Source organism: Gymnogyps californianus, chromosome 2, assembly GCF_018139145.2.
Source record: "Gymnogyps californianus isolate 813 chromosome 2, ASM1813914v2, whole genome shotgun sequence".
Taxonomy (NCBI): Eukaryota; Metazoa; Chordata; class Aves; order Accipitriformes; family Cathartidae; genus Gymnogyps; species Gymnogyps californianus.
Window position 1 is genome coordinate 47,812,977 of NC_059472.1, and position 117,143 is coordinate 47,930,119.

The 117,143-nt window shown below is 39.6% G+C and overlaps 2 protein-coding genes across 5 annotated transcripts; one reads left to right on the top strand and one right to left on the bottom strand.

Annotated features, from left to right (window-relative positions):
• Positions 1–5,611: 5,611 nt before the first annotated feature.
• Positions 5,612–62,812, top strand: TRAPPC8 (trafficking protein particle complex subunit 8). 4 transcript variants are annotated; one of them, XM_050891156.1, is made up of 31 exons: positions 5,612–5,924; positions 12,633–12,827; positions 15,576–15,659; positions 18,565–18,654; positions 19,982–20,156; positions 20,560–20,713; positions 21,852–21,939; positions 23,420–23,667; positions 25,243–25,358; positions 26,696–26,846; positions 28,184–28,284; positions 29,832–29,937; positions 31,522–31,653; positions 33,785–34,009; positions 35,102–35,210; positions 35,957–36,151; positions 36,334–36,464; positions 37,539–37,613; positions 38,318–38,444; positions 39,533–39,690; positions 40,418–40,860; positions 44,001–44,148; positions 45,437–45,533; positions 46,386–46,454; positions 46,568–46,608; positions 48,335–48,520; positions 49,088–49,189; positions 56,348–56,395; positions 57,809–57,954; positions 59,519–59,608; positions 61,773–62,812. In XM_050891156.1, the coding sequence occupies exons 1-31, from the start codon at positions 5,768–5,770 to the stop codon at positions 62,005–62,007; spliced, it is 4,422 nt and encodes a 1,473-aa protein (XP_050747113.1). In that variant the 5' UTR covers positions 5,612–5,767; the 3' UTR covers positions 62,008–62,812. The 4 variants fall into 4 exon arrangements, with proteins under 4 accessions (XP_050747113.1, XP_050747114.1, XP_050747115.1 ...); XM_050891157.1 differs by lacking the exon at positions 56,348–56,395; XM_050891158.1 differs by lacking the exon at positions 15,576–15,659.
• Positions 62,813–68,625: 5,813 nt separating this feature from the next.
• Positions 68,626–70,812, bottom strand: CATSPERD (cation channel sperm associated auxiliary subunit delta). The gene has a single exon (XM_050915750.1). The coding sequence runs from the start codon at positions 70,810–70,812 to the stop codon at positions 68,626–68,628; it is 2,187 nt and encodes a 728-aa protein (XP_050771707.1).
• Positions 70,813–117,143: the final 46,331 nt, after the last annotated feature.

Consider the following 117,143-nt stretch of genomic DNA (forward strand, 5'->3'; position numbering starts at 1 on the left):
AGAGCTTTATGTTAGACAGGAAATACTGTTTATTTTCATGGCATAGCAAGGAAAAGCTTTTTTTCTTTAATTTAGAGGCTTTTTGTGTGAATTCATCTCAGGTGAACAGAGGTAGTATGTTCCTGATAACATCATGAAAAGTTCTGAAATCACCAATCCACTTGACAACGCATTTTCGCACCCCCAGCTGTCTCCACATTTAAGTTCTCTACTTATTGCCCTAGTGATTTTTTTTTCTTTTTCTTTAGATTGCTTAAATTTAACATCACTCTGACAGCTAAGCTCAGTGAAATCAGAGTGGAATCTAAGGAACTTGTTTTAAGGAACTGGTTTTAACTCATACTTTCAGTTATTCGTCTACACTTCTGTGTATGTATACTGTAACCAGAGCTTACCTCGCATCCACATGACACGTACCCACTTGCTTTTGATTGCCTACAAGTCAAAGCTGTGTACTACCCATATACTAAGCCATATACTCCAGTATACACGTTGATATAGGGCCACATTACGTGTAGGGCTTTTGCATGTGACTAAGACTGCAAAAATGAAACTGGTTTGGGGAAATTAGTTCAAATGGTGCCTACACATTAAGAATCAGTTCGTTAGTCAGTTCTTTGTTAATTTAGTGAGTCAGTTTCATCAAGTGGGGGAAACATGCCCACGAATACCTCTGACAAAGGGCCCCCCAGAATCTGGAAGATTATCCAAGTACAGTTTAAAGAAACGTACAGCAAGGAGGACTGATTTAAGGTAGAAGTCTCTGAGATCATTAGGAAAGGGGGGGGGCGGGGGGGGGGGGAGAGAGAGAGCGCTTCACTTTTTCCTACGAGGAAAGTGAGAAGAATTATACCTGTCCCTAAGTTTCTTGGTGAGTGGAGCCAAGGTCCCTGGTGCCGAGTCTGGACCCTCTTGCTTTCCTTCCTTTCTTCTTTTCTTCTACTTGTCTCTCTCCTTTGTTATGTGCAGGCCCCATATTTATATGAAAAACTTACATTGATTCTTATGGAGTCTTTTTGGATTCACATCTGTTAATAAAAAGAGGCTTTTAACTTAAAAGCCTTGGGGCAATACCGGCAAAGAATAAAAGATTGCTGCTAATCCTGGGCTGAGTCAGGGGAGTGGTAGATGGCTGCTTCTATGGGGAACAAAAGAGAGGTTCTAGAGAACTATTACCTTGGGATTCCCACCCAGAGCAGGATCATCAAGAGCTACCAGCTCTTCCTAGCTCTCTCTAGGTACCAGGAGTTGTTCACAGGAGGAGCTGTATTATCATGCAAGGAAGGAGAACTGCACGACCATGCATTCCCATCCCATGCCCATCAAAGGCATTGGGATCCCCGAGCTGACAGGGAAAGTGTCCCATTGACTCAGAAGAGCTGGAGATCGGCCATCTGCTGCCAGCTACTCCTCTTTATGGCCCACCCGGAGGCATGGCCCAGCAAACCTCACCGTTTAACGCCTGCAGCTGCAGATCTGACCTTCTGCTTCAGCCAGCGCGTCTGCGAGCCAGAGGATTGCCTGGGCCGCGTTCCAGCCACCGTGGGCTTGGTACATACGGGCTTGGTACATCCTTGAGGCGCCGGCACAGTTCTTACTGCCTTGCTGCGTAAAATCTTCCTTCAGAATTGTTTTTTTCCTTGTCTTTTGGGAAAACGTGTGTTGATTCAGCACGGGATGAGTTGTTCTTTCTTCTGTCCGCGTGTGTCGTTTTTTGTTTGTCTTGCAAGCTGCAGAGGGGCATTTCAAGAGCTTTTTCTGATCGATGGAAGGCAGTGAAACTCAGAGGGCTACTCGTGCATGGCAGACTGCAGGGGCCACAGGCTCAGACACCACAGCCTCACTCTGGCAGCAATTCATCTTCCATACCAGTGACGCTGGTGCAGAACAGCTAACACGGAGGATCACGTTGTCCAGGAGGCTTGTGAAGGCCATAAGCAAATCCAAGAAATCGGGGTCCCGGATTAACCTTTGAGGAGTTACCACATGACAGCTGACTGGCTGTAAATCTACACTGGTACCTAACTTGCAATGATTAGTTTGTGTATCAGCGTGGTTTATTAAAAAAACCTCAACCAACCAACTTCCCCCCACCCCACTACGTAGCTTTTTGCGTGATTTTAGCTAAATCTTAAAATCTCACTTCAAGTGATGCTGGTGTCAATTGCCGTGCAAAACATCACTTCTGTAACTCTGCAGAAGCTTGAACAGAGCAAAAACTCAAATGTGCCCTTGAAGTTTGCAGGGAGCTGGGCGTCCGTGATGTAAACTTTCAAGGATATAGTTTAACCTGTAGCTAACTTACAGGGAAACAGACATGTTCCATATTCGAATAACTGCAAATGAAAGCATTGGATTCAACTTCAGATTGCAGCATTTGCAATTCTATATTCTTTTTCCTTTGTCTCAAACCTACACAATAATACCAATGTTATTTTATTAACAGGTGAAAAAAACCTTTCAAACAACTTCCTCAGCAGCAGCTCAGTTCAGCAGAAAGCTCCTGCTCTCTGGCTCGGTGATCTGCATAAAGGAATCACAGAACTTGTAAGTTCAGGAAGCTTCCAGCCCGAGGAAGTGAAAAAGCACTCCTGGCAGCAGCAAGGAAGCAGCAGAGGGGTACGGGCTAAGCACTTTCAAGTCCAAATTTTACAGTCATGTTCTGTTTTTTTACAATTGAAACAGTGGACATGTTCTTCTGTCTCGGTGATGTTCTTGTTCTCATCTATTCAAGACACTTTCTTACTATTTGTTCTCTTTTTCTATTCCCTCTGACTAGGCAGCCCCTGTCCCACCCCATACTACACAATCTCTCTTCTGTTCACCTGCTGTTTCTTTTGACCCATCTCTTCCTCTGTAAAAACCAGTATTTTCAGTTAAATAATTCAGATGATAGTTAAAGCATGCATTCATGACTTCGTATTATCCCTTTGTACTTCTGTCCACTATCTGTCCTATCTATTTGTACGCTGTCAGACTCTGAAAGCACAATTTTGTGCACACATTGCCAGGCTTGGGAATGACACAAGTAATTAGCGAGGATATATTAAATTCCTTCTAATGTGCCTTCTGCCTTGTAAATAAAGATAGTATTATTTGAATCCTCTTTGACTACACCATTTTTAGCAACAGATCTGGGATACAACACCCTGAGCTGCTGTGTTCATTGAAGATGGGGTTGTTTATCCCTCCTTAGTAGGGCAGGGAAGTCAGAGGCTGCATCGAAGGTTCTGAGTCATGGGAAAACACTACCTTGTCTTAGGACAGCACAGCCCACGCGACAGCAGAGCTACAGGAAACCAGCATGACAGAACCAGTCCACTGGACAGTGTCATACTGGGAGAGAACGTCACGAGAGAGAGAAATTCTAAGGACCAAATTCCTAACACTGGGTAAAAAGAAAATGTGTACAACGTTTTCATACACAGAGGATAAATTTTGAGTACACAAATGTCGGTTTAGAATGCAGAGCTGCCCTAATTAAAAAAAAAAAACGCATTTACAATAAAAATCAACGATTTCTTACTCTGTAATGGCTACCAAAGATTGCTAATAGCCACACGAAATTTGAATCTCTGCCAGAAAGACATAATGAATGGTCAGAATTTTAAAATAATTTCTAATGTCAAGTCATGTGTGAACAGGATCGGGACTTCTTCTGATCCACTTCAATCTACCAGATGTGAATTCATGTACTGTTCTGAAGTAATGGATTAAGAGGAATGGGGGAGAAGCACTGTCCTTCCAAAGCGCCCATGTGGAGGTCATACTTTAAGGTATCTGTGAAAACATTATTTTGGAATAGCTCTGGGGAATTTCCAAATGTGGATAAGCCATAAATATTTGCAGAATGTTGGCCTTCACCTTGTTCTCAAAATCTACCAAAGCCAAAATATTTTTTTCTGCAATATTTAGTAGCCTTTGAATAACATTCCCAGGACTCAATCCTGAAAAACAGCGAGTTGTATGGCCTATTAGTTTTTTTCTTACTGCCTACATTGAATCGATAACTAATTTTTCATTCACAGAGGAAGTTGCTGACCCAACTGATGTAGATGAATGAGTTAACACTAATTTCCAAATTACTGAATTTGTTAGGGAAGACAATTAGATACTATTTTTCCGAGTTTTATTTGGTTTTCAATTAGGATGTATTAATTCTGTAATATCAACTATAAAAATAACCTCATCTTCCTTTTGCCCTTTTTTTAAAGGTTCTTATACATGAAGATTTACCATCGAAATTAGTTGCACATAAAAAGTACTTCTGGTAGTGGGAGAAATAATGACGCTTGGCTTCTTATGCCTTTGTAAATCATGCATCTGAAAACTAATGTGTGATCTCCCATTGAATCTAACTGATAGTAACACCTCTGCCTCTGACATTTGCATTTAGGAAGGAGTGATCTCATATTTTAATTCTTCCCTCAGATATAAGCTCTCCCCTGTACCTACCTGGCTCACTTCAATAATTCATGAAAACTTCCTGCTTCTGACAGGCCTGTCAAATACTCAGAAATTGGCTAATGATTTCCAAACCTTACTATTGAAATCATGCTCTATTACAGTCTTGTTAAGCCTTGATTTCCAAAGACATAAAGGCTTTTTTGTGATGTTTACAAGCCCTGTCCTAAGGACTGTCCCTGACAGCATGTTAAAACTCAACCTTACTACAGTACTCCGTATTTGTAAAGAACATCTTCAAAATTACTCATTCTTAATTGTCACTGATCATCACTGTTGCCTTCCTTCCATGTCACTTCCTTACTCGAGTTACAAATGTAAAAGCAGGACTTTGTATAATACCATGCTTTAATAGGTGAATATAGAAAATGAAGCTATTTTGCATGATTTTCATTTCATGCATACAATTGAGTAGTGACAGGTCCGCCAGAGAATCCCCAAACAACCCTTCAGTTTTTAAACATTCCGGCTTTTTTTTTTTTAAATAAAAACTCCAGAACTGGTTTTCTGGCGGGGGTTAATAGTTCTGCATTAAAGCCCCCCGAACTCTCACCGCCTAGCAAAGCTCTGCAAAACCCTGGCTGATCCAACTTCCCCCTCTTCCTGCACCTCGTTTAATAAGCAGTGCCTCCGCCGGACGAAAAGCCGGCCCCGCCTGCCCAGCCACAGCCGGGGGTGTGTGCGTGTGGGCTGAGGCGAGCGGCCTGCCCGGCCCTGCGGCCGGCACCCCGGGCGCTGAGCCCCGAGCCACGGCGCGGGCAGGGGGAGCGCAGCGGCTGGGAGCGGAGGCCAACCGCCAGCCCTCGGCCTGCCGCAAACCAACCTCTCGGCGTCAGGGCGACCGCCCGGGGACAGCTGCCCGCCGCCTCAGCGCGGCGAAGGCCGTTAGCGGCGGTTGGTGGCGGCTCCCCGCGCCCGCCCCCCTCGGAACGCACCAACGGCCCGCGCGGGGCGAGGGGGGCACACAAACCCACCCCCGCCCGGCCACCGTCGCCTCCCCCTTCTCGGCCGCTTCCGCCCGTGCGCGCCCCGCCCCGGCCCCGCCCCTTTCGGCCAATCACATGAGCCAGCGCGGGGGGCGCCGGGAGCGGGCGCTACCCGAGGGGCTCGGCTGAGGCGCAACATGGCGGCGCTGGCCGGTTGCTGAGTGGTCGCTGTCGGCGGCGTCGGAGCAGGCGGCCGGAGCGGTAGCCGCGGAGAAGCAGCGGCGGACGGACGTGGGGAGGAAGCCGGCGGGGCCGGGCGGAGAAGAGCGGAGGAAGGTGGCGGGGCCGGCTCGGGCCCCCGGGCGGCGGCGGCGGCGATGGCCCAGTGCGTGCAGTCGGTGCAGGAGTTCATCCAGGACTCGTTCGTGCCCTTGGTGGCCGCGCTGTGCAGCGAGGAGGCGGAGAGGCTCACCCGCAAGAACAGCCTGAGCTTCGCCGAGCTGGTGAAGCCCTTCTGCCGCCTCACCTCGGAAGGTCGGTGCCGGGAGGGGAGCGGAGCGGGGCGCGCGGCTTGTTTACACGGGGCGGGCAGGGCGGCGGCGCGCCTCCCTTCCGCCCGGGGGGCGAGGGGTCCCGCCTGGCCTGCCGGAGCGGCTGTCGCCGCGCCTCCTCTGCCCTGCCGCCCGGTGAGGCTGAGCGGAGACGGGAGGCGAGACCCCTTCCCCGGGGCCGCGGCGGCGGCCGCTCGGTCGGGTGTTACCTGGAGCTGTGACAGGCTTTGCGGAGGCACGCGTCTGCCGGGGTTGCCCCGGGTGGCTGTTAAGTCTGTTTAATTTTATTCGATCTGTTCTTCTCTGTGGAACCTTGGCTTCCCCTGGTTCTCTGTGGAACCAGGCTTCTCCTGGAGACATCGCGGAGCACACGGCTCAACAGAAAGGTGGCTGTAAATCCAGCTCTTCCAAACAGATTTTTGCCTTTCTTTAAAACGACTTTACTGTTATCTGGCTAATACTTGTCCCTGACTCTTGCTGTAGATCTTCTTGGATTTCACACTTGTGATAAGGCTGTTAGTAAAGTACTAAGTCATGGAAAGTATGGTCAGTCTTTCAGAAACACTAATTGTAATTTCAGTTGCAAGTCTTTGCTTTCTCTTACCTGTAGTTTTATCGTATACACTTTTTTGTTGATCTTTCTGTGAGTAAGACCTGTGCAAAGAGAAGGTGGGAATTGAGCTGGTTATGTGGCATAGGTGAAATGACCACGTAAAGTAGCAGCAAAACTGGAAATGGACTGCTTAAGAGAAACAATAGGATTCTTTTACTGTAATGCTTTAACTTACTATCTGGATTTTTTTTTTTAATTTAACTAAGCTATGCTTTTCAAGCCACTGCTCGTCAGAATAGTATGCAGGACAGCAATTGGAATAGAACTGCTTGTCAGAATAGCAATGCAGTGACATTTGTCAGATTTGGTTTCTGACAGACACTTAGCTCAGACTTCAGTCTCTTCATGTCATGTGTTGAGGAAACAGTGCAAGAAAATGAAGCTTGTACTGTCACTTGAGTTAGGTTTTTGCATTGCCATTTAAAAAATGGCACCAACTTAAAAGCTAGTAAGTGTTAAAAATCTGCCTTAATTCTGTGCAAGTCTTAATAACTTATTAACCATAACTTGTTTATAAATGTTTTTCCCTTTGTTTAGCAACACTCATGAGCTATGTGAGAATGCAGCAGAGATAAAAATAATAAATGCAGAAGCTCACATCCTTGGAGTTCTGAAGTTACTTAAATATCTCTTTAGGTTCTTTGGTGAAAGGCTTTCAAAATGCATTTAGCAAACAAAAGCAGGCAGACTATACAAAATGAAGCATTCACTCTGAAGAATACTTAATTCTGTTGTTGCTTAGTTGTAACTATTTTTGTTCCAACTACTGTAACAGTTAAGGAACTTGCAAACCTGAATCATCCTCAGTGTTCCCTGTGTAAATGCAGACCTCAATAGTATGTCGATGCTTATAAAGCAAACTAGTCTTCACCCTCCTTTAATAAAGGAGTTAGTTATGGCTAAAGATTAGACTCCCTCCCTTGATATAACATAAGACTATGAGCTTATTACTTGAGAGACTGACACTGACTCGAATTCTGCATTCTTCTAAAAACTTGTGAAGGAAAGCTCCACTGTTTGATTTTCATAATTTCCTAGTAATTTTTGATGTTTCTGTAATTGGTCTTCTGCAGGCTCTGTGATGTCATAGTATAAATGAACACGCTCATAAACTGTATCTAAATCCCCATGATACAGTTTTAATTTCCTAACTTTGTGGCTGTGGCCATTGTGGTGAATTTTTGAGAAGGGGCATCCTTGCTGTTCTGTGTAGGCTGCCTGGCTTCGACAGTCTGAACCATCCTGTTCAAAACCCGACCTGAGGGTCAGAGAAGCAAGAAGCTGAAGCTTGGTACAGGGGGTTTTCTTGCTGCACTACTCTGTGTATTCTGATTCAGCAGGCCACAAGCCTGACTGCAGTTCTTCACTGCAAGTGTGGCTTCCTCTTCTAGCTTAATGGAAAAAACGTTCCTGCATGCTATCTGTAACTTCTTGTGGTGAAAGCCAGCGTGCGTGAGGGTAGGGAAAGCAGTGCTAGATGTTTTCTTCAGGCAGAAGAGTAGTTCAGTGCAATAAGATTTCTCTTGAGTTTGTATAATAAGTAATTTCTCTAGTTCCAGAACTTTTGGAGCGCTGACAGGGAGACATGCTTGTTGGAGTCTGCACAGTGTTGCATGGTAACACTGTTAACTATATCCTGTGTGCAAGACCTGGAAAGATAGGATAAGTTCTTAAATTGCTCTACTGTAATAGGTTTGACCAGACTTAGCAGTAAAGTTTTTCCGTGGTGCTTTTCATGTCCAGTTAAGAGGAAGAGAGGCATGATTAATGATCTGATCATGGCACAGCAGAATGTGTGTACATGCACATGCCTCCACAACTGTGTGTTTCACTGCTTACGATTGTTTTGATGTCTTCACTTTTAAGCATGGTTTTTCTGAAGGGAGCATGAAATGCTGTCCTCTTTTATTAATACTCCTGTCTTTACTTAGTGGCTGTTTCATTGAATTTGTAATGTAAAATTGGGTTGATGAGTATTTCATCTGTTTAGAAATAAGCTGTCCCTTTTACTTGTGTAAAACTTTGAAGTACATGCGTTACTTCCTGAACTCTTCTATAATTTGAAGAGCTCAGTCACTGGTTTTAGAGTCCTGTTACAATACAGATTTTTCTCTGAAGTTTAGGATTTACATAGCTTATGAGCCTGCTGAAGGCTGCATGTTCATCAGCATTCTTGCTTAGAGAAGCAGTACAGTTATGAAATGAATCTCCTGATTTATGTGTAAAACAGTTTTGATACACAGAAACTAAGCTGAGCTTTCTACTGTGTATCAATTGTCTTTCACATCTTAACAGAGATGTGAAGGCCCAGACCATTGCTTGATTCTTCAAGTAGTGTTAAACCACGTGCTTCTTGTGGTTGCTCGGTCTGAGGAGACCAGATTGTATCTAACTTCAAGTAGAACCCCGCAAACATACATAATGTAGGTGTAGGGAGGGGCCTCTGCACTAATCTGTATTAAGCTACTCATCAACTTCTGCCTGTCAGTGACTTGCTAATGTTGGTGTAGCCAAAAGTACCCTTGCAATATAGCAAATTGTGATGGTAGGAAATCCTGAGCACAGGTTCAAAGTGCTCTGTACTGTAATTTTTAGCTTCTTGACTTTCATAAGTAAGTCACTTTTTGTTATTGAAGGAGAAATGGTTAAAAAAGTGAGAGAATGGCTTTACTGTCCTGGTAAGTCATGACTCTAGAGGAAAACAAAAACAAAACCATCCCCAAACTTTCATTTTTCTTTGATAAAGGAAACCAAAAATATATTGTGGAATTTATACCTTCACATTTATTCTTAAAGTGGCAGTCTTTCTTAACTATTGTGTGTGTTAATAACAATTGATGCCTAATTTAACAAATGTATATATTGTATAGGTTTTCTTTAAAATAGCATCCCGTTTTTAAGAATCTTTAAAAATACTACCTGAACTAATACTGTCTTGATGGGAGGGAGAATTACAGTGTACGCTTCAACTAGCAAGTGGCACTTTAAGATAGCCTTGGTTGCTCTTAAACCAAAGTGTTTTATGTCTTAAAAAAAAAAGGGGGGGGAGCTTCTGATAACTATATCTGATTCTAAGCCTCAAATATGTGTTGGAAGTAAGGAGGTATAATGGGAACGCTGCATTTATTTGATGAGTTTAGTTTGATGTTAGGAATTCCTTGTTCATGAGTATTTTAGTCAACATCTGAATATTTTCAGCTTCTGATGAGAAAGATCTTGTTCTAATATATGTTACTACTCCCACTTCTGGCAAAATACTTTGTGAAATTTCCTTCAAGTGTTCATAAAATCACGTATAACACTAGAAATTTTTTTATTAGGGATTAAGGCAAGAGCTTTGTGGGCTTCCAAGTATGTCCTTTATGTCAGCATTGCATGTATGCCAGAAATGTCATCTGCGTCCTGTATGGAAATGTGTTTGCTCTTCATTATTATGGCTATTATATTTTAGGAGAGACACCAAGGATGAGTTTTAGTGTAATAGCTGCACTGGTAAAGGCAAACTGGTTTCTTAGTTGTTTCTCCCTCCCACTTCCTTTACATTTGATCTTTTCAGTAATCACATGGCAGTAGTGTTGATAATTTACCTGTATGATAAGATGGGGGAAAAAAAATTCCCCCCCTTCAGCTTTCTGATAGAAATGCTGAACTGGATGAATTAAGTTTAGCCAGCACAATTGCCCTCTTCTGTGTTGATACAGCCTTATGATGAACCAGTTCAATCTGAAAATTATAGCTGAAAAAACCCACAGATTTTTAGGTCGTTTTGGGCAGGATCAGTTCTCTCAACTGCTTCACTGTGTTTTCCCATGAGCTTCGGTGTTGGGTAAAGGTTGGGAGTGAATGTGTGACTGAGGAGGGTAGAACTATGCCAGTCCAGACTTGAACCGTGATAGAAATCTGCTTTAACAGCTAAGATGGACTGTAAACACATCTGGTGTGATCTGGCTCTGGCTGCATAGTTGTTACTTCTCAGAAGGCTTGTGCAAAAGGTGTGGAGTGCTCTCCACTCTGGAGGGGACTGAAGACTCAGTTTCAGACCTTCACAGTGTGAATTTTGTGGTTAGTTGCAAGACAAGGAAAACGACAAGAATTTTCCTTTGTGCTGCCCTTTGTATGCTATACAGTGATTTGTGAAAATAAAATGCAAAGGAGTCGAGGGCTGTACTGTGGGGCACGTGGTAGCACCAAGTGTCTTGGGTAGCCATACTGCATGTGTCCTGTCTGCACTTAGTCTGGCTTGCTTGGTGATGCTCGTGGTTTGAAATAGGGAAAATGACATGAAAAATCAGAGCAGACCCAGAATTGTAATGTCTATTGAAAATGTCATGAATACTTTTTTTTAAAAACAGATGGCTTGAGGGAGCAAGTTTCACAAAGATTCTGTGAAGGGAGTTCTGCATTTACGAGTCATGTGAAGCTCAAATTATTGCTTATGGGAAAATGTAACTTTGTCTGTAAGAGAGATTGGGCTGCAAAAGAGATTGCAGCCCAGTCAAATTTTAGTGAAAAGATCAGAGCTAGACCTTAAGTAGAAAGGTTGGCCCATACACATAAGTGTAAAAAAAAAAAAAAAAAAAAAACCCCTTAGTTTTCTTGTGATTAATAATTTTTTTGCTTTTCAGGAGGCTGAGACTTTTTTGAAAAACAAAACTGCCAAAACAAAAGCAGGGACTTAGGGAATAAAAGCAATCACATATCATTAAAGAAAAAAGTGAAATTTGCCTGTGATGATATATTTTTTTTAAACATCTAGAAAATAAAGGTACCCTGTGTTTAGCTGTCACATTTATATGGCATTTCAACTTTAACTTTCAGCTAAATACCATTGTTCATTAATCATCTTGCTGGACTTTGCTGCTGCCTTGTTCTTTAGGCTTGGTATTGACCCGTTTGCATGGGCTTGGGACTCTTTCTTTGGTGGTGTTTTCTGTCTGATGGCTTTCTTGGAGAAGTTGGTCTTAATGGGGGGAAAATATTTTTTGGATAAGTAACACAAAGCCAAAACAGTGTAAGATACTGTGTGCTAGTACCACAAGGCTGGTACCACCCTTTTAAAGGTTCATTTTAAAAATGAATCAGTTTATTTTTTTGAATATTATTTTAATTGGTAACAGTTTACTTCACTTTTTCTAAATAAGCAGCCTCTCCACACCAATGACTTGCATGCTTGCCAGGTGTTTGTAGTTCTGTCGTAAGCACTGAGTCCATGGACACTTCCACTGCTTCGCTGAGATTTTTTTTGAGGCTGCATGCAATAATCCACTATTTGTTGGGCAAAACTCTCATGCGTAATTCTGAAATCAGTATTTAATACTCGTAAGACTTTTTCTGGTTTTTAAACAAGCATTTAAAAGTGAATCAGGAGTGCTGATGTTACTAATACTGACTTTATTTTTAATTGATTAATTTAGACCAAAAGTTTGTCACTCAAGAAATGTAACTTCAATAACATTCTTGTAAGATAAATCAGTTCTGTGATGCCGTTTGGAGAACAGAGGAGTTCTAAGACCATTTCTTTAGAAAAAAACTAAAACAAGCAAACTTAAGATAATCACACTGTAGTATTAAAAATGAAAGGATATGTTCATTTTGGATGAACTAATACTATGCTATCGCTGTCAAGTTTCTTGAATGCTATTATTGTGTAGTGGGGTTTTCTTGGAAACTCCTTGGAGCATGAGATGTTATGTGAAATCCATATGTGGTTACTGTAGGCTTTCTGTGCAAGTTGAGTACATCCCACAAGGAAGGGGGTTCAGCAGCACAGGGCATGCATTTTGAGTACTTTGTTACTCTGAGTGGATCTTCTTATAAGCTAAGATCCTATGCTATGTTTTCATCAGTCTGCCTAGATGAGCCTAATGTTGAACATGAACTAATTTTTTGTTCTTCCCTTCCCCTGACTCAATTTTTGATACTTAAGTATTATGGACTGTGATCTAAAATGGATGATGGAGAGGTTTAGTGAAGAAAGTAATCTTAAAAAGAAAAATCTGTTGGAGAAATACTAATTTGTGGTAACTATTTTAACTCTGTTATACTTGTCAACAAAGCCTATTATTTTTTCTTTTTTAGTTCACATGAGAGATCCTAATAATCAGCTTCACGTAATTAAAAATTTGAAGATTGCTGTCAACAACATTATTACTCACCCACCTCAGCCCGGTGCCATTCGAAAACTTTTGAATGATGTTGTGTCTGTCAGTCAGCCTGCTGAAGGACTAGTAGCTAATGTGATCACAGCTGGAGACTACGATCTCAACATTAGTGGTATGTGATGATATTGTATTTTTCGTAACTTAAACTGGAATTTACTGTAAGGTTTCTAACCTTGATTTCAACTTCATGGCATGTATTAAAATTACTCTGAGAGCTGATCAGTTTTGAGTCATTGTTTTTGCTGAAACTTCAGATTTATCTAATAGTTTTGGTTTTATATAATGCTAAAAGAGTGGTTGAACTTAATAATTCTTAATTTAATGTTTCCTAATGTTGTAATTCTTCTGAACTTGTGTTAAATCATCGCATTATTTTAATGTAGAAAATACTCATGCTTTGGGTGTGTTAATAGCTCATCAGATGAGAGGCTTTCTTATTACAAAACTGATATACTGACTTGTTACACTTGGTTGAATAAATATCAGAACTCATTTATAATGTTGCTACTAATGTACAGCTTTATGTTGAAGTTAGTCTTCCTGGCTTCTTTTGTTTTTCTTTTTACTTATTGCTTAATGCATAGAGTTCATAAAGTTGTCATAAAAAGTTTAAGGAAAAAAGGTTTTGAAGAAAGGTGTGTGATTCCTTGTCTTGGGTTTTTTTTTTTTTGCCATGAAACTCAGTGCTTCATATTTCACTGTCAGAATGGCTAGAATATTCTAAAAATATTTTTTCAGATCTCCAAGGGATAAGACATTGTGAATAATACTAAATGAGACCTGATCTTGAGAGCTGAGAAGATTAAACTCCTCCCAATTAAGACCCTAATCCATTAAAGCCTTTGAGTAGATGCTTAATTCAAAGCATGTATGCGCTGCCCTATTTAAACATGAGTAATTTATTGTACTTAAAGTTCAGCATACAGTGAGGAATTTGGCTCTGCTATAGCAAAATACTAACGAAACTTCATGAGGATTAGTAACTGATGTTGTAGTATGTTGATTTTTTTAATGTTGATGATGAAAAATGCATAATTCTACATCTTTGGTGCCTAATTTACAAGCCACATCCTCAACTTGATGTGAAATATTGATGGTAAAGGGAAAGACTTGAGCCTGGAAATTCTAATTTTTGAGAGCTATTGGAAACTGCACTGTTTTTCAGTTTCCATGCCCTTGTTTATCTGTGAAATTGGTGAATTGCCATTTTGTTGTGAAATTTTTTTGGAGGGAAAGTCTACTTCAATTCTAGAGATTGGAAGACCCTAAGAAAGCAGAATGGTTTCAGTGAAGAGACTTTTCCGTAACATTTCTAATGATTTCAATTTAGAAGTGAGGTATGGGAAGAAGGGAAGAAAAATAGTGGCTATATTAAGCCATGCTTTGTAGTTGTAGAAGCAAATAACTCTCCTTTTGTTTTCCTTATTTGCTGCTCGAGCCTCAGAAGTACAAATTATCATACCTGGCTATCTTCTGTCTCTCAGTGATTAGGTTCTTATTTCCATTCAGACTGGCTATATTGTTATTTGACAGAAGGAGAGATGTATAAGCTGTTTAAGATCATACAGAAGGATAAAATCATGTTACAACTTTGTAGTTTTGTGGTACCCCATTTTAGGAGTTTAGCACAAAACACTGGCACAGTGTTCTTGATGATGAAAGTTGGATCCCATTACATTGTAGGAGGGTGTGAGGAAGTCCCTAGCTTGTCAGGTAGAGCTCCTTTTCTACTTAGAAAACCATGAGTATTTACTAAGAAACTTATTTTTTCCAACTTTGTTAGAGCATTTTATTGAAAACCAATGGAAGCATTCATTCCTGGCAATGAAACATAATCTTTTGGCATGGAAATGTGAAATACTCTAATCTGTTCTTTAATTTGCTCTTTTACTTTAAGTGAATTACTTTTCTAGGATAGCAATATTAAACATATTTCCTTAATGATGATCAAGTGCAGTCTATTTTGAAGGAATACACAAACATTGTTTAAGAGAGTGTTTCTGGCACTGGGATCATGATCATGCTCTTTTAGAAAAGTTTTGTAACTGCTGTGGTGAATTGGTTTAATTGTTTGTAATCCTTCTTTGTTACACTTGTTGTTTAATAGTCTCATAGTTCCATAATCTTCTTGTACTAAGAGACCTGATTGATTGCTGAAAGGGTGCTTACGTTCAGCCGTGCCTGCTTCTCACATGTACTGGTGCATGTGGACAGTGAGGAAAAGTGATCCCACTAAAGACTGATTTGAGAGAAGAGAAAAAAAAAAAATTAAGTTTTCAGCTGGATCACTTCCCTGGCTGTGTGTGTTCAAGGCTGCATGATGCAAATGCTGGCATGCAGCAATGCAGGAATATGATGGAGATAAGGGAGAATGTTGGGGCAACCACTTTCAGCAGCTAACATCTTCAGTTAACTTAACTGTAGTACTACAGGCTGAGAAACCTCAGAAATTAGTCTTACATTTATACTATCTTCCAACTAGAAAAATAGAAATAATATCTAAATATAACTTAGTTCTTTACTACTTTATAGATTACATTTATACTATCTTCCAACTAGAAAAATAGAAATAATATCTAAATATAACTTAGTTCTTTACTACTTTATAGATTTCTGTTTTTATTCAAGCCCAGAATTTGGGCTGAACGAGAAATTAATATTGGATTCTATTAAAGTACGCTGTCAAATGTTGAGGAGCCTGAAATGTTCATGATTAAGGTTAGCTGGAATCAAATGTCTTCAGTCCCTGATGGGCCTGCATGGTATAGGTTTTCTACTTCATGCTAGCAGAGCGTAAAAGCCAATAGTGTGTTTGCACCTGACCCTTTTTAGTATAATAATATCATGTTTTTTCTATCAGATCGCTCAGTTAAAGCTAGTGTTCCTTGGTACAGTAATTGGAAAGAGACACTGATGGAACTGAACACATCCACGTTTTATTCAGGTATTTTTTGTGGTTGGTGCCAATTTGCCAAATTGCCCTTTATTCCTTTTCCATGTGCCCCATCCACCTTTCCTTATCATCTGCTACAACTGTTTAGCACTTTTCTTGGCGTAGATGTGTGTTCTTCCATTTTTTTTCCCCCTAAATGAAAAATTGTTGGTGATGGTTGTTTAATTTTTCTTTTAGTCACATTTTTACTCCTGTTAATCTAAATCATTTGGTCTTTCCATACAGTCAATGAGTGCAGTGGTGGTGGGAAATGACCTGATGCTGTAAAAGCACCGTCTTGTTTGATCCTATGGAACTGTATACTGTCGCTGTTCTGTATTTCAAATGTAAATACTTTCTGCTTCTCTATAGAACTTCCTTCTCAGGGGATAGTAGCGCTTTTCAAATTGGAACTAAAGTGCTGGCTGTACTTAGAGCACATATGCCTCTGCTATATTGACATTCTTTCTGAGTATGACTCTCTTAGAAAGCCTTTTTTTTTTTTAATACATTTTCACCTAGTTTGTAAGACTTATTGCTACCAAAACACATTGGTTATTGACCTCTCAACTTACAGCGAAGCTCTGTGTTCTGGTCTATAAGAGCCAGATTTTGATGTTTTTCAGTTTTAGATGTTAAGAAAGTTTATGCCTTCGGTTAGTAATAGCTGTCCTTTCAATAGGGTCTGTTCAGATGCTACTAAATGCCTTTCTTTCTGAATGTGCTAGAGTACTCATATCTGAAATTCATCTTGGTTAGTCAGGTAGCTAAAGTACAAAACTTCATGAAGTAGACTTCTCATTCTTAAGCTGTTACGTACCAATATTACCAGTTTTTTTCTTAACAATTTCTGAACACATTAACGAGTTTGCCTAAACTTCAGGTCTACTTGTTTAGTATACTGGAAACATATTACTGGAAAAATGCAAAACATACAGGTCTCTGTACCTAGATGACACAGCGTTGCTATGCACTGCTATAATGTGTTATGAAATGTTAAATCTGTGAAAATTTTTTCAAATATTGTTTTTATTTTGAATATGGTGCATGTTTATTATTTTAAGTATCTACTATAGATGATTACAGCCCTGTAAATGCTCTTGAGTGAATACTGTTAATGTATGTTGTGGTTGTGTAGAGGGAATCCAGTTGCCTTTGTAGCCACTTCCAAGGTTCTTAAGAGGCTGAATGAGAAGGGGAGGAGGGAACAACACCCCACAAAACAAAGTACTACTTCCCTGTTTGTAGCTGTGTCAGATTTTAACAAACTTTTTTGCCATGGTTCAGCTGTAAAACAAATGGAAAACTGAAAACAGCTTGAAAATCAAATGTGGTTGAAATTTCTGCCTTATGTAGTTTAGCATTGTTTGGTTTGAACCTGAGTTACTACAAAGCTTTGTTATACTTGTGAAAAAGATGCGTATGAGTCACTTTCTCATGGTTTGTTTTTAATAACAAGCTGTGTTTTCCTTAATTTAAGTAGTTGGCATATTTACATGTAGGACTTAGTAAAGCCAAGAGCTTTTTATACCCTAGATGAGTGCTCAGAGAGCAGTTGCTAGAAAGGCTGTAATCAAAAGCTAGAAGTTTGCCTCGTGTTGATCCTTTTTTTTATGTGAGATGTGCTGACTGCTAGACTGAGTTCAGTTATGAAGTGTGAATATATCTTACTTCTGTGTGGATGAAGATGATGTAAGATGGCCTGACAATGTAGGATTAAACAAAATGCATTAACTTAATGCACTAGAAGATAATTCCAACATAAAAATGAAACTCAATTTCCTAAAGTCAGCTAAGAAGTCAAGGTGGTGGGTTTTTTTTTTTTGGGGGGGAGGCACGGAGGAGGTTTACAAAGTGTTAGAAATTCTTATGTGAGTTAAATCGAGGAATGTGTTTTCTTGGGGCCATATAAAGAAAATAAATACCTTCAGGATTTCTTATTAATGCATTTTTTTCTGTAGTAGTTATTGTTTTCTAGTTTGCAGGTAGGTTTACACTGGATTCCAGCTAACTTCAGTGTGAAATCAGGTTATTGGAAGTGGACTGATTTTGCTCTGGGGTCTTTTTTCCACTCAAGGGAAGGAGTTGCAGAATTGAGATGGCATAAAACAGGCTTGAAAGAAGAAATAATACTTCATTGCTTGACTAATAGTTGGAGTGGAAAGAAACAGACAAGATTTTTAAGTTCACATGTTCTTTGGATGTCCCAGACACACTTGGTTTCCCTTGATTTTTTTACTTTTAGAAAAATGAAATCACTATTGTAAAAGGGCATTTGAACATGGCAGATTAACACTATAAGGCATTAATGGCACAACTCAGATCTGAGCTTTTAGCTTTTTGGATCTCTGCTTTGCCAGCTGACAGCTGAACTGTGTATTTTAGCAGGGCACAGGAAGGGGACTGCTGCCAAGCCAAGTCACAACACTTGCAAAAAGCTTTAGACAAACTGGCAGGATAGGGTTTTGGTAATCCTTAGTTCCTCTACATACTCAAAAATTAATTTTGCTTCTCAGTCAATTCTTACATCCCTAGCTGAGGCAAATTCAATGACTGTTAGAAGAATTTTTATTTGTTTTTTCTATCCCAAGCGTGTGTGTGTTTAAAGGGGTGGTAAGGAGTAGTTACTCTAACAAGGACTGAATACACGTGAGCCTACAATATTGAGGAAGTTGGTGCTTAAGATACTATTCAGTTTCACAGGATTTGATTCAAAGTGTTACTGTTCCTCCCACTTGTGTGTATTTTAGATGCTTTCTTCTTAGACTGTTCCCCCTTCTTTCCCCTGCCATGCAAACCTTGTCAGAGTTTGCAAGCTTCACTTTTAGGTGTAGTCTTTCATATTTCCTTTTCATAAATTAGTAAACAGAAGTTTTGCTGAATATTCTAATTTGTCCTATCTTATTGTGTATTCCAGCTACTACTCCTTGGTTTGAGTCTTACAGAGAGTGCTTTCTTCAGTCCATGCCTGCATCAGATCATGAGTTCTTAAACCACTATGTTGCATGTATCCTTTGAGTGTTACAGACCTCTCTAGTGAAGGCTGTTACAGCTGGCTGCAGAAATGTAATGTAGGAGACTGAAATTTTGCAATAACTCTTTTTGACATTATGATTTGAAATATATCTTTTTTTAATATGTCTAACTATACAGACTAATTTCATAAGGGGGCCAGGGTTTTCTTTGCGGTTAGTGTTGTGTTTTTTTTCTTTTTAAAACCACACTTTTGTGTCAAACTGAACTCTAAGCTAAAACCTGTAAACTAAACTTCCTCATCCTAAAATGCTTTGTGCTGTAGCTCTTTAGGTATCTGTTGACTGTCCCTTATATACAAGAGAGGCTTTTGTGTTTGGGATGCACCTGCTGCTTTTTATAGCTTTTTCTAGCAGAGGGAGGGGGGATGTTGGGGAGGATGTTTTGGAAAATTGGTGAACTTTGAGCTACTTTAGACAAAAAGAAGTCTGGAAAGATGCCTAAATGCTTTCACTTTTTTTTTACCAAAATTTAGGCCTGATTTGCTTGTCTACAGGGAGAATAAAAATATGCACTGTTTCATGATGTAGCTGATGTTTAGCTTTACAATAATTATAATGTTGCAGGTTTTATAACACCTACTCCGTTCCTGACTCTTCACTGTACTTTATCACTTCAGTATGGTGGAACAGCTATGTTAGTAGCCACTAGAGAACACCATTTGTGCAGAATTAACTTGGCAAAATACTGATTCTGGCCTTTGACTTCTGAATTTTAGTAACATTTAAAGTACAACTTGCTTTCTGGCTTCTCTGAATTAATGTCTTTGATTTGGTGAATAGATGTAGCAGAGCAGGATGTTCCTTATTAATGATCATGTAGTTGCATTGAGGTAAAAATCTGAACACTTCTGCTTTTTACTGAGATGATGTTCCTGTGTTTATGAATACTGGTCATTATTGTTGCTCAGGTGATACCTTAAAGTCCCAACTCTCCTTGGAAGCTGAAAAGTAAAGTACACTGGGCGTGAATTTTAGTTATGTGGTTCATATGTGAACAGTTGCTCCGTGTCTAAAATCTTAAATGAACTATTAGCTATTACATATTGGCTTAAACTTGGATTCAGTGTCCAAATTGGGGCAAACTCCTGTTTCATCTCGTGTTACAGATGTTAGTTAACTGACCATTTAAATAGTGTTTTTTGTTGAGACTAAGGCCAAATTCTGATTGCACATACTTTTGTGGTAGTGTGTTTTACAGGCTTAAACACTGTACTCATCTATTTTATACACTTCCTATTTTATTATATGATCAGTGGTTGTTCCTGGATTCTTTTGGTAATGTCCTTAACATGAATTTAGGTATGCTTGTAGTTTCTTCTAGTGAACCAGAGCCTGTGGAGCAGTTTCTGAAGCTGTCTCAAGAACAACATCGAATTCAGCATAGTAGTGAATACTTATATCCCAAGTGGTTTATACCAAACACGCTCAAATACTATGTGTTACTGCATGATGTAAGCACAGGAGAAGAACAAAGGTGGGTCTTCTGCCTTCAGTGAACTTAGAGATGAACTCTTTGACTGAAATATTTGCGTTCATAAATTCTGTTGAGTTTAGACTTACAACAGGATCCATTAACTAGTATGCTGACTATTATCAAGGCAGATTTCCTTAAGTATTATTTTGAGATCTACTTCTTGTGTTCATATAAAATGGAAAGAATCAGTCCTAGCTTCTTGAGGTAGATGCTTTCTTTGCTAGCTCGCTGAACTAATTCTCAAAGATTCTCAGTTTCACTCTTGCATAAAGGACTGCTTTAAAACTAGGAGAATTTTCCTTTTAATCCCTTATGGATAATAGTCTAAAATAGCTTGTTGCAGTACACACTTAGAATAGAATTGGTTTGATATCAAGACAGGGTAAATGTTTTATTTTTTCAGAGCTGACTCCATTTATGAAGAGATGAAGCAGAGGTATGGAACTCAGGGTTGCTATTTGCTGAAAATAAATTCTCGAGTGTCTAATAGAGGAACAGATGAACAGATACCAGATCCTTGGAGTCAGTACCTTCAGAAAAACACTATCCAGAACCAGGTATTATAGTATTCTAAAAACAATTTCTAAGGTGCATATGAAAGCCCATTTTAGTTGTGTTAAATTTGGCTTTAGTATTATGTATGTGTTTCTACAGAATGGGCTAACAGGCAGTCGAGATACTTCTAACATAGCTATGACTTTTTGTGAAGGCATAAGATGAGTCCTCTCTCAAAGAACTGTCCTCTGTGCTGCTTAAATTGACAGTGAGGAGCACTGAAATATTAGACTGTCTGAAATAAACTGACAGGAGCACTGAAATAATAGACTTGTGCTTTATGCACTGACAAGAGCAAGTAACCTTAGAAGTGTCCTATTCATAGTAACTTTCTACCTTCATTTTGATTAATTTTCTTCACTCTTAAAATTTGGGTTTTTTTCCAGGTCTTCTGTACTTCACTAGACAGTGTGGGTGTGTTGTTTTGTTGGGGTACGTGTGGTTTTTCTGGTAGCTTCTTGCAGTCCAGTCTGGTGTGTCATCTGCTAAGATGGCAAATGATAGTGTGTGTTAGCTCGCTCTTGAGTTCAGTTTGCCATAAATGTCTGTATTTTTGGCTTCAGGACCAAAAATATTCCTTCTTGAGTTTGCTTTTGACTGACCTGCAGTTTTAACTGCATCTGATTAAAAGGTTTGTTTGTAGAATCATATTCTTTACCAAATCTAGCTGGCACTGGGAAGTCAAAACATCTCGTATTCTAAGCTAAGAGGACCAGTAAGTAATGTTCCACCATAAACTAATTAGGTCTTTTTCTTTTTTCTGTCCTATGTCAACTGTCCAACATAGGTTGGTTTGGTTTTTTTTTTGTATGAGCTTGTTCAGGAATTGCTTTAGGGAGCATATTTTAACTGCTGTAGGTATTGCTGTGTAAGCGTTGGAGTTGCTTGCTTTAGTTGACAGTGAAGCTGTTTGAGCAAGCCAGAAGATACTTGCTTCATTTGGTGAATATAACTTTCCTATTTACAATAGGACAGGTTCTTAAAGCCTCACAAACTAAAGAAATGAATGTATACGAAAAGACATGCTTTCTTAATAATTCAGTTAACTGTTATTAAAGTTAACTACTGTTGACTGACTTTTGTGTGTGTGCTCTAGTATTCTTAAAATTCTGACTTTTCCTTTTTTTTTTTTTCTGGCAGGATGGCTATGAAGATTGTCCTTATACTGTCATTTCAAACAAGAATACTGATCACTTGATATCAGATGGCTTAGACAGTGAAATTAAAGGTATTTTTATAACTTCTATCAAAACACTGATGTGATAGTATTTATAAAGCTGTCTCATGTCTTGGACAGTAATCACTTGAGTGACTTGTTAGGGAATTCAAAGTAATAATTTTCTAAATGCTCAAAGATAATGTAACGTGGTGTCCACAAAGAAAAATGCTGTGGTGCTGATCTACCGGATTGGTGGTAATTGGTAGATGTATCTTTAATGAGATGGCTACTGATGTATTGGGCTCATCTTTTGTCAGATTAAGCATATGGTCTGCAAACTCTGACAATTAATAAAAAGTAACATAGGATTAAATGGTTAATTTTCATCATAATAAAAGTTCCGGTTAGTGTGCTCTGATGTAGCTTGGAAGCTGAGGGTTTTTTGTCCTTGTTTTTGGTTTTAAATCTGGAAATGACAGAGTAGTGACTTACAAAGTAAGTTGGCTGGAAGAATTTGCCTTGCAATTGAGCTCATGGATGGCAGAGTAAATGAAATTGAGTGCAAATTAATGCATGGCCTTTTTAAATTTTTTTAAGGCAGCTGTGTAGGATTCAGATGAGAAGCATCATCAAGTAGGGAAGAAGTGGAGGTACCCCACACTGTCTGGCCTGACTCAGCCCAGATCCTTCATACCTGGCTTGAAAGGCACAGGGAGACATAGCGTATGTAGGAGAGCCTGCAGTTGCCTAACAAAGCGGCTTTCTAGGGCCTTACAGCCTGGATGTAGTCTGCAGGCTGCTCCTTGGACTTTCCATACCAAGCTTTACGTTTCATGAGTAAAATCCATTAAGGATTTGTTTTCACAGCTTAGCTTTGCTCAGTGCTAGCTAGGGCCAGATAAAGCAAGCTGTTTTTCTTATATGGAAAGGAAATAATAAATAAGAGAACTATTTAAGTCTTAGAGTGAAACAGTGTCTCTGTCTAGTTCAAATAGCTAGATGCGATAGTGGTCAGCAGCCCTTCTCACTGAACTAAGAGGACTTCGGAGGAGGTTGTTTTGCATCATGATTGCTCGGAAGGGCATGGAAAATGAGTTTGGTTTTTTTAACCTTAAAACATAAACAGAAAAGAGTGAATGGATCCAATGGAGCCATTGTAGTAATTGCTGCATTTCCAACTTTTCATGAATATTTGACTTTGGTTTTAATGTTTTCATAATTTTCCTTCAATGTTGTTGAATACTAGTCAGCATGCTTGGGGTTTCTTTGTGCTGTAGTTGAGAACCAAAAACTTACATATTTAGTCATGTAGTTCCTAAGATTCCTTGAGCTTTCTGAAGAATTTCAGGAGTGATGTAATACTCAGGTAGCGCTCTGCTGCTGTCTGCTCAGCATTTATCTGTACTGCAGAATAGTTGGTGAATAGCTTTGCTTAACAGAGTTCTCAGTAAGGAAAACTTTAAAGTAGGTTAATAAAAGTGACATTTAAAACCCAAAATGTTTAAGTAACTTTATACTTACTGCGGTTTTTGTTTCAATCTTTCAATAGATGGCCTGTCAAATAACTTTAAGACTCACCCCCTTCAACTGGATCATCCCAGCGGCAGTTTGGATAGCACTGATTACATGAAGGCTACTGCATCATTGCAAGACTCAAAGAAATCAAATTCTGGAACGCCTCACGGTGCTTGTTTAACACTCACAGATCACGATCGAATTAGACAGTTCATACAGGAATTCACATTTAGGGGACTTTTGCCACATATAGAGAAGACAATTCGGCAACTTAATGATCAGGTCAGTTTACTCTTAAAAACACTTTGTGCCATAATAAGAAAAAACAGTTGGGGTATAAATCCAGTTATCCAAAAATCTGTTTTGAAATTATTACTTCCTTCTGCATCTAATGAGTCAATGATCTTATTGAAAACTGTAAGTAAACTTAAGAGAAATAGCTGAAGTTACCATTTTTGCTCAATTGGTCTTTTAAAAAAACAAAACCCAATTTGTATCAACAGAGCTTCAGTGCAAGGTGGCTTCTTGGTGAAAGCCTGTCTGAACTGTTGTCAGGGATATCTGTCCTTGCTCCTAAAATCTTAACATTTTATGATTCTGGCATGGGGATCAAAATGTACTTCTTGTCTTTCAACATTAGAATGCACAACTAAAGTTAAGAAATCTAGTTTCATCAATAATTGTCTGCAAAAAAGCTGTGTACTTCAATTGCTACTTCTTGACAGGGGGAGAAATGCATGATTTAGGGTGTCCATGCAATTCTGTTTTGATCTCAGCAGTTTTTGCAACTGAATATTCTTCTCTCAAACTAGCATTTTTTGGAAGTGTGATAGTTAATACCATGCCCATGTTAACTTTAATGCACATTCTTGACTTATTTCTATCACAGTAAGGTCCTTTCTTTTATAAGTGTTTCACTTTTATGTGGTCTTAAACAGCTGGAAAGATGGATTGACTTACATTAGTACAGTCAAATTACTGTATTTAGTATTAGACTTGGACCAAAATATCAGTCTGTTATCTGAACTCTGTATTTTGATTGAATTGTCCATTCAGGTTGTAGTTTAAAGTATGAGGGATTTTGATACTAAGTATCATATGCTGCAAGGAACACTCTCTCCCTGAATTGACTTTTGGGAGTTTGTATATGCTGACCGTGTTTACACTTGGAAAGTTTTATGAAGAAACATAAAAAAGTACGTACATAAAGTGTAGCAAACAGCCTTACCATTAGGAATGCAGTAATACATTCCTAGTCGTGGTAAGAAAAGCATGATGTTACGATTTCTAAAATTCTTTAAAAAGATGTAGTTTGCCTTAGATCTTGGGAATGGTAATTCCCTGTGGAAGTTTCCTCATTAGTGGAAATTATCTAAAACAATAAAGTTGTGTAACCTTGCTTGCAGGTATGACTAGTACCCTTGACACTTGAAATGGGTGTTCACAATGTGGTAATGCTTTGTGTGGGTAGTGACGGGGAGAATGTTCTCTGTTGAAGTATGTACTTAGTCTAGATTTTAGGTTGGACTAATACCAGAAATTAGATATTCTGTTAGATTTCAAACAAATGCATCGAATGCTTCAGTTCTTAGGATTGAGATGTCTGCAGTTTACAGCAACAATAGTGAACCTCAGCTGTCTGAAACAGAATAAATACATGAATTGCAACTTCTATCTCAGTGTCGGTGATTCATTCTAAAGGAGTGTGTGCTTGATTATTTTATTGTTTTTATTTCTGTTTCACGGAAAAAACAGAATTTAGGAAGCCTTAATGAAGCTTGGGGTTTTATATTGGTTTAACTTATATTAATATATATCTCTTGCAATGTAGTGCTCTAATTTAGTGTCTTTTTGCAGTTAATATCCAGGAAAGGCTTGAGTCGATCGCTGTTTTCCGCTACTAAAAAATGGTTTAGTGGCAGCAAGGTTCCAGAGAAAAGTATAAATGAACTGAAGAATACTTCTGGTTTGCTGTAAGTAATTTCAGTCCTTACCTTTAGATCTAAACTGAAAATGTACCTCTTTTTTGGGAGGGAAGACCTGTGTTTGTTTGATGGTGTTCTGCGAAGTGAACTAAATCGGCAATATTGTAAAAGACTTTAATTGGAGAAATCATGAAAAGTACTATGCCTAAACGTGTACAATAAAGGAGTAGCAGAACGTAAAGAAAAAGAGGATAAAAGAAACTGTGTACAGAGCCATCTTCCTGCTATATTTACAGTGAAGCTTTCTAAGTTACAAAGAACATACGTTTTTAAGAGTAATAATAATAAAAAGAAGCTATGGTCTGCCGTAAGGGATTTTTTTAAATTAGTACAAGCTTTTTCTTTTCTTATTTAAGCCAAACCCCATGTATAGGTGTTTTTGTTTATGTAACTATGTAATTTACTGCAGTTGAGTATTAAGTATATTGCTTTTGCAAGTGTGTTTGAGAGCTAAATTAAGGGGAATTTCATACTTTTTGCACCTGTATTTAACACTAAAACCAGGTTTTAAATTTTATCAGAATATTTATTCTGTATGCTTTGTAATTTCCCTCTGTGAATGAGGATGTATAATCATGAAAAGCACTCTCTTCAACTGTCTTATCTTAACCACGAAAGTATAAATAGTTCTTGGACATTACCTAGCCAAAATTAATGCCCCTGACACTTACATACAGTTTTAAATTCATATGTTATGTGTCTTTGGATTCATAATCAAAATGTTGTTAATTTCAGCTTTCTGCATTGAACTTGTAAGCATGGTTTGCTTCCTACAAAGTTTGACTAAAAAGTGTTTGTGAAAATGTATTTGGTCTTCACTGAAGTGATTCATACATATTTGACTAACTAAAAGTTAGACTGATGCTTGCAGAGGACAGGAACTTGCGCAGTGTTTTGGCATAAGGCGTTTTTTAGTGGATTTTTTTCTTTCAAGAGAAATGGGGAGAAATAACAGCGAGGTGAACAGTCAGTCTTATTTTTTCCTTCTCATACAGCTCTCTAGTTTCTAACAGTTAATCTTAGCAGTTTCAGTGATAGCTGTGTACTTATTTTCAGTATCTCTTGGCAAAGAGGAATGCTTGCTTTGAATGTTAGTGGAACAGTGAATCTTGTTAATTGGAAAGTAGGGTGTGAAACCAAGTTACATGTGGCAGAAAGGAAGTAGCTTCACTTTTCTGAGCTGTTTTTTGGGTAAGGCTGAAGCAATGTGGTTTTTGTTACTACTTTATGAATAGAAATTAAGATGAGAGGGTACAACTTTCTAGAGCATGTTTTGCTCTATTTATTAAAATTATGACTTTGAATTTAAATATTTGTATTTATAGGTATCCACCAGAAGCACCAGAGCTTCAAATCCGGAAAATGGCAGACTTGTGCTTTTTGGTGCAACACTATGAACTTGCATATAGCTGTTACCATACAGCAAAGAAAGACTTCTTAAATGATCAGGCAATGCTTTATGCAGCTGGAGCACTGGTTGGTACTTCACATAACATAAACATTCTGTGAATTTTTTCCTAATAATCTCTAATATTTGTCTGAAGGTAACAAAATGCAATATCTTCCCTCCACCTCCAAATTTATAAAGGTCTTGCCAAATTTGCTGCGTATCTTTAGCAAATCCTAAGGTGTTCTCAAATCTGTTGGCTGCTGTTTCATGAAGGTGATAAAGGTGTGAATAAAAATTGAAGAGTTAATTCTTAAAATGTGAAATATCAAAAGGAGAATACCTAGAATGCAACCTCCAGCAAAATGGATCTTTAAACTTGTAGTCTGATAACTCAGAACCAGGTGTGAAATAATTTTATAGTATCTGTTTCAGACTTCAGCAAAATACTTATTTGCGAGGAAGTCAAGACTATGTCACTATAAATATGGTATTGTACCATTTTTTTGTTAAGAGTCTTGAGGGATATAGTATGAGTATGTCATTGCTGAGCTTCACTGTAAACACATACTCATTCATTAATTTCTCTTGAGATTAAAGGTATATGTGACTAAAAATTTTCGACAAGATAAGTGGGAACACTGGGGAAAATAAGAAGCTTGTTTTAACAGTTTTTAGAAGCTGTGTCTTGTAGACTTTAGCCTGGTTAACTTGATAAAATTTGAAACTTTACTTTGTAGAGCTATGGAAGCATTCTTATACACTGTCCCATCTTGATGTAAAACCTTTGCATAAATGTGTATTTTTTCAGTACAGACAGTTGCTCTGCATTTGGATAATCTGAAAAGTTATCTTAATTTCTTAATGAATGGTTTGTAGAGGTCTTAATTATGAATTTTTGCAACCTGTAATTCTTAGTCTTTACTTACTGCAGAAAAACTTTGCTATCTTACCTTCACCCCATAAGGAAAGAAGTAAAATTTCAGAGTGCGTGTTTACTAGAGTTTCCTTGGAAGCTGAGAATGTAACTTCATTTAAGCAAAACTCGAAAACAATCCTCATCTTAAATAGATGGTAGTACTGCTTTATCAGGAAGATTATTCCTGCAATAGGAAATTATCTCTTGGATTTGTAAAGCAGTACTGAATCAATGCTTCTGCATAGTGTTGGGGGTACCGTCGACTGAAAACACTTCTGTGAGTGTGTAATTAACCAGACAGGAGCAAGAGAGTTATACAAGCAGAGCCACCAATAGACTACTGTATTAAACCTTTTATCAGTTATAACGTGTTGGGTACACTTGTATATGCCAGTAGTTGATTAGATGAAGACCTTGAACTAGTAGCTGTTGAAACGTGTTCCTCGCATTTTGATGTTTACAATTTGTTGAAAAAACTACAGTGTCAGTACTGAATTTCTCTTGTAGGAAATGGCAGCAGTATCAGCTTTTCTTCAGCCTGGAGCTCCTAGACCGTATCCTGCTCATTATATGGAAACAGCAATTCAGACCTATCGAGATATCTGCAAGTATGTTGTTTACTTTCGTACTGATCCAATGAAAGTTGAAAGACCTGGTGGCTTAACTTTGTTCCCATGCACAGTGATAGTGCCAGATGACTAAAAGATCACAGAGTGATGGTAACTTTTTAAAGAGTAAGATATCTTAGTTTATCTAGGATAACAAGGAAGGGGATCTAGGATAACAAGGAAGGGGATCTATGCCGTTCTTAACAGAGTGCTTATTAAACTTGTGTATTGGATTTACCTGGTAAGATTTTGGTAGTGGGGTGGCTGCCGGGATGGCTTCTGTGTAGTAGGAGCTGCCCCTGTGTCAGACAGAGCCAGTTTTTACCCAGCTCCAACATGGACCTGCTGCTGCCCAAAGCTGAGCCTGTCAGCAATGCTGGTGGTGCCTCTGTGATACCATACTTAAGAACGGGTAAAAATTGCTGTGCAGCAGCTGTGAGAGGAATGAGAAAATGAAACAGCCTTGCAGACACCAAAGTCAGTGAGGAAGGAGGGGGAGGAGGTGCTTCCCTGCAGCCTGTGGAAAAGACCACGGTGAAGCAGTGTGTCCCCCTGCAGCCCATGGAGGACCACAGTGGAGCAGGGATCCGCACTGCAGCCCGTGGAGGACCCAATGCCAGAGCAGGTGGATGTGCCCTGAAGGAAGCTGCAGCCTGTGGAGAGCCTATGACAGCAGGTTCCTGGCAGGAGCTGTGTCCCGTGGGGAACCCACTCTGTAACAGTCTGTTCCTGAAGGACTGTACCCTGTGGAAAGGACCCATGCTGGAGCAATTCTTGAAGAACTGTATCTGTGGGAGGGACCCCATGCTGGAGCAGGGGAAGAGCATGCGGAGGAAGGAGTGGCAGAGATGAAATGTTATGAACTGACCACAACTCCTTCTCCCTGTCCCTCTGCCCTGCTTGCAAGGAGGAGGAGGTAGAAGAGTTGGGAGTGAAGTTGAGCCTGGGAAGGAGGAGGAGTCGAGGGAACGTGTTTTAGTTTTGTTTTTATTTATCACTCTCCTATTCTGTTATTAATTGGCAATAAATTAATTTAATCTTCCCCAAACCAAGCCTGTTTTGCCTGTGACTGTAATTGGTGAGTGATCTCCCTGTCCTTATCTCAGCACATGAGCTTTTTAATCTAATTTTCTCCCCCTGTCTTGCTGAGGAGGGGGTGTGATAGAGCAGCTTGGTGGATACCTGGTACCCACCAAGGTCAACCCAGCACAACTTGTTTCTGGCTGTTGGACTTCTTGTTTATCAGATCATTTAGTTGGTTGAATCATTTTAGTTGGTATTTTTACAAATACAGTACTGTCCTCAAAAATGCTAACTAGCTTTGACTTTCGAAAAACTGCTGTTATAGTAGGATAGGACACTTAATGTGTCAATCTGTATGTGGTTGTTTTGCAGGGGATGAACTTTCATGTATTTTACTTTAAGAACGATAAACAACAGAACATCAGTCTGATGTGACATGGAGAAATTTGTCAGATTTGAGGTTAAAAGTTTTCCATGGTTTATTTTGATAAATATTTATTAATACTTCTATGTTTTTGCTTTAGGAACATGGTTCTGGCTGAACGCTGTGTGCTGCTTAGTGCTGAAATCTTAAAAAGTCAAAGCAAGTACTCAGAGGCAGCTGCTCTTCTGATTCGTTTAACCAGTGAGGTAAAACACTTAGTAGCTTTTTCCACTCTTGCCCTCCCCCTGTTTGTTTACTTACCCAAGCACTTCTAGGTTACATTCTAATTCTCGTCCTATGATATTTTCTAGCCAAAGGCAGCAAATGAGGTGGTATAAATCATGAAGTGAAGGAAACTGTATACACTGCAAGTGAAGAAACTAGTACTGTTACTCTTTTTCTTTCTAGTCAAGTGACTTGCTTGACTTCTTTAAACGTGCTAAATGTGCATTTGTTATCTTTGGCTTTATAACTCATTTTCTTTGACATCTGCTTAGCTCTTGTATGGCATACTTTCAGTTCAAGAACTCATGGGTTAAAAGTATTAGCATGGCTTGCTAGAGCCATAATGGATGCTATCCCACATATAGAAGTTCTCTGTAGTTTAAGTAACTAAGGCATTACTGTAGCTCAGCTGTTATGAATCATTAGAATCTTACTGTGTAAGTGAAAGCTAGTCTGAACACTTCTGTAATATTAATTGGTGGAAATTAAGCATGGAATTAGCTTCTAACAGCCCAGAAAGTGTCTTGCTGGAAAAGGAGTGAAACAAATGTAATACCAGTAACAGTATAGCATCTTCTATGTAACTTGGAGGAAAGTCTAACTGTCAGTTAGTTCTGGCTTTGTGGCCAGCTGCACCAAATGTGATGCTTCTGAGACTTTTCCTGGGACAGATTAAGCATGGAATAAATTTGCTTAGCTCTGTAAGTTTGTCTCTGAAGTGTCTCTGTAGCTTCATTCTTGCCCTTTCAACTTAAGCTTGCTACCAAAATTTATGTGAGCAGTATAAGTTATTTAAGCAAGAAATTTAAATACTATTGGCTCTGCACAATCATTTTATGACTTAAAATTACATGTAGTATGCTTGTGGTGCCTTTTGGCAGTTGCAAGGAAAATCTTCATAGGATACTATATAGGTGTTTCAGAGTATACTTGTAGTCCAGACACATAGTTGGACATCACTGATAGCATGGAGTTCAATTGTGGTAAAATTAAGTAGATTCTTTTCTGATTGGTTAAAGTAATATAGCTGTGCCTTGGCATGAGAAGGGGGTAATAATAAGAAATTGTACATTATTAAGAAGTCATCCTGGTTCTTGTGATACAAATTCACTAAGTTCCATTGCTCCCTCTATTTTTCCTTCATCCTGTTAAAGCTCTTATTTTTTGTTTCTAGCTTTGATATCTGCAGGGGGAGGGAGGGGAAAAGGTAGCAGAGTGCCTCAGAGGTAATGGTAGATGCTAGAAACTGTAGCCTGAGTAACTGAAAAGCAGAAAGTATTTCTGTTGTCACTCATACTGAAACAGGTTGATCTATAAATCTCTCCACTGGAAAAAAATACCAGTGTGTTTGGTATTGAACACTACACATGTAACAAAGTGAAAAATACTTTTAGTCTTATTTTTTTATATGTGCACAAATACATATAATGTTTGCGTATAAAAGAATCTTCAAGTTCACAGCACTGTTACAGCTTACTATCCCTGTTAGCATTAAAACAAAGCCACTGTTATCTTTATGTTTGTATTCAACTTTGAAGCTAATTCTCCTTTTTACTTTTAAATAGGATTCAGATCTTCGCAGTGCACTTCTGTTGGAGCAGGCAGCCCATTGCTTTATAAACATGAAAAGTCCCATGGTTAGAAAGTTTGCATTTCATATGATATTGGCTGGCCATAGGTTTAGTAAAGCAGGCCAGGTAAGTATTATCTTTCCGCATGGAAAATATACCCGGTATTTGATACTGACTCTGAAAAACATGTTAAATGTGTTACCAGTCTGGAAAAAGATGCTTGGCTTCTGACACTTGTGTTAGTCAGAAGTATTCAGCTCTGTGATCTTCTGAAAATGATTTCTGCATTGATCAGTTCAGTCTTTTACTTCTGTATTTGAAGTAATGCTGAAGATCACTGACTTGAAACTTAAGTGATGTGTGTTTTCATTTCTGGGTCTCAATTTCATACACAACGAAATACAAAGCTTTTTATTTGGGTAAAGGAGTATTTTTACTCTTGAGAGAAGAGTGAGTTGCAGGAGTTAGGGATTTGTTAAACTCTTAATTTATTAGAATAATAGCAAAATTTAATATCTGTTTTTCCTGGTGCCTTAACCACATGCTTTTTAGTGGAGGTGCAGGTGTGTGAACAGTTACTACAAGACAAAGCATCTCTTTATGGCTGCTTAGACTTAAGTAGCAATTATACCAATACAAATCAGATTGTTTTTACTTCCATTCACATTCCTGTGCAGGCAGCTCTAACTGTGGTAAATAAACTCAGAGTTTGTTGGATGTAACTTATGTGCTTTATTTCTGCCTCAGTTGTGGGATAGACTCTCTAAAGATTGCTTGTGCTTGATTCCTGCTGAAGTTAGGCCCGGAGTTCAGTTACGGGGCTGTCCTTGGATACAGTCAATTTCAGTTTACTGATGAGCTGCAAACCTGTGATAGAAATAAGTTTGTATTGCAAATCAATAATACAGGAGAACCCAGGCATCAGAGTTCTGTTTGAAACAAAGCCCTGTGGTTTTGGTGGGGGTGTTCTCCCACCCCACCCGTTCTTGTTTTTATCATCCTGGTAAGGACCACAGAAAGTATTGTTGTGTTCTTGGCTTCTGTATTTAAAAACACTGATGTAAAGAATGGTAGGAGTATTTCTGCCCCCCCCGCCTTGTTTTTCTTCATGCAGTAGTTTCCCTGTCTATTGTTATGACAGTACAGCACTGACAGGGAGCTATTGATCAGTGCATTTTTTATTTGTTCTTTCAGATCTCACTCCTTTGCCTGGAAAAGTACATGCATTTTGTAAAGCTTTGCCTTTGTCTTCATGTAACAGCTCTCTTGTTATTTGTGTCTAATTTTTGTAGGGATTCTGGCTTCCAAGGAATGCTCTTTCAGTGTTACAGTAAATGTAGGTTATTTTTTTTCCCCATATCCTTAGAGGCACCAAAATATTAAATGCTACTGAAGAGAAGTCAGCCAGGCTGCTCAGCTGCATACTGTAATACCATGTTTTAGAGTGTCAATAATATCTGCTGATGTTCAGGATTTACTGCTTGTGCTCTGCTGTCGTCACCATAGCAATTTGAACGTATCTTAGACTTTTCCCATTACTGCTGTAAATAAGGGAATGCTGTTCCCTTTTTTAGAAGCTAAGACTTGCCTGTACAGTGAATGCCTATGCAGATGTTCAATACCTAGACTTAGGATTGAATGCCCAGGTCCTGATGTATGTACAGAAAAGGAACTGTGGAGCTGATTGGGAGCAGAACATCTATTTCCCAATGGCTGATGCGATTGGTAATTTTATCTTGTATGTACTGTAGGGCTGTGTTTTGTTCGTTTGCTTGGCATGGATTTTGTCCCAAGTGTGTCTACTGAACAACAATTGACTGGAAGTGTCACACTGAAAGTTCAGTTACAGAAGTGAAATGTGTTAAATCTAGCTTATGTCCTGAGGCTTGGCAGTAGAGCTCTGTAGACTTTAGCAGTCAGTCCTAAAGCAACACAGAACGCTATTTTAAAAAGTAGTCTTCTCTTGTTATTTGCTTTTTTAACTTACTGCCTGTTACACTAGTCTTTGAAAACATGAACTTAATGTGCAGGCTAGGCTCTGTACTGTAGGAACCAACGCTTCTGTGCTTAGATTAATGTTGACCAAATGCTATGAGATATACTTCTGCAAACATTACGCTTAGCATAGTGGGGGGTGGGCTGGTAAAAACTTCAGTAACTTTTCTTACTTACTGTTCAGTCTTCCTAATATTACAATTACAATGAGTGGTTAATGGAATTATTTAAGAAATTAACTTGTTTGGTTTTTTTCTTGCAGAAAAAACATGCCTTACGTTGCTACTGTCAAGCCATGCAGGTTTACAAAGGGAAAGGCTGGTCTCTTGCAGAAGACCATATTAACTTCACTATTGGTCGCCAGTCCTTTACACTTCGTCAGCTTGACAATGCTGTGTCTGCCTTCAGGCATATTTTGATCAATGATAGTAAACAACCTCCAGCTCAGCAAGGAGCTTTTTTAAGAGAATATCTTTATGTTTATAAGGTAAATGACTTTTCATTGTCTTTATTCCTTGAGTAATCAGTAATTCTATTACCAGTAATTTTCTATTAAGTCATTAAATGATTTTCTGTCATACCTGCTTTGTCCCAGGGTTGTTTTTTTATCTAGTTGATCTGTTCATTTTTTACTTTAGGCTTCAAAAAAACAAATATGCTGCATCTTGTGTGTGTATTAAGTGTACTTCCACTGATGGATATTAGTGTGACTCTTTGTATGTGTTTTTATTACAGTAAAATGAGCTCTTCCTCTTGAGCGTCATGGCTGAATTGCAGCTTGTGATAGTTCGGTTTCTTTTAGAGGAAGTGGATCTGTTTGTTTTGATCAATTTATAATGATTTTTGAGGCTTTTCATAATGTTTAATAAAGACTAGGTAGCTCTGTCACCTTTTCGGGTACTATAAAGTACTCCCCATCCATATTGTAGTAAATATTATTCTTTAATACAGGTCTTTATAGATCAAGTGACTCACTGAGTTGGCTGTAAGTTCATGAGTGATTCTGGATTGTAGTATACCATGCACATTATGGGGTGTTTAGTGCTGATATCACCACACAACTTGCAGCTGTGTAGTTACTTACTGTCTTTTAAAGCTTGTAAACAGAATTTCTGTGGTGTTTGCTAAGTTATGGTAGACCTTACTCAAGACTGGTGGTTGAGTCCACAGCTCAGCTGTGGTGAGACTCTTGTGTAATGGTGGTGGTGTAGTGAACGTAGTTTATCATATTCTGAGTTAGAGAGTCAAGCTTTGCATCAATAAAATTGTAACAGTTATGCAGCCGCAACAGTGATTAAACTGGACAGCTGGATTAAAATCATTATTCTCCTTTTTCCATAAAGATTTCATGAACTTTAAACTCTTATTGAAGAAAAAAATACTACTTCAGACTGTCAAAGCAGAAGAAACTATCAAAACAGTTAATTGAAGTGATTCATTCCATCTTAAAAATACTACCTGTTCAAACATTGAGTGCTTATAACTTGGCTTCCTTATCATTGAGTCATTGGTAATGTACAGCATGGACATCATGTATTTGCATAATGGCATGACACTCTGTTTTCCTCCTTTGCTCCAGAATGTAACCCAGCTATCACCTGATGGTCCCTTACCACAGCTTCCTTTACCATATATTAACAGCTCAGCAACCCGTGTTTTCTTTGGGCATGATCGAAGACCAGCAGAAGGTTAGAAAATTTTATGTAAACAGATTGAACTCCCTGATTTATGGACCAAAATATATGCAAGAGTTGGTGTCATTTAAAAAAAAAAAAAATCTATCATTATGTAAAACTAATGTGACAAGGTAACTTCTTAAATAAGATTTCAAAAGAAAAGTTTTAAGCTTAGTATCTACTTGCATGATGTTTTCAGACTTCCTGTGTAAATATGAAGTCCACATATGCGGATGTGCTGACTTCCACTATTTTTCATAGCTGGAAGGCTTCAAAGCAAGTCTGTAATGAACTTCATGAAAGGGATTATTAATGCTTTAGCAAATGCTAGATGCTAGTGCCAGTGCTAGAAGTTAGCTTTACAGTTAACTTTCTCTTGGATGAAATCTTTGAAACGCTGTGATTCCTGAATGTAAAGTAAGCTGAGTGGAAATTCTTATATGACCGAGGGCTGTACTGTGGGGCTGCAGTCTGTCAAAGTAAAATAATCTGTGAGCTGAGTGTACCATGTAGCATGCTAAAATCTTGGAATTCCACAATTTGCAAAAAGAAATATACTCAAATTATCTTCAGTATTGTCTTCCATGTGTGCATTTCAAAATGTCTTTCAATCCACTGACTTAAATCAATTGTAACATAAAAATGACAGTGACTGAGAACTTAAAATATTTTAACAGCACTTACCAAACTGCCAGTGCAGCCCTCAAACTGTTGCGTGCCACTGTTCTCATCTTCTAAGATTGCCTTACTCATACTAGGTGAAAAGCAGGCAGCTACGCATGTAAGTCTGGATCAGGAGTATGACTCGGAATCCTCACAACAGTGGAAGGAACTTGAAGAGCAGGTTGTTTCTGTGATAAATAAAGGAATAATACCTTCAAACTTTCAACCAACACAGTTCTGTTTAAATCGCTACTCGGATAACTCCAGATTTCCACTTGCTGTGATAGAAGGTAAAGTTAAGATTTATACACTTCAGAAATAGATAAATTTGTACAATATTTCCTGTGTTATTGTAGATTTAAACCAACGTTATTGGGCAGATTGTTTGCACAAGAATGCTTTGAGTTAGGTGAACCTTCAGATTGTGGTGGGGATAGCCTGTTGTCATTATTTTCTTGTACTTTTTTAATAGAACCAATAACTGTAGAAGTGTCCTTCAGAAACCCTCTGAAAGTTCCACTTCTTTTGACTGACCTTTCATTGCTGTGGAAGTTTCAACCTAAAGACTTCAATGCAAAGCATGATGGAGAAACAAAAGAGCTGGTAAGGAAAGCTTCATCCTTTTTCAGCCAAAACCAAACAGGTACAGTTATGGAGTATATATTAACTTAAGTCTTCAAAATTCTGTAGTATGAAAACAGCTGGTTTAAGTGTAAATCTAAAAAAAAAAAAAAGTAACTACTGAATTTCTTTATGCATTGTTTAGATTTTCCTAGATCCAGAGGGCACAAAGCAGCCAAGTTAACAAACGTACTGTAATGAGCATTGTAAAGCTTAATGCAAAGCAAAATACTTCCAACATTTCATTTTGTGTAGTACATCTATTTTGAGTCACACTAGCCTTGACCAGCAGAAATGAGTTGCAATGTCAATAGGTATATTATCAAATACCTTTTTCTTACTCGCGCTACTGTACGTAGTGAAATGTGTGTTCTGAAAAACTGTGCTGGTATGACATAGGAACATCTTGGTATCTCAATTAGAAGAACAATGAAAATGTATTGTATTAAAAATTAATGTTTTGAATACTTTAGATGAACTACTTACTGCTGTTTAATTTAACACTTCAACTAATACTGCCAAAACTAGCCTCTGAAGGACTGTTCTCACATTTGTATTTTTAAGATTTTAATATGTTCTAATACTGACTATTACAGTAAATTGCTCAATAACTTGGTTTCCTGGCCAAAAGCATTTGGAACATAGTGATCTCTAAAGGTGCAGTAAGTGTTTGCCAGAGTTATAAACATTGTTTCATATAACTAAGTCTCAAGGATTACTGTACGCTTTCCCTTCTGTTCTAGTCTGAACTGCTGCTTTAATGATATGATAAATACTTCTGTGAGTATCAGTGAAGTTGATTGGGAATGGTTCCAATTTATAGTGATAAATCTTAAATTTCTCTCAAGTAAATGCTTACTGAGCTCTCCATCTGCTTCTTTAATTCAGAAAGCCTGAGAAGCTGGGCATACAGCACTTGTTGGTCCGAACTGTCTGCATTTTGAAATTTGTACGCTTTTTTCCTTGAACACTTCAGGAAAGGTGTGGGAAGTAATATTTATGGCACTTTTTCTGCCTAGGAGTAATAGCATCTGAAAAGCTGTTTCTTCTTTTCAGGGAACGTGTGATGATGATATGATAGGAACTGAAGCAATAGCAGAATTTTTAATTAATAGTGAGGAGACAAAAGTGGTAAGTACTATACTTTGTTTTAAAAGTAGTCTTTTCAGTGTTGAACTTTAGGGTGGAGTTCAGACTTGTTGTGATCTGAACTTAATGCTAAACTTACAGAAGACAATGATATATGAAGTACTAGAACTTATGAATCTCATCAGTGTGTATAAATATCTGAAGGGAGGATGTGACAGGACAAGAGGCAGTGGGCACAAACTGAAACAGAGGATGCTCCATCTGAACATCAGGAAACACTTTTTTTTTCTTTTTTCCTGGGATGGTGACTGAGTGCTGGGCACAGGCTGCCCAGAGAGATTGTGGAGTCTCCATCCTTGGAGATATTAAAAGCCATTTGGACGTGGTCCTGGGCAGCGGGCTCTAGGTGGCCCTGCTTGAGCAGGTGAGTTGGGCAAAATGACCTCCAGAGGTCCTTTCCAACTTCAACCATTCTGTGATTCTGCCTCTGTTAAAGTTCATTTTTGTTACAATTTAGGATTATTTCCTAATGTAATGAGTGTCTCTCAGCTGTGGACTGGTTTGGTAAATTCTGTGTATGTGAAATTTTGAATCCAGTAAGTGACATGTAGTTATTATATGCAGTTACATCTGACACAACTATAAAGTAAGTGTAGCTGTGAGTGTCTTTAGCAATTGGACATTTAAATGTAATAAAACTCTTTTTCTAGTAGCAACAACAACAAAAATTTAACATATCTCCACAGGCAAGACTAAAGCTCTTTCCCCATCAAACAGGGGAGCTACATATTCTGGGAGTCGTTTATAATCTTGGCACTGTTCAGGGTGCTGTGACATTAGATGGGATAGATCCTTCTATTGGATTACAGACAGGTAAGTGTATTATTCCCTTAAGTTGTGTGTCTCTGAAAGGGGGAGACATGGCTTCTGCAGAGTAGGACTAAATTCTAGTGTTTAATGTTTGACTATCATGATGTAAGGCCTTCCTTTGGGTAAGGATGTAGAATCAAGGGAAACAACTGGAACAGGAAAAGAATGAATTGGCACCTGTAGGAGTCCCATGAGAAAGGAAGTAACGTCTGCCAAACCCATACTTATTTTTCCTTTTAAATCTGTGGAAATTCTGAAACTATTACAAAAAATCAAAATCTAAATATTCTATCTATGCCATGTTGAATCTATAACAACTTCCATTGACTCTTTTGCCATTCATTTTTCTTCTGGCTCTTTTTGCTTTGTTAGCGTTCAACTTTTGTCCAAATGTTGCACTGAAGTTCTTTGCATAGGTTCCCAAATTTAAATTTGGCTGATATAATTATTTTTTTAGCATCTTGACTTTATTTTGGTTCTCCTTCCTTTATATTGACATATACATGGCTTATTAATTGCATGTTACTTGATCTGTTCTGTGGAGTCATTAATCTGAAACTGTCTCTCACAGGGAGCATATAGTTGTTGGAGGAAATGGGGATTAAAGCACATGTTTGAAAGTGTCTAAAAGAAATAATGAAGCTTGTTTAGCTATCTACGAACTGGAAACCTTTGGAATGAAAAACATATGGGGAGTGGTGGCCTGTCTTTGAAGGAAATAAAAATGTTTTGGGTGACTTTTCCCGCTTGGCAGAAATTGGGAAAGGAAATAAATACATCACCTTCATGCTCCGTGCCGCCCACCCCACGCCCCCCCAGTTGTAGTCAAACTATTAAAGGGCAGAGTAAGTCCACAACAATGGATAACTAGCTGTCTGAACTCACAATAGCAATGTGTTATGTGTGACAGTAAGCTTTGAATAGTTCTTTGTCAGTAATGCTGCTTAATCAATGAATACTGCATCTGTCCAATAGCAGAAAAATCAAAATGATTTTTGAGATTGGGTAGGGAGCTTTGGATCACTTCTCAGAAAACCATTAGGAATTACTTTTAAAAAGATAAAAATAAAACTTTACAAAAATTGTTTCAGGAAAGTTTGTTTCCAATGGGTTATCTGTACGAGGACGACAAGATTTAGAAATCCAAGGGCCTCGACTTAATAACACAAAAGAGGAAAAAACATCCATTAAATATGGACCTGATCGACGTTTAGATCCCATTATTACAGAAGCAATGCCTTTGTTGGAGGTATGTAGCTACTTTCTATTGGCAGTTTTGAGCAAACAGCTGTATCCAGAGCTTATAAACGTAGTTCTAACAATGAAGTCTTAGACTTTGTTAATGCCTGTATCTTTCCAGTTAATTTTTGATCTGTCAGTGCTGAACTTGTGTGGGTTTTTTCAAGTGAAACTTGAAGCCTCCAAATTAATATCCTTCTGAATTTGTTATATTCCCTTTAGAATTTTAGTTGGCAACAGCTTCTGTAGCCAAATTTCAAGATGAGGGGGGAACAGGTAAAGAAGCTTTCTTCTGTTTGCTTGCTGTTCATCTAGAATAATTCTTCAAGTTGGTTAGTTAAAACAATGGTTTTTACCCAGTGGGTTTCCTCTTCTTTTTTTGTTATATTCCTTTTCATTACTATCATTATATTTCATTATTATTATTGTTAGTATTTTACTTTAGTTACTAAACCATTCTTATCTCAACCCATGAGTTTTACCTTCTTTCCCGATTCTCCTCCCCATCCCACTGGGAGCGGGGCAGGGAGTGAGGGAGCGGCTGCATGGTGCTTAGCTGCTGGCTGGGGTTAAAGCACGACAGAGAACGAAGACATCAGCACCTCCCTCTCTACTTTCCCTCCTCAGGAAGCTGTAGAGAGCAATATAGTTTAAATATGTTGGTTGTTGTTTTCATGTGCATTAGTAACTTGACTCAATGTTCAGGTTTGTCTTTTCTCCTGTTCTCTTCCGTACAGGTGTTCTTTATAAATTTTCCTACAGGGCTTCTCTGTGGAGAAATCAGAAAAGCATATGTAGAATTTGTGAACGTAAGCAAGTGTCCTCTTACCGCACTGAAGGTTGTGTCCAAGCATCCAGAATTTTTTACTTTTGGTGGAAATACTGCCGTTCTAACGCCACTAAGTCCTTCAGCTTCTGAAAACTGTAGTGCTTACAAGACTGTTGTGGCAGATCCTACCTCTGTGCGTACAGCACTGCTGTCTTCAGCTTCTTCTGTAGACTTTGGGGTTGGCACAGGAGGTCAGCCTGAAGTAATACACGTCCCACTTCCTGATGCTGTTCTTCTTCCTGGGGCTTCAGTGCAGCTGCCAATGTGGTTACGGGGACCAGATGAAGAAGGTGTTCATGAAATTAACTTTTTGTTTTACTATGAAAGTATTAAAAGACACTCAAAAATGTGGTAAGTTTTTTATCTATTTTTTTCTGTCATACCTGTTAAACACATTATAAACATTGTAAACGTAAATGTAAATTTTACTGAATTTCCCTCAATTACTGTGATGATGTAAGTGGCCTGTTATCTGCTGTTCTAAGCAATAATTTTTTCTACTATATGATCTAATTTCCATATGAAATTATATAGTCTACACTGCTTCAATCAAAGTGGCAATTATTAAAACAATTCAATAGAAGGAGGGTTAATGGAATGCTGGTAATACAAACTCTGTTCATATTTAGTTTCTCTGGAAGCACATCTTTCTGAGGCATAGGGGGAAAAAATCATAACTTAATTTGTTTCTGTATGTTATAAACCAAAATCTTGTCTTTGAACAAAATATGGTTAGTAATTGTATTATGATGAAAGATATTCTTTTTGGAGGGGTTAAATACCAGGTTTGACTTGCATGCTGTTGTATAGTTCCTTTTTGGACCATCTTGAGACAGTGGACAGTCAAGTTTGACACCACAAGCTAACAAATAATGCTTTCTTTGAACTTCACTTGAAAGGTAGCGAGTTGACTTTTTGTGTCACTTATTCCCAAGTCCCACCCATGTCTGAGGCTAAGAAGGCTCAGGATATACTTTTTTTGAGAAACTTGTTCTTCAAAGATTGAGGTGAATAGACCTTTGTTCAGAAAGTGAAGAGATCAGCCTTCAGGAAGCCTTAGTGTAGTGATTTAGCAAACAGCCAAATTCAGAAATGAAGACTGTCTCTTTTTACCCCTCTCTCTCACTCTTCTGCAAATACTGTTCTTACACTGCTACCTTATAGCTGTTAGAGCTCATAACTAGAGCTGAGAAAAAGTTGCAAGAGGCTTTATCTAGATTTAGTTTTTAGCCCACTAAGAATACTGGCCACAGACTTAATAAATGTTACTATTTAATTTTCTGGAAGAGAAATTTATTATGGAGCTGTGTGCGCTGGATTTGTTTGTCTGAAGACTGTGTCTTTGCTCAGCTTAAGAAGCAGTGCAGACTAGGAGGAGTGGATCTGTAATCAGGGCTGGGGACCTGGTGTTGTGGTTTAACCCCAGCTGGCAACTAAGCCCCACACAGCTGCTTGTTCACCCCCCTCACCCACTCCCCCTCCAGTGGGATGGGGGAGAGAATCAGAAGAGTAAAAGTGAGAAAACTCATGGGTTGAGATAAGGACAGCTTAATAGGTAAAGCAAAAGCTGTGCACGCAAAGCAAAGCAAAACAGGGAATTAATTCACCACTTCCCATCGGCAGGCAGGTGTTCAGCCATCTCCAGGAAAGCAGGGCTCCATCACGCGTAAAGGTTACTTGGGAAGACAAATGCCATAACTCCGAATATCCCCCCCCTTCCTTCTTATTCCCGCAGCTGTATACGCTAAGCATGATGCCATATGGTATGGAATATCCCTTTGGTCAGTTGGGGTCAGCTGTCCTGGCTGTGTCCCCTCCCAGCTTCTTGTGCACCCCCAGCCTCCTCGCTGGTGGGGTGGTGTGAGAGGCAGAAAAGGCCTTGACTCCTCTGTGTAAGCACTGCTCAGCAGTAACGAAAACATCCCTGTATTATCAGCACTGTTTCCAGCACAAATCCAAAACATAGCCCCATACTAGCTACTATGAAGAAAATTAACTCTATCCCAGCCAAAACCAGCACACCTGGTCTCTATACTCTACATATTCAGGATGATGATGGGGAGCCAGGCTACTTCAGATGAGCTCTAGTCACATGGACTGAATGTCTTAGTTCTGAGAAAGAAACCAAGTTCATGTGCTGTGAGACTGCTCTGTAATGTAAACCAAAGCAGAGTAAGTTGAAGATGGTCAAGAGAGTGGATCAGCAGTGTACTCTTGAAATCAAACTAAGTTGTGCAAATGCACTCTTTGTTTAGATTTTTCTGTGGCTTCTGAAATGCCAAAGTTAGGTTTTTCACTTGGCTTTAGGCTAGTGTGTAGGAATAGGGATTTTGTCCCCTTACAATGTAGTTATTTTTTTCTTCCCCCCTTTTTTTTAAGAACAGAACTTCTCCTCTGAGTTTATAGTATTCAGAAAGTGAGGTGTTTCAGAGAAGGAAGATGGATGTTTGGGGAATATATTTATTCCCTACTATACTGAAGTTTCCAGGGGAACTTAAGCGATGTGATCTTGTTTAACAGTACTCTTTGTAGACTGAGCATAGCTTTTAAATTTTCAAAAAATGATTTAATTTGTGCCACTTGAAAACTATACAGACATCTGTATATCTGTCTGAAGATTAACTGCAAAACTGTTAATTTTATTATGCACATTGTGACATTATGTGAAGTAGAGTTTAGTAGGAAACCACTGATTTCCCCTCCCAAAACAAGTACCTCATGATGTTTCAGCATGTTTAGTAGGTAATGGATATCAAACTTTTACATGCCTCTAGTGTTTTCAAGTGGAAGTTATGGTAACACAAAGCTTGTATGTGGGGAAAAGCTCATGTGTTTTGAAGGTGTCCAAGAATGGAAGTTTACTCATCTTTAGAAAAACAGGAAGATAACCTTTTAAAAGGGCTTGCTGGCCTGGAGGTTGAGCATGTCTGGAAGAAGGCAGAGTAGTCATGGTTCTAGAAGTAAACTTGCAAGATTCTCAGTTCCGGGGAATTTGTTGAATGTGGTGGTATTCTGTCTAAATGCTTTTTAGTAAATGTTTATACAGGAGATGTGACTAACTACTGGGCCTTTTATGGTTTATTTACTCAAAAATTCTATTTTCCAAAGCATGTGGTGGCATTAAATGGCTTAATGATATCCCTGTGCCAGTACATGCCTGTTTGCTTTCACTGTGCCAGTTGTCTTACATCTGAAATATTTCTGATGTATTTTTCATCATGGTAACATATGAACCTTTTTCTTCAGTATTTCAAACTGGCTAAGAGACTGCGTGTTTGAACAGCACCTACCCACGCAGCATGATTGTTAAAAATAATATAGTTTTGATAGGAAGCTAAAAAGAAAAGTGCCTCTCTAGTGGTTGAAAGGAATAAATTGTCTAATGGCCTTAATATTGATGACAAACAAAAGCTAAACTCCTTGATGACAGGTTCTGGACAGCAGTCCTGGTTGTTTAGAATGTCTTTTTTTCTCCCCCTTCCCCCCCCCAGTCATAGAGTATTAAGGCACACTGCAGTTATTTGTACTAGCCGGTCTCTGCATATTCGAGCTACTGTCTGCAGAAGTAATGCACTTGAAGATGAAGAAGGCAGAGGGGACAATATGTTGGTGTTCGTGGATGTAGAAAATATCAATACTGTAAGTTCTTATTTTTAATATTAATACTGTTCTAAAGCTCGGCAGATGTGTGTCACAAGTAGACTTAAGTAAAAGGTTTTTTTTACAACTACTTTGTAAACACTAAGTAAACCTTGCATATTTAATCATTCCAGTTACTGTTGGAAAGAGTACTAACATTAAGTTATATCTCAACTCTCTGGAAGTCTTCTATAACTATCTCTATCCTAAGCAAATTCCAATACTGTAGTCCGGAGTCTTTTTTTCTTTTAGGAAGATTTATTCCAAATTCATGAATGTTCTTGGTGATCACAACTTTCAAGATAGTTCTGAATGAGACAACCTGTGCCCCCCGCAACCTTTCAGTGAAAACACTGGTGGAATTAGTGGTAACGTGAAGTCAAAATTTAAGCTCCAACTTGAAGGAAGCTTCTGTGTTTACATTTATTACCAAACGCTAAAAGACATTTTTGCAAATATAATCCAAATACAGATGTATCTGTTGACTTAGCAAAGCAGATGAAAATATTTGTTTTTCATACCATGCTAATTTAAATTTACTCATTTTTTGGGTAAAGCTGCTCCCATTTTTTCAGCCACAAAACAAGGTAATTGAATCCTCTGTTTATAGAATTCCTAAACACTTAGCTGGTAGTGGAATCGCTGAGCTGATTTGTCATTTTGTTTTAAAGGTGTGTACACTGTTTTTTCGTCAGCTACTAAAGTGAATATTGTCTGCTCCTTTGAGGAAGAAGGAATGTTTTATAAAGTACTTACCAAGTTAACAGTTAACATTGTGTGAGACTTAATTTTCCACTACCACCTCACTCTTTCCAAGAAAGGAAACCAACCCCAAAAGCTACTTTTCATTTTGTATATGTGTTTAAAAAAAAAAAAAAAAAATTCTTGAATTTCTGGGATTTATGACCTAGCAATGTTCCTAAAATAATCTTAGAAACTAAGTGGTCTTGCGGACAGTGTTCTGCATTGGAGTTAAAAGCCTAGGTTTTATTATAGTTGTCTTAATCTAAAATACTAGCTTGCAGGTATTTTTCTGGGGGATCTTTGTTTCCCCTTCGTGTGGCTTTGTTTACTGGAATTGGAAGTTGCTGTGAGCTGGAACTGTTTTACATTACAGTGGGTCTTAAATCTCTTCTTGTCTCTCCTTAGTACTGTATTATGGACGGTGTGAATAATGAGTTAAATTAAGATTCTAACAGTGCCACCTTACAATGAGCACTTACTATGCAGTGTAGAACATCGCAGTTGTGATTGGTCTTATTTGACATAATTTTTGTTTCTTCCTTAGAGTGAGACTGGTGTTAAAGAATTTCATATAGTGCAAGTTTCAAGTAATAGCAAGCACTGGAAGCTTCAAAAATCTGTTAACGTCTCTGAAGACAAAGGTGTGTATCTTTGTCACCAAAAGGATAGCAAGTCTAGCTTCTGCCTGACAAGAACTGTTAAAAGAATCTTACAAGGAGTTGTATTTGGCTTTCAGAATAATTAATTTCTAAAAACTTTGTCCCTTTCAAACATACGACAGTCCTTCTTAAGTGTTTCAAGAAAAGTATATTGACAGATAACTTTCAGACTTCATTAATTTTAAAAATGGGCTTAACTTACAGGTAAATTATTTCTGTGATGTAGAGAAATCCATGTCTGGGTTGGCTGATAACTTGCCTCACAAGAAATACGTTTCAGTGTTCCTTTATTTACATCAGTGTTAAATTTAACTGATCAACAGAATATTTGACAAGTGCTCTATTCAGTTATTAGAAATATACCAGAATTGCTAGTGCTGTATCCTGCCTTAGCTATTACAAGCTGCTAATTTTTGAAAAGGCTAACTATCCCAGGCAAGAAAAAAGTGCTGTTATTGTATCTAACAAATGCTATCTTTACTTGTATGCTGACATTTTATGTACTTAAAAAATTAGTCTAGACGTGTATTCCTCATGTATTAATATTGAGGGTGAACCAGTCAGATAAACTGAATCTTTTGTCTTCTGTTCCTTCCTTCTTTCTCTGTATCTCCTTTATGTATTATGGCTCACTTCCTGCTCTAGGAGTAGATTGAAGGGATCAGCAGAAGAGGCATCTTTACTACCATGTAGCTGCTCTGCTTGATTAGTTATGCTTCTTGAGTATTATCAGTGTGTTTCTTATTTCTGAAGTTTAAAGGCTGACTTTTGGCTGATGAGGAGGGATTCTGATTATTTTGAGGGGGAAAAAGTCTTGCAACCTTTTTCTTTCAGATACTAAACTTGCTAGCAGAGAGCGAGCGAAGTTATGCTTTAAAGCAGTAAGATGCAAAAACTCAGAAGGTAAGTTCTCTCCTGAATGTGGTAACTTTTTGAGAAAATACTATTTGGATGCTGTATGCTGAAGTTGTGACTTCTCATGATGCTGAAACAATGCCTTCTCTTTTTTCCCTTAGAAAATTACACATTTGCAGATATTGTCTTTGGAAATGAACAGGTAGGTGAACTGGAACAACTGCATATTTTGTCTTGTGCAAGGTATCCCTGTTGTGTAAGTATCCCAGTGAAAGCCTTTTTAAAATTTAAAAATGGGAACAGTGCTTTCATAGTTGGAAGGTTATGTTTTGCATGTCAAAAACCGTTTGTCTTCTAGGTCAGCTCTCTTTTTTTTACAAAGAGAAGGTGAGGTAGCATAGGCTAGTGGATAGTCAGGAATTTTAAGTTCCCAGTTAACAGCTGAACTACTTTGGGAGCGCATTGCAATGTTAACTGTTTTGCTAATGTTTTTGCTTCCTTTCCAATCCTTCAGAGCAGTTCTTTTGAATATTTCCCAGCCTTCTAGTTTTCTAGAAGGGATCTGTGGATGTCAGATTCTTGTTCTACTGTTTTTTCATAATTATATTTTTACTAAGATAAATTAATTCTAATTACAGTTTATTCTAAAAATAATCTGGAAACCTCTAATGGATGTAGGTACCAGAATTTCAAAACTACTAATGTAGGTTGTAATCAGTTCAAGGAGTCTGTTTCTTTGATTTTTCTTGAAGTTTAAGATTCTAGACTACCATGCTTTCTTAATCTTTTTAAGCATACAGGTATTGTCCGAAGAAGAATCCTTTTAGCAAATGATCTTGGTACAGTGAATGCTTCTCCTAAACCTGAGGAAAGTAGGCCACTTAGATCAGATCAGAAATCTACATTAGCATAGTGGATTTAGTTAGCTGGATGTCAGATTGCTTATTTTATGCTGATTGTACATTTTCCATATATGTATCCAGCTTTTAAAAGCCAAAGAAGACCTACTCACTGCCATTTCATTTTGTAGGCATATAAGTTGAAGTTAGGACTAAAAATCTGAGGTAGATGATCCCTCTTTGCATTTTTAAACTTGGATGAGCTGCATGAACTTCAGCTTTCTTGTAAGAAAATGTTCTCTAATGGGGGGATGGGGAGGGGGCCTCCCTTTTCTACAGTTACTGCAAAAGCAGGTTGTCTCCCTGGGTATGAGTATTCTGCTAATGCAACGTTTAGCATCTCTGCAACAGCATATTCTGGAAAGGCTAACATTTTTGAAAGGGAGGGGTTAGGAAGCTAAAGTTTGTTTCTTATCCTGCTGACTCCAAGTATCATTGCTGTCGGTCTTAAAACCACTACTTTCTCATCAAGCTTTTGGTGTTGGAAAAGCTCAGCACAAATGATGACAAACTTGAGAAACAGCACAGTACTTCTGGCTGTGCCACTTATACATGGGGAATATGCTGTGCAATCCAGTATCTTTGCTATTGCTAGCAAAATGTATGTTCCTAACTTGGATAAATAATTTTAGCTAACCTGAGGAAAATATTAATAAGCAATAGTGACTTGCATGTGAGCTAGTTTGTGAGTTAGGTGGACACTTCAGCTCTCTCCACTACACTTAATAGATCACAGTAGACTGTCTGGTGGTAATAATCCAAGTCCTTATTTCCAGGTTTGGTATTTGTAGTTTTAGACCAATAATCTATAGCTGTCTTTCCCTGTGTTACCTTAGACAGCTCATTAAGTAGTGCTGATCTCTAACAGGGCAAGCATGGAAACGAAGATGTGTGGCATCCTGTAGGTTTGCAAAGGGAAGCAAAGCAAGATAATGGAACTGAAATACTACAGTGATGAGCTCTGGTAGAGTAACTTGTCAGCTTGCATCCTATTCTGAGGGCACTATTTCTTGCTTTTTTTTCTTGCAGATAATAAGTTCAGCCAGTCCTTGTGCAGACTTTTTTTTCCAAAGTTTATCCTCTGAATTTAAAAGAATGCACGTGCAATCTCATACTCATGCATCTCAAAGGGCTACAAAACAATCATTTGATGAGACAGTCAGATTGATACAAAGATGCAGTGAAGTCGATTTGAACATTGTTGTACTATGGAAGGTATGTATGTTTGTGGCCTTTGTGGTAATTTGGCCATTGAATATGACTGTTGGAAAATAATTTAATATGGCATCCTGAACTTTCAAGCGTACTCATACAAAATTTATGGATGAAGTTTTTTTTCTGAAAACAGGCAAATGAACTCAAATGATGTCAAGAAGCAAAGACAGTCTTATAGCTGCAAATAAGTATGCTTAAGTGGTTTTATAAGAATTGGGTGCATCCAGAGTAATGTAAGTTCTCTTCTTAAAAGAGAAAATTCTGAAATCTTAAACCAAGAGATGCTCGGTTTTATCATAGAACTGTAAGAGTGACTCAGTCTGCTTTGAAGAAGAGGATCTCATTTACCAGAATGCAAATATTAAGTAGTGGAAATTGGCAGTCTAAACTTCAGCAGTTGTCTGTGCTTGCAAAACTAAAAGCATACACATAAAATAAATGTCATGCTAGCCTTTAGGTTTTGAACAGTACAACGTCTTCCACTTAAGTTAGGGGAAAAGTCAGCAATTCTGTATTATGAAACTTATAGTTGCTGGTCTGCTAATGTCTTTATATTATATTCTGTAGGCATACGTTGTAGAAGACAACAAGCAGCTTATTTTGGAGGGCCAGCATCATGTTGCCCTTAATACAGTTGGAAAGGAGGCTTTTTCGTTTCCTCAGAAGCAGGTAATCAATCTAGTGTGAAGTTTTCCTTTACAATTGCTTCTCTCCCAAAATAGACTTGATGTGTTTTCTTGTAAATAAGTGGAATCACTTCGGGTGCTTCTGTAGAATCTAACATCAGATATGTGTTATTACTAAATAATTCAGACTTACTTCAACTTGGATTAGTCATCTATATTGAAATAGCTAGGCTCAGTTTAAAGATGAGAAAAGCAATATACAAGTAAGTATACTGCTATACGGTTATTGGAGTAAACTGTTCTGTGGTATTTCAAGATAGAACGAGGAGCTTATTGATGGTATTAAGTCAAACTTAACGATTATTTCATAACAAAGTTAATAGTAAAATGGTGGAATTTATTTTTGAGTGTTACAAAATCAATTTTATAAATTCTACTACTATGCACAACTTAAGTGGACACCTTTAGTGTAACATATAAGAACAGCAGAACACTGGAGCAGTTAAAAAGACATTGAAAGCTCCATTGGAATTGATCAATTAAATAGCATATTATTTCACTTTGAAGTTTTATAGCCTGTTTGATTATTCAAAGAAAATAGCATCTGTAAGAAACTGGTGGATGTCTCCTGGTATGTGAATCAGTAACAACTGTGGAAGCTATAGATAAGTTTCTGTAAAAACATCTGTTAGATGCAATTTATGTGTGTGAAGAAGACTAATGTGCAAAATAAAAAAGAAGAAACAAGTCTTGTACTTGTTTAGTTTTCTGCTGAGCAGTACATTGCTGTTCCTTCTCGTTTTGGTGCCAGTCTCCTTACGTTTTTACCAATGTAGCAAACATCATATATAGCTTTTAGTGAGCTCTTACTCAAAGTTGCAGCAAATAGTACTATACATTAATTTTGTCAAGAAAACAATATAGGACAAATGTGTCTTTCTATAAATATCATGCTATAACGTAAGTAGTGAATTACTCTGAAGCTGTGCACTTGGCTTTGGTTCATAAGCCTTTAGGTGTTTTTTACATCATTAAGATGATTTTTCCATTTAGTTCTTTGCGCTATGAAATAGATGGGAATAGGTTGAAAGGGGCATGTAGTTTGAGCTAAACTGGCTGGTGTTCATTGATACTGAAAAATAGGAAAACTGAAGTTCTAATGTGTGAAGACTATTTTTTCTCTTAACCCCCACCCACCCCAAAAAAAGCCTTTGCACATGTGGGCTTAAGCTATGCTGAGCAATACTAGGCTGTATTAGTCTAATGACAACTACCCACTCTGGTATTATCTTTCCTGTCTTAAGGTGTATGTAGAACAGTAGATCACACTATAGGCATGTAAAGTTAGGAGAGAAAACACTGTGGACTTCTGGTCTCATTGAGGTCTGGTTCTAGTAAATGGGTGGGAAGAGAAGAAGTAGGAATGAATCACATCTGCATCCTAAAATAAAGAAATGACTGAACATGCTAGGGGTAGTAATTTACATTTCTTGTTGACTGCACTGGAACTCTAGTTGTCTGCATCAAATTCAGTTTCAGTCTGAAAGAAAGGAATCCTGCCACCAGCAACAAGGAGGAAACAGATATACCTTCAATTTGTTTTGAGGAATACATGCTACTATATATTAGCATTCTCTGTCTAAATCTGCTTCTCATCAATTATTACTATTACAACTACAGTCACATAGATGCTACAATGATTATTGTATTCACTTGCTTCAGCATAAGGAACATACCTCCTTTGAAGCATTCTGTACCTTGGTTGGAAGCAAAAATGCATCTGTGTTGTGATGAAGTTGAAATCTGGTATAAGAGTAATGGTAGTTGTTTTTAATAAATGTGTAAATTCTGTGTCCTCATGGTAACCAAAGCCTAGATTTAACTTGGATTTTACGAGCTTGTAGTCTCAGGACTGCTAAGGATTGAGAGATTTCATATGCTCATGTACTACTATTTTTTTTTTTTGGTTGGCGCTTTATACTGTGAGGAGAGTAGATAAACCCCTCTGAGATGGGAGGTGAGGTATAGCAAATTAAGTGACTTGAGACTTTGCAGCAGTTTACTTCGTTCACTCCACATTTAAGAATTAAAAGAATCCCCAAAATAGGATTAAATGAGACTAGGTAGAGAAAATAATATACTTAATCTATTAAGGATTGCATATTGTCTTTGAATTACCTTGCTCTTGCATTAAACAAGCAGTGAAAAGCTGGAGGGGGGGGAGAAAATCCCAAACCCAGACATCTAACTTAACATTTTCAGTATGTAGTTTTGAGACTTATAATGTAACATTCGAATAGTTTGTCTTGTAAATCTGTATTTATTGTCTAAGTCATAAACAGGGTTGGAAACTCTAGACTGTTCCTGAATGTCTTGTGCTGACAGTATAGAAGTTAGTTGTTTTCTGTGGTCTAGACAGCAGAGGGAGATGGAGATGCGTGCTTTTTACCAACACATGTTGGTTACCAGCTTTTAAATGATAGAAGGCTGCTCAGATCTGAAAAAAGAAATTTATTTGCAGATTCTGAAAAGGATGTCACCTAAGATGCAAGAGTCTGCTCCCTGCATTTCTTGCTGTGTTCTGTTTGTCGCTCTTCTTCAGCAACTTTCTTCTTGACTTGAACCGCTTCTGCTTCATGCTGTTGCAGCCAGCAAAGGAATTTTTATGTCTGTCTGGCAATACAGCCATCCACAGCCAAGAACAGTCTTACAATAGACGTGGAGAAAACACAAACGAGATTTCTCTCTGCACCGCCCCCCCCTATTTTTTTAGCCCTCTGAGAAATGACTTAAATTTTAGCTGAATTCATCAGATAACTACATTGAACAAATCAAGATAGTTTGCTTTATATTTTGGTTAAATTCTATGTACTGGTTGGCTTCTGCTTTGTCAGTTATGGTGTATCTCAGACTGATCCTTTGCCAGCTTTTAAGGATTTAGTTTGGATTTATAGAAGCTTCTAGAACTGTTCAGGGAAACAAAGCTGCAATAAAGCACTGTAGTAGAAGAGCAGTAGATCTGTATTCATTGGTACTGTTATGTTTCTCAAGTTCTTCCAGCAGTCTGGTAGATTGGTAGCTGGGTGCGCTGATACAAAGTCATCTTTATCATATGTCTAAGCTAAGATGTTAGACTGCTGACTGAGATGCAAGGACAGGTGGTTACTTCTGCTTGGGTCATTGTGGAACATGTAATGCATACAACAGGGGTGTGGAACAGACAGCAGGATGTGATTATTCCTGTATCGCAGTAGTGTAACTTGCCATAGCATTTGATGAAATCAAGATAAGACCTCTGGTTTCTGTAAAACACAAGATAGTGGGGCTTGGAGGCTTAAAATCTTTTTCTGGGTAAAATTTCTGTATGTACCTGCATAAAAAGAAAGAAAATAACAGTAAAATTCTAGACAAATTTTACTTGGATGCTCAAATGCATGTGCTTCCTTTTCTTCCCATGTCTGTTCAAAACAGAATTATAAATTCTAAATTTTTTTTCGTTTTAACCAAGACAATGATAACTATGACTTTGAAGCTTACTAGTTTTCTGTCACTAATACAGAATTTTGTTGTTGTTGTTGTTTACACTACGGGGTTTTTTATTTGTTTAACTAAATAGCACTGCTTTTGAGCATAGGTTACTGGACACAGTAGACTTATCAGGTGATGTGATGAACTACTTACATCTTTATGTTCCAGAAGTTTGGAATCATAACACATAGTATGCTGAAGGAACACTTAAAGAATATTGACTCTGTTAAAGGATTTCTTTCTTTCATATAGAAAGATCTCTGAATAATATGGAAAACTTTTGTTTTCCTATCCCTTCTCTCATTTGTATTTTTGAAAAAATGGCCTTTTGCTAAAGGTAGGGAAAAAATGCTAATGTACTTTATTTCCTTGAATCAGAAACACAAAAGGTGCCACAAAGTGATATTGTTGCTACTGGTTATAACGTATGTGAAGAATAAATCACATAAGGTGTTAGTAAAGTGAATAGGTGTGAACAGATGTTAGCAGTAGCTGTTTGAGTCCGAGTAGTAAAAGCCTCACTAATAAAAATTAGCTGGGTATTTGTAACTAATGGCTGTTCTTTTTTTGACAACGATACTGCTGTGGGTTCTGTTTCTCTTCTGAAACTTGCTTTCAGGAATCGAGTTGTCTTAACTGAAGGTCAATTTATGATTGCATCTGAAATACAGCTATTCTGTCTCTTGTTCTCTACCTCAACTTCGTAAAAGGACAAAAACTTCAAATACTTTAAATATCCATTCACAGTCAGGGCTGTTGATCAATATTCTTTCTTATTGCTGTCTCCCATATTTTTCTAATCTGGTGAATTCAATCTAAAAGATTCCAAAGGAAAAGCAGTGTAATATGGTGGGATGGAAGTAGTAGCGTGGGGCTGGGGCATTCGCCACACTTCTGGTTGGCGAAGATTTCACACTGATGGAAGGTAAGCAGCAGTCTAGTAGAGGCTTGTCACTTGGGCATGCTGGCACGTTGGGAATAGTGCATCCATACTTCTGAAACACATTAGACCAGTGCTAGCCCAAAGTAAAATCCATAAAATGCATATAGCATGGCTGCAAGCTTTTTGGCAGTGTTTCACTTCAGAGATGGTAATTTTTGGTAACACTGCTGCTTAATATAGATGCAGCTTAGTGAGGCAGCAACAGTTTGGTTGGAAGTAGGAATTTTTGAAAGGTAGGAGAGGGTAGGGTTTAAATACCTTTATTTTTCCTAACAGTGAATTACTGGAAGTGACATCTTGTGCTAGTTCAGAATTTTTTTTTACAGAATACGTGGGAAGGGATACTTGAATCAAACACAGATTTTTGGACTGGATTTAAGACTGTCTTTAAACCAGATTGGTGGAGGGAAAACAAAATTCTCAAGGGTAAATAAACATCGAGAGCTGAAATGTACATTTTTCACTCTATTGTATCAATTAATGTACTAGTTACTGTACGAATTTAGGAGGACTGGCTTATGTTATTGTCATGAATGAAATATTCCAAATAGCTGAAAAATTGTATCTACGGCTTTACGCATTGACGGACTGCAGAGCCGATGATAATGCATTTGAAAACACAAATATTATTACTGGTGTCTTAGTAAAATACTGTTCCTGGAGTTGTCATTTCTGTAGTTAGGAGCTAGAATGAGTATAGATGAGTCACATGGTGAAGGAAACTAACTTAAAACTGAGGTTTTAAAATGGGAGTTCTCTGACCTAAAATGGGAAAGGGAGAAAGACAGGTCACTTAGGATCTCACTTTGTCTCACTCTGTTGCTTTCATATATTCTGCTTTTACTTATGCTTAGCGTTGTTCAAGAGTTTCCTGTTTAGGTTTTCTTCTGTGCTGTGTGTATTGGTCCCTCATACTTGACTGAGCATGTTAATAATCCTTTTGGCTATGTGTAATTTGTGATTTATGGGGCAAATACACTGAATTTCCATACAACTGGTTGAATTGTGGTGTTTAACTTTTTCTGGTGTGTTTAAGAGCACATTAACCTAGTCACTGAGAAGATTGTCTTTGAAATTGAAGACTTTAAGTTGTCTAACATTACGTAGGAAAATCCTTTAAAATGACTGCGTATGAAGATACCATCACTTCCATCCATCTGATGGAAAGGAAGAACTTTTCAATTTGAAAGTGTATTTTAAGAGATTAAGGAATGTATTATGGGCAGACCCGTATTACATGTATCAGATAATGCAAAAGATGCTTTGAATGGTGTAAATTTTGACTTTTCCAACTTTTAGCTTAGTACAGTTGCAGGAGATACCTAAAACCAGTGTGAATGACTGCTACGCAATTTCGGAAGTATAGGTAGGGATAATATATAACTTTGTTTCAAAGTAGCAAAACATCAGACTATAGAGGTCCATGCCTTTTTTGTAACTACTGAATAAGTGAAGATGTTGAGATTATTCTACTTGGAAGAGCAAGCTTGTATCTAGTTTTAAGTATATTTGTTTGAAGCTGGCCTTTGTAGATGGCTTTGGGCAGCAAAAAGCTTTCTAAAAATAGAAACAACTTTCTTAGCACCAGTTGCATGGTTTGTAGCTCTTGGAAGTGGTGTAACTGTGGGAGCAGTGTGGTTCTGGTGCTACTGCCTGTTACGTGTTTCTCATAAAAAAAAAAAACCAAACAAACACCAAAAAAACCAACAAAAAAAAACCCCAAACAAACCCTAAAAAGCTTAAAAATGCAGCTATAAAATTTAAAACAATAACAAAAAAACCCCACAGTTCTTCCAGACTCTTCATATGATGAAGTCTCTTCCAGTCAAGCTTATCTGTACCTCTACCAGTATGTATGGATGAGACCTTGAAATTGCACCTTAATAATTTTGTAAAGAGAGTATCTTAACGGTTGTTGTGGCCTTCTTGTATGCAATATATGGTGCTTGCTGTCTACTGGAGCCCATGGCACTTCTGGAGGCTTTGCAAGGAACCATAATGGGTCAACAACCAGACTATACATGTCAGAACTTTTGTTTTTGCCTTTAAAAAGGCAATACTCCATTTGGGCTGGTATCTTAGGAGTTCAGCAACAAAATGCCGCCTGTTTAATTCTTGGTTTTCTCTTACTTTGTTTCTGGGTGTAAATAACCAAAAGTCTTGAGGCTGTTATCTACTTGGTGCATATTTTTGAAGGGAGGGTACAGGTGCCCAAGTAGGTATGGGCATCTTTTTTTGTAGCCTCGATCCAATTTCCCGAGCTCCAGAGCAGGGCAGGAGTTTAATGCATCCTTAAACTTAGCATTTCTTATTAGCTGTCTCTAGGTAGCTCCCTGATCTGTATGCACATCTTCTTGGTTACCATTCGGAAGTGCTTAATTCTCTCCTGAAGCATTAGGTAAGAGAATCATGTACTAAACGTCATGCCTTAGCCTTTGTTCTAGGTACACAATTACAAAAAAAACCCCTAGACTTTGAGCAGCTGAACTTGGAGACACAGACATCTTTTCTGAATCTGACACCCAGAGGCTGGCTGGAATTAAGGTTTAGCTCTGTGATGGTAAATGGTTAATCTTACTGCTTTCCAGTCCTTCAGTAGAGGTGTAGTATTAGAACTAAAGGTTTGAAATATTAATGGCACTCTGCACTTTCACCAGTAAATGTTCCTGCTGCATTTCATGATGTACTTGTCTGTCTGTAGAGATAAACCTTCGTATTTGTCTTTTGTAGGGTTTTAAAAAAATACTCGGGAATTCTGATTGGGAGGACTTGGAACAGGTAATTGACTCTAGGGCAAACTACAGTGTGTAGGATATTGATATATGGTTGAAGAGGACATTGAATAATTGGTTGGACTGTAATTTGAGGGGAAAGATCAATTTAAATGAAAACCTATAATCTCATCTCTGGAGGCCAGTGGGTTTCATGCTGTCAATTTTCATCAAGTTAGATACCCATAGGGTAGGGTGGAAATACCAAACTAATTCATCACTGAAAATATATTTCATTGTTACTGTGAAATATCTTTATTTTTCCTTCTCAAATTACTTTTAAAAAAACCCCTACTCTTCCTTTCAAGAGGAAAGAATTGCAAGCTTGATAAAATATTTGATGTCTTTCTGGTATTACCAGCACAGGCAAACAGTGACTGAGATGTTCATACATATTGCAGAATGCCCAGTGTGTCTGTTATTTTGAGTCAGGTTTTGTTGCCTATAGTCTTTCTTTTCAACTTAGAAGGTACAATCCATCACCCTTAAACAAAAAGTATTACTTTGTTACACTGTACTGACTTATTGGTGGCTTTTAAAAATCTTTTTTCACTTGCTTTTAGTAGTTAGTTGCACTTATTGCTGCAAATTCTTTTTTTTTCCTTCTAAAGGTGGACTTTTGGCAGAATAGATTCATAAGGGAATAACGAAAGGCAGCCTTTTTCCAAATAAATCCTGTTTGCAAAACAAAGTTACAGTAGTACTGTAATGCTGGACCAAATGCAGCCTGATTGCCTCATTTGGTGTTGCATCTTTCTGTATCATCTGATTTATTCTGCTTCAGAGATTGATTCTGCCCACAGGGTTAGGATGAGTCCCAAGTAGTGTGTCAATGCTTGACTTGGGCTTTCAGCTGGGGACAAAGGTAACTTTCCTATCTGCAAGAGCTTGCTGTACATTTTTTAAGATACTCTGCATTAGTAAATCCTTCTGTCATTGTTAGCATGTTCCTATAAACTTGTTTGCTTTACTTTGGATCTCTTTTGGGAAACTTGGCTATTCGCTTTCCTGTTGTGAACTTCCCAGGGCAGGTGATGGATTTTTTTCTTCAGGTACAGCTGCTCAATAGGGAACTGTGTTAATGCTGTCCCTTTTTCTTAGAAACAAAACAAAAACAAACACTAACAAACCACTGCAACAATAGTGTGCTTTTGTGAAACTTGCACAGATAGTGTTTTCACAAGCAGCTGTGAAATCTGTCTCAAAAGATGGTAACAGATAAATCATATCAGTTCCTCCTCTAGCATGCTTAAATACAGAACACATTGGAAAAAACTGTAAGCTTCATGATGCTGTAGACTTATTTCCCTGGAGTTATAGTTCATAACAGAAAATTGTAGCTTCTGTGACTGGATTTCTTGTGTTGTGTTGCACAGTACCTTATGTCAATATTTTGAATGTCATTCTGAATTTGTTTCAGGAATTACCAGAAATGGTTCTCTTAAAGTTTTTTCGACCAGAAAACACGCCAGTACCTGCAAGACCAACACCAGAGCAGCTTTCTAATCTTATCAAGACAAGTCTTCATTATCCAGAGTCTTTCAATCATTCTTTTCATCAAAAAAGGTTCGTGCAACGTTTTCTTTAGAAACTTTTGAAATATTGTTAATTTGACATAACCCACCTAGCATCTCAACAGGATTTGATACAAAAGATAAGTCTGGTATGCAAGGGTGAAATCTTGCTCAATTCTTAAACTCACTGCTTCAGAATTGTATAGGTAAAATGAAAGTTTCATGTAGAGAAACAGGCTGTAATATCACAGTTCAGTTTTAATGTTAACTAGTAATGTTGTCAAACTTACTGAAAGAAAGAAATACTCTGCTGCCTTTGTGTTTATTTTTGGTGTCAGAGTAAACAGTGTGACTACTTTGAGGAGCTAGACAGAAAGTAAGTCGTACTTTAAGTCAAAAGAACTGCTATGTCTACAGCATCTGACTTGCCAAGATTAGCTGCACGTGGTTCTGATTTATGTCAGAAGGAAAGGTGGTAACAGTTTAGATCACTGGGGCTTGTCTCCTGGAAGAATATAAGAAATAACCTCTGTCAAAAAGCAGACTGCTAGAGTGAATTAGTTGGAGCCTGTAAAATCCATGAGTCTTTCAAAATGATCTGAACAAAGCCCTTTGGATTCATTTCCAGGTATGAAATGAATTGTACTTGAAACATAAAGATACCTATTTAGGTTTGAGTTATTTTATCTGAGACGTCTACTGTATTATACTTTTTTCTAAAATTTCAGTTAATGTAAGTTGCCAAAAGAAAGGGATTTCTTTTTTTATAAAATCTAACATTTAAATGTTTTATATGGTGGCATATTTTAATGACAGTTACAAAGCATGCATTATTCCAGTAACAAGTTTATATCGTATTTGTCATAGTTGCTAATTGTTCTTTTCTTGTTAGTCAAGTTTAGGATATTTAAACTGTTAAGCGATGGCAAGGAATTCCAGTGACACAAATCACTTGTTGCATACATAGAGCTGTTTCAGCTGCGGTAGTTTGTGTACATGCCTGTGAATATCTTGGGGTCTTTCTTGCTGCAGCATTATTTATAAAAACAATTCTACTAATTGTGAGCAAGCAGAATATTGGCTAACTGTATTAGTTTTATTCAGGGTAAAGGCTTAAATTAACACAGTTGTGTATGTGCTGTCTGTTCTGTTTGGGCAGTGTTCTGGCTAAAACTTGAGGCCAGATGCCAGCAATTCCTCTACAGGAGGCAGCGCGGAAGAAAAGTATCTAGACAAAACGTGCTAAACAGTGGTTCAGAGAGTAGCATCATGGACTGTGTTATCCCATTCTGAAATATCTGTTGTCATAACAGTAGATTTCCTGTAAACTAAGGTATTATTTGTGCTTTTGCTAGTCTTTCTCAGCCAGACAAAGGAAGGTGGTAACTCCATTTGGCTCAATCGGGCCAATGCCGTTTGCCTCAATTGCTTTTATTATAGGAAACTCTAGTCAATGTAAGTGATTATATTGCTATGTACGCTGTCTGACTTGCATAATAGACAACTACATGTGAATTTTATATTACTTGAAATTTATTTTAACTATTAAAGAGTATAATTAAGACCATCCGGAGTAAGACTTTTTTCCTTTACTATGGAACTATTTCTCTTCGCAGCCTCTGTCTGGTACCTGTCACTCTCCTACTTTCCAACTGTTCCCAGGCTGTTGTAGATGTAATGATTGATTTGCGGCATAAAACAACAAGGTAATGTGTGAATGTTAATAAAACTATTTTCTGAGAATGCTTCCTAGTTTTGAGGAGTCTTGTAATGTTTTAACTGTATTGAATACCTAGAATAGGATTTTTTCAACGGTGGCTTCTCTGAAAGAATGGAAGGTGCTAAAGGCTTCATACAGTGAAACGGAAATCTTTGGTCGGTGCTCAATTTTACTTTGCTGTCTGACTGTTGCGAAGACAGGACCTTGAATTGTGACTCTCAAATAGTTAAACTCTGCAGATCTTTTCTAGGAAAGTGGAAATGCTCTTAAACTAGTGAAATACGAGCTTCAGCAACCTTACTTGATATTTTAAAAATGAAAACCCAACAACGTATCTTTAAAGTAATTTGTGGAAAACAACTTTTGAAGTTTAAACAAGTACTTCCTCCTGCAATTTGGCTTAGTATAAAATGTCATAGAACCTTAGGTATTTTTAAGACTTCCCCTAGGTTTATCAGCTGATTCTTATGACTGGCTTTTTGCTTAGAACTGTAGTATTATGTATGAATATATTAGCACTGAGGAAACATTTTGTGAATTCTTTCTAAAAGTTTTACTGAGGATTCTGTGGGAGAGAGGCTTCAGTACCATAATATGCTATTGTTAATTCTTTCACTTCTGTTAAAACAAGGCAATTTAACTCATTTATAACTTGGGTGACACCACCTCTCCCCTGCCCCCCCTAGCAGACATAATGCTGCTTGGTCTGCTTACCACAAAATAGACTTTGTGGGATCCCTGACTGAATATTCTTGGCGGGGGGGGGGGGGGGGGGGGGGGGGGGGGGGGGGGGGGGGGGGGCGGGAGGCAGATTGTGAAGACATTGAGGTAGGCTTAGTCATGGGGAACATCTGCTTCTTGCCAACAGTCTGTCCAGGCAAGTAAGAAATTAAAAGCCCAGGGCCTAATACACAGGTTCAGAAATGTATGGATGAACATACGGAAGTGTATGGAGGACAGAAGACTTAAGTCAGGTTTATTTATCAGTTAAGATTAGGAAGCTATTCACTGATCTGGTATGTTTTCACAAGATGGTCATGTTTTGTAGCAGCGTTGTAAGATGTGTCTTTGAAAGGATAGTGTAATCATGTGCCTTAAAACTTCCTAAAAACAAAAACCCAAACACACTTCCCACCCCCAAACCAGCATATTAATGAAATGTCTCTAAAGCAGTGTATATCCATGTTGACTATTTCTGTGTGACATGCACTCTGATTTAACTCTAGTTCGTGGGACAGGCCCAAGAATGCCTTGTGTAGGGATTCCAAAAGCTGTGACAATTTGGATCTTGTTACTATGTCTATTAGTGTTATGTATCAGTTATATAAAAAGCTGGGAATACACTGGAATTCATCATTATACACATGTATAATGTTCTGTTTATACACATGTATAATGTTCTGTATATAGTGTACAGTATATTGGGAACCAAAGAAATGTTTTAAAGCTTTGTACTGATTCACCTGAGCCAAGGGGAAGAGCCGCTGTAAAGGAGTGTGTTAAGCCTGAGTCAAAGAACACTAAAAAGTGTTTGTCAAGAAGTAAGGACCCAGAGTTAAATTGAGCTGATGGGTGGACATAGGGATCCATAAAGATACCCAAGGGTACCTTAGGTACTCTGTCTCAGTGTGTGTGTGTTTGTGGATGTAGATGTGGTAGGAAAGAGGACATATAGACATGACCTTCTTTTTTTGATAAAATATTAAGTGCAGTTCTGTCTATACCTATGACTGCAATTGTTATCCTTTCAAAGTCTGGCTTTGTCTTGCTAGAAAAACCTTAATCTCTTAAAGATAAGGGTGGTGGTGGTGTGGGAAACAAAGTAAGCATGATGTGTTTGAGGAAGGCAGTGACTTAAGGGAAATTATTGCATGCAGTAAAAAAGACTCAGCAACTTCCAAGTCATCAGAGATGACTGACAGTGGGTACTGTCGCATCCAAAGACTGCCAGAATAGTAACTGAAGTTTCCAGTTCCTGGCTTTTGAAAAGAAGTTTTCGGAAAGCATAAACAAGTGTCTCTTTGTAAGGGGCCGGTGATGGACACACAGTGCATTCTGAAATCTTGGGAAAACTTGAGGTTGAGGGAATCACGTAAACTGGTATGTATGCTTCAAATACAGAGAAATAACTTTGTTACCTTCTTTTTCAGCCCAGAAGCACTAGAAATCCATGGATCTTTTACATGGCTTGGGCAAACACAGTACAAGCTTCAACTTAAAAGCCAGGAGGTCTATAGCTTGCAGCTGAAAGCTTGCTTCGTTCATACAGGTGTCTATAATCTTGGAACCCCCAGAGTATTTGCCAAGCTAGTGGACCAAGTTACTTTGTTTGAAACGAGTCAGCAGAACTCCATGCCTGCACTGATTATTATCAATAATATCTGACCACTTCCTGAAAAAAATCACACTAAAAGACAAAATAAATGGGATTCTTTTCTTATATTGCTGGTTGACATTTTGCTGCAGTTTTTGGAAATAGCACCTCAAAAATCTAACTTGTTACTAAAGATTGTGTAGGAAAGAAAATAGCAAAATATTCAGACTACTTGTCAATTTGTTTCTCAATGCAACGCACGTTGGACTGAAAATACGTTTATCCTTTTATAATGTATTTCTTCTCTGGTAATTAAGATATTCATAACACAAAATACTCTTTAACTCCAAATCTGAACATATTTGTATGTCCTATGCCCTGTCAAAAATGCAGCTTGACTGCTGTTACAACTTCCAGCATGGTGTGTTAATATTTGTGGCTGTATTAGGATATGGTTCAGGAAGAAACCCTCATTGGCTTTTTCCTGTCTGAAGCCATTAGTCATGATAAATCCCAACCTTACTGTGAAGTTCAATAATGTGTCTCAAATCCATTTCCATTTCTCAGTTCTTTAGTTTAAAAACTTGTTTTGAGTTTTCATGTTTATGGAAACTGGTGACCTGTCAAGGTTTACATACAAGTCTCACCTAAGGTGTTTCAAAAATAATTTCTTCAAGCAGTTTGAGTATTTTCTCATTCATCTCAACACAGAATGCACTATTTCACAACCATGAGATTGTCGTTTAAATTGTCACTTGCTTTATTATGTAACTATAACAATTGATCTGTTTTAAAAAAAATCTACCCAAGATTTTCAAGAAATGTATTATATTTATAACAAATGTACTGTAAATAGAATAAAACATACACCATATTCACTGTATGGACTTGTGGCCTTTTCCTTCCCTTTTATACAGCTGTAGCAATCTGCAGGTGCTGATACTGTATATATATTCTGTACCATCTTCATTCTGGCCGTCTTTGCTCGGGTGAAGTTCCTGTCCTGTTGCCATGTGTAGTGTTGGCGTACATTGAAACTTGTAGTGGCTGCTGTAGTTGCCTTTTGAGTTCTTATCCAGTGTTCCCAGGTACAAGTCCCAGAATTGAGCTGTCTGGGAAATCTCAGTTACTTGCTATGTGCCAGGGATTTTTAATTTGAGTAATAGCTGCTGTGAACGTAGGGAAGGCTGTGTGAAGCAATCAAGTGCAGCAAAACCAGCTAAGAGTTAGGAGTTATGGTTTATGATGGGTTAGCTGAGTACAAGGGAAATTGAGCACCTAAAGAAACCTAAGACTTCTGATGGTCTGATGTATCTCGTGGCTGAAGGTAATTCCTTCATAGGACAACATTGACTTATGATACAGTACATCTGCCTTCAGATGCATATTTTTTTAGACAGGGTTTCTGATTTTACTTGTATGCAGTACAACTGTATGACTGTCTCCTGGTCTTAAAACTTGCTGAAAAGTCTTTGTTGTGGTTTAACCCCAGCCAGCAACTAAGTACCACGCAGCTGCTCGCTCACTCCCCCCACCCAGTGGGATGGGGGAGAGAATCGAAAAAAAGTAAAACTTGTGGGTTGAGATAAAGACAGTTTAATAGGACAGAAAGGAAGGAAAAAAAAAATTATAATACTAAAAGAATTAGACTATACAAAACAAGTGATGCACAATGCAATTGCTCACCATTCCCTGACCGATGCCCAGTTAGTTCTCAAGCAGTGATCCCCATCCCCTCCCCCTGCCCCTGGCCAACTCCCCCGGTTTGTATACTGGGCATGATGCCATATGGTATGGAATATTCCTTTGGCCAGTTTGGGTCAGCTGTCCTGGCTGTGTCCCCTCCCAGCTTCTTGTGCCCCTCCAGCCTTCTTGCTGGCTGGGCATGAGAAGCTGAAAAATCCTTGACTTAGTATAAACACTGCTTAGCAACAACTAAAAACACCAGTGTGTTATCAACATTATTCTCATACTAAATGCAAATCATAACACTGTACCAGCTACTAGGAGGGAAATTAGCTCTACCTTAGCCAAAACCAGGACAGTCTTAGAACCAATTCACAGCACATGACCTTTTGTAGTCATGCTTAATATGACTGTAGATCATGTTGATTTATCAACAGAATACTTGAGTGTTATCTAACAATAAATATGTTGCTTCTGGGGGTGAGGTTTTTTTCGTGCTGTTGGGCAGATGGGAAGACTAATTTTTCTAAATTGTTCTTGGCATTGTAGCCTTATCCTATGTCATCAGTCCTCTTTCCATCTTGGCACTCTTTTAGGGAATGAGAGCTCATTATTGATGCCATTCAGCTATCCAGCTGTGGACCACAATGTTCTAAGTCACGGTTGGTGTATTTTTAAGACTTTTTCAAATACTCGAGTGGCACAAGTCACATTATTCTGATAGAGGATGTTTCCACAAGAGTTTTGAGAGGTGGGGGTCAGAAGTTTTAACTGCTTTTTTCAGCCTGTCAGAAGAAACTGGTAAGAAATGGTATCTCCTGTGATTTGGAAGTTGTACTCTTGTAAAGAGCAGGCTTGACTAAGTACAGAATGACCAGGCTGTGCTATTGAGGTGACTGGTGTATTACTTGGCAGTGAGCCTAACTTTCAGATGAAGTAAAGCAACACTTGCCACTTCCATTAGTGCTCCTCTAGGTAAAAAACTGTGATAAGAAACATTATGTAGCTTGGCTTGAAGGAAATACTGTCTTGAGATTGACCCTTCTTCATGTTTCTGAGAATGTTTGTAGGGTTATGGTGAGCTTATGATGTGGAAAGAAGCTAAAAGAGCTGGAGTAGTGTTTTATTCAGCATGGGTAAAATTAGCAGCCTCTTCAATGTGCAGTTTTGAGATGCTTTTCTATGTTTGCGTATCTAGACATGAAATTTTTTTTATGTATACCAAGTATTCCCAAAGAGTTCTTGACAATGCATAGCTCAGCAGGATAGGCTGTCAAGCCTGTAAATAAGCCAGAGTTTGATTTTTGCTGTAGACATAATATCACGTAGCTAAAAACTTCCACCCAAAACAAACCAAACTTTTGCTTTCTCTTCACACTTAAGTGAAATTTCCCCTTTATTCTCTTTCCTTATGTGGTGATTACAAAAATACTGAAGTTTTTAACTTGTCATATTCAAAGACAATTTACTGAAAAGCAGTGTCTGTGATTCTAACTTCTAAATCTTGGCATACTGTTACAGAAGACTGCTGTCATGCTGTGTCCAAGGCATGACTCTATTTTGTAACCATTAAAATGCTTTATTTCCAAATTGACACTGGTTCCTTCATGGTGTGTTGCTGATGATGCATATTATGCTGTGTAAAAAGCATGGAGCTGTTCAAAATAGAGTTCAAAATGTAGTCATTGGCGTGTCAGAACCGAAGTTTATTATGTCATTGCTTAGGTGAGGAGCTAGCATGGAGATAGAGCTAAACCTGGCTCCTTAATGGATTCTCACATGGAAAACTATGTGTGCCAATGTGTGGACCCACAGAGATGATGAAAAACGGTTGTACTGAAATGAAAATTATCTGGTCTTGCTATTGAGCAAACGAGTATCTCTGCAAAGGCTGAAACTCTGCTACTTGCACAGCAATACCCCTTCAGAAGAATCCTGTGAACCTGCTGTAAGGCGCAAGAACTTACTAATGTGTCTGTCAGCAATGTTACTGCTCAGAGTTGATCAAAATATTGCATCTTTCTTTGACATAGCTAGAAAAAGCCCTAAAAAATGACTGGATCCAGCGGATCTTTGTTGTTTTTAGGAATCTAATGAATTTTCATTTTTTTTTACTACTTCTGTAACATAAAACCATGAAAACCGATCTGGGGTTTTTGGTGAAAAGCAAAATGCCCAGTTTCATTCTGGGCATGGTGGGGAATTTGGGAATAATTTAGTCTTGTATTACATAAAACATAGATATAATCCCATACATTAGTAGACTTAAAAATAATTAGGCTTTTTTATTTGAGTTGTCACCAACAAACTTGCTTCCGAAATGAGGTGAATTCTGCCATCAATTTCATACTTAAGGGCATGCGCTACTCCATCTTGTGCTATGGGTGGTTCTAGGTTTCTTTGCCAAAAACTGGTGAAACGCTGCATTGTCAGATTACTATTTTGTGCAACGCAAATCTGGAGTAATAAGGTTTTATAGTGTCTTTAGTAGGCTGTGAATGTGATAGAGAAAGCATGCAACATTTGTGAAGGCATAGTTTGCAAACGGAGAGAATATCAATCCATGCAGCTGGTGACTTCTACACTTTACATCACTCCCTTAAGTTTGAGAGTGAATTCTAATATTTGAATCCATTGCGTATATGAATAAATGACATTCATAGTATGGTAGCTGAATTGTTGATTTACATGCTATTCTTCACTTTTTCTAGTAGTTCAGCCAGCCTGTTCTGTTTCTCTCTCCTATAAAACAGCAAAAATAATCTTCCTTGTTTAGTTTTCATGTGCACATTGAAGTAGAATGACTTATACTCCATATATTTGTAGTTTGCTTACGGAACTTGTATACATTCATTAGTATGTGTGACTTGGGGCGGTACCTAGTGGTGTTCCTCTTGTATGAACTGTCACGTCTCCAAAGTACTTACAATTAAAGCTGCTTAAGAATGTTAGAGAAGAATGCCACCTGGAGGTAATAGCAGTGAATAGGTGTCTGAATGGTACAAAAATTCAGCTTAAGTGGCTTTCAGAGTTCTGCACGACACTATCTGACACGGGTGCTGAGAAAGCTGCCTGTCATGAGGAGTTAAAGAGGGAATGTAGAAAGCGCTCAGAGGGAACGGGCTGAGTAGGTCTCATGAAAGAGCAATAGGAAACTCAGCTGCTGGGAGGGGAAGGAGGAAGAGAGGGGCAGAGTTGGACAGAGCTTTCCAAGTGAAAACTGAGGGCCTTCACTGTAATGAAAAATAAGGATGATGTCCAGATGGTGCCTGTAAGCAGAGTGATTACCAAGGGAATGAACTCAACTGCTGCTTTTTTGAACGACGATGACCAAAATTTGGCTTTTAACAAGATGATTGCTGTCATTCGGGCAAACCTAGTGAAAGCATGCAAGCTTGGCAGAAGGATTGAAAGGGAAGGGGCAGGTTTAGAGAAACTCTGGGAAGGAGAGGGATGGGGTCTCACAGTTTGAAACCAGACAAAAAGGAAGAAGCAGCAGAGCAGCACAAGGGCAAGCCCTGGGAGACAACCAGCAAGACCCGTTTGCAAAAAATGTTTAAAAGTCTGCATGCATCTTGAAGCTCCATTTAATTTGTTGTTCAGGCTGTCAGTCACAAATTCTGGAGTAATTATAGTTGGTGGTTACTAAAAGAGATGAAACCTTGAATTATTTTGTGGGCAAGCAAAGACTGCTTTTAGTGACTCATATACAATTAGACTGGCCACTAGTATAACAGAAGGAATGCCCAGAATCCCCTATATAAGCTTCACAAAGAAGCTCCATTTTGTGCTTCAGTTACAATATTTACCTGAAGGGAGACTTCTCTGATTCCTCTTACTGTTCTAGGAGAGGACTATGATGTTATAGCAAGATCTTGTGCCTTTTCTGGTCTCAAGCATCAATCCTCATCTACCTTCTCAAAAATAGTAGAAATCATACTAAATGCAGTATTCCCCTTGAATTGTGTACTTTATTCTAAAAAATTTTTAGAAGGACTGGTTATGCTGACCTAGCTGTGGAGTTTTCAGAACTTGTCACCTCATCTTAACTTGTAGACTAAACTCTTCTATGCACTGAAACAGGAAAAATAATCTTAGCTTTAAATTAAAGTTTAAATTACGACAGAAACTCATCTTTAATGTCTCTATCTTAAACTATGTTATTTAAATCCTGTTTAAACATTCTGTGTAATGGAATAAGGCCTTAACTAGCAATAAATACCTAAAAGTCATATATATTGCAAATTCACAGGATTCTAAAATAGTTGTCTGAAATAGTTTATAGCAAAAACAGTATTAATTGTTGTCTAACTCGTAGACAAAATGGCCATTTCCTTACTATTGTGGTTGGTTTAGTTTTAATTGACTATTACTGTCTTATTAGAAAAATGTCTACCAAATTACTTCAAATACATAAAAAGTCCATCCATACAATGGATTTAGAATTCTACAGAATGCTGGGCTTTCACAGTACAGTTAGAGACAGGTAATATTCTCCTGATACTCAGCATCAGTGAAAAGCTATGCTCTCTGTAGGAGCTGGTTACAACTTCAAGTTTGGAAGTTTGGAGATAACTGGTCTTTGTCACACAGCCTGGATTGATACTAATTAGTAAGAAATCCTCTGAAGTCCACTTAATTCAAAAGCTGTTTCCTAAAATTAAGTATAAAAGCTGCTGTGTTTCTGAAATCATGCACTTGTACTGGAAAGATTTTTAAACTATCTCTACAGTGAAACAAGTAGAACTAGCCACATAGGGTCAGTGAAAAATTTAGAATGAAAGATGAGGGGAAAAAAAATGTAAAATGATCTTTTTCAATTTCAAAATAATAAAACTTTAACTTTCTAATTAGAAAAAAGACCTTGAGCTAGTTTCCTAGTTTCTCCATCACATTTTCATAACAACAAAATTTTCCTAAATAAAAGGGACCTTCTCTAGTTAGATTTCCCAGAGACTTTCAAAAGTTCCACTCAAAATACTTTAACTTTTGCATCTCAATTTTCAGAGTGATAAATGAAATAGGAGTATCTTGTAAAAATCAAAAGTAAAAATCAGAAAGACTGTCAGTGATGCCCAAAAATGTAGGTAGTTCCTAGGAAAAGCACCATGGACATATACTGAGAAGGTTACGGATAAATCACAGTAGCTGTAAAATGTATCCACTACAATGGCTTTAAAGATATATAGACCATTACGGGGAGGGAAAATGATCTTATTTTTATTTCCATCAAGAACCTGATATTTGACTGAGGGCCACTTTAATTTAGGTCCATTCCTATCCTTACAGCTCATGTAGTTTCTTCTGGTCCATGCAGTATTTGGATCTGGAGACTCCAGTTCCTCCAGCAAAGAAGTCCAAATTTGAGGTTGAGAGATGCAGATGGCATCATGCACAGTCAAATGATAATCATAGTTACGCATTCCATTTATTTCAAATGGAACAAATTCAGCAGGGACATGCTCCTGAAATGTATTGTTTTCCCATAACTCAAAAATTGGCACCCAAGAATTTTTATAATATACCAGAAGAGGACATCCCAGATTCGTAAAGTTATATTTGATCTGTAGATCGTCTTGCTGTATATCTTTTCTGGCAAGAAGGTGCGAGTCGTATATGTTATGGCTGATTGTATAACTGAAATTATTTCTCAGTTCTGCTTCCTGAATGAGGCCTCTGTCACATGCTGTTACATTTTTTACAATTCTGATGTGCTTTGTAGCTGGGCAGGACACTGCAACAAGTGCAGTCAGGGGAGCCGCATCAATACAACTGATTGGGTTGTCAGGGATGTCCACAGTGACAGCAGACATCCCTCTGTCCTGTACGCCATCACAGAAGCCAGTGTCTGCAAAGTCAGGGAAATACTGCTGCTCCAGAACTGTACGCAAGAGGTATTCGGTGTTTCCATCATATGTAAATCCCACTTTGATTACATATGCACTGAAAGCCAGCACATGGGTGTTGCTCACTGTCACCAAGGGAGTGGACCTTTTGCCTGGCTTGTGCACAAATATGGCCTTCAAAGTCAGACTTTCATGCATGTCAATGTAATAGATCTTGTTCTGGAAGTCTCCCATGAGGATCTCCACAGTGCAGGACTGCTGAGATCTCCAGACTGCTAACTGCAAGTTGAGCTTGCATTTATTGAGGTCATACAGCTGAGTGAAATTGCTAATCACAGAGTTGAGTAAGGTCAGCCACCCTCTTTCTTCAAACAGCATCCCTGTGTTTTTCAAATCTATGCTCTCATCCTTGGCAATGTGCACCATGCTAGTGACCCGGCTGATGCTGCCATAGAAGAGGTGTTTGTCCTGGGTCACGACTGCGATCTGGGAGCTGCTAGCAGTCACATGTAAGAAACCGCTGCCAGGGAAGGTAGTGCTTTGAAAGGTCTCCAAGGGCATGACACTCACTTCTTCCATGGTCAAGCCATTGTTGGCAGATATAAGCAAAGTATCTGTTGTCCAGAGGATGAAGAAACCCCTCAAGGCAAGATTCTGGATACTCCAAAGCTTAGCAGGGCCTTTGGGCAGCAGGTGGAAGGTGGCAGAGCTATGGTTGGACACATGGCTGTTTTCAGTACCATTGTATCTGAAATAGGCTCCTGCGGCCTTCCCTGCCCCATCTTCTCCACCTCTGTTGATCAACAGGCCAGTCACGGCAAAGGAGATGAAATTGTAGCCCCTGAGCAGCACTCCTTGCTCTCTTGTACTGGTCTCAATGCTTGTAAATTTGTAGCCCCCGTCCTGCGAAAGGAAGATATGGCTGTCAGAGACTGGGCACCTGGTGTCGTAAGCAAAAAGGGTCGAGCTGAGCTCCTTGAACTGGGGGTCTGCTCCCGTGTAGCAGCAAAGGGTGTTTGAGAGTTTGGACATGGGGGATGTGACTCCTGCTGACGGGACCCACCTGTTGAAGCTCTTGAAATACAGGTAGACCTGGCCGTTGACCACCATCAAGACCCCATCCTTGTGCACAAAGGCGATGGCGCTGACAATGGCACTGAGAAGGGCTTCCTTGGCCTCGAGCTCTTCTGGGATGGAGAGCAGGGAGAGGCTGCTCTCAAAAGCATCCAGGCTGATGAAAATGTCCTTCCCCAGGTACACAGCTGCCTTCGGCTCCCCACCACCAGGGCCATGCCCCTCACAGGGGTGCTGCAGGACCACGGGGCTGGTGCTGCGGTAGCTCATGTGGGTGCCTCTTGCCGGCTTCACCTCATGGCCAAGAAAGTGTCGAGTACGCCAGCCACGTGTGGCTGCAACCCGAGCCACCCCCGTGGCCCCACAAGCAGAGCCACAGACACAGCTTGGCCACCGGCGCCTGCCAGGGCCAAGGCACCATGTCCCTGGTGGCTGAGGGCCAACAGTGGCAGCTGGGGTGGGGCTGGGGCTGCCCCAGGTGAGGCTGCATGGCGGTTAGCCTGCTCCTCCCCCTGTCCGAGAGGCTTTTCTGCTAACGGTCGCGGAGGGCAAAGGTGGAGGAGGCAATGGCGACCACCGTGAGCACTGCCAAGGGCCTGGCTGCAGCACCTGACTGGCCTGGGGTGGGGGTGTGCTGAGGGGAGGAATTTTAACATGAAGAGGAGCCGCCTTCAAAGGGGTCTTCTTCAGCAGGCGCGTTTCTTCACAGACCTTCTCTGCCATTGCCTGAGCACAGGGAAGGTATTTTCGTTAAGCAGCTGCACTGTACAGCTTCATTTCTGGGTAGTGGTCGGCAGGTTTTTTTAATGTGAAATTAAATCTGTATAAATATGTGATCCAAGCTTAGGTTTGAGCGCAGCCTTCGCTATCCCCTTGCAGGACAGCCACTAACCGCGGGTGCTGGGGGTCTGCATCCTGTGTCTCATGAGGTGACCCGCAGCGCGTCCTCATATTCGCTGATGCCCTGAGGGCAGCAGCACTGTCTATCACCAGGCCGTGCCTTTTGATCACACCTAGTGCTCAGGTAGCACAAGGGAACCGATACAAGTTAGAGACCTGTGTGTCTAGATAGTGATTTTATTTGAATTATTGAGTGGGGAGGGGAACGGCCCACAACCACACTTTTTTACTGGATCTTAGGATGTTACCAGCCCTCCTTCAACCGTCTGAAGCTTAAGCCATGTCTGAATTAACCACTAGATATCGCCGTTAACTGCACAGAAGATATCGACAGTCCCTGGCAGGGTGGGGTGTTGCTACCTCCCTCCCTCCAGCAGCATGTCTTTTCCTATGGCAGTGGGAAGTTAGAACATTGCTTGATTCTGCTATTGCGTACTGTATTCACTGAGCATTTTATCAACAGCTTTGTGAGATTTATCTACGTTGTCTTTAGTATTGAATTCCTATCTCAGGTGCCATGGGAAATCATAGAAATTGCATTGCTGAATATAGGTGACTGCTCTACTTTTGTATCCGAATTAAACGAGTTGAGCACTGCTGCCATCTAGTGCTTTCTCCTTCTAAATGTCTGTTCTGTCTCATCACTAAGTGTACATCACCTTTTTTTTCCTTCTCAGAGCCCGATACTGGAGGTGCCAGGAGGTCCAAGCCAGCTACAGGCGAGACTGTGGGACCTAGGAGTCTCTCAGTCAACTCCTGTGTGTGAGACAACTGGAGGAGTTGGCTACTGGAGGGACCAGGAGGTCCTACTACTGTGGAGACTGTGGGGTCTGGAGGTCGACCAAGAGACCCATCCACATATCTGTCTCTGTATGCAAAGCAACTGGAGATGAGAAGATCTAAGGGTCAGCTGCTGGGTAGACCGAGTATCTAAGGCCAGTTACAGGAGGGATCCACAGAGTGTGTGTGTGTGTGTGCCTGTATGTGTGTTGGTGTGAGCAAGTTGCTGTACCAGCAACTGGAGTAGGGCTGCAGGCATTGGGTGTTCACCTGTCTAGATGCCTGCAGCTGGGAAGAGACCAAGGATCCAGGGCCAGCTACTGGGTAAACCAAGTGTCTAAAGGCACCTGCTGTGGTATCCATAGCGTCCTTCTGAGGGTGTGTGCGTAGCTGGGAGTGAGGGGGTCTGCATTAGCAAGTGGAGTGGGGCTGTGGCCCTCGGGGCTGGTAATTGTTCAAGTGTCAGCAACTGGGGAGACCTGGGATCCAGGGGCCAGCTACTGGGCATCCTGAGTATGCGAGGCCAGCTGCTGGAGGGATCCACATTGTATGTATTTCCCACTAGCAGACCTTCATCCTGATCAGCCATTTGTGTTTGTGTGACTGCTCCGTTTTCTTTCTGTTTTGATCTGTGGGGCTAGCCATGTGCAAGGTGTATTATATGCGTGTGTCCATGTGTGCACCTATTGGGAAAATGTGCTCAGTCTCACTACTGCCTGAAGCTGAGAACACGGAGCTGCAGCAGCCTTGCCTCTACCAGGACAGATTCAGCAACTCCTAACATCATTTCAGTATCATTCAAGACTTCGTGTAAAAAAAGGGGTGGGAGGGGAATGTAGGGAGAGCTCCATTCTATAATTAGAAACTTATCAATAGAAGTGTTGGAGATCTATTTCTGTCCCACTGAGTCCTTACACAGAAAGCCAAACAGTATTCTTTATTATCGTTCATGTCATAGGTCATAGATAAATATTACTGACTCTAAGGATTCAAGACTTGAAGCTAACAAAGGAAATGAGCACCAATTCACTTTCAGTTTTGACTATGACTAGGTTTTGCTCAGATACAAATTCTCTTGTGACCTGTACCTTGAAACATCAGCTTTTCCATGATGAGGATTATGTGTTCCTTGGTTAATATGCTTTTAAAAACTTTAGTTCTAGCTTTGTTTACTAAGTAGCTTGGAACTCCTTCTGGAATTATATGTCTTCCCTCAGGACAGGGAAGGTCCCTAAACTATGTATATGAGTGCAATTTCTTGATGTTTGGGAAAAGTTCTTAGTATTAGGAAGTGATACCGTTTCTTGAAACAAACTCAACTACACTTTGATTTCACTTTTGGGATAGGGTTTTGCTAAGTTCAGCAGCAGAATACAGAGGTTCAAAGTAATTATTCTTTGGCAGCTATTTACATTGTGTGTTGCTCCAGAAGGAACACACAAGGTGTTAATACAAAAATAGAAGAATTTTCACTCTCAGTGTTTGGATTTGTTGACAGAGTTCATGTTCAGTAGAAATGGCAATACCCATGGCCTGTGTGGGTCCCATTGTATAGGTTGCATTTTGAGCTGTTATCAAATAGATACTCTTTCCGTGTGTAGCACAGAGCCATTTATATATAGCATGATTGTTAAGATAAAAAGATAAATATAATAAATTATTTTAGGCTGTGAGAAACATTCTGTCAAAGTGCTACAGTGACTGGAAAATACCTATGCCTTGGGGAGGAGGATAGTGTATAAGTAGTAGGATGAAAATGAAAAAAAATTTTTTTTGGATGGTTTTCATTATTTAAACCTGAGGTCACAATAGCTACATAATGTGAGGAAGCTCAGTAATATACCAAAGCTTTCTTACTGATCTAAAGTAAGTTTTCCCTCCACTGACTAAACCACCAACATTTCTATCATTCTTCAGTTGTAAAATGCAAGTATGGCTGCCTTACTGAAAGCAGTCATGCTGCCAGTGAGACTGCTTGGAGGAGAATGGAATCATATGTGGTACAATCACGGCTACGCTCAGGGACAGAATTTCTCTTCAACTTTGTTCCCAAAGATAATCACGAAATATAAAGCCACGCTTCTTTGTCTCATTCAGTATCTACTGTGATATAGAGCTGTCTACACTACAGTGTCATCTAGCCCAGGTATCAAAAGTCAGGTCTCTGAATTGCAATGGATACAGTAGAGACTCCTGGATGTCTTTCACTTATGCTACTCTTACTCCAGTGAGATAAGGGATTATTTCTAAGTATATTAAAATATAAAGATGTCTGCAGTAATGGAAATCCACTGAGGGAACTTCAGCCCTTCTTCATATGCACTTTGCCATTATTTCAGTCACTTGAAATCTTAATGTTTGCTGTCTTTTCAAAATTACCCTTGACTAATTTCATGAACAAAATTACTTCTATAGAGTAAAAACTAGACTGGAACGGAAGATAATAATTTTCTCAACACTTTGGTTTTTAAAACCATGAATGCTGATTAAACGTATTCCAGGACTGAGTGATTTCCTGATCCCATTTAAATCAAGATTTATTTACTGTGCATTTCCATCAGTTTACAGGAGTAAATCATTAATTTGTAAAATGTCACTCGGCTAATGAGTTCTGCTAATTGCTTTAGTGGTAGCTGAAAAAGTAAAAAATTAACATGGTTTAAAAAATGTTGCTTATAGACTATAGCAGTGTATGAATCAATTCAGCTGATGCTTGCAAATGTTATTCCTTTGGGTTTTCTTCTTTTTAAGTTAGAATAAATGTGGTGTTCTCCTCCTGATAATTGTGGCATAGTTCCTTACCCTATTTCCTCCAGGATGATGAAAATTCTGCTCAAAAAAAAAAAAAAAAAAAAAAAAAATTTGTAACTGTAGATTTTTACTTACTGAAGGAAGTAATTTAGTGATAGTCTTTGAACGTGTGCCTCATGATCCCTAGGTATTTTGAAGCCCTAGGATGAAGGAGGTATTTCTGTATATTGAGGAGGTTGCAGAGAAACCTCTGCAACTTCTGACCAAGAAAATAAATACTTATTGAAATTCACAGGCAAAATATTTCTTTCTTCCTGTCCTTGTGAAGAAACCATCAGACGATATGCCCAGCTTTCCCTTCTCTCCCTGCAGATGCTACTGTCAGGGGCACGTGAGAGGGAGAGACAAGAAAGTGCTTGGGACGTGGGCTTCACTTCTTGTAGTTGCTGACACCCAGGGTGATATTAGTGATGTTTGCTGTTGCAGCTAAAGCCTGAACTCTTGGATCCAGATGATGCTTTGAGACTCTCAGCATTTTGTAATATGCACTGCTAGCTCTCATGATGTCAGGGAAACACTTGAAAACGTGATCTGAGTGTACCAAAAGCTCTGCAGCCATAAGACATCTTTGGGGGAAAAAAAAAAAAAAAAAATCCCTCCCTATTGCAATGCCATGGGCATCTGAAGGGAGCTGCTGGAGAAAGGAAAGGGCAGTGGCAGCTCAGAGCACTTCTGCCTCTGCTTGGGAGGAACAGTGGGAGGCCTATGAGGGAAGACTACCCCAGAAAGTTTTCCTGCTGTGATTGATAGAACCAATTGAACGCATCAGTCGAGTTAAGGGGACAAGGCTCAGGAATCACAGCTAATACCGTTTTTCATCTTAATATCTGTCCTTAAGGATCACAGTTTTTATTCTCCAGACCACAGAGGGGAGATGTCATTGCCTTAGAGATTCATGTTCTGTTTCTGGCTGCTTTTCAAATCCACTCTCTTCATCTGTAGGTCAAATGAGCCCTAAGCATTCTGGATGAATTATATCCGCAGCTACACTAAAAACACTATTAAATTTAATTATTCTTTTATAAATGAAAATTAGAGCAGAATATTTCTTTAACTTATTGAAATGTCATTTAGAAATACATGTATTTTTAGAGTATTAAGTAGAACTTTTTCAATAACAGAGCCGTAAAAGATTACAAGGACCTGGGGAACACTTTATTGTTACTTGTCACCACATTTTTTCCTACCAGGTAAGAATTTTTTTCTCTGCAAGCCAGAGTTCAGAGAACATGAGTGGATGCTGAACATACTCCTCAGAAAAGTTTTCTTCTGTCCAAGGCAATACTAAGCTTTGTTCATTATGTTTTGAAACTGGCTACTGGCTAGAATTTTTCGGAAGACTTGGTAGGTATTTTTAGCATTTTACAATATCCTTGACATTGATGAAATTTGCCATGAAAATACATGCATTTTCTTAGCATTGAGAACTTCCCATTAAAAGTGGGAAGTTTAAACCCCTTTCAGTGAAGGGCTTTGCACAGTGATATGCTTCTGTTACACAATACAAATGAGGATGTATGCATTAGGATGACAGTGGAAGGGCAGCTGTGTAACGGAAACCTTCACTGTGCTTCACCATCTCCCTCGCTTTGGCTGCTAGGTATCGGTGAAAATGAGGGGCAGTTGTGAAAGAGCAGCTTCATTGTATTTTTTTTTTTTTTATTTTGGTCTTGAACAGAATCTTTACAATGAAAACTTGTAAATTTAAGTGTATAGGTTTGAAACTAACAGCCTTTATGTGAGTGGATGCTCTGCCTGAGCTGTCAGTGCTCTGTATCTCAGTGTGAGTGAGGACACGGAGTGACAGGGAGGACAGGGAGGCGCCAGCCTTGCGGACGCCCTGCAGTGCCAAGCAGCTCTGGAAGAAGAGTATGGGAACAAGAGCTCAAGCACTTGCTCTTTCATTGATCACATGGAACAATCCCAGAGCCAGCTGTGGGACCAACACAACAGCTTTAACATCCTCAGGAGCAGATGGGACAGCAGTCCAGAAACCCCAGCTTGCTCAAAGAGCTATGTTCCTATGCTGTCTGGTGGTAAATGGGACTGTGCTCTCCATATTCTTAGAGCAGTTTAACAAAGAGAATTGTCTCCTGCAAGTATATTTGGTCCTGCTCATCATGAATGCTCTGCATCAACTATCTTAGTAAAAATCCTGTATGCTGCTGTAGACACTTAAGTTTGTTAAATAGGTAATTATTCTTGTCAGAGGTGTTTAGTCAGGTGTAGCTGCTTAAGAATGATAATACAACTTCAGCACAGTGTTACTTATACAGTAGCTGTATGATGGATGCAGTGACCAATGTAGGGTTTCCAAAGACACTGAAATGAGAAATAGATCCAACATTGACAGCACCACAGAGGGCACTGGTTCCTGGCTGAGGAGAGAAAAAAGTCAATATCTTCATTTCAAAATGCTGCTTTTATGCATAAAGAGTACAAAATCAACTGTTTGACTCACTACTATGGTTTGACACTGGATACCACTGATTAATAGAGTCTCTGTGTCTATGAAATGAATTGAAGTTTGCCATATTTCTTTAAGCAGCAAGGACAAAAATCCCCAAGTCCTTTTGGGTTCAAATTTTGTCAAAGTCATGGGGAGATTTGTCTGAATAAAAATAGAATAAAATCATTAGGTTTTGGACTGATAAGCAGACATGATCATTCCCCTCCCTCCAGCAATTTTCTTTCTCTTTCCCTAATATCTTCAATTTTTTTTTTCTGCTCATAGTTCTTCATTTTTGGTATAATTTTAAATTTTTTTCATGGTTCCAATCCATGCTTTAAGTGGTAAAACAATACTAACAACACTTGTTTTAGTCAATGTACAAGAAGGAGGCTGAGATTAAAAACAAATTCATTATAGTCAAGCATTTTTAATCTTTCACTAGCTTACACTGCTTTTCTTCATGTTGTATGGGGATGCAACTTTGCAAACAGACAAGGCTCTCTGACAAAGTCAGCCATAGTATTTAAAAGATTTTAGAGGAAAAGTGGTTTGTTGTTGCAACCAAGAATTTTCATAGGAAAATTCTTGACTATGCAAGAGTATAATAAAGCACAAAAAAGAACATACTCTGAGCATAAATTATAAAAGACAAATCTATTGTTTAATTAAACTGTAATTTTTATCCCTAATTACCTTTTTCCTTTTTTAGAAGAAAACCCATTTTTACATTTTATTATATTTATTAAATGTTATACTACTAAGAACATACAGATGTACAACTAACAATATACAATTCCTGAAACAGAACTGGCTTTTGTCAATTCTCATTTCATATTTGATTATAGTTGTTTATACTTGGTGTTAATTTTTGCAAAGGCACGGTACAGTGATATGTTTTAGATAAAACACAGTATATTTTTAATTCAGAGTATTTTTTCTTTGTTTCTTGTATGGCATATATAGCTCAGTGATTATAACCCTCTTCAAACTGGTTCTGAAATTCTCATTTTAGTGTGTTTGTTCTTCAGATAAGGCAAGCTGTCACTAGGCAACTAAAAATGGTCTGGAGGGGAAACAAATGAATACTTAATCCCAATTAAATTTATTCTGCACTTTTTTGAAACATTAGTGTCCTGATACTGGATCTAAGAGGAAGTGATAGGGTAAATGAGAACTCTGAGCAGTGGTCACACCTGGGGTCCTAAGAAGAGAAAAGGGTGGAAAATGGTATCTGAAAAGTAGTATAGATTTACTATTTGAAATCACCTATTCACACTTTGTTATCAGAATGGAAGAAACAAAGATATAACCATCATGCCTCAACTTGGATGGGAAAAGGAGATGAGCATAAAAGCCTTGGGCTCCCTCCCCCTCAGATTCCTGTAGAAATATCAGGAAAGAACAGTGGTGGCTGACAGGCTCTGGTGGCCATTTCTGGCAAAACCTGAGGACAAGCCCGATAGAGCTTTTCAGAAGCTAATCCACTTGTATACATCTGACTTGTGTCCTATTATAGAAAGCCCTAGGATTTTAGCTGTTTTGGAGACTAAATCTGTATTATCCTTTATGCTGCTTTAAAGAATATTAGGCTGGAGATTAGATGGCTTCCAGCAATGGTTGATGGATAATCACAGAACTCTTCAAAATTGCCACTCATGATGACTGTCTTTTATAAAAGCAAAATGAAGCTGGCAGAACAAACCTAAAATTTACTGAAGGAGAAGTATTTTTATTGTGGCCCAGACAGAAATCTGAGGCAGGCAGGTTTTGGGCAGAACTTCAAAAGGTGAAGGGGCAGATTGAGAACCAGAGGAGGCAGTGACTTTCTGGGTTCCTGGTATTCCCTCTTTACTACTTGCAGAGGGGAAAGAAAGGTCTCCCTGATTTTTCTTTCTTTTTTTTTTTTTTTCCCCCCGGTAAACCACTAGCATTCCATCAAAGTATTACTTCACTTTAATCATCAGTGCAAATCAATCCAAATTCCCTGAATAGCAGTTGTTCAGGTCAAAAGTGACAACGAGGTTATACAGGTTCCTAGGAAACCCAGCTCTCTTTGAAGGTACTGTTTTTGGGAGGGAAGAGGGTGTTTCAGCTACATGTTGTTGCTTTGCCAGGAATTGTTATTTTGTTGAATCCTTCTGTGGAGATTTCAGCCAGTTGCCAAGGTCCTGGAAGGACATAAAAGGAGAAGACACTGTATGCTAATCTGTATCAGAAGCAGATGAAACTAAATTATTCTTTTAATAATAAGCTGATGTTGTTTTTCAGTATCCTTTCACTTAGGACCCAGGATATGCAGTAAATGAAACACAATGCTGCACTTGTGCTGACGGGATTCCTACTTAGTAGGAAGAGTATGGTAATAGGCAAAGGTGTACATATGAAGAACAGACATGTATGAAGAATGCATCCTGAATCTCTAGGAAATTGCACAAGGATACAAGCAAAAACTAATCTTGTGTGAACAGAGTTGTCCATAGGAGATAAAGGTAAGAAAAGTCAAGGTTTATTAGAAGAGAGAGAAATTATTTGAGAAATGAAATATTATTGCCAGAATTAATATCCTAAATGCTAGTGTAAAGGCCAAATGCTGGGCTTTGATTTGTACTATGGCTGCAGAATGAGACTCAAATGACAAAAAAAAGCCCCAAAAGAAATATAAGATTAAGCTGAGATCTGATACCCATGTGCAAATATGGGCATGACATTCCCCACTAAAGACAGTATTGCCTGTGGGATATAGGATTCTAGATAATACGCCATTGACAGCAACAGATCTGACATTGGAGAAGTACTTCCAAATGATGGACTGTTGATGTTCAGATACTGGCTCAAAGTAATAGTGTTCACTAATACAGCACAGATATGTGGATTCAAGCTGAAGGAACCCAAAAAGGCAGAGCACAGCCAGCATGACCAAGAAGTCATTATGGAGTGGCATGTATATATATACACACACACTTGGAAGCAATATGAAAGCTAGAAGCAAAGATGTCCAGTCTACAAGCAACATTACAAAGGATATGTGAAGCAACCAATTTCTGTTTTAGTACTACAGCTACCCCAAGAAGAAAAAAAGCTACTCTGTATTTAGTGGGTGTCCTGGTTTTGGCTGGGATAGAGTTAATTCTCTTGTTAGTAGCTGGTACAGTGCTGTGTTTTGGATTCAGTGTGAGAATGCTGTTGATAACATGTTGATGTTTTAGTTGTTGCTAAGTAGCGCTTATCTTAAGTCAAGGATTTTTTCAGTTTCCCATGCTCTGCCAGCAAGCAGGTGCACAAGAAGCTGGGAGGGAGCAGAGCCAGGACAGTGGGGATGTTAGAAGTTACAATTAAGATGAATGATGTGATTAGCCTAGCCAAGAGATGCATGCTGCAGGTGGCAGCTGTCAGCCATTCAACTGGTATTTTTTCAATGAATGTTTTTAGAAGACTGACCAATTCATTTGCACCTGGATTGTTGAGCCATTTGCAGGACAATCCCCACAGTCATGATAAACAGCAATATTTGACTGGAAATGCCAGCTACGTACACTGAGAAATTTCTGAGACCAGGAGCAAACTTGGGCTATTGACTATATGTATTTAAAGAAACAAGAATTGTTGTTAGGAGCAGAAAATGGATATCACCTGCTTTTTGGGGAGTAAGGCTGGGCACAAATAATCACATGATAACAGAAATTTTTTTTGAAGGAAGAAAGTCATGAAACGTATATAGCAAACTCAGAGGTCTTACTGAGAAGAGTGGTCAGGAAATGGAAAATGGAAAAAAGGTGATAGCCCCTGATTCAAACAACAGTAGTGAACTGCATTACACTGCATCACATGGTTCAGCACATAAGAGGAAGCTGTGCAATGGTATTTACTCCTGGGATCCAAAAAAGCAGTGGGAAGAGAGTCAGCAATAAAGGCAGCCAGAATACTGATGTCAAAGGTGAACAGACTCAGTTTGCCTTAGCAGTGTTGTACCATTCCTTTAAAGCCATTCAAGGACAGGGATGGTTTTGAAGGCCAAAACTGTCCAGCACAGGAACAGCTGTATCTAAGGCTCTGCTTTCTATTAGACAGCTCCCCCGCCAAGCCTAAGGGAGGGATAGAGCAAGACCTGTTGGAGGCACAGCCCTCTAAAATGACAATTGTGTTGCAAGAAAAGAACCTTGGATCAGAGGCCACCAGTCCTGTGTGAGCAGATCAAAATCCCACTGTTATTAGCTACACCAAAACATCTCAAATTCAACAGTACAAGCAGCAGTGGAGCCAAAATCCAAATTAACAGTGATGTTAAACCTGGCTTCAATGAGCAACTTTAATTTTGTTTTGGATTCCAGGTTCTTCATAGGTTTTTACAGGAATTTTCATTTGTGGTAGCTGGTAATTATTAAACCAGTCTGATTAGGATAGTATTTACACTAAAGCTGATGAATCTTTTGCTCTCCAGGAAGATAAACTCTATTTAGTCTGGTGGCCCACAGCTGAATTCAATGGGATTGGTAGGCCTAGATTCATAGGTGCATTTAGGCCCATAATATTAATTTATTTATTCATCGATACTTAGGTTATTTGGATTTTTAAAATTACATTTTAATGATCAAAGATGGTGCATGATGAATCTTTTTTCTTAAATCATTGCTATTTTATATGTGCGAAGTTCTGTTTAGATTAAGATCAAATTTCAAATAAGAATGCACATGATCATTAAATTCTTTTAACAAATTGTTAAAAAACATTGGAGTCTTCATGAAAACTGAGTGAAGAGGTTACACTTTTCTGTGTATGTGACTGCAGGTTAGCCTCAGTTGTAGCTTCAGTTTACCGCACGGTAAATAATTTTCCTAATAAAGAATAAGTTTAGATTTATGAATATGGAGTCCTTTCAACTTCTTACCTAGCATCTTTTGCATGAAAAAAATTCATTATTGGTCTGTCTTATTTCTTATATTTTATTTAACTATATTATAACAAAACTGATGTCTTTTATGATACTAGTGCTACCTTGCACAAATATTACACTTCTAATTGGCAGATTTTTAGAAGTATCTTCAGCAACAAGACAGGGCAACTTTCGATGAAGTGCCCAATGAAATTTTATTGCAATATTTTATATCAGCAAAATATTTAGCTTTATGAACCACTGCAGAAAATGCTTTTGAGGTCATAATCCATTTTCTCACTAACACCCTTCTAGATTATGCTATTTAAAAGTTATTGCTGAATGTGGTCGTATTTCCAAACTCTGTTGGTACATACTGATAGAGAAGAACAGTTTTTAAAAATACCTTTTGTAGGCACACATATTCCATTTCTTCCAATGCATATCTGGTGCTTTATATATATATATATATTTTAATCTATCTGGCCGTTCTCTTCATCTTTAGATGCCTAAATGGTGCTTTGAAAATCTAACTTTCTAAATATATTTGTAGTATCCCAAAATCTTCAGTTTCTCAACTGCATGTTTCAGCAGCTTTTCACATAGTTCCAATCAAGAAAAAAATAATGAGCACTGTTGAAAGATCCCCGCCAAATGATTCGCTGCAGAATTTGTTGTAATACACAACCCTCTTCTGTGATAAGAAGGGCATTTTGTTCCACTGGGAAGACTATTCAGTACTCAGGGTGGATGAGTAAGTATCTATAGGTCCTTTCATTTCACTTCGAACAATGTTGTATTGCAGTCTTTAAACAATAACATCTCTACATACAAATAAATATTTAGCTTAGAATTAACACATTTTGAATGAATGCTTGTGACGATGATACCAACCTTCTTTCTGGGTTCTTGTGGAGAATGAGTATATGCATATGGATATATGTAACCCCTGATGTCCAGGGAACCAGTAGGTCTAATTTCACATTGTGTTTATATATGTAAGTCCAATAAAAACTTCAGTTGAAGAATGACATTAAGAGCTTGATAAAGAGCACTGAATATTTAAATACTCAATATATGCTCTTGCTAGTACCGCCATAAAATTGTATTTACTTCTGTAACCCCAGAAGTGTCTCCTGAGAGGGGGTGGTACCTTAAGTTTGATGGCATAGAGCTTTCAAAACCAACAAGTTTATAAGAGAAAACTGTGATTCTCAGGCCTAGGAAATGTGTATATTCGAGCTCTTATTTTATCCATTTGAGTTTGCTAAAGGAAGAATTAGAAATCCATGGAACCTAATCGGGCTCAAGAGAATGCTTTAATTTTATCCACACAATAAAGCAAAAAAACCCCACAGAATTACCTATATTTCCTGACAGAGTAGTCCAGCAGCTGTTGCTTTATTCCAGAACTTTACGGACAGATTTTGGCAGTTAGTCTGGAAAAGTGCTTTTACTATACCTATTCTGCACAAGGAGTGTGTATTTCTCTGTGTAGGCTTTTGTTTGTCTTGCATCTCATCTACCTTTAGTTGGCCACCTGAATAATTCAAAATATTTACCCAAGCAGTTGCTAAAATATTTGGCAATATATCTAGCATATATTCCCCAGGGAAATCTGCCAATCCTTGCCTGATGTTGCTATCTTTCATTTTATGTGTGTGGTTGGGGCACAGCAGGAAAGTCTAGAAGTGATAATTCAGATCCCTGACTTTAGGATCACTGAGAGGCCTCAAAGGGAATAAGTACAGTATCATTTTTGCTTTATCTTGAGTAATGGATTGTCATTTATTATAGTCTACTTAATTCACATCTGAAAAATCATCACTTCAGATGCCAAATGCCTCCTCATTTGCTGTATTCAGCAGAGACAGATCCTCAGCTGGTGAAAACTGTGGTAAAATCATTCAGGTAAATGAAAGACTGTCCCAGTAATGTCCTCATGGAACATCAAGGCATGCAACAGAGGTGGATCATGAGAATAAAATGACAGTTACATCAATACATTTTAACAGTAGAAACAATGTGGATATATCCCATTCTTTTGATTTCTGTTTCTGTTTTTTTTTTTTTTAAAGCTCAATTTTACATTTGAAAAATGTAAATGTGTCAAATGAGAGAGATCACACAAGACTCTAAACCATAAAAATCTTCCATGATGTATACCATTTTATTCTTGAATACTGCAGAACACATGGGTAGGAGACTTTGATCCTATCAGCACTGCATGAGTGAAGTGGAAGTCTATAAGAAAATGGAACCTCAAGTTATGCCAAAGGGAAAGTCAGTTATGTAAGTAATTATCTACAAACATAGGAAAAAAATACCATTTATTTTACAAGAAACTAAGGTCATCCATGGCTTACTGGAAAACAGGGTTAGTCCTTTGCATCAGCTCCTGCCAGATCTGCCAGCAGCATTTTTCGTCCCACATTAACAAAGGACCAGCACTAAATATAATCTTGTTCTTCCATTCATCAAACATACCCAGCCCCTGTCCATCATGATATGATGTAGTCGTCCTGTGACACAGGCTACTCTGAGGGATCTACTGTGGGTTCATGGCCTGATTCTTTGGAGCACATCACAATTTTTTAAAATAGCAATGGTTTGTTAACTGGTTAAGACTTACTAAGCAGTTATAGTCTCCTTCATCTCCCAAAGGGCTTTAAAAAACAGTATCTAACTTCTTTTTCTCTAGATTGCTGTCCCAGAAGTTCAGGGTGTTGGCTACAGCAACATTACAGTAAAAAGACTTGTTCTCGCAGTGGTTAATTTTAGATAGTTTACTTTCAAGGAAATGACTTAAACCATGTTCAGATTATTTGTATGGCCCTCCAAATTGCATTTCAAGAAGTAAAACTGTGCAAAGGTGATTAATAAATAGCAAACAATGTTTGAATGCTATGTGCTTGATTTGAGTCTTGCATCTGTTTTATTCCCATGAAATACCATTAACTTCAGTTGAGTTACTCCTGATAGAAACTGGAGTGCAGTAGCCTCCTAACTCTGCGCTTAATGAAGCCAATGGTAGATCTTATTTAAATGAGTACAGCATCAGTCTCTGTTTGTGAAACAGCATTTCTCCATGCTTGAAAGTGCAAAACTGAGGTGTGCGCTGCCAAGGATCTGCTTTGAGAGTGCTCTATGCGGCTCTTGGAGGAGTGTGAAGGGAGGAGGCGCGTACCCCGTGTCAGATGCCTGCCCTCTGCTCTGGCTGTTATTCCACAAATGCCTTGGATGTTGGCAAAGCTGGCTTAAACTGCCTATACACTCCTGCCTTTGGCTTCTTTTTCTAGTTGTACAATGTAACTGTTTGGGATCCGTGTGACAAATCACAGCATTAATTAAGCAAGGTTGAAAGGACTCTGCCTTTTCTGTTGTGCAATGAGCAGGGAACACCTGAACCGGTTTCACTAGAAAGGATGTGGTTGCCCAGCAGCCCAAGCAGAGTCAAGGTTGCTGTGGTCCTGCTCTCAATGAGCTGTTTCAGGGAGATGACCTAGTTGCTCTTACATGTTTTTCAAGGGCTCGAATTCTCTGAATCAGCTCGCTGCCCCAAGAGATGGGGCAGCACTGCAGCTGCACTACTTTGCATCAGCTTTAAACTGATGTGGAACCTAATGCTGAGAAAAACACCTACGGGATCAGGGTCTTCATTGCCTCCTCTTAATGCTGCACAGACCAGTGTTCAGTAACCACTGATAAACTCATGGATAGCAAGGATGGACTATTGCCATACAGGTATTTCCATCCAGTCCTCCTTCATTTCATGAAGGGATGAGGAACAGCTATTCAAATACAACCTGAGCAGCCAAATTTCACGTTCTGCCTGCTGAGGTTTAATATGGAGTGGCAAGTAGTGACTGCTGCAGCTGCAGAGGTTGAGGAGGAAGCTACATGCCTCTCTCTGGCAGGAGCAAGTACTAAGGGTTACTAAGGTAAGGAGAAGTAGTCTTGGAGATCAGGGAATCTGGAAAGGCTGTGGTAACAACTGGTGTGGAGGTACAGAAATGAAATGTTTAGCACGTTTGTATTCTATGAACAGCGGCTAAAGAGTGCTTGCATATCTGCAAGGTGAAGTTCAGAGAGTGGTGATATTTTGGAGGCCAGTTGATAGAGCTGGTCAAGTCAGAACAGTTTCCAGGTGTGCATTAGCTTTGAAAAAAAGATTTAAGTTTTCTGGGAGATGTGCTTGTATTTGGGAATTATATACTATCCCATAATTATGCTTGTAACATCAACAGTCTACGTGACTTCTTGCTTTGTAGGAACTGGAATAAATTAATATAAATGCACATCTCAATGGAGGGAAAATAAAGACTGGAGAGAAGGCTTTGATTTGCATCCCCCTGTGTTTCACTATCATATTTTGATGGGAAAATATATGAACTCTAAAGAAAATAGTTGCATTTTTTTGTACAAAAATCTGCATAAGAATAGTTTTAGGTAGAGGAGTTTTTTTAATCGGAATTTTTTTTTGATTTCTTGGAACTATATGGCTAATGAGGAGCAAGAATTTCAGCTCATTGCCCGTGAATTGTGGCTTAGTGGACACTCAGAAATGATGCTGTGTGGTTGGTGGCACTGCTGACATGCCACCCTCCACCACCCTCTGCCTCAGTGCCATGCATTGCTGTTTTGGGGGCAGTTTCTATTTGCAGAGACATTTTGGGTTTGGCTTGGGCTGAAAGTGTGACAAATCCAGCCATGCTTGGTGCCAGATGTGGGTGTGGATGTGTGTGCACTACTTTTATAGCTTTGCTGTATTTGACCTGGTGACCTCCTATGGAGGCTGGGAAGCCTAGAAGAGGTTGGCTCCAGCAGACCCCGGGGTACTTCTGCTCAGGTGCTTGTGGAGACCTGGGTCCCTGCAGAGGCTGTGGAGCAGCCCTGGTTCCACTGCAATGGGCTTGAGGCGTGGGGAGCCATTTGTGGCAACAGGGAGAGTCAAAGTCTGAATCAAGCGTGCTTTAGGTCTGCCTTGGTTGTTATAATCAGATAGGCTGCCTCTTCGCCTCTCTCTATGCAGAAGAAGATTCTGAGGGATGGGCTTTTAAGAAGTACTGAGAACACACCAGTTTTTATGGTGAAGATAAAGGGGTTTGTATTGTTTTGGGTTTTTTTACCCCAGTGCCGTGGAGTCCAGGGTCGAGATTTTTTCCCAGTGAGACAAGAACAGCTACGGCTCTGCGCTGCGTGTGTCGCATCATCTGGATCTAGGGGCAAAACATCCCGGCAGTTTGGGATAAGCTGGGACCTCACGCGGCGGTAACTGGGCAGCTCTTGCTCGGGCTGCTGCTGCCGCTGGACGGTGTTTTCTCCCTCTCCCGCAGCAGTTCGGAGGACTTGGCGTGCCGCCTCGCTTCTCGGTAGCGCTGCAGCCGGGCTCTACCTTGCTGAGGTCAGAGGACGGGTGGGGGGCGAAGGGGGGGCCCGGGGGGCGGCGCGGGGAGCCGTTCGGCGAGGCGGCAGGGGGGCGCCGGTCCCGCTACCGGGACCGCGGCGGGGACGGGCGGAGCGGCTGCCGGCTTCCCCGGCGGAGGTGGCGGGGTGCCGTGGCGGGGTGCTGCCCGGGCTCCCCAGCCCGGAGAGCGGGAGCCGGGAGGAAAACCCGCGTTGGGCGCCGGCACTCGCAGTGTTCGGGTGCTTGCGAGGGGCTCCACGGCGCGGGGCCCGGCTCTCCGCGAGTCCCTCTCTCCCCTTCTCCTCCCCTCCTGTAACGCCTCGCAAACCTGCGAAGGAATGCCGGTTTCTCAGCTCAAGCAGCGCATCCGCTGACTGGCTTTTTGGAGGGATGGGATGGGACGTTCAAATGCTGAATGCTTCAGGACGGGGCTCTGGCTGTCAGAGCACTTAGCAAGTGTATGCATGTCACGGGAGTGGAGGAGAGGAGCCCGGAGCTGCGGGGATGTCCTTGGTCTGGAGCGCTCTTGCTCACCGCACTGGCTCTACGTCCGCTGTCGCCTGCCTGGTGGCAGCTCTACAGGTGCTCCTGCTGTAGAGGTGTCAGGGGACATTCACCGCTGCATAATGTGTATGCATAATCATAAGATGCACTATATCTGTGACGTAGATATGGAAGCTATGGAGCTTTTGAACAGATATTCATCATATGTATCTTCTTGGTTTGTGAATTGTTCGTTCCGTGTTGCTGCATTGCCATGATTGGAATGTCAGTTCCGGGATTCAGGGCATTACAGGAAAACCATAGAGTGAATTTAAGTAGGCTACTATCCATTGAGCTAATGCCAAAAGGTTGAATGCATTATTTCTTTGTCTCTCAAAACATTAGGCAAAGAATGAAAATCTGGAATTTACTCTCTTAAAATCCCATGATCTACAAAAAATTAAATGATTCTTGGGAGCCAAACTGCATGAGTTTAGTGCTCCTGAGGTTGGTAGAAGGCCCAATTTCATTTATTCTTTTTGCAGTGGCTTTGAATACAGATATTTTTAATTTATTGCTGCTTGTGACAGCTTAGAAAATTGTTTCTCTGAGTCTTTGAATATTTGTTAGAGAATTTGAGATTTGATTAGTGAAGCTGCAGGAGATGGATTTGTTCCTCATTTCTTCAGCACCTCATAAACTGGTTATACTTTGACCTGAAACGAAAAATGTTTCTTAGCTATTAAACACATCTCAGCTGTGAGTTTCCAACTTGCTTTTTATGAATGGCAAATCTAAATTCAGTTCAGACGAGAAAGTTAGTTAGAAAGTTAGTTTCAGAAAAGAAAGTTAAACACCAGGAAGTGTGGTTTTATTCTCATATAGTAATACATAACTGGTTTTGATATTTGCCTGCAGTCCAGCTTCAGTTTTCCACTGGTAGTCAGGAAACACATAGTTTTTTGAATACGAACACTGTGTAGCACTGTGAAATATAGCCTTTGTAAGTGTTACTGGCTTATGGAGGTATCTCTCTTATCTTTGCTTTGGAACAAGTGGTTGCTGCCCTGTAAACAACCAGAAGGATTCGGACATGCACTGTACGCCAAGGCTGTTTAAGAGTGGTATTGCTAAGTGATTCTGAGCTAGTTTGATTCCCATATTTTCTAGAAGTTATGAGGTGGTGGGAGAATATGGCAAATCCAACCATTTTCAGTTGACTAAGGTTGGTGTCATCACAGTGTTTACATCCTTGGAACAAGGCAAGATCTGTAGGGGCCAGTAATGTATATATTTTTAAACTATCTGATAAAGACAAAGACCAGCAAAGTGTGAGTGCTGGCAATTGTGTCCACCTTGGCTTTTGCTTCAACTTGTCCTATGGTAAAGGGGTGACAAAAAATGTCACTTTTCAGAGCCATATGTACTAACCTTTTTCTACACAGGGAAGCAAGATCTGTTGGGTGATAGCGAGAAATGTGGCAGTTGTGCACAACTACTCGCACATTTGGGCAGACTTTCTCAGAGCTCTAAAAAGGTTTATAGACAAGGAGTCAGTTCAAAGTGTGTAACCACCAGGCAGCGGGACGCAAAGCTTTTGTGTGCCACAAGTATGGTGTGCATGGCCTCAGCCAGGTTCAGGATGCAACAAGGACATTCTGTGAGCAGTTTTTCCTTTAGGTTGGGGAACTGCAAATGATTCACTCTGGCAGAGAAACCAGCTTGTAAGACAGAGTATGGAATGAAACCACTATATAGAGGAGAATTAGCTGAGGTGGCTAAAGACATCTGTTGAGGAGACAAAAACCAACATTAAGCTATTCTCTCCTTTGCCTCACTATCCTCCTCTTCCCTCAAAACTGAGTAAGTAATTCGTCAAGAATAGATATGGTAATACCTGGGAGGAGATATAATCCAGATGGGATTAGTTTTTCTGAAAATATATTACGTGGTTTAACATAAGTCTGTGCCAGATTCCCTTTCGTGCCCTGTAGTGTTTCCCTGTGGCATGGTGCCTGGAATCACTGAAGTCTCAAGAACCTCTTAGAGCTTCAGAAACTGCCACTTATGGGAAAAACCTTGAAGCAGCTTTCCAAGCATCCTGCAAGACCTCAGGGCTAACAAAAACATACGAGACTTAAGAAACGTTCCCTTAAGTCACAGAGAATTAGACTCCATACAGTAAGGAGTCTTCAGGCAGCAAATGCCTCTAAGCCTGATGCCATGAAGATGATCTGGGAGCTCTGTCAGAGCTGCCCTGGAGGAAGGTCATGGAAGGAGAGTTCTTTATAGTTTTCTCCTATGACTTGATGCAGGTCCTATAATGTCAAGATACTACAGCCAATAAAAAGTTTTAACAAAGGAATGTGAGGGAGAAGGATGAAGAGATGTGTCATCTTCATACCTGGCTTTAAAATACAAAAAGATGCCAATTAGGCAAGAAGGTAGAATAAGGAACAGCTAAGAGAAACAGTTGAGGACAATGATGACAGACACAGAAATGATGCAGTTAGATGAAAGGATTGTACCTGTCCTTTTAAGAAGCTGGACAAGGTAAATAAGACAACAGAAATCCTTGATTATTTAAGTAAAGAGCTTGAGGGAGAAAATTGAATGTCTTAAGCCTTAGTGTAGAGCAAAGTCTTTTGAAGGGCTGAGGGACGTGGTGTGAAAGCGGTTGAGACTCAGCTACAGACGAGGAAGGATATTTCCTGGTCAGCAAAGACAGATGTGAAAATGTGTGTGAAGAACACCTTTTCTAAGAAAACAGCTATAAGCTCCGAAGAAATGAGGAAAAATCACAAGGAGAAAACAGATGTTATCTGGCGAAAAATCACTTAGCAGGACAGGAAAGAATGGTTTTAAATGAGAGACTTTGCTGGGGTTGAACTAATGAGTGTTTGTTGTAAGTTTTCAAGTTTGATTTAGAGAGACATGTCATTATGGACAGTGGCCTTAGTAAATTTTAACCGTCTAAAACCAGCCTGCAGTTTAATGTAGAGAAAGGAAAAAAGCTAAGTCAGGTATTGCTACCAGCCTGGTGATGGCAGTGCATGGGTGGCAGTTGGGACCTCACCTCCTGGGAATAAATCCACATCTTTCCCTCTGTGGAAGAGGATGCGTAATGTGTTTCTGGTGGTGATACGAAGGAGGTAGATGAGGCCCTAGACTGTAACAGACATTTGTGGTAAAATACTAGTACTGAGCTAACCAGTGAAGTACAGGATGGTTTCATGGGAGTGGAAGATTGACTGGTAGGTGAGGAGGACAGGATATTTCCACACCCTTCATAAAAAGGTTAATCCTGAGAGGGAACTGGGAGAGAAGAGAGAGACAAAATAAACGTTTTGTCATTTTATTTGGAAATGGTAGATGGTGAGAATAAAACTGGCTCTGAAGAGGTGTGGATGGGTATCATGGTACTGAGAGACTTGGTAAACTAGAAGACAAATTTAACTTCGAGTGTGGAGTAAGGAGTAAGCAATTATACAAGCACATTGAGGGCCGCCTAGCTAGCTATCACAGCTCAAGAAAGAAGTTTGGTTGTCCTAATGGTCAGTTCTCTTTAACATCTGTTCAGTGTTCAGCAGCCATCAAAAAGAAAAAAATGAAATAGAGAATTAATTATTTCACTGTGCATTCCACAATGTATTGGTACTATTTGTGGTTCTGGTCTCTGCATCCCCAGAACTATGTAGCAGAACTAGAAAAGGCACAGTAAAGATCAAAGGTATGGAAAAAATTCCCTGCAAGAAGAAGGAACTTGCTTGTAACTCCACTCCCAGCCTCTTCCCCGTTTCTCAGTACTTTATGTCTACCATTACTTTCTGTGGGCAAAATGCCAGAACAATGAAGCTTCTAGAGAGAACCATCATTTACGAACTGATTTGCTGGTTCGAGGTTGTGGACCACTGAGCTGGGCCTGCTTCATAATTAATTTGTGCTTTCTGCAAGTGTCTTCAAATGATGCCTTTTGCGATTGTACAGAGACTGTACCAGATCCCTGTTGAGAATGGTCATATTTTCTTGTGGCGATTTGGATGTTGGCATGCCCTTTATATTTCATTTGGGTAAAGAACACAAGACACTGCCGACTGCAGAGTTGAGTTTTGTCTCACTGGTAGTATTGGCATGGAGTAACTCTTGAGACATGATGGATATTGCCCTGGTTTCAGCTGGGGTAGAGTTAATTTTCTTCTTAGTGGCTGGTACGGTGCTGTGGTTTGGATTTAGTGTGAGAATAATGTTGATAACACACTCGTGTTTTAGTTGTTGCTAAGGAGCACTTATCCTAAGTTAAGGACTTTTCAGTTTCCCATGCTCTGCCAGCGAGCAGGTGTGCAAGAAGCTGGGAGGGAGCAGAGCCGGGGCAGCTGACCTGAACTAGCCAAAGGGATATTCTATACCATAGAACGTCATGCTCAGTTTATAAAACTGGGGGGAGTTGGCTGGGAGGGGCAGATCGCTGCTGGGGTATCGGTCAGCGGGTGGTGAGCAATTGCATTGTGCATCACTGTTTTTTTTCCTTGAGGTTCCCCCCCCCCTTTTTTTTCCCCTTTTTTTGTTATATTCCTTTTCATTACTATTATTATTATACTTCCTTATTATTATTGCTAGTATTATATTTTACTTTAGTTATTAAACCATTCTTATCTCAACCCATGAGTTTTACCTTTTTTGCCAATTCTCCTCCCCGTCCCACTGGGAGGAGGGAGGGAGCGGCTTCGTGGTGCTTAGTTGCTGGCTGGGGTTAAACCATGACAGATATAGAAGGAAAAAACAGCCCAACAGGGCCTGTGAGTTAACTGCTCATTTAGACAGGCATTTTAAAAAAAAAAGTTTTAAAATGCCTTGCTGTTCAGAGAAAATGGGCTTTTTTGGTGAGGCCATAGGCACCTGTTCTGTCTGTTCTCCGAGCGCTGCACAGTGTTTATCTGTCGGCAGTGTAGCTGCTGGGAAGGATGTCAATTTGATCAGTGCATGAGGTACTAGCATTTATAACCCACTGTGTCTTTTAATGATCTCTGTTAAACATGGGGGAAAAAACTTTTGATGAAAGAGTGGAAAATCTATAAAACTACCCATTTCCAAAGCTATCAGTGACTGCAAAGAGATTCCAGTATTTATAAACAGAATAAAAAAGCAAGTAGAACTTTTTCTGAATTTGTGCCTGGTTAAGGAGCAGTGCAAGTGTAACAAGGATTTTATAGTGCATAAGGAGACAGAATGGATGTAGTGTGAAAAATGTAAAATGAAAAGAGCAATTGACTGAAGGTGACTAACTCCAAAACTAAAGTTTTGCATCTGTAGAGATGGCAGGTTCTGCTCCCTGGCATCTTCAAAAGCTTTGTGTATTCCTGGTTATTTTTTAAATGATGACAACAAGAATGCGCAGTGTGTCCTGCATTTCGACTTTACTTTTGTTAGTGGTTCAGATCAGGAAGAGTATGAGTACATGCTTCAGAAACCTACCCAGTGTTTGTGAAGTAATTGGTAAAACCACACACTTTTCCCCGTGTGCAGTGATGTTTTTCAAAAACATCCTGAAAGGGTTTCCATTATGGATTGAAATTTTTTCTTCTACCTGTGTGATTCTGCGTGCCCGGATGGTGTGAGATCTATGAAAATTCATTTTGTTGCCCATGATATCTTTCCATCATTTTTTTTCCCAGGAAGAACACAAAGAAGTCTGTGGATAATGACTAACTCTAATTAATGACTAACTCTTGGGTTTTGAGGAAGTCCTGGAAAACTGAGAGATCTTCTTGAAGTGGGAAAATTCACGGCTTGTCAAGCATATTTGAGAGCAAACTGTTAAACACAATGTGAAATTTCTCTTGAAAGGAGATCTCACTGGGAGAGTGGTTCAGAAAGAATGACCTGAAGTTTAGCACAACACTTCTCCAAGAAATATCATGATGGCTCAAAGGTGAATTATATGCTATTACTTGCAGGGCAATTTGTGTACATTTCTTGAAAGCTCAAATCATGCTGGTGGGTGATAGAGGTGCAATAAATTTAGCAATACACGGGAGTCTTCAAGCTGCCACACTGAAATTATAGGTGGGTTAGAGAAATACTGAAGATTGATAGAAACTACGTTCTGTATCTTGTGGTGAGACCATAGCTAACTGATATCAAAGGTTTGTGTGTTTGTGCCCCAGAAGGCTCCTTGTTGAGGTCAGGACCCTGTATGCTGCCCTGGGCACTTGAGGGGTCCAGCTGGATGAGCAGAGAGGGAGAAGCCACAGATCTGTGGCTGTGGGCTGCAGAGGTCATCACCACAACTTTGAGAAGACTGACCGAAGGACAAAGTCCAGGATGCAGAAAAACAAAGGGTTGGGGGCCTACAGAAAATACCACCTAAAAAGAAGAAATGAAAAATATTGAAAAAGGAGTTGCTTAGCTCCGAGGTCTAAGTGCGAGGGGGATATAACAGCATTTTACCTACTATTTCAAGGCTGTTGCAGAGAGGAAGGGGATAATTCATTTGGGGGAGCTGTCTTGGACAGGTCAGGAAGATGCTAGGAAAAACTTTCTCACTAATATATTTATGAGCCTGGCAGAACACCAACACTGCCATGGGAGACCGTGGAGTCTCTCTTACCAGACACTTTTAAAAATGGGCCACAAAAGCATCTAGCAGGAAGGGCAAAACTAGACCCGATCATGTTTTGTTATTCCGTGGATGAGATCCACACTGAACAAACAGAAGTTAGGACCGTTTCTACAAAACCAGACAAACCCAAACCATAAGGTTTTTTGTGTGGAATGGGGCGAGTGGTGATCTTCCAACTAGAATAAGTGATCACTGCATCACACATAGGTTTTAGTTGAATATGTGGGAAAGAACTTAGTTGGCTGAGCAAACATTGCTCTCATATCATACTTTTCTATTTATCTGTTTTCTGTAATGTGAAACCCCCTTATCTTTGTTTCTGATCAGTCCCAACTCTTCAAGGAGTAGTCTTAGAGTATGTGATCAGAGCCCTTCTGGCTCTTTTGAAAGAGTTTCTTGCACAGAAGTGAGGGAAAAGCAGAATGGGTGCTTAAAAATGTCAATCAGGTGGAGATATCCTGACTGTGTGGGGGAGAGAGAGAGAGATGGGATATTTGTGTGTGTGTGTGCGTATATATATATCTATAAACACATGATAAAGCTGTATTCTCTCTTGCGAAATAATAGATTTATTTCAGATTTATTTTAGAACACTTTAAAAATAAATGAAGAAAAGAAGTGGAAAAGCAGTTTGAGTTTCTGGTTCTGTGCTGGGAATGTTAACTCTGAGAATGGAGCTGAACTTAATGGCAATAACTTCACATGAAGTCATACTTTGTGCTAGGGATACCTTTTGTGGTTAGTTTTATCACCATCTTTCCTAGTAATACGTAAGAAGTAGGATAAGTCCAAATGCATAGGGGAGACCCCAATTTTTGCTTTAAGGACATGGAAAAGTACAGTTCCAGAAACTCAAATGAGTGATACAGATTGAATTAATTACACTGTTCTGTCATCTCTTCCTATTGTGTTCTTTGCTTTACAAATGATCTGATGAAGCTGCTCATGCTGCGTGAAGCGTCATGATTTTAGCTATGAAAACTGAATTTGCTTTAAAATAAGTAAGCAACACTTCTATTTGTATGTTAGTTTTAACTAACATTCAGCTGGCAGTAAAAGTAACAAAGGTTTATTTCCAGCCTACCTGTTTTTCACTGGAATGCAGCGCAGTCTCCCCCTGTTCTGTTTGGAAGTATTAGACAACAGATGCCAGGGCTTGCGGGGAAGACACCTGATGAAGTAAAGACAATGAACATTAACATTAAAGTGGCTTACAGTGTTTGTGGTCAGTGCTCAGAAACATTAAATGAGAAGAAAAGACTGAAGTCAAAGGAAACACACCGGAAAGGATCATAACAGTCTTAAAAGGTTTTAAAACCCTTCAAAAATCCTTTATAAGAGTCCCTAGTCATTGGCAAAATGGCACTGCGGTCTGCTGAGTGGCTTGGAAGTGGCAGGGTGAGCTCAGACGTGCTAACCACCAGGCTGTTCATTCTTCTGGAACCAACAAGTCCTTCCTTCACTCTGACCAAAAATTGCCATCTGAAGCAGAGCTACTTTTCCCATTGAAGCATCCACCACCTTCCAGTGTCTCAGTTTAGTCAAGCTGGCACTTTCTCATGGGAAGAAAAACCAAAAAAGACTATGTTTCCCCTGAAACCAATGCTTTCCCAGACAGCCTTGCTGATAGATACTTTGAGTGTGCAAATGTCTGATCGCTCCATTTGGCCACTCCAGTGGATAGGGATAGTTCAGTTTCTTTTAACAGAGGATGAAACTTATATGGTAGCAGGCTACTTCAGAAGAGGTGACTAGGTCTCTTGAATCCCTTTTTATAGCGGCAGTGTGTCACAGCACAAAACTAGTGCTGTGAAGCAGCAGCAGTTTTTGTAAAGAGTATATATGCTGTAACCTAACTTTCCCTATGCTCCAAATGAAAGGAGAACTAAACAATCCACTTCTTTTCCTATGTTTTTTTAATTTTTTTTTTGAAGTTTCAAATTATTTATTTTTTGCAAAGACATTTTTGGTGAGAAATAAATTACTTTCTCATACCCATGCTAAATATGACCCAGTTAACAATAGGACGTTTTTCCACAAAAAGTCTTTCAAGTACGTCATTTTAATCCTTTTGGAAAGGAGAATTAAAGAAAAAGAATTAACTGAAAACAAATCTGGTGGTTGATTTTTTTTTTTGTGGATCTTTATTTTTGTCTAATGACCATTCTTATATAAAAAATTTCCAACTATATCTAGCCCTTTCTGAGTTTGTTAGTCAAGTCTAGCCAGAGCCTACTAAATAGTTCAAATTTTTTTAATTTGTGCAAAAAATGTTTAGAAACATTTTTGGAAAACATTTTTTCCTGTTCTTATTCCTGATGACTTTATAAAATTTGCCTAGGTCGTGGTCTTAGGTTGTTGCAATTACAAGGGAATATATCATGGAAACACAATGTGTTTTAAGGTACAACCATAAGATCAGATGAAAGCAGAAACACTCTTTGCTGCCTAAGACTTGCATTAAGTATTTTCGTAAGACTATATAAATACCAAAAGCAAAATTTTGGGAACCTGGCATGTTAGCTCTGATGATACTGTAAGGCAATTTTTTACCGTCCAGTTTTAGTGAGACTTTTTTCCAAGTATGGGCATTCTGATTCTTGTTCCCACAAGTGAGTGCCTAATGCTTATCTGCAACTAATGAGCTAGTATCATTTTTATGGGCCTAACTTGGTAAGTTGTAGATATCCCCAGGCAAAACAAATCTGAGCTAAACATTCCTCTTATTGAGGTAAATGTACCAAAGAAGTAAAGAAAAAACACAGGGACTGATTCAACACTGGTTTTCCCCACTTATCAGCTAGAGTACTTAGTTCTGAATAAAAAATTGTTAACAAGACTTTTTTTCCTGGAAAATCTCAAAACCAGATTTTTTTGGTGGAACTGTACTATTTTTATTTAATTGGAGAGTTTCTTCATGCCTGGGATTTCACAAGGATGGAAGAACATAGGGAAAACACTCTCATTCCTCCTCCTCCTTCCCAGCCCAGTCTTTGGCTTCTTGCTTGAGGCACTTTCCTGGATGGATAAGACTCAGGTTCACCTAAGAGGGCCTTTGCCTAGTTTGTGTGAGGAACTTGTTTAGGCTGCTGTGGAAGATTGCGTAGCATGGAGCAAAAGAAAATTCATGTTCTGTGAACAGCTTGCCATAATTCAATTACTAAGTTAGTAGCGCCCAGTTTATCTGAACTTTGGAGCCAAAATCAGGATCCAAATGTTTCTTTTGGCAGGTGAGGTTTTGGCAGGTTTCTTTTGACATATGCCTTATGTCCTTCTTGCCATGTAATTGTACTTGGAGAGCACATTAAGTCTGTTTGCAGCTTTTTTACATGCCTGATCTTTCTCCAAGTACTGGACTCTTTATGCATTTGTACACAGAAAATGAGCAAGGAAAGGGATTTTACTATTCTTTCTGGGAAAAGGTTTGCTGCGAGTTGCCTGCTACTGCCAAACAATTCACTGAATCACAGGATGGTTGAGTTGGGAAGGGACCTCTGGGGATCATCTGGTTCAAACCCCCTGCTGAAAGTAGGATCACCTAAAGCAGGTTGCCCAGGGCTGTGTCTAGTCGGGTTTTGAATATCTCCAAGGATGGAGACTCCATAAGCTCTCTGAGCAACCTGCTCCAGTGTTTGAACACCCTTACCATAAAAAGTTTTTTTTCCTCTGTTTAAACAAGATTTCCTGCATTTCAGTTAGTGGGCTTTGCCTCTCTTCCTGTCACTGGGCACCACTGAGAAAAGCCTGTCTCCCTTCTCTTTACTCCCCACCCTAATGTATTTATACACTTTGATAAGATCCCCCTGAGCCTTCTCTTCTCCAGGCTGAGCAGTGCCAAGTTGCTCAGCCTCTCCCCATATGCCAGATGCTCCAATACTTTAACCACCTTCCTGGTCTTTCATTGGCCTTGTTCCCGTATGTCCATGTCTCTTGCATACTGGGGAACACAGAGCTGGACTCAGCACTCCAGCTGTGGCCTCACCAGTGCTGAGTAGAGAGGAAGGATCACCTCTCTCAACCTGCTGACGACACTCTGCCAAATGCAGCCCAGAAGGCTGTTGGCCTTCCTTGCCACAAGGGCACATTGCTGGCTCATGTTAAGCTTGGTGCTCTATCCCAGGGGCAGGACTCGGCATTTCCCTTTGCGGAACTTCATAAGGTTCCTGTCAGTCCATTTCTCCAGCCTGCTGAGGTCCCTCTAAACGGCAGCATGACTCTCTGATGTACCAACCACTCCTCTCAGTTTTGCAAACTCTGCACACTTACTGAGGGTCCACTCTGTCCCAGTCCCCAGGTCAGTGATTAAACAGTATTGGCCCCAGTGTCGACCCGTGGGATACTCCACTAGTGACTGGTTTCCAGATGGACTTTCAGTCCATTAGTTCAGCCAGTGTTCAATCTACCTTACAGTCCACTTTTCCAGTCTGTACTCCTCAGTTTGTCCATGAGGTTATTACAGCAGACTGTTGAAAGCCTTGCTGAACTCAAAGTAAACAATATCCACTGCCTTCCCCTTGTTCACCAAGCTTGTATTTTCATTGTAGAAGACTATCAGGTTGGTCAGGCACTATTTCCTCTTTGTAAATCCATGTTAACTGCTCCCAATTATCTTCTTGTAGTTACTATGTGTCCTGGTTTCAGGTGGGGTAGAGTTAATTTCCTTCTTAGTGGCTGGTACAGTGCTGTGGTTTGGATTTAGTGTGAGAATAATGTTGATAACACGCTGATGTTTTAGTTGTTGCTAAGTAGCGCTTATCTTAAGTCAAGGATTTTTTCAGTTTCCCATGCTCTGCCAGCAAGCAGGTGTGCAAGAAGCTGGGAGGGAGCAGAGCCGGGGCAGCTGACCTGAACTAGCCAAAGGGACATTCCATACCATAGAAAGTCATGCTCAGTATATAAAGCTGGGAGGAGTTGGCCAGGAGGGGCGGATCACTGCTGGGGCATCAGTCAGCGGGTGGTGAGCAATTGCATTGTGCATCACTTGTCTTTTGTTTTCATCAGGGTCTGATGTCTCTCTTTTTGTAATATTCCTTTTTATTACACTGATTATTATTGTTATTATATTTGTATTATTATTATTGTTATTATTATATTTTACTTCAGTTATTAAACTGTTCTTATCTCAACCCATGAGTTTTACCTTTTTCCCCGATTCTCCTCCCCATCCCACTGGGAAGAGGGAGGAGTGAGGGAGTGGCTGCGTGGTGCTTAGTTGGTGGCTGGGATTAAACCATGACACTGTGTTTGGAAACAGTTGCCAGAATTGTTTGCTCCTTAACCTTCCTAGGGATCAAGGTGCGGTTCCCCAGATCCTCCTTCTTGTCCTTCCTGAAGATAGGAGTGACACTTGCTTTCTTCCAGTCCTCAGGAACCTTCCCTGATCACCATGACCTTTCAAAGATAGAGAGTGACCTCTCAGTAACATCTGCCAGTTCCCTCAGCACTCATGGTTGTGTCTGATCAGGGCCCATAGGCTTGTGTATGTCCAGTTTGTGTAAATGTTTCTTAACCTGATCCTCCTCCATGAAGGGCAAGTTTTCCTGGCTCCAGACTCTTCCTCTGGTCTCCCAGGGACCTGGGATTGCTGAAGGCAGGTCTTACCACTAAAGATTGAGATGAAGAAGGCATTGAGTACCTTGGTCTTTTCCATGTCCTTTGTCACCAGATCCCTGCCCATTCAGCAGTGGGCTCACAGTTTCCCTAGTCTTCCTTTTGCTGCTGATGTACTTGCAGAAGCCTTTCTTGTTGCCCTTCAGGTCCTGTGTCAGATTCAACTCCAGATGGGTCTTGGCTTTCCTAACACCATTCCTGCATGCTCAGACAGTGTCTCTATATTCCTTCTGGGTCACCAGTCCCTGCTTCCACCTACTGTGTGCCTATCATTTTAGTTTAGTCAGGAGCTCCTTGTTCATTCACGCTTTATTTCCTGCTACTCAGGAAATGAATTTGGAGGAGGTGATCCTTGAAAATCAGCCAGCTCTTCTGGACCCTTCTTCTCTCCAGGTCTATATACCATTGAAGTTCAAGGTTGTGATCTTGCTATTTGCCTTGCTATTTGCCTTATTCCCTTCTCTCAGAAACCTGAACTCCACCATCTTATAGTCACTGAAGCCAAAGTTGTACAGACCTTCACATCCCTGATCAGTTCGTCCTTGTTTGTAGGTGTGACGTCTAGTAGACTATCTCTTCTTGTTGGTTCCTTGATCCCCTTTGTCAGGGAGTTACCGTCAATTCACGTCAGAAACCTCCTGGATTGCGTGTGCCCTGCTGTATTGGCCCTCCAGCAGGCACCGGGATGGTTAAAGTCCTCCATGAGGACCAGGTCCTGCAAACGTGAGACTCCTTACAGTTGTCTGAAGAAAGCCTCATCTACTACTTCTTCCTAATCATGCAGTCTGTAGCAGACACTCACCAGAACAGCCCGCACCAGTCTACCCTCTGACCCTAATTCTGTGACTCACTTCACAACCATGTCTTTCCCAAGTGCCTCTCAGGCATGCACAGGAGTGGGTGGGAATGGCCCAGAAGAGTTGGCCTGGCAGAAGAAGCATGTTTTTGGCCGCCTTCTTTCCCTAGGGTCCTTCAGCCGCCTCTTCCTGCCCCTAATTGCATGTATGAATGTGTCACGTGCTAGAACAAGCACAGCAGAGCCTTCGAGAAGGAGGAGTGTGTTGCAGGCTGATGACTTGCTGCCTGCAAGCTGGAAGCTAGTTTGGGCTGACCAGCTTAGGGTCTTTATGTTAGCTCTTTGAAAGAAACATGTAATGTGTTGGATCATCTCTCCTCTGGGACAGTGATAAAATAGAGAGAGCCTAGCTGCCCTGGCAATAAGGCTACAGGGCAGATGATCTGCCTCTAATCAGACACAGAAGAATAGCAGGTGAGACCTGAGAAACTGCAACATTCAACCTTTTTTGAAAGGACTGAACTGTGGAAAGCAAACTTTGTTTTTTCCACTCTCTGCTATCCCAACTACCAAGTTATTGATCTGGGGATATGTTCAGAGACACATGGTCTCAGCTGCAGCGCAGCACTGGAGCACAGCTTTCCCTCCAGAGAAGCCAAGGTGCTATGAATGTGTGAGATCCTAAGAAGGGGTGTAAGAGACCGGGGGGGCCGGGGGCGGAGCGAGTGAATTTCATGCTAAGAGCTTTTGTCTCTTGAAGCTTGAGATGCTTCTCCAACTGAGATGTACTTCTGGCTTGCATAAGAAGGATTGCTGTCAGAGCTGACCAAAGTGATAGGTTCCTTTTTAATTAAACAAGAAGCACTTTTTTAAATAGAAAAAATATATTTTTCCATAAAAAGATAATGTTCTGACCAGCTATTATGCAAACAGTTGTACTGAGGGTTTCTGTGTTAGAATGAATTGAAGCTTATAAGAGGGTACTACATGACTGGACTTGTAACTCTTCTGGGTTACATGCAGGGGCAACTATGACATTAGGAAGTGTTTGGCCAGCCTTTAATATATATCTTCCCAAACTGAAAGGTTTCGCTGTTTACAAAGGAATGTTGGAATGAACGGGGGGGATCATCAATTCATGTCATGCTCTGGAGATATTGTATGTGTGGCATCTCTTGGAAAAGGGGAACAACAAAAACAAGTCTGGCAGTATTTCTGTTTCCTATGATTGCTCATAGCTGAATGATGTGGGCATTTTCTATGTTATCTGGAGTTGAAGAGTCAGGCTTTGCCTTTTGCCTATCAGATTTGAATATATGAATTCAGTAAATAAGTATTAGGGCTGTCAGGAACAGTTCTTGTCAGTAGCGATCAGGATTCATGCATGGCATATATGCTTTTTGGCATCCTCCAAACCCCAATAGCAAATTCTTGCTGACTACCAAGACATTTCATGTCTAAAATATGCTATTTTTCTTCAAAAATCCAGCCTTCTGTCAGACATAGAACCTTTAGATAATTGCTTGAGATTTGCCAAGCAACTACATGTTGTGATCCCAACTGTCACAAGAAGAAAAATCACTTTGTGCTGTTTTCCATCAGCTAAATGGGAGGCGGAGGTTCTGGACTTGCCAATGTCAGTGTAATACTCACTGCAGTGGGACCAAGATTTTTCCTTACGTCTCTGGCCTGGAAAAGTTGCTTCTGAGCAAGAGGATTCTCTGCTAAACAGAGACAGTGCAGAGGTTTCTGTATTTATCCTAACATTATCTGCTTTTAGCTTTGAGTCTGAACCTGCTCAAAGTAGCCAGAAGATCACAGAAAATTTAGTGAGCTTTATCCAGTGCTGCATGCAATGTTCAGCTGTAGCAGAGACTGTTTCCAAAAGGTAATAGATATGTAACTTGCCTAAAATTGATACTGCTTATTTGCACATCCGTATTATAACAGGAATTCATAAGCAGTCATTTTACAGGTGTGATAGTGTAATCCCTTTCATTGTGTTTATGCAGAAGAGCCACAGAAGCTATGTGTCTGGTATACTTCTGAGTGTGACAGCCCACTTGCTATCAGTTTAAACTGTGACTATGCTTTTAGCTCCAGAGATTCCTAATGAGATCCCAGAGTATTTCAACTTTGCAATAGCATTTCTCTAATAATAATTATAAAGATTAATAGTGTGGAAAAGCCAAAACAGCTCTTGATTCTTCCAAATGTCTTGTAAAGGATTATTCGAACATAATGTTACTAGCTTAATCTTTCTACTTAAGGCACAGTTTGTATGAGCCCTATTCAGGTCTTCTGACTAAACAGTGATTTTAATGCTCAAGTTCTTTTACAAGAACTTGTGAAGCTGTGGGCTTGTGGACTCTCCCAGCTTGTTGCACATAAAACTTGGTTATTGACCTGTGTGAAGGAAGAGGCAATTCCTGCTGTTGCTTCCTGATGGGATATAGCATTCTGCTACAGGATTTGCCTGAAGAACTGAAGTTGTGGTAGGATTCAGCTGCAGACGAAAGTAGATCCTGTCCACCAGTTCTGATGAGCGTTAAATCTTCTCCAGGTCTAGCAGAAGAGGAGGGCTGTCGTGGTTTAACCCCGGTCAGCAACTAAGCACCACGCAGCCTCTTCCCCTTCCCCCCTCCCAGTGGGGTGAGGAGGAGGAAAAGAAAGAAAAAAAAGTAAAACTCATGGGTTGAGATAAGAACAGTTTAATCACTAAAGTAAAATAAAATATACTACTAACTAATAATAATAATAATAATATAATAATAATAGTAATGAAAAGGAATATAACAAAAAAACAAATAAAACTCAAGAAAAGACAAGTGATGCACAATGCAATCGCTCACCACCCGCTGACTGATGCCCCAGCAGCAATCCGCCCCTCCTGGCCAACTCCCCCCTGTTTATATACTGGGGATGACTTTCTATGGCATGGAATATCCTTTTGGCTAGTTCGGGTCAGCTGTCCCGGCTCTGCTCCCTCCCAGCTTCTTGCACACCTGCTTGCTGGCAGAGCATGGGAAACTGAAGAATCCTTAACTTAGGATAAGCGCTACTTAGCAACAACTAAAACATCAGAGCGTTATCAACATCATTCTTACACTAAATCCAAACCACAGCACTGTACCAGCCACTAAGAAGAAAACTAACTCTATCCCAGCTGAAACCAGGACAAGGGCTCATGCTCAAAGGTGGGATGCAGCTCCAAATGAAAACACTTAAATATAATGCCTACATGCATGCTAGGTACATAAGCTCCTCTGGCAGGCAGTGGAGATCTAATGATTGAAGTCAGTGGTACGTAGAAAACTATTCTACTGACCCACCTGGTTTAGGGTGAAACAAAGAGCTTTCAAGGCTCTATCGACTGTATTCACTAGATATCCACCGAGTGTAGTGGGAGCTGAAACACCAGCTCTTTAGCTCTTACTCCTGTAAGAGTCCCGGTAAGAGGGCTTACTCTGCTAAGAGATGAAAAGGGCTGAATCTCACCCTTTGAGTCTGACCATGCTCTTTCAGACTTTGGGAGATTCAGATGCTCCCCAACACTGGAGCTATGACCAACCCTTGCTCTGATTCTCCTGGTTTTTCTTGGTGTGTGCTTTTTCTGCTTCTTTAGAACAAAGGTGCTGCTTTTGCTTATGTCTTTGTTCTTAAGGCATTAAATAGAAGGGAAGAAAACTTCTTGAGATCTCTATGTTTAAGAAAACATGAAGTAGGATATGTGATGGTAGATGATGCTTAAGAATATGCAGCAGTTTTTATAAATGTTATAGTCACTGCTGGGCTCTACAAAGAAAATCTCGAAACCTCTACTTAAAGGAACTGAATAATTCACACACACACACACAAAATCAGCAAAGCTCCATTAATCGTAACAACAGCATGAATTACACACCTCAGACAGGGATAGTTCGAAAAAGGAATATTTAATGTTATTTGTAGAAAATGTTCTTTGAATTTTGTGTTTGTTTATTCATAGAATAGGACAAGGGTGGGTTTTTTTAATTATTTTTAATTCATTACAGTAATTGCTGGAGGCAAAGGAACACAAAATCTTTGAAAACCCAAGCTAATGTAGTCTGATGACACAAGCTTGAAATCCTCCTTACGAACGTCCTGTCTCCCTCACATTCTTATTGCAGTGCCTGAAGTGTGGCAAGAGTAAGAGTTTCAGATAAACACCTCTGCACTTTTTTTCTCTGTATATTGTTTCAGAGGGTAAACAGTAAAACCTCACTGGAATTGGTTGTTTGTGTTGATCTGAAATCTGTTTAGTTGTAGTTGGTTTTGAAATAAAATATTGCTGAATAAATAGTTCCTTTTACAGGCTTTGAACACAAATTATTTGAATCCAAGTTTGCTATAGATTTGCCAAACTTACTTAATGTTGTCTTCATATGCTGGGAAAAAAGGTTAAGCATTGTGAGTCTGAAGGACTCTTTGCTGCCCTCACCTTCCAAAACTGAATTGCAGTGAAACAGAATGGGATTGCACAATACCTCAACCAAAATTAAAAAATAATAAAGTTAAATTTAAGCGTAAATATGGTTTCATTCGAACAGTTATCTTTTCCCTGTAACTGGGTGTCAGATGTCAGTGACCAAGACTGTTGCAAAACAGGGAGCAGAGCCCTGGGAGAGTACTTCAGAAACTCTGGTGGAAAGTAAAAACTTGTCACTCTCATAAGAAATGCAAGCCTGGCTTCATTCACAGCACAGGAGGGTGAAAGTATTGATGTAAAGTAACCCCGTTCAGGATGTTAATGTAATTCATGACATCAAAGGATTAGGGTAAAAGATCAAATGTAAAGATGTAAATAAAATCTCAGATGCTTTGTAACTCCAGGCCGTGCATTGTGTCAGACCAGAGAGAGCAATGAGTGAGGAAAATGGCTACACTGGATGAGCTACCCACTCCCATCTTGTAAATGAAAAAAAGGTAAAGTAGTTTTTTATTGCCTTCACATGACCTTCTGCCTAAGCCATAGTAGCAACAGCAAAAGTGATGTTAGACTTGCTAGTTCAGCTGTAGTGTGACAGAAGATTTCCTCAGGTTTTGAAAGAGTAGTGTTGTTAAGCAAAGATATACATGCAATGGGAAAAAACTGATAGTGGAGCAAAGGCTGCTGTTAAATAAAATCTTATGAAGAAAATCTATTCTAAGTGTAAATGTGAAAAAAAGAGGGAATAAATAAATATTAATTAAGAACAAAATAGCTAAAGATATTTTAAAGGCCATAATAGCAAGACCTGACATGCAGCTAGGTTGCTACTCCTTCAGGGTAGGAAGAAGACATTTTTTCACGTATCACTTGGCCCTTGACAAGAAGCTACCAGTTTTTTTGCAGTTTTACTTAAGCAAACTATTCGATAGCAGCAGGAAATAATGTGCAGCATGAAGCAGGCCACGGTGGTGTGTGAAACAGCACAGCAATATCCAGGAAGCCTGGCACTGAAGGATATAGTTAACAGTGAACAAATGCAGGTGGCTCAAACATGGAAGTCTATTAATGAAACATAATTAGTAATGAAAGACATAGCCATATTATTAAGGTTACTGTTTGGTGTTGGGCCTATGGGTCTCTTACTTTCTTATGCCTTTGCCCAGGGTTCTGGGAAAGGGTAGTGCTGGGGAGGGGGGGAACAGGCATCACACGGTCCGGTCTGCCTCCACTTCAGCTGGAGGGAGGGGGAGGACCGTAGACTTTTTCCTTCTCATCCTGTTCCATTTGAACTGCTCAGCACTGAAGAAATCTGCTTATTATCACCTGTTAAGCCTGGGGGAAACCACAGACCAGGTAATTCTGAGTTACAATTTGCTTTCTCTTGTTTTCATAGCAGAAGGGATACAGCTCCTTGGTTGGCATTACAACCAAGCTGGAAGATCATGCCTGGTCCCCGAGGAGAAGGCAATTAAGTTCTCTTTAACAAGAATAATTTGGGAGTACCGAGATATGGTACCAATTCCTTCAGGAACGAGGAATCCATTTCACTCGAAGGACCCCCTCTACACATTGCTGGGCATTCTGTTTCTTTGATTAATGGTTGTTTCCTCCTCTTTTCTGTTTGGTTTCTTTCCTCCAAGGAGTCATTCCAAACACTAGCAAGAATTTGGAGCCATAAAAATTCCTGGAAATTATTTTAGATTTTGTCCTTTAATGTTTGGCAAAAACCAACACCTTTGTAAACTTTTGGAACAGAACTGTGGTATTAAAACAATTTTAGAATCCCTTTGGTGTGCATCACAAAATTATGTCTAGTCCCAGCCTGTAGCTCCGCAAGTCTTGATTTCTATCCACTTTCTCTTTGTACACTGAAGTAATAACTCCTCCAAAAGTATTTTCGCTGATTCATATTCCCAGAAAAGCTTCCCCCTTTCCTTCATGCTTGACCAGTAAGTTAGTTGGGAACAACAGTATTTACATAAACAATGACTTTGAATTCTTCTTTTGACCCAGACTTAGGGTCCTAGTCTGAGAAACATGCAGCTTTTCCTAGCTGCTAGAAAAATCCTGTCATAATTTCTAACGTAAAATACTTCCAAAATGACAGTGTTTGTAGATACGTAAATCTTACCCCTTACCCCAACTTAGAAAAACAGCAGCTACAGTCCACTTTCATTTTTCAGGGAAGAGGTTGAAATGATAGCAAGGAGATATTTCCCATTCATTTTCGATTGTCTGTTTATCGCTGGCAACTGGGATCATTAGGGAGATAAAGAGCACTTCTGAAGAAATACTTGGGAACCATTCTCAGCTAATTCTAATTTTAAAGGACTAAAATCCTTCCATATGTCTGTGGAAAGTTCAGCTGTCTAAAGGCTGGACTGTGTAAAAGAGAATATCTTGAAGCCCTTTCAGGGCAGGTGGATGTGTTTGAATAGGTCCTGTTTCTACTTCAAATTTCTTAGTTTCTATAGAAATTTGGCTTGTCTGGGATTTATCAGTTCTGAGATTTATCAAAGAAAATGACCTGAATCAGTCCTTCCCTCTGTCCCTGGAAGCCTGAGGATGCCTTGGCTGTAGTTTCTCATTCAAAATACTTATTCTCTACAGTCAGTTTTACAGCTATCCATCACTGGAGAACACTGGCCATGAAAGTTTTGTGGCTTAGCACATTTTCTAGCCCATTTGCACTCGGCTGCAGTCCGTAGCTTGAGTTGCCACGGTGCTTACTCCAGACATCAGTCAAGCTTTGGCTCAAGACCAGAGACTTTGCCAGCAGTTTCTTGTAATGGAGCTAGTATTGCATCATGTTGGTGAGGAAGGCTTGTTCAGTAATGGAGAACTTGCCCACTGGCCCTTTTCCACAAGATCAGGGTTTGCAAAGAGACAAGTACCTGTCTGCCACAAGCCCTTTCTCTGTTTTCCTCCTCTGCGGTATCTCAGGACCCTTTACAACTTTGTCTCAGTAAGTGGACGAGAGGTGAATTATTAAAAGCAAAGATACCTCTTTCTGTTATCATTACTGGCAATAATAATACTGGGTTTATAGTGATACCCTTCTGTATATGGAAGCCATGCAGTGTTTGCTGTATCCATTCTGCTCGTCGCGTTTATTTAGATTGTTCTTAGGGTCAGGGCCATCTGATGCAATATCTCTCAGCTATACAGACCCCGGAGTGGTGTTGGATTTAATTAGAAAGGTATAAACTAAACAGAAAAAAATAAAGAAGATAGCATGGATATCAGGGTAGAGGAAGAAGAATTAGGCGGGCAAAGGGCTGAACTTACATCCTTATCTCTTTCAGGCAAATATCTCAACCACTGAGTTACAGAGCCAAGCTCCTTGCAGCTCCATGGGTCACAACTTCTCCTTTCCTGCTTGTGGTTCAACTTCAGCAGAGCAACACTTCTTCCACCTTGCTGTAACCTGGTGGTTTTAGTGGTTCCCTCAGAAACGGGAGATGTTGCCTTGAGTTCTATTAAGACAAGAAGTCCCCAGGTCCTAAGATGCACACAGCAGTGTGACCCTGCCTGTAGCCATGTGGCAGGGGTGCAGAAGGCAGGCTTTTTCAGTACCCTCATCCTTTTCCTATGGAGTCCATTCAGCTGCAGTGCGTACCCAGGAGAAACATCTGGCTCTGAGCTCCACATGGGCAAAACACAGCCTTGAGACAGGCACTAAAGTCTGGAGAGAAGGTAAAATTCACAGCCAGGCCTATGCTCTCTGGCCTCTCAGCCTGCTCATCCTCTTGGTGTTTGTGGATCACTCTCCAGCACTTCAGATCCTAGTTCTGGCTCTTTAAATCACTGTTCTGAAAGGGCTGATAGCAGCAGCTGCAGGGATTATGTTGGAGACTCTTAAATAGCCTCTTTGGGTTTCCTGCTATGCTTGCATAATGCTTTTCTTCTTAGGATTTTGTTATTGCTGTTGTTGCACTAAGGAACGATCTGATAAGGAAGGGCTCTTGTGACATTAAAAAAATTAGGCATTCTGGTACCAGAGTGGAGTCTCTCTGTGAATGACTACTGATACAAGTAATCAATACGTGTTCTCTGGGAATAATTCCCAGACTTCTCCTCTATTGCTCCCCTTTTAAGGGATCCTCTTTTAAGTCAGTGGCACCTCAAGCAACTTAATTTCTCTCTTAATGTTTAGAGAAAAAGATACTTGCATATACTTCTGACTTTGAATCTTACTATAAAAATGTTTTAGCAGTGCTACTGCATAGTGGATTATCTTCTCTTGGCCTTGAGTAGAAATATTGCTCAGTACTATGCACGGTCTTCATGGTGTAGTAATTTGGTTGATTGCTTTCCTCACTGTGTCTTTTTTTACAAGTTAATTTTCCATGGCAGGTTTTCAGTCTGAGAAAGGGCGTGTCATAACTGGACAAACTGGTAGAGCATCTACATATCCTGCAGCAGAATATTGTAGAAGAACTGCTAAGGAACTGTGGTTTATAAACATGGCACAGTTGGTAAGCTCATAGACCACAAAAATCATGGGGGTAGGTTCAGATGACACCAACTGTCTTAGTAGTAGACTGTGTGGTTAGGAGTGAATTCATATTACTTTGGTTAGATAATTAACACTTCAGCATCTAGTGTGAAGTAGTTACCTAGGTACCCTCAGTATCAGAGGGGGGGGGTGCCTTAATATGGGTGATCAATACCTTAATCAGGTTTATCACCACTGCCTTGGACACATGTAGCATCCTGTAGCATCAGTCTGCAAAGAGACGACTAACACATGAGGTGGTGGTCTTTGTGGTGGTAGTATCAGAGCAGATGCCCACACTGCAGTGTCACAGATAGGGGCTCTTCAGCTTAGAGCTGGCAAGAGTGGCTCATTCTGGAGCCTGTCGTTCCACTATCACCTTTGCTGTTTGGCAGTCTCTTTTTTCCCTTCAGCCATCAGCCTGTCTCCTTGCTAGTTAGCTAGCTAATCTGGCGGACTCGATCACCGACCTCCTGTCTTGCTTTGGCAGCCTAGGACATATAGGTTTGAAGTGGTGCCACTTTCTTCTCATGAGAGAGGGACCAGGAGTATGAAGTCAGAGAAGAGATTTCCTCATCTGTTTAAGCTCTTAATCTCTAAGAAATGGTTTGTCACATTCTATGAGGATGTACGTGGTCATGTGCATATCAGAGTGAGGTGTAACTGGGTATTGTAAGCTGTGAAGTACAAGAGATGTAACACTTTCATGAAGAAAGCAGCACTTGTGTTATTAACTGGTTGCTTGTAGGACATTTTCAGACTAGGTATCTTTCTTTCGTTTGGCAGTTAACATCCAATACCAGCTGTGTTTCTATAGAAATCTTAGTTGAGGATGTTCCATTAGTAATAGACTGACAGGTCTCTTAAAGTGCCATTCGTGTTTCTTAGAGGGTGCTGTGACAGTACCAGAATAACTTCAGAAGAGCCTGGAGCACAGGGGGAGAATGAGAAATTTCAGGTGTATTTATCCTACCTGCAACAAGAAAGGGAATTGAAGCAGTAAGTTCCCACAAGGGTAACAAGGCACCTTATTTCCACCTATTTCTTATTGTCACCTCTGTCATTTAGTCCTTTTTTCAGAACTAAATTCCTCTCACTGAACTTTGTGGCCTCAAGCAGGTTCCTATGGCAGCACCTGAGCCTGAAAAGAGACTTTATTACTAAATTCTTGTTGAAGGGGAAAACTGCCTTCTCTCAGCTTCTCCTACAGGGCACAAACCCTATTCTTACTTTGATGTAGGGTTCCATTGAATTTACATTGTGGAATTAAATTGTATTTCAAGTCAGTCATTATTGGGGTTTGTTTTGGCAAGGATTCTCAAAACCAAATAAGAGCTCTTAAATAGGGCTCTTATTTAAACCAAAATGAAGAAAATAGCTACTTCCCAAAGGCATTGTAGCAAATAACTAAATGGAAAATAGAAAATCTGACTGTCCTTTTCCACCTTACAAATGAGATGGGAAACAGAGTGCTTGAGAAAATTTGGAGATTTATATAAAATAAGGAGTCTTGTTACTGTTTCAGTTATTGAAACAAGTAGAACAAAAGTACAAATGCTCTAGCAATTACACTGGATAAATTGGAAGCCATGGCAAGAATAGTCAGTTAACTAATGAAACCAGAACTGTGTGATGAAGATGCTCTCTCATTTGCTGGAGGCCGCCTTTCCCCTCTCCTTTTAGGCAAAATTGCAGTATGAAGGCAATGAATAAGACCAGCAGTTATAACCAGCCAAAACAGTGGAACTTCAGCTGTTCTGAGAGCTGTCTAGCATGTTGACCTGCCATGCTCTGCTCTGTACTGTTGGGTCCACACTGGTCTCTGTTCTTGTGTTTTGCTTTCAGTTTTAGAGCTATTGAGAGGACTGCCATTGAAAACAAAGGTAATGTGATATGTGATGTAGAAACAGTTCAGGAACCATGTCTTCTGGTCGTAGTGAGTGCCCTAATCATGGTTTTCAGTAGTGCCCCTCTTCATTTAGTTTAGTTAAACATTTGATTTAGTGTTTGTTATTTCATGTGTTTCTCTGAAGATACACTTTCTACTCTGGTATTGGAGTTTTTGATGGGCAGTGAGACAGTATGGATTTGATACTGTTACAAGCATAAAGGTCAGTAGAGGATCCCCTGAAAATGTTTTCCTTGTTAACTTGTTAATAGAATCTGTGACATTATGTTCTAATAATATTTCTGCTGTCTCTGTAGAAGGCATCTTTGTCAGCCACCTTTTTCAGTGCCTTGGTCATCTCAGCTCTAAACATGTAGCTACTGTCTTTCCCCTTACTTCACTTTGCTTCGAGCTCTCCTGGAGGAACAGTCCTTGCAGAATAAAATTTCTGCAGCAATTCACAGTATTTTGTGTTGTTATGTTATCCCGAGTTTTTGCACACTCAGCTTACTTTGCTGGTGGCTTGCAAATGATGAAGTTACAATCACAGCTGGTTATTTACTTCATTTATTCAACAATATAGTAATATGCTTCTTTATAGTGTACCTAGATTATCTGAATCCATAAGTCAAGTTTTTCTTTGGTTATTTTGGCAAGGAAAAAATAACAGTAAATTATTTGATCACTTTATAACATCTGCCTTGTTCCAAGGGCACCTATTATTAGCAAGTAATACAGCTCCCAGTAATTATGCCTTTGGACTGTAGTATGTTTTAATGAGTCTGAAGCGAACCATGCATTGTCCGTGCTCAGCACAAGGCTGAGTTTATTCTTGCTGGGGCTTTTCAAGATCAGTGATGGATTCATTTCCCTAGCATAAATAATTTGGTCTTGTTCTAGCTATGCAAAATTATTATACGACTTCCTAATAAGTACATTTGCTTTCTGTATCATTTAGTCACATATGAAATGCTTTTCCAAGTATTCTGAAGTCTTGTTTTAGTGACTGCAATAAACTTGTCATAATGTTCTTTTTTTCCTCGTTATCTGTAAATGCTTTAGGTGACGTCACTGTTCCACTGTACAACCTACTGTAAATTCTTTGGGGTTGGAACTCTTTTTATTATGTTTTGTGTGCCATACTGCAATGTTATATAATGTTAACATGCAAAACAAAGTAGAACAGGGGAAATAAAGGTGAAGAACGCCTTTTTGAGGAGATATTAGAAATTATGGACAAAGCTGTGATGAGGTGTTCTGGGGCTACCTGAGTCCCTTTCCAACAGCGTCTTTTGCATCTTGCTTGCCGCCAGCACTCTTGTCAGAGCGAGCATGGTACCCTTCTTGCAATTTCAGTGCCAGTTTGAAATTTGATTCTGTACATTTTGTAGAGCCTTTCAACATTTTAAACCATTTTAAAAGCAACTATAGAATTCTAGTATGATGACAGTTTTTACATTCACTTTTCTTTGATTTTATAGAGATATAAATAGCATTCCAGAGTGTCACTCATCTCTTGATCTCTAAGTGTGGGCCTACAAAGCACCATTTTTAAAGTCTCTTTCAGACAGGAGCAACAATTTAGATCTGACAGACCTAATTCAGTTAGTGTCTACAAATTGAGGGAGGCAATATTTTCTCTTCTAAAACCTGGCCTAATACTATTTAGTTTATGCCTGTGTTTTTCCTGGCAGCAATTTCATTCAAAGCATTCCCTTGCCAGCCCTCTATATCTGTTTAGGGTCCAAGTTTCATGTTTCATGGAGAGGATCAGCATATTCAGTAGCAGATAACACTGTCTTGTGGATGATGAAATTCCTGACTTCCTCTCTGAGAAACAGGCTTTCAATCCAGAGAGTCTTTAACAGGCAGAAAAAAGAATATCTCCATTTAATTGAAGGGATAAATGAAATAAATAAACATTTTTTTGCAGTTCACATGAAGCAATGGTGGTGGTGCACGTTATCTTTTATAAAGAAAGCCAATCACATCCTGGGCTGCATCAAAAGAAGTGTGGCTAGCAAGTCGAGGGACGTGATTCTCCCCCTCTACTCTGCTCTCATGAGACCCCACCTGGAGTACTGTGTTCAGCTCTGGAGCCCCCAACATAAGAAGGACATGGACCTGCTCGAGTGGGTCCAGAGGAGGGCCACAAAGATGATCAAGGGGCTGGAGCACCTCCCCTATGAGGACAGGCTGAGAGAGTTGGCGTTGTTCAGCCTGGAGAAGAGAAGACTCTGGGGAGACCTTATAGTGGCCTTCCAGTACTGTCATGGTTTAACTCCAGTCAGCAACTAAGCACCACGCAGCCGCTTCCCCCTCCCCCCTCCCAGTGAGGTGAGGAGGAGGAAAAAAAAAGTAAAACTCGTGGGTTGAGATAAGAACAGTTTAATAATTAAAATAAAATAAAATACACTGCTAACTAATAATAATAATAATAATAATATAATAATAATTGTAATGAAAAGGAATACAACAAAAGAAGAAATAACACCCAAGAAAAGACAAGTGATGCACAAGGCAATTGCTCACCACCCGCTGACCAATGCCCCAGCAGTGATTCGCACCTCCCGGCCAACCCCACCCTGTTTATATACTGGGCATGACATTCCATGGTATGGAATATCCCTTTGGCTAGTTCAGGTCAGCTGCCCCGGCTCTGCTCCCTCCCAGCTTCTTGCACACCTGCTTGCTGGCAGAGCATGGGAAACTGAAAAATCCTTAACTTAGGATAAGTGCTACTTAGCGCCAACTGAAACATCAGTGTGTTATCAGCATTATTCTCACACTAAATCCAAAACACAGCACTGTACCAGCTACTAAGAAGAAAGTTAACTCTATCCCAGCCGAAACCAGGACAAGTACTTAAAGGGGGCCTACAGGGAAGATGGGGAGGAACTCTTTATCAGGGAGTGTAGTGATAGGATGAGGGGTAACAGTTTTAAACTGAAAGAGGGTAGATTTAGATTAGATGTAAGGAAGAAATTCCTTACTGTGTGGGCGGTGAGACATTGGAAGAGGTTGCCCAGAGACGTTGTAGGTGCCCCCTCCCTGGAAGTGTTGAAGGCCAGGTTGGATGGGACTTTGAGCAACCTGATCTAGTGGAAGGTGTCCCTGCCCATGGCAGGGGGGTTGGAACTAGGTGATCTTAAGGTCCCTTCCAACCCAAACCATTCTATGATTCTATGATTCTATGATTCTAAAGAGTTCAGTATTAATGAATGGATGAAGTTGGTGGGTCTGTATGAATGGTGAAATTGGTGCTCAGAGCATTAGAGATTAGTGAGGTATTTAATTTAGTAAGGCATGTTTGTGTGTTTTTACCTTTGAATATAGATACATCTGCATACAGATATGTCTGCATTCTTTGTAGTGGATCTGAGATGTTTCTGTATGTTCAGCTCCCTGTGTTTGTAACCTTGTGTTTTAGACTGTTCAGTCTGCTCGTTTCATCTGACAATAAATAAAACTTTTAAAAATACAGCTGATTGATTGATTGATTGGAAATTTTCTATGGAACTGGAAAATGTATTTCTGCAGGAAAACTTTAATTTTAATGACAATGAAGTTTGTATATTTGGGAACTTTAAATAAAGTTTCAAAGACTCTTTAGGATTGGATCAACTCAAATGAAAACCTGATTTGAAATTTTTTCATGTTTGATCACGAAATGAAGTTCCTTGTTTGAGCACATGGTGATATCCAGGTGCTTCACTCTCCCCTACCCTTTGGGACTTGGTCATCAGATGACTGTCCTGTTGAGTTATGGAAACCATGCAATTGAACTCTGGCATTTCCTGATCGTTAAAGTCAGCTGCCAGAGGAGAAGTGGGACAGGAAGCACCTGAACGAGAACTCCTGTAAGGCTTTCTGAAAACTTAGTGAGAGCGCAGATTAGGTTTAGTGTATCACAAACACAAACGAAACATTTTCGTGTATTAAAACAGAAAATTCTGATGCTTTCAGACACATCTTTCCTGAACTACCCATGCCTCAATTTTTTCTATTGAGGTAGCTGGTGTTTCAAACTTTTCATTTTTAATTTGGAGTGAAAGCAGCTTGCAAGCTTTGAATTAGGATCCTAAGAGGAGGAGAGACTGATTATTCAGCTGTTTTCTCCACCTTGTCTTTGCTAGTGTAAAGAACAGCAATTTCAGGAAGATGGGACTCTGGCTTAACAATGAACAGAGATGAAAAAGTTGTTCTTTTGATCATCTTTTTCTCATGTTTTCTGAAACAACTTTCTGATTTTCTGAAATTTTCTGAATAAAAAGTTGCCCTCACAATGTAGATAACAGGAAGTGCAGGACTTCAAAATGTAGAAAGTGTCAAAAGGAAAACAAGAAAGTGCTTTGGTACCTAAGTCACTGTTACATGGAACCTTTCTTGTAGTTTCAGAGTCTCCCTCAACCAGCGGAAATGAGGGCCAGTGACAGCTCTCCCAGTCCCTGTTTGTAGGGGGGGATCTCCTGGAAGTCTATCATCAGCAACTTGGTTCTGTGTTAAGTATGAATGTAAGCACAATTTACCAAAGTGCCAACATTTTCACTAAGTCTGTCCTAGAGTGGGGAATGTCAGTCCATCCCTTCTCAGCACCTTTTTCATATTATCCTGCTGGAGCGCCAGGGAGTTGGGAACCAATCTGTCGTACTCTTAAACTGAAGACAGGCCTCTTGTGCTCCCCCCACCTCTATCCCTTTCCTCATGAAGTTCAGTGAAACTGAAGTTCTGCTGTGTGCATTCACATTCCCAGTCATACACACACCAAGCCACCTGGAAGGCAGTTACTGCTAAATAGGTTGGTCTGTTTTTTGACAGGAGCAATCTATGTAGAAAGCCCAACAAATCTGTGTCGATCCATTAAGTCACCTTGCTAACCCAGGCAGATGCCAGGTAAGGAAGGGGTGACAACATGTCTAGCACTCCCTAACCTAAAATGTCTTTGAGCTCAAATCACTTTAATAAACCCAACAATTTCTGTGTGATGAAAGCTGGAACTTAGATTTGTTTGGCCTAACTTCCAACCTTTTCTTG

What these genes read in the sequence shown, in the direction of transcription:
- TRAPPC8 (XM_050891156.1), top strand. Translation starts at nt 5,768, where the DNA reads ATGGCCCAGTGCGTGCAGTCGGTGCAGGAGTTCATCCAGGACTCGTTC. An exon ending in TGATTCGTTTAACCAGTGAG is followed by an intron (nt 29,938 to 31,521) that starts GTAAAACACTTA and finishes ACTTTTAAATAG; the next exon opens with GATTCAGATCTTCGCAGTGC. An exon ending in TCCACTTGCTGTGATAGAAG is followed by an intron (nt 36,152 to 36,333) that starts GTAAAGTTAAGA and finishes CTTTTTTAATAG; the next exon opens with AACCAATAACTGTAGAAGTG.
- CATSPERD (XM_050915750.1), bottom strand. Translation starts at nt 70,812, where the DNA reads ATGAGCTACCGCAGCACCAGCCCCGTGGTCCTGCAGCACCCCTGTGAG.